Here is a 116,293-nt window from a genome sequence, read left to right as displayed (position 1 = left end):
TTAGTGGTAGAGTGCTTGCCTAGCATACATGAAGCCCTGGGTTCGATTCCTCAGTACCACAGAAAAATCCAGAAGTGGCGCTGTGGCTGAAGGTCTAGAGTACTAGTCTTAAACCAAAGAAGCTCAGGGACAGAGCCCAGGCCCTGAGTTTAAACCCCACTAACAAGCAGCCTGGGCCTGCACCTCTACTACACACTGCCTTCTTTTTTTGGGGGGGGGGGTCCGGTCGTGGGGCCTGAACTCTGGGCCTGGGCGCTGTCCCTCAGCTCTTCAGCTCAAGGCTAGCACTCTACCACTTGAGCCACAGCGCCACTTCCAGCTTTTTTCTTTTTGCTTATGTGGTGCTGAGGAATTGAACCCAGGGCCTCAGGCATGCAAGGCAAGAGCTCTACCACTGAGCCACCTTCCCAGCCCCACTGTCTTCTAGAAGTTTCCATCACCATCCTCCCATCCTCTTTTTCCCCTTCCCTGGTGGGAATGTGTGCTAGGCCTGGGCTTTTCCCAACACCAGTGGGTTTCGGTGGCCGGGCAGTAGGAGGTGTGGTGCAGAGGGGAGGGCCTGGCCAGTGGCAGGTGCAGAGGCCCCACAGCAGAACAAAGGCTATAGTCAGGAGGGCGGGGGCATTGGGCTGTGGGCGGCCCTTGTCCCCCTGTCATGGTGCCAGGGCCCTGCAGGGTGCACCCAGGCCTTGGGGCTTGGGCAGAGGCGGCAGCAGAATGGAGGCCTCCTCCTTGGGCTGTTCCACCCAATGACTCAGCCCCAGCATGGGCCTCCCCAGGGAAGACAATGGTGGCTTGTGGCTGCCAGAGAGCTTCCTGGCAGGTGTGTGAACTCCAAGGTAAACTTGACCCTGGGGGTGTGGGGGATCTCTCAGCCTCAGTTTCTTCATCCACAGAATGGATTTAATCGCTCGGGCAGGACACCTGATCATCAGCTTCTGGCTGTCAACACCACATTTGGTACAAATAAGGGAGGGCTTTTCTTGCCCTCAATGGCAAGGAACTAATGGAGGTTCCAGCCAGCAGGGTCCCCAGGCTAGGCATAAAGCCTACACACTACCAGCCCCCTGAGTGACACTGAAGGGCCTCTCTAGGAACACAAGCCTCCATTTTATGGTTTGGCCCCTGAGCATGAATTGGGGAGCGGCTAGAGTGGGATTGGGGTCCCACTGGGACCTCAGCAGCAGCCTGATCTTCAAGAAACCCTACCAACCGGAGGAGAACCAGAACTAGTGGGAAAACCTCAAACTCATGGGGTGAGGGTCGGATCACAGAGAAGATCACAGAGAAGAATAGTGGCTGTCAAGACTGACAAGGATTGGGGGGACCCAGATCTCAGTGGAAGGGTGCCGAGGGAACACAGGCACAAACGAGAACCTGCTAAATGCCCATGGCTGCTTTCTTCCATCTTCCTGATGGGGAAACAGAGGCCCAGAAAGTAGCACGAACTTGTTTAAGGCTGAGTATTGGTGGCTCACACCTGTCATCCTAGCTACTCAAGAGGCTGAGATCTAAGGGTTTGAAGCTAGACTGGGCAGGTCCATTAGGCTCTTATTTCCAATTAAACAGCAAAAAGGCAGAAGTGGAGGTATGGCTTGAGCAGCAGGGTGCCAGCCTGGAGCAAAAAAGCTAAGGATCAGTGCCCAAGCCCTGAGTTCAAGCCCCAGTATTGGTGCGTGTGCGCATGCATACACACACACACACACAGAACTTTCCCACTTGTCCAAGGTCTCAGGTGAAGGATGAGATTGGAACTCAGACCCCCCAGATTCATACCTCATTCCCCAGATCCACAAATGTGGGGGACTTCTTGGGGTCACAAAGGATCAGATTGTAGGTATAGGAGGAGGGGGCTTGTGGCTTTTTTTAAGGAGCTTTTAATGTTCCTTCTCTGGTCTCCCGAGGATTCTTAGAAGACTGATCTTGTTTGTTCCAATTGTTCTGATCCCATGGGTCTTGGACCTCAAAGGCTGAAAGCCCCCTTTTAGGGCTGGGACCGTCTGACAAAAATTATTGGGGGGGAGGGGTCGCTCGTGGGGCTTTAACTCTGGGCCTGGGTACTGTCCTTCAGCTCTTCAGCATAAGGCAAAGCACTCTGCCACTTGAGCCACAGCGCCACTTCTGGTTTTCTGGTGGCTCATTGGAGATAAGAGTCTCATGGTCTTTTCTGCCTGGGCTGGCTTTGAACTGCGATCCTCAGATCTCAGCCTCCTGAGTAGCTAGGATTACAGGCGTGAGCCACCAGTGTCTGGCTGACACAAACATTATTGAATGTCAGGAAGCCCCTATTCTGTTTTAGTTCTGTCCAAACTCAGGTTCAGATTTTTGCAGATGAGGAAATGGAATCTCAGAAAGGGAAAAGAACAGCCTAGTAGGGCTTCGGTGGCTCACGCTATTCAGGAGGCTGAGATCTGAGGATGGAGGTTCGAAGTCAGCCCAGGCAGGAAAATCCACAAGACTCTTTTTTTTTTGGTAGGTTGTGGGTCTTGAACTCTGGGCTTGGGCAGTGTCCCTCGGCTCTTCAGCTCAAGGCGAGCACTCTACCGCTTGAGCCACAACACCACTTCCAGTTTTCTAGTCGTTTTTATTGGAGATAAAAGTCTCACGGACTTTCCTGCCCAGACTGGCTTTGAACCGTGATCCTCAGATCTCAGCCTCCTGAGTAGCTAGGATTACAGGTGTGAGCCACGGGTGCCCAGCTCCACGAGACTCTTATCTCCAATTAACTACTCAAAAATCAGAAGTGGCACCGTGGCTCAAGTGGTAAAGCACTTGCCTTGAGCGAAAAGAAGCTCAGGGACAGAGCCTAGGCCCAGAGTTCAAACACACACACACACACACATACACACACACACACACCACCAGCCTACGATCTTCGAAAGGATCTCTAACCCAGAAACGAAGTGAGACTAAGCTTCTCCAGTAATAACGGATCTGATGTTCACTACGGGCCTGAGGTGCACGCTCGCAGTACACAACACGAGAGCCAATCCTAGAAACGCAAGGATGACCAACCCAACCCAACTGAGCGGGCGGTTACGCCAAACTGAGAGTAAAATCCCACTATCCACCCGCTCCCCCCCCCCCCCCGCGGCCCCACCCTCCTGCGCGTCTCGCGGACTCTCATCCAAAGGGTCCCGCCCCCATCTGGGGCGGGAACAAGTGGGGCGGGACCTTCCCGCGAATGGCTAGAAAATACCACCAATCATACTTTAGCCTCCTCCGATTGGTCATTCTCACTGTGTCTCATCTTTCAATCTCACGGTTCTTTCCGCTTGCGTCAAAAATAATGCGCTCAACTCTTGTACCCCTCCGCGCAAGGAGATAGTCCCTGCCTCTTCCCGCGCCTTGGAAGTCGTATCTCTAACCGGCGCACCCACTCTCAGACAGAAGAGAATTTAGAGCTTCAGGTCTTCTTTGAGGGTGATCGGAACGGGTCTGAGTCTTTTGGGGCTGCGCCGGCGGGGCGGAGGGATCCTTGGCGTACAGCCGGGCGGGGTGCGTAGGGGGCGGGACTTGTCCATGGGCGGGCCCTATCCGGGGCGGAGCCCCGCAGGCGGCGCGGGGCGGGGGGCGGAACATGTCTCCCGCCGCAGGAAGATGAGGCAGCGGCGGCGGCGGCTGCGGGTGTAGCGGGCCGGAGCGGAGCCCGGACCCGACGCGGGCGGCAGGCACCGCGGCCACCGCACGTCGCTGCCCCACCTCCCTGGCTGGCCGCGCGGGGCCGAACGACGCGGCGTGGGGGGGGGAGGAGGGGGCCCGGGCCACGCGCGCGCGCCGCCGCCGCCCACGCGCGACCCTCGGGGGCTCGACCGTGACGCCCCTTTGTCCGGGGGGGGGGCCAGTTCATGCCGCCGCCCCCCCGTGCTCCGCGTGCGGGGCTGTGCTGAGCAGGTGAGCGTGCGGAGCCCCGGGGCGGGTGGGCAGGGGCGGCGCGCGACGTGGGGGAGCCGCGCCCGGGACCCCCGCCGCTTTGTGCAAAGTTGGCCCCGGCACCTCCCCCCGCCCCCCGCCGGGCCCACGCGGGGCGCGCCGGGGCCTGGGCCGCGGGCGCCGAGCGGGGCGCGTCCCGCGGGGCGGTCGGGGGCGGCGGGCCGGCCCTGGAGGCATTGTTCTCCAACTTTGCGCGCCGGAGGGGGGCCGCCGACGTGGAGGGCCCCGCGCCGCCCCCCGGCGCCCGCACTTGGGAAACTTTGAGCAAGCCCGGAGCCGGCGTGCGGGGAGGGGGTGGGGGAGGCGCCCGAGAGGTTGTTCCCAACTTCGTGGCGGGGGGCTCCCTGAGCCCCCAGCGTGGGGATCCCCGGGCACCCCCTTCTCCAGGGAGGGGCCCAGCTGGGGTTGGAGTTTGGAGGGGTAGCGGGGGGTGGGGGGGGGAGAGGAAGGTCCTTTTGTCTGCGCTTAGGAAGGTGCCACCGCGCGCACCGCACGTTTAGGGTGCTGGGCCGGCGCTGGGGGGCTGGGGGCGGGCCGGGCGGGAACATCTGCTCTGCGTTAATGCTGGGGCGCGGCGCGGCGCGGCCCGGGGTCGAGGACACCGCGGTGGCGCGGCAAGCTTCAAAGGGCTCCCGGGCCGCACCGGCTGCCTGGGGAAAGGGGGGGGGTCCTCGAGCCTCCTCCCCTCCCCCCCCCAATAAAAGATGAAACCAAGTGGTTTTCAAACACCTCTCAAGTCCGCCGCTAGTCTCCTCCCCCTAAAGTCCTATGATACCCCCAGAAATCTTTAGTTTCTCTAAAAAGCCTGTTTCAGTCCTCCCCCAAGTCGGCCTGAAAATCGGTTTCAACTAACCCCACATAAAAGTGCGGTTTCGTACTACTCAAAAAAAAAAAGTTAAGTTTCACACGCCCTCCGAAAAGGAAAATAAAAAGAGAGAGAGAGACACACACACACGAGCGAGGGAGGGGGTGCCACGGGGCGTCCGTTTCACACCCGGTGTTGGAGTTGGCAAACAAAGGGGGGTTCCTCTGCTTTTGAAGTTGGGTCTTCCTCCGCCTCAAACACCCTCTCCCCCAGCCTTCGCGGGTTCTCGGGCGGTCCCTTGCCGAGGGAGTCCTGGAAAAAGTTCTTTGGGAAGGGAGGCCTTGCTCTAACTCCCTCTCTTAGGGTGGGATGGGGCCTGGCAGGTGGAACCCCTTCCCCCACCCCAAAGTGGAGCCCCCTTGGGACTGCCTGGAGAATCCTTGGTCTTGGAACACCCCCCCAACCCTCCCCTCCTCTAGAGGTGGGGAGGCAAAGGATGTTTTCAAAGTTGCTTAAAAATAATTGCCGGATACATCATGACAATAAAACAACCTCGGATTTTTTTTTTTTTGTACTGAATTTACTTGGTTGGGGGAGGAGGGGTTAGTGTGAAGGGAAGCCGAGCAGGTCCCCTGATCAGAGAGTCTCATTGCTTGAAGTTGTAAAGCCAACAGTGTGGCACCTCCAGCTTTCTGACTTGTAGATTTATTTTTCATTGGATTGGGGGTAACCAGGGTCTTTACCATGCTGTGACAGCTGCTTGGGGAGGGGAGGGTCCAGCAAATTTCCCTTGGGGCTGGACCTGGACTGTCCCTCCCCTCTAGGGGTTGGGCTACTGGTGTAGCCAGGACAGGGTTGGAAATGAGAATCTGGGAGCCCAACATCCCATTTAAATTGTGCAACTAGTTTCTCTAGTGGTTACCCAGGGAGTTGGGGGCTTTTGTATTTGACACCCCTCTCCCATTGTTCAGGCTCCCTGTGGCTTCTTGGATAGTCTTAACAGGGCACCCAATGGGCATCCCAGATTCCCTGGCCCCTTCCCTCAGGACTCTCATAGACTCCAAACTCTCACTTAATGTATTTTCCACAATCCTCTTGGGTCATACTTATTGAAACTTTTTTTCTTCTGTTCATATGTACATATTGCTCACCTCTACATATGTCCACTATTTGGGGTTTGTTGCACAGGGCTGTCTCTAGACCTGGGGAAGCCACCCCAATTCCTGCACAGGCCCTTGCTGGAGGATGAACCAGTCCCAGAGAATGGCGCCTGTGGGCACGGACAAGGAACTGAGTGATCTCTTGGACTTCAGTATGGTGAGCCAGCCCGCCTCCTCTGTCTGCCTCCTGCTTCCAGGGTTCACTGGCAGGTTTTTAGGAGGGAAGAAGCATCTGTGAGCCTGGAAGTGTTGGGCCTCCAGCTTACTTGGATGGAAGGCTCCCTAGGTAGAGCTGGGGGGTTTCCTTTTCCAAAGGCTGACACGTCCCATGGGTGTATAACTGGAGGGTTTTGCCCAGCCAAAGAATGGATCCATGACTTTACAAGTGGGGAAACAGACCGAGGGTGGAGGTGGGGTGTTGGGCTTGCCCCACCTTAGCTTGGCTGTGTGAGCCTTTGTGGCCTGAGGGTTTCAACTAAAATGGGGCTATTTGCTCCATCACAGATGCAGAGAAGGAGAGAGGACTCAGTGCTGAGCCAGCCCACCCTGGGGACCTCAGCCTGCATAGGACTCCCTGCGCCTGTGGCAGAGGATACAAAGTGATTCCTCAATTGGTCACACTTACTGGCAGGTGGGGTGGAGTGGATGGGCCAAGAACCCCATGTGAGTGAGTAGGGATTTGTGAATAGAGCTGGGCCTGGAGGTGGGACCTCGTTCACACACCCCGTTAGTTACAGTAAAGGTCATGGTTGGGGAGAGACACCCTCCCCAGATGGTCAAAGGGGCCCTGAATGGCCCATTTTCCAGCTGTGTAGATGGAGCTCAGAGATGGTGCTGGCTTAGAAAAAAGTCCCAGCACAGGCTGGCCTAGCTAGGCAGAGAAACCAGAACTCCCTCAAAAGCTGGGAGCTGGTGGGCCTCTGGAAGGCATAGGCCCCTCCGTTTACCAGTCTGTGCAGTAAGCTCTCCCCCATAGGTATCAACCCCTGAACCGTGATTTTTTCCTTCTCACTTGAATGTGGCTAATTCCCTAAATCCTGCCTCTATCCTCCCAAGCTCCATGTTGTCTGAAACAGCTGGGGAAAGGTACTTTCAGTCTGAATCGAACCCTTCCTGGTTGACAACCCGGGCCCCTAAGGCTGTCAAAAACAAAAGTCCCCAAACTGAAACGGCACCAGCCACCCTGCAGAAAAACAGCCCACGCGACAGAGCGGCCGAGGTTCCGGAAGGACCATGCTGGTATTTTTAAGTGCTGTTTTATTTTTGCCTCCTTGGCTGAGTAACCAGAGGTACAATTCAGTTGTGTGTGTGCGTGTGTGTGTGTTGTTAAACTGACAGGTCACAGCCTACTGGGCCAGAACACACCAGTTTGAGGGTGTAGGCTCATCCTCATGGGAGCAGTCAGCCCCACAGTGTCTTCCATCCAAATGCCCTGAGCCCCTTGTCCAAGCTATCCCCCCAAGACATTGCACAGCTGAGAGGCTGAAAGTGAGGAACTTGCCTCTCTGAGTGTTCTACGTCTAGGTCTCGCACAGCGCTGGTGGGAGAGCAGAGGCGGCCCTTTACCCCCACCCATTGCTCTTCAGGACCTCCACAGCCACCTCCCTTAGCAACAGGGAGTTAAAAGTATTTGTTTGAGCAAGACCTTTAATTTGAGCCATGCACAGCAAAGAAAGCTCTTCCTTGGGCCAGGGGTCACAGGAGCAGAGAAAGACTGCTTTCAAAATAAGTACAGAGAAAGTATATGTGTTCTGTTAGAATCCCACTAGCATCAGATCCTAGACTTGAACTTCCTTGTCTGAGGAGAGTGAATAGCTCGAAGAACACGGAGGTGGGATGGGTGTCCTGGAAACCCTCTTCATGGGTCTAGGATTGTCCCTGGGCCTGAGGAACAAACTGGCAGGGCAAAAGGGGAGGCCCTGTGGCCCCTCTGCCATTGGTGACCGGCACTCTACAGTGTGCACAGGTCTGTCTGCAGCCCTTCCCACATGGCCAGCATCCTGAGTCCATTTGACCAAAGAGGAAACCGAGGGGTGTAGGGTGGGTCTGGGCTGATCGGGCTGATCAGGAAGCTTGCGGAACTCTTGGAACAGTTCCCAGTACCTTCTGGGCAAATGCCACATCAATGTAACCCTAGTAATCAAGGATAAAGCATGTGGGAATAGAAACCAACCACTTTCTCAAGGCTGCAAGCCTCAGTTTCCCCATTGGGATCTGATCTTGGGAAACCAGCGGTGTCAGTGTGAGAGGATGTGGACCAGGTGGAAACCACGTGTAACTTAGTATAGCTTGGCCTCTTAGCAGTGAGATGTGTCCAGCTGCACTTGCCAGACTGAGTTTCCTCTTGTGTAGAATGAGAGTGGAGACTGGAATCTGCTTCCCAGGTCCAATTCCTGGAGGTTCTAGACCCACAACCGCTTAGCTGGCTCAAAGGTGTTGGGAGTTTGGGGATGGGGGTTGACTCTACCCAGTAGCCTTAACCCATTGTCCATCCCCTAAAGCCATCTGGGCCCTGCTTGGAGTGACTTTGGAGAGCCAACCTCATGGAGCAGGGCAGGGATGCACTTTTTTTTTTTCTGTGGCCCAAGGGTTTGTTGATAGTGGGTCTTTGAGGTAATTCTGCTAAGCTGTTTAATCATTAGAGACTTAGCACCCTGAGACTGATTGAGCCAATATGGAGTTGAGAGCAGTAGCTGGCAGCCTCATAATCATGGCGTCTGGGCTAACTGCAGTGTCATTTGGACGTCAGATAGAGTTGGACACTTCATGTCAAGTGTCCAGCTCTATCCAGACTTGCGCGTCAGTTTCCTCTTCTGACCTATGCCTTATTCCTGCCTATCAGGTGTGGTATGAGTACACAGTCCACATAAGGGCTGTTTCACCCTGACCCATGGTCCCTGCACAGGGGGCAACAGTTACATAGGCCTGGGCTTGAGCATTTGAGGCCTGAGCCTCTTGTTCTTCCACCTGTTCACCAACACCTTACTTTTCTAAGCTGAAGCTGAAGGAAAATTCAGGTCACTGTTGGAGCCCATGAACTGCAGTCCTTGCCTAGAAAGCTTGTTGCCTAGACAGGTTACATTCAGACCCATTCCCACCCCACCTAATAGCACAAACCTGTAGCACAAACCTGGGACCTGAAGTCCTGGACACTGGCCTGGTGTGCAGTGTGAGGGCATGCCAGCAGCTAGGATTGCTGTGACCTTATCCCAGGCTGGGGGTACTGGGGGTACACCCAGCTTCAGGGAATAGCAGGCCTCAGGTGTCAGGTCGATAGTGGGCAAATATCCCTGTATACATCTCAGTCCCTAGCATCTCTGAGCTCTGCCCCTGTAAGGAGCCGAGAAGCATGGTCTTGTATTTGGAGCCTGTACTCACTGCTGTCCTTCTCTGTCTCCTGCAGATGTTCCCGCTGCCTGTGGCCAACGGAAAGGGCCGGCCTGCCTCCCTGGCTGGAGCCCAGTTTGGAGGTTCAGGTAAGACTATGTGGAGAGTCAGCTAGAGACCATATAGGGCAGGAAAAAGGTCCCCTGGGGGGTCAGTGGGGAGGATATACACTTGTGGCATTGGGGACAGCAAGCCAAAGAGCATCCCAAGTTAGCTGTCTATATTCAGAATTGACTCTGGCCTGAGAGCATGGTGTCCTCACATCTTGTCCTGAGTCGGGTTGGGACTGGGTGAAGTTCCTCTGGGGACAAAGCTGTGCCCACATCTACATGTGGATGGGGCTCAGGCCTTGTCATGTCCAGTCTATCCATGGGGAAACTGAAGTGCTCGCCCAACCCTCCCACCTTGTAAGCCCTGCTGAAGCTTGGTCTGCCTTGTCATTTGCATCCAGGAGGTATTAGACACTCACAGTGCCCACACCTTACTGCTGAGCCACCCTAGTTTCTGAGGATCAAGGGGGCCTCTGGGATCAGACCTTTGAGCACTAACAGTGGAAACATCCCAGGCCAGTCTGAGCAAGTTAGTCACTCTGTCTGACGGTGACTGGTCAAGGACAGCAAGATAGAGCAGCAGGCTCAAGTCTTGAGCATAGCAAGGGTTTGGGGCTGCCCAACCTGGAGGGGTCCAAAGCTGGGGAAAGTATCCAGAGCCCAAGAGCAGAGGAAGGGAGCTAATAGCTGTGGGAAGTAGGCCCAAGAGGGCAGAGGGAGCCCTGGGATGATGGGATGGGATGACTGGGGTAGGCCAATTGGTGAAGGCCTGGGGGTTCACAGTAGGTGCCATGGGTCTTTGTTCCTGAGACTGTGGAAAGCCATGGAGGGTGTAGGGCAGAGGTCATCCTTCAGATTGGAACCCACCCTGGCTGTGGGCAGGGCTTGGTGGGGAGGTTGGGCAGATGCTAGTTGCCAGTGCATCTGGCTGTTTTCATGCCCTTGAGTGTCTTACTAGGGGCTTAGAAATGGGACCTCCCCAGATGTGTCTTCTCAGCCCTAGATAGAACAAGCTCTGTCTTATGGTGACCTCTGAGGCCCATTGGGGAGTGACCTATAAGCTGTGGCCCTAGGACAGGGGTTTGAATTTATTTGCACACTCCACCCCCAAAGGAAGGCCCTCAGCCCCTGGCCTGCTGTCCTTCCCTTCTGTTGAGGAAGTGACTGTGGAACTGGCCAGGACTCCTAGAGACATGGAAATCCCCACAGGCCCCCACTGCCATGGAAGCAGCCCCCAACACCATTAGACTGAGGCTTCTAGCCTCAGACAGGGTTAGGCCACTGTCCACCCTGAGCATGGAGGGAGAGGTGGAGGCTTCAGTCCTCATCCACTGTCCATCTACCCTCTAGCTCTTCCATAGACCTGCAGCCAAGGCCAGCATCTCCAATTTGCAGAGCCACAGTGCAGACATAGGTCCCTAGGCCTGAGACTGTTGCTCACTGGGCCCTGGCTGGCTGGTAGAACTGGACCCTGTGGACATTGCAAATTGGTTTTCATGGTTCCTGTCCACTCTGTTCTGCCCACTCTTGGCCTTTGGCCTCATGCGTCGGGGCCTGGGGAGGTATGTCAGGTTCATTTCTTGCTGTGGAGGTACGGATACAGTAGTCTTCATCTTCCCCTCCCCTCCCCATTGTACAGTTGTAGCAGGTAATGCCAGTAGCTCCAAGGGCATCAGGGACACAGAGACCTGAGACACCCTCTTCTCACAAATGTGTACCAGACAGGCATATCACTTGCCAGATGATGTCACTTTTACAATCCTAGGTTTTCTTGTCTTCAGAAGGATCATCTGCCCCATTCACAGAGAATGTAGCAGGTCTGTGGACATGAGAGGGCTGGGGTTGCCCACTCTCAGGCCTCTCCCCACTGGCTGCCACACCACGGAACCAAGAACCCCAGAGAGGGCCTTGGTGGTCCACCAGTGGGTGGTGAGCAACTATCTTAGCTTCCTGGGCCATTCCCTGGGTGAATTTCCCCTTACACATTTGAGCCCTTATTTTAGAGTCAATTAACTTTTTTTTTTTTTTTCTGGCAAGCATTTTAAAGTCATAGTTGCAAGAAGATGCAGAGATGCATATGGAGAGGGCCCATGTGCCCAGGGTGGCGGCCTGTGCATCTGCCATATAGCAAGACGCATGCAAGGGTGGAGTGGTCACTGCCTGGCATTACATGTGTATGCAGGCTGATGTTCTGTGTGATTTTATCCCTGTGGATAAAACTGGCATTGTGCTTGTTCCTCAGAATGGTCTCCCCATCTTCCTATCACTCCTCACCCTAACCCCAGCTTGTGCAAATGGCGGTTCCCTCTTATTGCTGAGGGATCAGCTCTTTAAGGACTGCATAACATCAGTGTACATGGCTGTTTCCTAAGCATTACATGTATTGTACTATGATTGGGTCATGGCCTAAGAACTCCCAGTGCTCACAGGTTGAATGTACATCACTATTTCCTAACCACTGCATGTATTGCACTATCCTTGAGCCATGACCTAAGAACTCCCAGTGTTCCCAGGTTGAATTCAAAGTTGCAGTGATTCCTGCTATATTAGAAGGGATAATGGAACTCCAGTTTCATTCCAGCTGTCTAATACTGCCTCCCAGTAGTATCCTGATCCCCACCTAGAATGACTCTTGTTGATTTGTGTAGAACCAATCATAGTCCTCAACATGCTAATTAGGTGGGGTAGCGCAAAGGACAAGTATCAAGGTTCAGAAGTTAGTCATCAGAATAAACTCAGGGAAGTGTGTTTTTTTTTTTTTTTTCTGGTCTTGGGGCCTGAACTCTGGGCCTGGGCGCTGTCCCTCAGCTCTTCAGCTCAAAGCTAGCACTCTATCACTTGAGCCACAGAGCCACTTCCAGCTTTTTCTGCTTATATGGTCCTGAGGAATTGAACCCAGGGCCTGGTGCATGCAAGGCAAGCACTCTACCACTGAGCCACCTTCCCAGCCCTCAGGGAAGTTTTTTAGGCGTTTGAAAAGTCTCCCTTGGTCACATATTTGCAGAGAGGATTAGGTGTGGGTAGCTTTGCATTTTCCGTGATACCTTCTGGGCTTTCCTCCTGCTTTCTACCTGGTGCCCCTGGCTCCCTTAGCCTCTGTACTTTTGCCTTGGTTAGCTTTACCCTGACCTTGTGCTCCGCCCAGCAGCCATGCTTTCTGCATCCTGTGACCTCAGTTGCTGTTTCTAGATCTTGGTGGCGGGGTTGACCACAGGAACCCACCCCACGCAAGTGGCAGTTGACCTGCTAAGAGCAGGTCTTCTCCACCCTCTTGGCTAGCCTGACACTGGCTGTCAATTCCAAACAGGCCTGTCTCTCTGTCCATCTTTATCACATTCAGGATTCTCCTGACCCCACTGATCCACACAAGAGTAATGGGCAGCGCCACATCCAGGGTCTGTCTCTGGGTTCCCTCTCTGGGTCCTGAGGCTCTCCTTTATCAAGCAGAGCATCTGACGCATGGCCCTCTCTGAGAATGTCTGCTCCCAGAAGCTGCAGCTCAGCCACCAGCCACAGCTTCCAGGGGGGCTGTGTTGTGCACGGTGGTCCTCCCTGCTGTGCCTCTCCTTGCTTAGAACAACCTCTGAGAAGTAGGGCCCACCAGGCCAGCCAAAGGAGAGGTGTTTGCTGCTGAAATTTTGGGTGTTCCTTCCACTTGCCCCAAGCAAGAAGTCTCACAGAAGCCATGTAAGCCTTGTTTGAAAATGTTCCGGTGTGGGTGACTTTCATGGCACAAAGTCAGTGGCCTGTCATTTTGCCTAAGCCCCAGGAGGCAGCCTGAGTCCAGTCCCAACACTGAGTTTTCCTCCCGTCCCTTTGTCCTTGCTTTGCTGCCTCCTGTGTTATCTATTTTATTGATTGGCCCTCCAAGGAACCTGCTTCGCAAGGAATCAATACGTATCCATCGATGTCTTTCTTCTCTTCTACTTTTATCTTACCTCCTCCTGCTTAAAGTTTTTTTCTTCCTTCTTTGTGGACTGAGAATTGAAGGCCTCATTTGCTAGCTCTCTCTCTCCTGTTTGGTAACCGAGGTGCTGAGGGTTGCAAGCTTTCCTCTGAGGACCACCTAGTCCTATCCCACTGGCTACAATAATGCAGAGTTTTGTTGAATGACAGACACTAGACTAAATTTTTTTCTTCTCCTTGAGTCAAGTTGTTTGAGAGATTGGAGTTCTCAGCTTAGGGGAGAGGGCCTTTTTTGGTAGTGGAGATTGAACCCAGTATCCTCAGCTATTTTTTTGTGTGTGTGGTGGGGAGTGTTGTCGGTCGTGGGGCTTGAACTCTGGGTCTGGGCTCTGTCCCTCAGCTCTTAAGCTCAAGGCGAGCACTCTACCACTTGAGCCACAGCACCACTTCCAGTTTTCTGGTGGTTTTATTGGAGATAAGAGTCTCACGGACTTTCCTGCCCAGGCTGGCTTTGAACTGCAGTCCCCAGATCTTAGCCTCCTGAGTAGCTAGGATTACAGGCGTGAGCTACCGGCCCCCAGCCCCTTCAGCTATTTTTGAGAGCTGGTCGCACTGTGTAGTCCAGGCTGACCTGGAACTCACCATCATCTTTTCTGTTCAGTGTTTCTCGCCCTTGAGAATACCTCAGGCAGAGCCTCAGGTTGCCTGCAAACTTGTGTTCAGAGGTTCAGCATTAGGGGGAATCTTTCTGTTATCTTGAGGTCACCTATCTGATATTTGCAGCACTGATAGCAGGGCAGCTTCTGTAGCTGGCAGCCATGTTTCCCTCAGTTATTATTTATGGGCTTGATAGACCCTCACACTTGGACAGTTTCTGTGTATTAGGGAGGCCTTCAGGTTGGGGTTTCTTCTCTGAAGACTTAGCAGGGACCTGAGACTCTGTCACCCTGGATGCTCCAAGAGTGATTGCAGCCTCTTCCTTCTCTTCTCCCCAGCCCCAAACTCCAGGTATTCTTGCTCAGGCTGAGGGACCCACTGGCCCAAGTATAGATGTCGGTATTTGGGAGGCAAAGGGTTATGAATTCAAGACCAGCATAGGTATGTAATGAGAACTTACTTTAAAAAGGAAAAGGAATTGTACAGATGGAAAATCAGCTTTGTGTGGTAGCACAAAGGGGCAGAAAATGAACGAGAGGCTGGGTAGGAGTGTGTCCTCACCCCTGACAGCACTTCTCTCTGAACTGAGATACACAGCAATTAACAATTGCCCTGCCTAAAAGGTCACAAGCAAGCCTCCCCGGATTCATGCTAAATTCAAGCTACATCTCCAGGAGGCCAGAAATAGGTCCCAGAGGAGACAGACCAGGTGGTAGACCAGCATTCTAGATCCTCCAGATTATAATTAAGTACTGGAGACATAGCTTAAGTGGTAGAATGCTAGCCATGAGTGAGAAAGCTAAGCCAGAGCCCAAGGTCCTAAATTCCAGATATCCTCCCTGTCCCTCACTCCCCTCCCCTATAAAAAAAGAGAAGAAAAGAAAAGAAACTTGGAATCCAGTGCTGTTGTGGCCCAAGCATATAATCAATCCTAGCTACTCGGGAAACTTGAGACCTGGAAAGGATCAGAGTTTGAGGCTAGCCCACACAGAAAAGTTCAAGAGATTCCATCTCCAGTTACCAGTAAAAAGCAGGGTGGGAGGTATGGCTCAAGTGGTAAAAGCACTAGCTGTGAGCAAGCAAGCTAATCCCCAAAGCATGAGGCCCTTAGTACTGGGCCCCCAAAAAATAGAGATTGAGGGCCAGGAATGTGGCTTAGAAGTAGAATACTTGCCTAGCATGCATGGAGCCCTGGGTTCAATTCCTCAGCACCACATAAACAGAAAAGGCCAGAAGTGGCACTGTGGCTCAAGTGGTAGAGTGCTAGCCTTGAGCAAAAGAAGCTCTGGGACAGTGCCTAGGCCCTGAGTTCAAGCCCCAGGATTGGCAAAAAAAAAAAAAAAAAAAAAAACTGAAGTTAAGAGGAGGCAGTGAAAGAGCTGTTAGGCACAGAGACTGTTGCTGCTCTGATGTCATACTGAGCACCAGCTAACAGTTGATGCTGAGGAATTGTTCAGTTCTGAGTGTGGTCCTGGAATAAGAAGGTGGTGATCATAATCTTCCTTAGTACACATGGGGTAGTTCCAGGAGCTCCACAGATAACAATGCCCAAACCCCTCGTGCACCCTAGCATCACATTTACCCAGATCCTGCACACCTCCCATAGTCTGAATACCTGGTGTATGTTCACACTCTATATACAGTTGTAGTACTACATCAGTGGGAACAAGAGTCAGAAGAAATATCTGTCTGTGCTCAGTGCAGATAGAGGTGTGTTTGAGTATTTTCCATGCCAGCTTGGCTGATGCCCCAGCGAGGAGCCTTAGAATATCGAGGGTGGCTGTGTTCTGTCTTTCGCGAAATACCTCTGATGCCAAGATCACTGGCCACACAGAGCTTTTCCACTAGTTTAAACCATGTAAAACTGGAGGTTCTTTCCCTGGTCCCGCTGGCCACCTGTGAAGCTTTTCATAGCTTCATGTGCCTGCAGGTGGAAATTTGTTGTCATGGCATGTTCTTTTGGAGACATGGTTGTTACCTCTGAATGAAATAAATGTTTGTGGAGCCAGTTAGGGCCTCTGTCTTAGATCACACGTGAGATGGGACACAGAGTGCTCAGCTATGCGAGGATGTCAAGGTGATATCCCTGAAGATGTGCAGATGTGCAGACCATGTGGCAGGAGGCACGGGTCCCAGTTCACATGAGGAAGAGAAGAGAAAAATGAAGTCAGTTTGGTCTTCACCCTAAGGGCCGTGGGCGCTATGAGCAGGTGTTGGAGGGAGGGGGAGGACATCCAGGTTTTGTTTCAATCAAGCTACCTGAGGCCCTTGCTGCGTGCAGGTTGTCAGACTGTTTTGAGACCATACGAATGAGGAGTGATGAACCTCCTGGGGGTTTCACCCGAGCCCCTGGTACTGAAGTGTAAGGATTAATGAGCTAGCAGCCCTCATTTACACTGGCCACCCATCCTCACAGTGAGTGGGTGGATAGCAGAGACCTCCTTTCCACCACGGTGGCTGAGGAACTGCAGGCATGGCGGGCCTGGACTCTGTGCCAGGAAAACTTGTTTTACAAACATGATCAAACAAGGGGAGACTTGGTTCAGTGACAAAGGATTGCCAAGCTCTGAAGGAGAATGGGAATGGGCACATAAGCCACAGGGCCCTAACCAGATTGGCGGAGACTTGAGTAAGCCCCTCCCTCCCTGATACCAAGCCAGAGTAGCCAAGGCTTCTCTGCCGTGCATGGAGCTATTACAGCTCCCTGGGCAGTGGGTGCGCCAGCCTCCTCGTTGGCTGAGATTGTTGAGCCCTGGGCAGATGTGGGCAAGGCCCATTGCCTCCTGTGTGCACCCTGGCCCTTGCCCAGCCTCACTCTTCCATACTGCACCTCCAGTGTAAAGAAAAGGAATCATAAAAATTACACCCCTATGGCAACTTCTTATTCTATTAGTACGTTTTAATTAGTAGACAAGTACGTGCTGTTATGAATATTCATGATTGGGTTATTAAAATGCATAATTAATCAGTGGGAGAATTATAATAACTATTAATGGTGTGGGGGAGGGGCCTTGCTATTTTTGTTCTTTCTAGAAAGGGAGAGCCAAGGGCCAATCCAGGGGGCTCCAGGAAAGGCAGAGTAGAACTCCATTCTGTTTGGGGCCATCTGGGAGCCCCCTCATCATTGCCAGGCCCCTTGGGTGCTGCGTTTGAATGCTGTTCAGTCATGCCCTGCCAGCTGTCTTGGGGAGGAGTACCATAATTTGCCACTTGAGGGTCCTGGTGCCTCTGGGGGGTACATCATTGGTGTCCATGGGGTGGGAGCCCATCTGGGTGTGGGTGGGGTGTCAGCCAGTGGGATGGGAGGGGGCACAGGCAGGCCCAAGGTGCTCAGCCCACCAACTACTACCTTATTAGGACCCCAGGTAAGGTCCAGATACCCTAGGCTAGGTGACATGTGACAGTGGTATTCCCAGAGCCCATGAGACCGCTTCCCGTTTACTCCCCTTCCCCCCCCCCCCACAACATGCCAAGGCAACATCCTAGCCCCATACCCAAAATCACATTGGAAAATTTTGATTTAGAAACAAAAATCTAAATGATGCATGAATATTCATTGGGTTGAGATTAATATGCATAATTATGCAAATTAGACAGCAATTAAACACCAGTTCTCCAGGGAGAATGATTAACACAAAGGCACGGAAATAGAAAGATGTGATTTGAAAGAAGTTTCTGGTGTGGGGAGCAGGGGAGGGAGAGTGGAGGGCGGTGCGGGAGCCACTGGTGTGCAGTGCAAGGGGGTGGTGCCGCCGGGGCCTCCAGTTGGACTGGGTCATAGCCCACACACACAGATGGGAAACTGAGTCGCAACCCAGCCATGTGGCCAGCTAGGGGTACTCTGCTCCTTTTCCAAGAGCTGAGCTCTGTAGCCCTCTCTGGGATAGGACACCTGGCCCCGAAGGAGCCTCGCAGGCTGCCTATGAACAACATTCTGGAGTCCTGGGTAGTTTCCTGTGTGCATGGTGGGGGAGATAAAGAGCTCCACCCTGCCTTGCCCTGCCTCTCAGGACAAGGTCCTTATCCCCCGGCGGGTTAACCCCTGCCATACTGCAGGCCCTGGTCTCAAGGCTAAGCTACAGGAGCAGCCTGAGATCCCTCCATGTGCTCCCCTCCAAGCAGGCCCTGTCTCTTGCCACCAGCCCCCCACCTAGTGGGCAGTCCTCAGTGTTGTCTTTGTGTCCACAGTGCCCCACTTTCCCGTATGTTGAGGCCCCAGTAAGCCATCTCAAAAGGTTAGAAGAGAGCATGCCTGACACAAAACTGGTCAGAGTAGGCTGGGAAGGTGGCTCAGTGGTAGAGAGCTTGCCTTGTATTCATGAGGCCCTGAGTTTGATTCATCAGCACCACATAAGCAGAAAAAGCCAGAAGTGGCACTGTGGCTCAAGTAGTAGAGCTGAAGAGCTGAGGGACAGCGCCTAGCCCCAGAGTTCAGGCCCCACGACCTGGTCAGAGTAAAGCCTGAGGAATCTACCCAGAGTGGTCACAGTGGCTGGGGCTTTGACAAGAGGGCAGGAGTTTGGTTGCAGTCAACGGGCACAAGTGTTACTGAGCTGCAGACTGGTATGGGCACTGAGTCCTATGTGCCCAGGACCTTGACATTGTTACTGGTATTGGCACTGGCTGTGGCACTGACACTGGCTAGCTCATATGCAGCTGGGCCGGCCAGGGTTTATAAGCTCTTCTGAACTTAGCAAGCTTCTCCCCAGACTGAGATTCGAGTTGAAGCTAGTTATGGACTGAGGGACCCTGATTCTCCTTCCTGCTTCTCAGGTCTTGAGGACCGGCCCAGCTCTGGCTCCTGGAACACCAATGACCAGAACAATCCCTCCTTCGACCCCAGCAGGGTGAGAAGCCCCTGCAAGGCCTGACACCCTAGGCGCCCCCTTGGGCAGGGAATGAGAAAACTCGGGTTCAAGGGGGACTGGCTACATTTGCCAGGTACCCTGTTGTGTGGGGTGGCCCCGTTGCCTGGAGACCCCCACCCTCACCAGACCCATATCCTGTAGACCTACAGCGAAGGCGCCCACTTCAGCGACTCCCACAGCAGCCTTTCTTCGTCAACATTCCTGGGCCCTGGGCTTGGAGGTGAGTGCACTTAAGTGCTGAGGCAGATGGACAGCACTCCCTGCCTGGGCATGAGTTCTTACCCACCCTGCCTGGGCGCTGCTCTGCAGGTCCTCTTCAGCCTGTTTCCCACCTGTAGGATAGAGTCTGCCAGAACCTTTAAGGTGGGAGGTGGTGAGGCTCCCTCTGCTCGCCAGCCCCACTGAGGCCTCTCCTTCTCAGTTAGAGTAGCTGACACAAGGGGCTGCCCTTCCACTTGGGACCGTGGAGTTGGAGGGTAGGCTGCAGAAGTACCAAGATGTGTGTCTGGGTCTGAGTGCTGAGTGTGAGCTAGGGAGCTTAGTATTAATGGCCAGTGGGGAAACGGAGGGCTCTGAGAGTGCAGTCCTTTCCCTGGGCTGACATGACAGGCAGCCTTGGCTTGAAAGCATGGGTCCAACTGAACAGTGAGTCTCGGGGATGTAAGGTGCAGCTGAGCACCCACCACCGAGAGCCCAAGCCCCATTTCCTAGAGAGGAAGGTAAGGGTTGCCCTCAGCCTGGGTGGCCTCCACACCTGTTGAGAGGAAAATAGGTTCCCCTCTTGTGCTTCCTTTCGCTGGCCTCTCCTCGGGCATCCTGTTTCATGAGGGTGGCAGAGCGGCTGGGCTGATCCCATCCGGGTGGCTTGAGGTCAGCAGAATCCTAAGCCCAGCTAAGTCTTGCCTCGCCTACCTACCCCAGTCCCTACAGCCACAAGTGACTTCGGCCCCCATGTTCTCCCAGCAGAATGGAGTCGGCCATGGTGCATGGGGCACTGGGGGGTCTCCCTCATCCTCACTGCCCCAGGGTCACTGTGGTGCACCCAGAGAGAGTGGACACGGGGCCCCAGCAGCCCTTGTTTGAGAAATCTTAACTGTAATTACTCTCAAACTGGGAGCTAGGTAGGGAGGTGCACACGTCACCCCGGCACTCAGGAGTCAGGAGGATCATGGTTCCATGGCAAGACCTGCCACCAAAAAAAGACAAGAAACTTGTGGTTTGAACTCAGGACAAGGACACTGTCCTTTAGCCTTATCACCGACAGTCTACCACTTGAGCCACAGCTCCTTTGTGGGCTTTGCCTATGCTGGCTTGGAACTATGATCCTTAGATCTCAGCCTCCTGAGTAACTAGGATTACAGGCTTGAGCCACCAATGTGCGTGGCCCATCTCTCTGTTTCATGCTGTTACTGGGGTTGAACTCAGGGCCTTGTACTCTAACTCAGCTTTTTCATTCATAGCTGATGCTCTACTACTTGAACCACTCTAGTTCCTCACTTGTCCCTCCTTACCAACTGGTTGGAATCAGTATTGCTGGGCTGTACTCATGGCTTACCACAGCTTGGGTGTGGGTTTTCAAGCTGACCCTGATTTATGTAAGGCAGAGCTGTTTTGTTGCCCTGTTGGGCAGGCCATGAGCTGGGCAGGATAGGCTGCTTGCTGTAAATCTGGGAAGCTGAGCCCTGGGCCTCACAGGCTCCTCACAGTTCCCCTGCTGGGGACCTCACCCTCCACCCCCTGGAGCAGATTGAGTGCTATATAAGCCCAGCGCCTCCAGAAACTTCAGCCCAGGAAGGGCCAGGGTTATCCAAGGTCAGTCACCTCAGCAAGCTCCAGGTTGACTTAGACCACACTCAGCTGGGAAACCCATCCTTGTCTGCCTGTCTCCGAGGGCCCTGCTGCATACAGGCATGTGCAAGGGCCTGGTTGGACCCTTCTTAGGGTGTGCTCCAGTGCTTTCTTGCATTCCTCCAGGCAAGGGCGGTGAGCGGAATGCCTATGCCACCTTTGGGAGAGACTCGGGGGTCGGTGGTCTGACTCAGGTGAGTGGTTGTGGGGCACCTGTAGCCTCTGCAGTGGTGGGAGTGTGGGGTGATCTCCAGCATGATCATTCGGGTCAGTCTGTGCTTACTTCCCACCCCAAGAGGCCACCAGGGTTAGTGACCAGCCTCAGTGGCCAGTCTCCTGGTCTCAGGCGCTGTTCCAATAGCTCCCTCTCTGTGCACTGTACCTGAGCCAGAGGAGTAGCAGCTGCTCCTGTTATATCAGTGGGTATAAAGGCGCCCACATTTCCCTAGGAGCAGCAGGTTCAGGATTCGAAGAGGACCCAGGACCTCCTCGAAGGCCACCCATGATATTAGTAAAACTCGGTTCTGGGTCTCAGCCCCAGGCTCTTGCTGCTCACTGAGGCCCTCCAGGCTCAGGTTCAGCTGAGAACAGAGGCTGCCCACAGGATGGCACAGCAGCCCAGGGCAGACCTCAGTGGCCAGGAAGAAGACCTAGTCCCTGTCAGCTCCCTGCCAGCACAGGCATGGGTTAAGAAAAAGGCCTGGACGGGGCAGCGGCTCTCACTGCCCCAGAGGCACCTGCACACACGAGTGCCCGTGCATGTGTTCCCGGCTGGCAGCCACTTCCGCTGGGCTTCCTCTCGAGGAAGTGCCGGGCCGCTGCAACGCAGTTAGAACAAAAGCAGGGCAGATGTCCTGCAAGTAAGAGCCCTGTGCCCCAAGGGCCACAATTGACCTGTGTGTCCCAGTGACATTGACCTCTGTAGTTGGTTGGTGGGTTTTAGGAGGGCTGCCTGGGGGCTGGACACCAGCCAAGCCCAGCATCCTGTCCCTTTCCCCCTCAGGGTGGCTTCCTCCCAAGTGAGCTGGGCCTCAGCAGCCCTGGGGGGCCACTGTCCCCCTGTGGCATCAAGGGCAGCTCCCAGTGTTACTCCTCGTACTCCAGCAACCCTCGGCGGAGAGCTGCGGACAGCACTCTGGGTGAGTCAGGAGAGGGACAGAGGAGGCTGTGAGGGAACAGGTGCCTTCCCGTAGTCCTAGATGAAGATGGGGTCAGTAGCCACAGTCCACCTCCCAGGTCCTGTCGGACTCCAAACCAGGGCAGAGGGAGAGACTGCAAACCAGAAAGGGCAAATATAGCAGAGCTTCATGGTTCAGACAGTTCTGGTTCCCAGAGTCCGCATAAAAACCAAGCTGTTGGTCCCAGGAGCCTCTGGTCACATGGCTGTGGACCGACACACTCTGGTTTTCACACATTTCTGTTTAGATGCACTTGATTTTCACTGTCCTGTTCCCCTGAGCGGAGCTCAGCTGCCCAGCTGGGGTTCGGCCCTTCAGAACTATGTTTGGGCATTTTGAACAACCAAGTGGCCAAAGGGAAAGAAAGTACAGAGGTGACAAGCTCCCCACAGACCGGAGCAGCATGAGGTGGCCGGGGGTGGCACAGCTCTGCTGCCCTGTGGGTTGGGGACTGGATTTCCACATGCCCTCTGACCCCTGAGGCCAGCTGCCAGGTGTTGAGATGGCATTGGCTAGCACTGTCTTCCAAGAAGGGAGGCCCAAGTATTGAGTACCTCATCTTGATGTAAAAAACTTACCTCCTGACTCCTCAGTACTTACTTGCACTTGGTGACCCTCAGAGGTCAGTGGTGCTCCTTAGTGGTATGTAGTGAGACTGCTTCTGCAGCCCACCTCCCTCCGGTGGAGTCCCCAGAGCACAGGGCACTGGCCATACCAGGGCAGGTAGGGAGGGTAGTGACACCACTAACGGCTCTCACTTCTAATAGACACACAGCCCAAGAAGGTCCGGAAGGTTCCGCCTGGTCTTCCCTCCTCGGTGAGTGGTGGGATGGGGACTGTCTCTTGTGCCCTGAGGCTCAGGGCCCTTCAAGCTCAAGGCCATACACACCCTGAGGATACTAGACTGGTGGGTTTGGGGGGGGGGCGCTCCTCACAGGCTCTGTGTGGACAGGAGTCCAGGAAATCCTTCAGGCCAGCAAGCTAGGCCAGGCAGGTCCTGGTGAGGGACTGTGGTCTCCTGGTCCCCACTTCCCCACTCACTGCCTGGTAGTTGGCCGGCTGCCAGGCCCAGCAGATGGTGCTGAGCCCTCGGCTTGCAGCACCGCACTCCTACGATTTAATCGCACTGGAAGAAAAGACAATTTGGTAGATTTCCCAGCTGCTCAACCACCCTGGCCCCCACACTGGCCACCAGGAGGCTCTAGGCCCACTAGCCAGCCACGTGCCCCCTAGGGCTGGCCATACTCCTAAGGGACCTTGGGGGAGATATCACTGGGCTGGGGCTGGGTTTGGTGTTAGGTGATGGGTCAAGGGACACAATCAGGCCTACAGGAGGGACTCATGTACAAGTCATCCAGCATGAAGACTGGGGTCAGGAAACGTACATGGCCCTGGAGGAGAGGTATTGCTGAGAGCCCCCAGCTGACCTTCGTCACCTCTCCACGTGGTCAGAGCAGGCAGCAGCAGCAGAACCTTACTCTGCCCTGTTAGGTCCAGTTCTTTGCCAGGACAGGCATTAGCAGTGGATCCCCACACTGTCCCGTCAGGCACAGCCTGTTTACAGGCAGCACCAGCTGGTCAGAACTGGTGCTGACTGTGGGCCTCCATGTGCTGTAGCTGCTCTGAGGCCCAGCTTCTTATGTCTAACAGGATCTCAAGGGAGGTCCCACACTGGTGAATTCTAAACAGAAACAAAGAAGAGCCAAAGGCATTGGAACTAGGACTTGAGGTCAATAGGTTTGCTGGATGAAGAAAGGATAAGGCACTTGTGGGCAAGGCCAGTCTCAGATGTAGGAAGCTAGAATATGATGGGCAGGAAGCAGGAGATCAGAGTACAAAAAAAGGTGTGGTAGCCTGGTAGTGGTGGCTTACACCTGTAATCCTAGCTACTCAGGAGGCTGAGATCTAAGGATTGCAGGTCAAAGCCAGCCTCGGCAGGAAAGGCCATGAGACTCTTATCTCCAATTAACCATCAGAAAACAGGAAGTGGAGCTGTTACTCAAAGTGGTAGAGTGCTAGCTAGCCTTGAAAAGAGTTCAGGGACAGCACCTGGGCCCTGAGCAAGTCCCACAACTGACAAAAAAAAAAAAAAAAAAAGGTAGAGAGGAAATGAGGATGCCATCAAGCACTGTAGTCTAGAGCTGGGAGGTAGCCGAGGCAGGGTTGCATGGGAAAGAACAGGGAAACAAGGGGGACCATGGTCCATATGTCCTTACCCCTACTGCATCATCTGCTATTCAGGTATACCCACCCAGCTCAGGTGACGACTACAGCAGAGACGCCGCCTACCCCTCAGCCAAGACCACTGGCAGTGCCTACCCAGCCCCCTTCTATGTGGCAGGTAGGGGGGACTCACGAGGTGTGGGGGTTCGGTGAGGTCCTCCACCCCCACTCACTGTCCCACTTTGTGCAGATGGCAGTGTGCACCCCTCCGCGGAGCTCTGGAGCGCCCCTGGCCAGGCAGGCTTTGGGCCCATGTTGGGTGGCTCATCCCCCCTGCCCCTGGTGCCAGGCAGCAGCTCTGCGAGCGGTAGTGGCAGCTTTGGTAGCCTGCACCAGCACGAACGCATGGTAGGTCCTGGGCAGCAGCCAGGGGGCGGCAGGCTGCACAGCTCCCAGTTGGCCCTCTGCCGATCCTTACCTCTCCCCCTCCCCCATCTCACTTCAGGGCTACCAGCTGCATGGAGGAGAAGTCAACGGTGGGCTCCCAGCTGTGTCCAGCTTTCCATCAGCCCCCAGTGCCTATGGTAGCACCTCCAGCCACACACCGCCTGGCAGTGACAGCCTCTTGGGTATGGCCACTCCTGGGACACAGGGGCACTCAGTAGGGGCCCATGGAGACAGCATGCACTCTACCCCAGGGTCATCATCACGTCCTGCCATGGGCTTCATCCCTGTCTAGCCACCCTGGTGTGCTGGCCTACGATGTCATGGAAACAGCCCATTGGGCTTCCCACTCCACAGGTGGACGGGGTATAGAGGAGATCTTGTTCAACCCGGCCCGCCCCCACAAGCAGTGTCGGGTAGAACCTAGCAGCAGTCCCAGCTCCCTGGTCTCCAGGAGGGTGGGAGGATGTCAGGCCAGGCATGGACCAGGCTTTACTTCTTCCCCAGGCCCCCGAGGGACCACAGCCGGCAGCTCCGGGGACGCCCTTGGGAAGGCGCTGGCCTCGGTAAGCAGGGCCCTGGGCAGGGATGGGTGGAGATGGGCAGCAATCCCCTTGGTATTCCTGACTACCTGTGTGTCTAATCTGCCACTGCAGATCTACTCTCCGGACCACTCCAGCAATAACTTCTCGCCTAGCCCCTCAACACCTGTGGGCTCTCCTCAGGGCCTGGCAGGTATGTAGGGGTCACAGGGCTGTGCCCAGGCTTGGGTGGTGGACAGGCTTAGAGGACGCTGGGAGTAGGACAGACAGAGCTTGCTATGGGCTCATGTTCTCTTGCATTTCTGGAGACTTCCTTGGGGAGGCAGCACTAGCCAGATAAAAGTAGAGTCCAGCCAGGTTAAGGCAGTGCAAACAAAGACTGGGAGACAGGACCCACAGTTCACACTGCAGGAGCCATGAGGTTCATGTAAGGACAGATGTCCCCCCTCCCCCAATATGTACCTGTCATCATTGCCTACCTGGCTGGTAATAGTATCAGGCCTGTGGCCTATACTGACCAAAGGGTAGATCATCTGGTCTCTGCTGAGTAGAGATGCAGACTTGGGGGCAAAAAGAAGTAGAAAACAAGGTTTTTGGAAGACTTAGACTTGATGGATTAAAAATACACCCCCTGCACAGCCCCCCCCCACCCCCCACCCCAAGCCAGGCGCAAATGGCTCACACCTGCATGCCTATAATCCTAGCTACTGAGGAGCCTGAGGTCTGAGGATCTCAGTTTGAAGCCAGTCCAGACAGGAAAATCTGTTAAGACTTCTTTCCAATGAGCTGGACATGGAGATGTCACTCAAGTGGTAGAGCACCAGCCTTGAGCAAAAAAGCTCAGGGATGTTGCCCAGGCTTTGAGTTCAAGCCCTAGTACTAGTAGGAGAATAAAATATTCCTAGTTCCTGCTTATCCCTGGCCTTTCGGGGACCCCCAGAGCAGTTGCATGTGGCAGAGCAGGACAGAAGGGAATTAAAGTCCAGAACCAAACCTGTCCCTGGGCTCCCCAGGGAACAAGCAGAACTTGTCTGAAGCTGGGTGGAGAGTGGCTTTCCAGTTCAGGGGTGCTAAGTGGCCCTTTGAGGGTATCCAGCCATTTGTGCGTTTTCATGTGCCCATCTTGCCTGTCTTGTTTCATGTGCCACCTCCCTTCAGGGACATCACAGTGGCCCCGTGCAGGAGGCCCTGGTGCCTTATCGCCCAGCTACGATGGCGGTCTCCATGGCCTGGTGAGTGTCCTACAGGCATGTGTCCCATGACCAATAAGGTCAGTGGGCAAGTGCCCCTTGATAAGAAGACAGACTGAAGCTAGACCTCAAAAGTGAGGTCCATGGCAGGTGACACATGGCTTAGCCTCCTGAAGCACATGGTTTCTGGAGGGGGGCAGGGGAGGTGGGGGCCACCTGCTGCTCATGTGCAAATCAGTGTTTTGGCTTGGTTTGGGGTTTTGGTTTTCTTTTTGCAGTGCTGGGGGGCAAATTCATGGCCTTATGCCACTGAGTCATGCCCGGCCCGGAATGTGTGCATGTGTGCTTTCTAGTCCCTGTGGCTAGGCCCCTCACTGCCCACTCATATCAACCCCACAGCAGAGCAAGATGGAAGACCACCTGGACGAGGCCATCCATGTACTCCGCAGCCACGCTGTGGGTACAGCTGGTGACATGCATGGGCTATTACCCAGCCACGGAACCCTGGCCACAGGCTTCACAGGCCCCATGTCATTGGGTGGGCGGCACACTGGCCTGGTAAGCATTAGGTCAGGGGTGGGCTGGGCTGGTGGAAGGTAGGACCTCTGTGTTCCTTGACCTGTCCCTACCACTGTGCAGGTTGGGGGCAACCACTCTGAGGATGGTCTTGTAGGCAATGCCAGCCTCTTGCACAACCATGCAGCCCTCCCCAGCCAGCCTGGAGCCCTCCCTGACCTTTCCCGGCCACCTGACTCATACAGTGGTAAGTCCTTCCCATCTGTCCCGTTGTTACTAGGGGACTGGGGACTATCCGAGCACTAGTTCCTTCCAAGACAAGGGCTGTGACCACCTGCCAAACCCATGGCCTCTGGGGCCAGCTGTGGGGTGGGAGGCTCTGGATACTAGCGGTTTGGTAGGAACTGGTCCCATGGGGAGGGAACCCAGGGCAGGTGCCAGCCACAAAAAAGATTCTCAGAGACTTAAATCCCTCGGGAGCACCTTGGGGCCTGCTGACTACAGGCATCCTTCATTGAGTCTCTTAGACGCATACAAGGTACCCACTGTGTACTTGGCACTATTGTCACCACTGGTGGCTGAAACATTGGCACAGTGGCACCCCCTTCTAGCGGTTACAGGACAGGTGTCGGGAAAAGGATGGGGTGGGGGAGTCAGGCCTATGCTCTTTCAGGCTCCTCAGCAGAACCTTGGGAGGAGAAAGTAGGCAAGTACCATGGGAGGCAACCTAGGCAAGACACTCAGGACCTGGACAGGAGCATCTAGACAACCTGTATGGCTAGACCGAGGAAGGACAGGAGGCAGGAAGGGAACAAGGCTTTGGGGCTACCAGGAGGATTTGGAAGCCTGTGAGCTGGACTGTCTGTACTCAAGGGCGCCATCTGGTGGATGTGATCTGATGTTGGGGACTTGGTGTTTGTCCTGGCTTGTAAAACTACTGGTATGGAGTGGGTGGGGGCCAGGGTGCTGGTACTGATCAGATCACTGAATCCTAGAGGTCCTGACCCCTGGTATCAGCAGTGGCTGTCTTCCACAGGCATCAGGTCTTTCCTTTTTTCACCTTTTTTTTTGATCGGTCATGAGGCTTGAACTCTGGGCTTAGGCACTATCTGTGTACTCTCAGCTCAAAGCAAGCGCTCTACCGCTTGAGCCACAGCACCACTTCCGGTTTTCTACTGGTTTTTATTGGAGTTAAGAATCTCAGGGCTGGGAAGGTGGCTCAGTGGTAGGGGGCTTCCCTTGCATGCCTGAGGCCCTGGGTTCAATTCCTCAGCACCACATAAGCAAAAAGAAAAAAAGCCAGAAGTGGCACTGTGGCTCAAGTGGTAGAGCGCTAGCCTTGAGCTGAAGAGCTGAGGGACAGCGCCCAGGCCCAGAGTTCAGGCCCCACGACCTGACCCAAAAAAGAAAAAGAGTCTCACAGACTTTCCCGCCCAGGTTGGCTTTGAACTGCGATCCTCAGATTTCAGCCTCCTGAGTACCTAGGATTACAGGCGTGAGCCACTGGTGCCCAGCCTTTTTTCACTCTTATTGTTGAATCCCAGGCAGGTTCCAGACTCCACACTTTGCCAACTGCATTTGAGTTCCATGTGATTGAGAAACCCCAAACTGTGCTTTTGCCTTTCTAGGTTTGTGGGAGGGTTGTCAGCACTAGGGATTGAACTCAGCTTAGGTAGGTACTCTACCAGTTGAGCCCTATCCTTTGGTTTAGTTTTTTGTTTTTGTTTTTTTTTAAATAGGGTCTCAAGTTTTGGCCTAGGCTGGCCTCAATCATCCTATCTACCATATAGCTGGGATTCCAGACTTGCTCTACCTTGCCTGGCTTGTTGAGGTGGGGTTACCCTGACTTTTTGCCCTAGCAAGCCTTGCACTATAGTTCTCACAGTTTGCACTTACCAAGTAGCTTGGATTACAGGCATGAGCTACTGTTCCCAGCTTTTTTGGAAGCAAAGTTAAATATATATAAACAATATATATGTTTGTTTTTGGTCCAGTCATGGGTCTGAACTCTGGGCCTGGGCGCTGTCCCTCAGCTCTTCAGCTCAAGGTTAGCACTCTACCACTTGAGCCACAGCGCCACTTCCGGATTTTTTCTTTTTGCTTATGTGGCTGAGGAATCGAACCCAGGGCTTCATGCGTGCAAGGCAAGTGCTCTACCACTGAGCCACCTTCCCAGCCTAACAATATATATGTTTGCTATACTGGGTTGGAACTCAAGAGCTTCATACTTGCTAAACTAGTACTCTACCATTTGAGCTATGCCTCCTGACTCCTGTTAGGTTTGGTAAATTTTTTGTATTCATTACTTTTATTAATTGATTGATTTTCATTTGTGGGGCTTGAACTCTGGGCTTGGGCACTGTCCCTGAGCTTTTTTTTGGGGGGGGGGGCGGGGTAGGGGTTCGGTCATGGGCCTGAACTCTGGGCCTGGGCGCTGTCCCTCAGCTCTTCACCTCAAGGCTAGCGCTCTACCACTTGAGCCACAGCGCCACTTCTGGCTTTTTTCTTTTTCTTTATGTGGTGCTGAGGAATCGAACCCAGGGCCTCAGGCATGCAAGGCAAGCGCTCTACCACTGAGCCACCTTCCCAGCCCTAAATTTATTTATTTTTTTATTTTTATTTTTTTTGTCTGTTGTGGGGCCTGAACTTTGGGCCTGGGTGCTGTCCCTCAGCTCTTTAGCTCTAGGCTAGCACTTTACCACTTGAGCTACAGTACCACTTCCAGCCTTTTCTGTGTATATGGTGCTGAGGAATCGAACCCAGGGCCTCATGCATGCAAGGCAAGCACTCTTCCACTGAGCCACCTTCCCAGCCCCCTAAATTTATTTTTATGTGTGTGCAAATACTAGAATTTAGGGGCTCACACTCTTGCCTTTCTTGCTGACAGTGTTGCTTTACCACCTGAGCCACACCTCCAGGCCTGATTATTGCTGGTTGATTGGATATGGAGGGAGTCTCAGACTTTTCTGTCTGGGCCAGCTTTCAACTGTGTGAGACATCACAGCCTCTAAGATTACAGTGGTAGGAGCCACCAACATGCAGAAAGGTCACAGTTTGCCCCAGACATCCTAGATGTTGATTCTCCTATTTATAGTTTACATAGATGCTCCTAGCTTTTTTCTGATAAGGTGGGATCTAGTGAACCTTTTTCTTGGGTTAGCCTGTAATTCTCCTGATCATAGCCTCCCAAGTAGCTAGGATTAAAGGTGTGAGCCACCACAGGTGGCTTTTTTTGGCTTTTTGTCATGGGGTCTTGCTGTGTAACCCACATTGGTATCGTTGAGCTCAGGTCCCCTTCCCTAAGCCTCCCCAGTATTGGGGCTTATCCCATTCTGAGCTTTATGCAAATGACACCCTGAAGCCCAATGTTCTTCACCTGGCTTCTTGCACCGTGTGAGATCTGCTCATGTCTAGTGGCTGCACTTGGGTGCCCTGTTGTGGATGTGACATGTGTTCCCTGGGTGCCTTTTCTGTGGCTGAGCGTGCTCTCCTGTGTCTCCTGACACACACCCATGAGTCTAGTGCGGTCCAAGGCTGCTCGCCAGGCCCACGTTGTCTTTCTTTAGTCTTTGTGTGGTGCTCTGCCTGGTGGCCTCAGGGTGGGAGAGGTGCCTGGCCGGGTTCTGTGCTACCTGGCTGCTGATCTCCGTGTTCCCTGCCGGTGCTGGAGGCCAGTTCTGTGTTGGCTATGTGGGTACTCCTCAGTGATCAGATTGTCCATTTTGATACTGGTAGGTTCTCTTTTCTTTCTGGAATCAGCTGTTTTGATTTTGATCTATGCAGCAGCACAGATTAACCCAGCCCTGTGCTATGATGCATGGAAATTACAATGTTCTTTTTTTCTTTTCTTTTTTGTCGGTTGTGGAGCTTGACCTCTGTGCCTGGCGCCTGCTGTCCCTGAGCTCTGCAGCTCAAGGCAAGAGTCTACCACTTGAGCCACAGTGCCACATCTGGTTTTCTAGTGGTTTATTGGGGATAAGAGTCTCACGGACTTTTCCTTGCCTGGGCTGGCTTTGAACTATGATCCTCAGATCTCAGCCTCCTGAGTAGCTAGATTTCAGGCGTGAGCTACCAGAGCCTGGTTTACAATGTTCTTAAATAAGCAAGGCTTTCTCCTACAAAAGAAGACTCCTTTTGGTTCTTGCTACAGTTTTGTTTTAGAGGATGAACCTCACTGAGCCTGTTTGTGTTTTCTTCTTGGTATTTTTGTTTTGTGCTGATCCTGAGGCTTGAACGCAGGGCCTGAGGACTGTACCTGAGCTTTTTTCTCTACCACTTGAGCCACAGCTCCACCTCAGCTTTTTGGTGGTTAATTGGCAACAAGAGTCTCATGGACTTTCCTGCCCAGACTGAATTTAGACCATGATTCTTGGTTCCCAGCCTCCTGAGTCGCTAGCACCCAACTGGTAATGGTAATATTTGAGACAGTCTTTCTTTCTGGCCCAGACTTGCCTTGAACTCTGGTTCTTGTGCTTCTACCTTCCCAGTGTTGGAATCACAGATGTGTACCACTCCCTGGCTTTGTTAGTACTTCAGGAAATATCTTCCTGCTTCAGAGTTTACAATAGGATTTCACACATGTTGTTCTTAAAGGCTGTGACATTGTCTACTCTACACCACGTGGTTCTTATTCTGTCTGGAATTGGTACTTGTGCATGGTGTGAGGTAGGGATCCTGTTCTGGTTTTCCTGTTGGGTTGTTTTTTATTGTTATTTTTCAACCTTTTCTGCAAGTGGAGGCCTGGCTGTGTTCTCAGCTTATGTCCTTACAAGTGGGTCAAAGGAGTTGGTCAGGTAACCTTGGCGGCCTCTGCTGCCCCAGCCACAGCTCCTGATCCCTGGTCTGTTACAGGACTTGGGCGGGTGGGTGCCGCAGCAAGCGCCGGGGAGATCAAGCGGGAAGAGAAGGAAGATGAGGAGAACAACTCGGTGGCCGACAACTCTGAGGAGGACAAGAAGGAGCTGAAGGCCTCCCGCACACGGACCAGGTGCCAGCCCCTCCCTGTAGGACACATGCACACCACACTTGGTCCATGCATACCACCCCACACTGGGAGGCCATGGGCCGTGCCCACCCGCACCTCACCATCTCCCTCTGGCCCCTGGCTCCCCTCCTCCATAGCCCAGACGAGGACGAGGACGACCTTCTCCCCCCAGAGCAGAAGGCTGAGCGGGAGAAGGAGCGCCGGGTAGCCAATAATGCCCGTGAGCGGCTGCGGGTCCGAGACATCAATGAGGCGTTTAAGGAGCTGGGCCGCATGTGCCAGCTACACCTCAACAGCGAGAAGCCACAGACCAAACTGCTCATCCTGCACCAGGCCGTGTCGGTCATCCTCAACCTGGAGCAGCAAGTGCGAGGTCAGTGGGCGGCCCGCCGCTCCTGCCCCCGTCCCCGCTCGCCTCCCCTGCACTGACCACCCCTGCTTCCCAGAGCTGACCTACAGAGATTCCCCCGCAGTCACTGTCCCGCACCCTCACACTGACCTGTTCCTGCAGTGACTGGGCCTCCCCACTGACTGCCCCTACACTGGCCACCCCCTCCCCTCATACGGTGTCAATCCTGATCCTTCTGACCAGTGGCTCTCCTAGCTGTCCTTGGTAACCCATCTCTAGAAGGACTGGGCTCTGGACCCCGCCCTGCCGACCTGGGTACTTGGTCTCAGAGCTGAGTTAGGATCCCCAGGCCACTCCCCATGCCCTCAGGAAGCCCAGAGGTGCGAGTTGGTGTGTAAGCCACCCTCGCTGTCCACCCTGAGCCCACCCAGCCCCTGACTCCTGATACCGTTTCCCAGTGTTCAGGTGGGTGTGGACTGCCCATTCCCGGGGCAGGTGAGGGTGGATAGCCAGGCCACCACTGGTCCCGGGCCCCATGCACCTGATTCTCCACTGGCTGCTTGCTAACCTCTGCTCCTGCCTGGCCGTTAACCTTTCTTTCCTGCAGCTCTGTCGCTTGCACTGCAGCCGGAGCCCTAGCCCGCTGCCCGTGCAGCTTTGAAGTTCCCGCGTCTCCATGGCCATGTGTGCCTCCTGCCCTGTGTCCCCTAAGCCTGCCTCTCTGCTCTGCCTCTTGCGCTGTCCCGTCCACCTGGCCGTCCGCTGTCTTGCTCCCCACTGCCTGCCCCCAGCCCCTCCTTACCTCGCACTTGCTGCCCAAAGCGGATGGCCGCACCTCAAAGCCAGCCAGGAGGCTTGGAGGGAGTGATGGTGACCTGGGAGCATTTGGCCCCTGGTCCTTCCAGGCAGTTTGGTCTGCGCGCTTGTCCTGGGCTCTAGTCGCCGCCACCCAAAGGGACCCACTAGCCAAAGGGCAGGGTGGGCAGGCAGTGGGTAAGGCAAGTGCCCTGCCTCAGAGTAGAACAGGCCATGGAGGACACAGACAGGAAAGCACAAGGCCAGTCTGTCACATTGTAAGAAGTGAGGGGTACACAAGGCAGGATTAGCAGTCATTCTCCCCAGGAAGACACAGGCACAGGGACTAGTGTCAAAAGCCAGTAGTTAGGGGGACCCTAACCAGGGTCTATATCCAGAGTGCAGGTGGGGTCTAGTGCCCATACAGATCCATGGCAGGAAAGGGGCTTGTGCCACCCTCAGGGGCACTCATACCCAGTACCTGCTGTTGTCACCACTGTCAGTGACTTTAACAGCGAGATTCCCTGGGCCCTGAGGACTGGTGCTCATAGCCAAAGGCTGGGCTGGCAGATGGGGTTGTGAGGATGCCAGCTTCACTGTGACACTCAGGATCCCAGACCTCTTGGTCCTTAGCTATGGGGGTCCCAGGCCTCTGCTCTCTGCATAAGGAGGGAGTTGTCATGGGAAGATGCCCTAGAGGGCCTGCCCCGGGGCCCATGGGGTGAGCAGATGAGGTTCTCAGGGCAAGTCAGGCCTCAGCCTCTGACAGCAAGGCTGTCAAGGTGTCACGCTCGCAGCTCCAGACCATGCAGGGCTGTCACCCACACTACCACACACCTACCCAGTAACCCCACACTGCCACCCCATACAGCTGGTGGTCCTTCCACACTTCCCTGCCCCACCCACCCCCACATGACTAACAGAGGCCCCGTGCTGTGACCCAGCAGTACAGACGAGGTGCTGTCCCTGGAGGAGAAAGACCTGAGGGACCGGGAGAGGCGCATGGCCAATAACGCGCGGGAGCGGGTGCGCGTGCGGGACATTAACGAGGCCTTCCGGGAGCTGGGGCGCATGTGCCAGCTGCACCTCAAGTCGGACAAGGCACAGACCAAACTGCTAATCCTGCAGCAGGCCGTGCAGGTCATCCTGGGCCTGGAGCAGCAGGTGCGAGGTAGGCTCCCAGGCCAGCGTCCCCATCGCCACACACCGCTCATGGCTCGTGGTCCTGTGGCTGCTTCTGCCGCCTCCAGACCACGATATCCCCAGATAGCCCAACTCCTGGTCTCTGCACCCCCAGCCCTCTATATTGTCCTCCAAGAGGAAGCAGCAGAAGCAGGGTGCTACTGGTCCCTGCATCTGCCCCGCCCCTGGGCCCTCTCCCACTGTGCTCTCCTCCCCATCCCCAGAGCGGAACCTGAACCCCAAAGCAGCCTGCCTGAAGCGAAGAGAGGAAGAGAAGGTGTCAGGTGTGGTCGGGGATCCCCAGATGGCACTCTCAGCCACCCACCCAGGCCTGGGTGAAACCCACAACCCCACTGGGCACCTTTGAGTGGTCACTGGAGGAGACCCCAGCCTGCCCAGGACTGTCCTGCACTGCAGCATCACAGTACATCAGCATCTGCTGGCCACGTGGGCCCCAAGGGAGGCAGGCGTCAGCCACCGCGGCATGTGACCCACTGAAGGGAGTTGGTTGTTGTTTTTTTTTTTTTTTTTAATTTTTGGGTTTTTTTTTTTTTGTTTTTTTTTGCCTCTTGGGTAAACAAAACCAGAAAGCAAAAGCAACAAATTATACACTTTGTAAGAAAGAGAAGAAAAATGCCTTAACTGTATAAACTGGAAGAGTGGAAACCTGTGCCCAGGCCAGGTTGCCGTGTGCAGAACTGGCTTGTTCTATGAGAGCCACCAGCAAATTGTGCCTAAGCATAATATTTTTTTTAAGGAGAATAAAAACGTTAGTTATGAAATTTTTTATGTAGATTAGCAAGAATGATGCCTTTGGTGTCTTTTTTTTTTAGCTTTTTTTTGGCATATGTTTTGTAAGCAAATTTTTTTGTATAAAAGTCTCTGTCTCTTGCTGTTTCTAGAAGTTTGTGTTGCATTTCATATTCAACCAGATTATTAAAAATTTGCATTTAAAATGTTGACCTGGGGTCCCCCACCCTTGTACCCCTGAAGCCTCCCTGAAGCCTCGCACAGGCAGAGATAGCCTATGTCACCCTCATGATTTTTGTCGGTATAGATATTGGTGTCTTGTCTTAAGTTGTTTGTTCTGTGCAGTGACAGGTGGGTCCTTTCCTCTTTGCTCCCCTTCAGGGTAGCCTTAGCTCATCCCTTCCCTGGAGAGGAAGCTGAAGGTGTCACTAAGTGGTAGAATACGTACTTAGCACGAGGCCCTTGGCTCCAGCATAGCAGAGACAGGAACATAGCAGGAGGCAACCAATGATGGAGACGGTTCTGGCCCTCTGCACATGCCTCTCTGAGGCCTCTCTCCCCAGGAGCCTGAGCACGTCTCTCATGGGGCTGTGTTGGGACCAGTGATACTTGGCACAAGAGCCACACCACCTAGAACACAGTGCTGTGTCCCAGAGAACTCATCATTGAGTTTTGGGTCATGGACCAACTCCCCTGGACTTTGCTGTGGGCTAACACAAAATACCCACTGTCATTCCCTGCCTCAACTGATGGCCATCCTGTGAGAACAACCTCTTGCTAACTGTGGGAACCTAAACACTACATCCCCTTTCCTGGGACCAACTCCCCCAGTTTGCTCAGGCCTGCCAAAGTCACAGCATGGAACTGCTGCCCAGGCACACGGGAACAGGTGGTCACTAACCCAGCTACACAGCCTACCCGGGTGCCAGCCATTCCCCACTCCTGCACCTGGCATGGTAGCTCTCTGGACATTCTCACACATCCAAGTCAGCATGTGAGGTTTCTTCCAGTTGACTGTCGCCATGACCCATGCCCCCGCAAGAAAGCTAAAGTGCCCAGCATTGGGGTGTTGAGACCCGAAGGTAAAACACAGGTACCAAAAAGCAAGAATGGTCCAGTCTTCATTTGGCAACCCAGTCACTTCCATGACTGGGAACTCTGCAGTGATCTGTGTGGGATTTGTCCCTAAAGAAATCTGCCTCAGCTGGGCGCCAGTGGCTCACACCTGTAAGTAATCCTAGCTACTCAGGAGGCTGAGATCTGAGGATCTCGGTTCAAAGCCAGCCCAGGCAGGAAAGTCCGTGAGACTTATCTCCAATAAAACCACTAGAAAACCAGAAAATGAGTTGTGGCTCAAGTGATAGAGTGCTAGCTTTTAAGTAGCTCAGGGAGAGTGCCCAGGACCAACAAAGAAAAATTTGCTTACCCGTTTTTTTTGTTTTGTTTTTTTGTTTTTGTCAGTCATTGGGCCTGAACTCTGGGCCTTGGCACTGTTCCCCAGCTTTTCAGCTCAAGGCAAGTGTTTTATCACAAGCCACTGTGACACTTCCAGGTTTTTCTGCTTATGTGGTGCTGAAGAATTGAACCTAGGGCCTCATGCATGCAAGACAAGTACTCTACTACTGAGCCATCATCTAGCCCTGTTTCTGTTTTTTTTTTTTTTTTTTTTTTTTAGGTCAGTCATTAGGCCTGAACTCTGGGCTCTTCAGCTTAAGGCTACCACTTGACCACAGTGCCACTTCTGGGTTTTCTGCTAATGTGCTGAGGAATCAAACCCAGGGCCTCATGCATGCAAGGCAAGCACTCTACCACTGAGCCACCATCTCAGCCCTATGCTTCAGTTTCTTATTTTGCTTTTCTTTACATTTGTTCAAATAGGCAGTGGCATCCTCTGGCCACATAGATGGGAACTGTGAATTATGTGTAAATTAATGAGATTAAGAACATAAAGCCAGGGGCTGGGAAGGTGGTTCAGTGGTACAGTGCGCGCCTTGCATGCCTGAGGCCCTGGGTTCGATTCCTCGGCACCACATAAGCAAAAAGAAAAAAGCTGGAAGTGGCGCAGTGGCTCAAGTGATAGAGCACTAGTCTTGAGCTGAAGAGCTGAGGGACAGCGCCCAGGCCCAGAGTTCAGGCCCCACGACTGGACCCAAAAAAAAAAACAAAACAAACCCAGCTACCAGTAGCTCACACCTGTAATCCTAGCTGCTCTGTAGGCTGAGATCTCAGGATCGTAGTTCAAAGCCAGCCCAGGCAGGAAAGTCCATGAGACTCTTATCTCCAATTAACCACCAGAAAGCCAGAAGTGGTGCTGTGGCTCAAGGGGTAGAACCTTGAGCTGAAGAGCTCAAGGACAGCACCCACGCCCAGAGTTAAAGCCCCATGATCAAAAAAAAAAAAGTCAATTTGGAGGTTCTTGGGACTAACAGCAATGTTGCCACGTGTGTTGTGTGACATTTTATTTTTGTCAGTCATAAGGTTTGAACTCAGGGCCTGGGCGCTGTCCCTGAGCTCTTTTGCTCAAGGCTAGCACTCTACCACTTAGAGCCACAGCACCAATTCCAGTTTTCTGTGGTTAATAGGAGAGAGATAAGAGTCTCACTGAATTTTCTGCCTGGGCTGGCTTTGAACCACCATCCCCAGATCTCAGCCTCCTGAGTAGCTAAGATTATAGGCTTTGAGCCACTGGCACCCCGCTAAATGTGACATGATGACATTGGCCATTCTGAGTCTCAAATATGGCATGAAGGGGGATAAAGAAGAGGTTAACGTTACTCTCAATGTCCATGATATCCTCATGTACAGGCAGCTGCTTGTCCTGTGCCTGTACTTGGTGTGCAGTGATTCCACATGTGTGCCTCTACCCATTCCATGCTAGAAGCCACCCCTAATTATAACAACTACCGATGTCTCCAGCTATCACCCAGTATTCCTCAGAGGCACAACGGCCTCTGGAGTAGTATCTACAAACAGGCCCCAGCCTTTGTCAAAACCAGAAAGAACAAAGACAAGATTCAGGAATCACTGGGTCCAGGACCTTCGGCCCTCAAGCGCTCTCCATTCCTTCAGGCACCCTTATTCTCTCAGTAATTTTTTTTTTTTTTTTTTTTTTTTGTCGGTTGTGGGGCTTGAACTCTGGGCTTGGGTGCTGTCCCTGCGCTCTTCAGCTCAAGGTAAGCACTCTACCCTTGAGCCACAGTGCCACTTCTGGTTTTTAGTGGTTTATTGGAGATAGAGTCTCACAGAGTTTCATGCCCGTGCTGGCTTTGAACCAGGATCCTCAGATCTCAGCCTCCTTGAGGATTACAGGCATAGCCACTGGCACCCGGCTTTTTTGTTTTTCTTTTGTGCCAGTCCTAGGGCTTAAATTTAGGGTCTGGACACTGTCCCTGCACTTGTCTAAAGGGTAGTGCTCTACCACTTGAACCATAGCTCAAGATAAACTTTAGGTTTTTCAGTAGTTTAGTGGAGATAAAGTCTCCCAAGCCGGTCGTTGGTGGCTCATGCCTGTAACCCTAGCTACTCAGGAGGCTGAGATCTGAGGATCGAGGTTCAAAGCCAGCCCAGGCAGAAAAGTCCATGAGATTCATCTCCAGTAAAACACCAGAAAACCGGAAGTGGTGATGTGGTTCAAGTTGTAGAGTGCTCACCTTGAACTGAAGAGCTGAGAGACAATGACCAGGTCCAGAGTTCAAGACCCACGACTGACACACACAGACACACACAAGAGTCTCCCAGACTTTCCTGCCTTGGCTGGTTTTGAACTTCAATCCTAAATTCTCAGCCTCCTAAGTAGCTAGCATTACAGGTGTGAGCCACGTGCACCTGGCTTTACATCCCACCTTTTACATTTCTACCAACAGGCATTGTCTCATTCAGGTGCTTTACAATCTCAAGCGCTGACACACCCAGAGCATGGAAGAGCCTAGAATTAATGCCCTTGCCATCCCATTCCCATGTCTACAAGCCCTTAGCTAAAGGGCAAGACAGAACCTGAAAGCCCCAGGGAGAGCTACAGCAAGAGCTGGTCCTATGAGGGCAGTCAGGACTGGGCAAGCAAATCTACTGAGCGGGTAGATCCTTCACCAACCTCCCCAGGGACAAATAACACCCAGTCATTCATCTAGGCCTTGTCCTTTTTGCCCAGGTGTCTGGGGATATGTAGTCCCAGAGGACTTCCGCAGGGAGGTGGGCACTTGATGGAAATGAGGAAAAAGCTCCAAGGTACAACTTGGGGAGAGAGGAGTATCTCCCCTTCTCTGCCTATAGGGCACAGGTGGGGGGAGCGGAGGAGGCTGGCAAGTTCATTGGGTAGTTTCAATTTTCCAAGTTCTGGGAGGGTTAGAGGAGGCACAGGGCAGGAGGAAAGATGGTCAACCTGCCTACTGACGGAGGACCCAACACAGGGCCAGGCCTCCCCCTACTGCCCGAAAGAGGAATCACCAACCCCGGCAAAGGGGGGTGGGGGGAGGGGGTGGGGGGAGTCCGGTTGTGGGGCCTGAATTCTGAACTCTGGGCCTGGGCGCTGTCCCTCAGCTCTTCAGCTCAAGGCTAGGCGCTCTACCACTTGAGCCACAGCACCACTTCCGGCTTTTTTCTTTTTGCTTATGTGGTGCTGAGGAATCGAACCCAGGGCCTCAGGCATGCAAGGCAAGCGCTCTACCACTGAGCCACCTTCCCAGCCCCAAGCTCGCCGATTTCTGAAGGAGCCTCCCAAGCAACTCAGGAAGCGCCAACAGGCTCGGGCCGGGACCGCCACGCGGGCCAAAACCTCCGGTACGCCCCTGGGCAAGTCCCCTCCTCGTCTGGCCCCAGGAGAAGCACTGACCTGGCGCGCCCCAGTTCACCCTTCCAACGGCCCACCTCATACAAAGCGAGCTACAGACCGCGGCCGCGAGGGCGGACACGCGCCCGAACCAGAGCCACAGCCGCTCCCGACCACGTGTGCGGAAGTCCCGCCCACAAACGCCGGCGTCTATTTTCGTCTCCCGGCCCTCCCGGAAGTTGCGTCTTGTCTTCTGGGCCTGCGCACGCAGCCTTGGAACAAGTGGCGGTGGTGCGGAGATCTCTACGCATGCGTGCCAAAGACGCGCTTGCGCAGAACGGAGCTGCCGCTGGGACGCGGTGACCCTGAGTGTCCCGACCAGGTCCGCGATGCTGAGCAGGTTCCTGGGTCCGCGCTACCGGGAGCTGGCCAAGAACTGGTGAGGTTGTCTCCCGCCATCCACCCTGCGCCCCCGCTGGCGGCGGCTCTGGCTCCCCCTGTTAGTGCTGATGTTAGAGGGGGAGCCCGAGCCTGGGACAGGTGAACCGCTCCATCCCGGGGTCGAGATGGAACCCGGGACCGGACCCCGCGGCACCCTCGGCCCGGGGCTGAGCCGCTTCGAGCCTCAGTTTCCCCAGAGAGCCTAGTTCGTGGTGCTGGTTGGAATGAAATGCCCAGAAGGGGAGGGCCTGGGCGCCGCTTACGAGCTCTCCACACTCTCTGCAGCCCGACTCCCAGCCCTTTCTTTGGGCCTTGAAACCGACCCTGTGTTAACGTTTGACCCGTGTTGTGCTGGGGATGGAACGGAATCTTGGGCACGTTAATGAAGCATGATGTCAGCGACTTAAACAACGTGTATGTGGGTCTGGGAACGGGGCTTGGCGGTAGAGTGCTTGCCCAGCATGGATGAAGCCCACAGAAACACAAAAAGCCGGAAGTGGTGCTGCGGCTCAAGTGGTAGAGTGCTAGCCTTGAGCAAAAGAAGCTCAGGGACACTGCCCAGACCCTAAGTCCAAGCCCCAGGTCTGGCAAGAACACAACAACAACAAAAATGTGTGAAGCCGGCCGCCAGTGTCTTCTGCCTGTAATCCTAGCTACTCAGGAGGCTGAGATCTGAGGATCCCGGTTCAAAGCCACCCTGGACAGGAAAGTTCGTGACTTATCTCCAGTTAACTACCAAAAGACCAGAAGTGGTGCTGTGGCTCAAGTGATAAGAGCGCTTGCCTTCAGCTAAAGAACTCAGGGACAGAGCGCCTGGGTCCAGAGTTAAAGCCCCACAACCGACAAAAAAAAAAAAATAGCAAAACTGTGTATGTGTGACGATCCTGGGACTTGAACTCAGAGCCTAGGCACTGTCCCAGAGCTTTTGCTCTGCCACTTAAGCCACAGTGCCACTTGCAGCTCTTTGGTGATTAATCAGAGATAAGTGTCTCACAGACTCTTCTGCCCAAACTGATTTTGAACATGATCCTAAGATCTCAGTCTCCTGAGTAGTTAAGATTACATGCTGAGGGCTGGGAAGGTGGCTCAGTGGTAGAGTGCTTGCCTTGCATGCATGAGGCCCTAGGTTCAATACCTCAGCACCACATATGCAGAAAAGGCCAAAAGTGGTGCTGTGGCTCAAGTGGTAGAACGCTAGCCTTGAGCTGAAGAGCTAAGGGACAGCACCCAGGCCCAGAGTTCAGGCTCCATCACTGACAAAAAAAAAAAAACCTTGTTGCAAGAAGCATGAAAGCTAGAGCTGCATTGTCTCTGTACCCACGTGGGAGGTGGGATTGGGAAGACTTCAATGAGCATGGGAACCAACAGCCTCCTCTTCCTGTTCTTGCAGGGTGCTAAGCTTATTTTACAACTGGGTTGTTGCCAGAGGAAGGCCTTGGTGGCCTGGTTGGCTCATTCCCATCTGTGCCTGGGCAGAGTTGTACACACCGCTCATTCATGGTCAGCAAGTTTTTGTGGTATGTGTACGCATGCTTGTGTACACACCAGTACTGGGGCAAGTCAGGCACTTAGCACTTAGCAGCCATACCTTTACTTCCATTTTTTTGCTGGTTAATTGGAGATATATAGTCTCATAGACTTTCCTTCCCCCAGCTGGCTTTAAACCATGATCTTCAGTTTTCATCCTCCTGAGGAGCTAAGATTAAAGGTATGAGCCAGTAGATCCTGACTATCAGCAAGCATTTATTGAGCACTCACTGTGTACTGGAAATGTAAACCCTATGTACCTATATTCCTGTTGGTAGAGAAGAAAAAGAGATGAGAACTGTAGTGTAGGATTGACCTAAATAATAAAGTCGGGAAAGGCTAGGATGTAGGTACTGTTAAGTCTGGTTGGCCTCCACTCGACAGGAGAAATTAAGCTGGACACCAGTGGCTCACACCTATAATCCTAGCTACTCAGAAGGCTGAGATCTGAAGATCTTGATATGCAGCAAGGTCAGAAAAGTCCATGAGACTTATCGTCATTTAAAAACCAACACCAAACCGGGCGCTGGTGGCTCATGCCTGTAATCCTAGCTACTCGGGAGACTGAGATCTGAGGATCACAGTTCAAAGCCAGCCCAGGCAGGAAACTGGATGAAACTCTTGTCTCCAATAAACCACTAGAAAACCAGAAGTGGCTCTGTAGCTCAAGTGGTAGAGCGCTAGCCTTGAGCTGAAGAGCTGGGGGACAGTGCTCAGGCCCAGAGTTCAAGGCCCACGACCCACCAAAACAAAACAGAAGTGACTATGGCTCAAAGTGGTAGAGTGCTAGCTTTGAGCAAAAGAGCTCAGAGACAGTACCAGGTGAGTTCAGGCCCCATGAGTGACAAAAAATAAGGTGCGGGGGGCATGGCCGGGGTGTGCCTCAGTTGTTAACACCCATCTGCCTTGCAAGTCTTTAGCACTCTTTTTTGTAATTGTTGGTCATGGGGTCCGAACTCCGGGTCTGGGCACTGTCCTTCAGCTCTTTCAGCTCAAGGCTAGTGCTCTACCACTTAAGCCACAGCACCACTTTCAGCTTTTTCTGCTTATGTGGTGCTGAGGAATCGAACTCAGGGCCTCATGCATGCAAGGCAAGCACTCTACCACTGAGCCACCTTCCCAGCCCTCTAGTATTCTTTTTTTTTTTTTTGGTCCGTCGTAGGGCCTGAACTCTGGGCCTGGGTGCTGTCCCTCAGCTCTTCACCTCAAGGCTAGTGCTCTACCACTTGAGCCACAACACCACTTCCAGCTTTTTCCACTTAGGTGATGCTGAAGAATGGAACTCAGGGCCTCATGCATGCAAGGCAAGCACTCTACCACCAAGCCACCTTCCTAGCCCCTCTCTAGCACTCTTAAAGATAGCCCCAATGTGAAATCAGATTGGGGTGCAGGTGCTTAAACACAGAGGCCCAAGACCACATTCACACACTGGGAGCCTCAGGGGCAACTCTGTGCTGGGTGACCCTATCCCAAACCAGAGCTTCCTGAGGACTGTGCTCATGGCAGATCACAGAGCTCTTGTGAAGCTTTAATTGGCATCCAAGAATGGGCAGGAGACAGCCCTGAGTAGATCTAACTCCCCCTGTCATTGCAGGATTCCCACAGCCGGCATATGGGGCGCTGTGGGTGCTGTGGGACTGGTGTGGGCTACTGATTGGCGGCTGATCCTGGACTGGGTGCCATACATCAATGGCAAGTTCAAGAAGGATGATTAACTCACCCTTGGGGGTCCATCTGGTGAGTAAAAGCCCAGGTTTGAGGGTTAGCCAAGGTTTAGAAGGTGGAGAAAAGGATCTCAGACACCCAGGGCTTGAGTGTGTGTGGGGGGGGGAGTGTCCTGCAATGAGGCAGGGCTTGGATACCCATCTGATAGTACCAAGTTACCAACCCTACCCTTACCTTAGACGTGGTGCTGGGGGTAGGCCCTGCTCAGCCAAGCTGGACAGCCTCTTTCGTCCTTGGAGGCTGCTCAGAGAATGTACCCAGTTTGCATTCACCTAGTCCTGGGCTAGGTGAAGATGACCCTTTTACAGATGGGCAAGTTGAGGCCAGCCCCTGCTACCATCTCTGCATGGGCCTCAGCTCATTCACGTATTTCCCATGGCCTCACTGCTGGCTTAACCTCTGCGATCTCATTGTCCACATGGCAGGCTGGGCCCATACCATTCACATTCCAATTTCCAGTGGAGACCTCTGCAGAGGACAGTGATCTCATTTGAACCTGGACGGCCCCTGATTCTAGGCTGTGCACCACCTCTGCACCTAGAGCTGGGAACCATCCATGGATTTGGTGTGTTGCTGCCCAGAGTTGTGCGTCATTGTGGTATTCCCCTGCTGCCTGCACAGCCAGCTCATCAGCTTTGTTCTGTCCCCCAGGTGTCTGGTGGTGCCAACTTTTCCTACTCCCTTGGGAGCACCCTGAGCCCTGGTCATGGATGGAATGGATGGATGCCAACAAAGTCCAGCACATGCTGCTGTTCTAATGTGTGTAACATTAAACTGCTCTGAAACCTTCTTGGCCTCAATCTTGTTGTTTCCCTGTCCTCAGGTTTGGGTGACCTCAAAAATTCTTTCCAGGTCTGGGAAGGTGGCTCAGTGGTACAGTGCTTGTCTCTCATGCACAAGGCCCTGGGTTCGATTTCTCAGCACCACATAAGCAAAAATAGCCGGAAGTGGCACTGTGGCTCAAGTGGTAGAGCACTAGTTTTAAGCTGGAGAGCTGAGGAACATAGCCCAGGCCCAGAGTTCAGGCCTCACAACTGGCCAGGGCCAGCAGTGTTGAATCGTTTCAACTATTTAGCAGGTAATAATTTCACAGTAGCTTGGCGCCAGTGGCTCACACCTGTAATCCTAGCTACAGAAGGCTGAAGTGCAGCCAGGCTCTGGTGGCCCAAGCCTGTAATCCTAACTACTTAGGAGGCTGAGATCTGATGATCACGTTTCAAAGCCAGCTCAGGCAGGAAAGTCTATGAGACTTATCTCCAATTACCCACCAGAAAACAGGAAGTGGCACTGTGGCTCAAGTGGTAGAGTGCTTGCCTTGAGCTGAAGAGCTGAGGGACAGTGCCCAAGCCCAGGGTTCAAGCCCCACAACCAACAAAAAAACTGAAGCTAGTTATGGGACTCTTATCTCCAGTTTAGCTACCAAAAAGCTAAAAGTTTGAAGACACCAGTGGTTCACTGTAATCCTAGCTACTCAGGAGGCTGAGATATGAGGACTGTGGTTCGAAGCCTGCGGCAGCAAAGTCCATGAGACTTTTATCTCCAATAAACTAATAAGAAAAAGCCAGAAGTGGTGCTGTGGTAGAGCACTAACCTTGAGCAAAAGAAGCTCAGGGATGGGCTGGGAAGGTGGCTCAGTGGTAGAGCGCTTGCCTTGCATGCCTCAGGCCCTGGGTTCGATTCCTCAGCACCACATAAGCAAAAAGAAAAAAGCCGATAGTGGTGCTGTGGCTCAAGTGGTAGAGTGCTATCCTTGAGCTGAAGAGCTGAGGGACAGCGCCCAGGCCCAGAGTTCAGGCCCCACAATCTGACCAAAAAAAAAAAAAGCTCAGGGATAGTAACCAGGCCCTGAGTTCAAGCCCCAGAACTGGCACCAAAAAAACCTCAAGGTTTTGAATTCAAACCTCAGTACCAACACAAACTCATACACAACACCACAGAGTACACCATACCATTAATAGTTGTGGGTTTTTTGTATTTATGTTTTTTTTGTTGTTGTTGATTATGGGGCTTGAACTCAGGCCCTGGGCCCTGTCCCTGAGCCCTTTTGCTGAAGGCTAGCTCTCTACCACTTGAGCTACAATTCCACTTGTTGGTTTTTTTTTTTTTTCATTTTTTTTATAGTCTTTAAGGAGTTGTAAAGCAGCATATGAATACAAAGTGTCTGACAACAATGTCACCCATTGCTCCTAACCCACCTCTTCTCTCACTTTTTAAAAAAATTTTATTGTCAAGGTGATGTACAGAGGAGTTACAGATACTAAGTAAGGTAGTATATTTCTTGTCCAACTTGTTACCCCTCCCTCATTTTTCTCTCACTTCCCCCCTCTCCACGCACTTCAGCTTTTCTTTTTTCTTTTTTCTTTTTTTTTTTGTCGGTCGTGGAGCTTGAACTCTGAGCTTGGGCGCTGTCCCTGCGCTCTTCAGCTCAAGGAGAGCGCTCTACCGCTTGAACCACAGCACCACTTCCAGTTTTCTAGTGGTTTATTGGAGATGAGTCTCCAGGAGTTTCCAGCCTGGGCTGGCTTTGAACTGTGATCCTCAGATCTCAGCTCCTGAGTAGCTAGGATTACAGGCCTGAGCCATAGGCGCCCAGCTGTACTTTAGCTTTTCTGAGTAGTTTGTTGGAGATAAGAGTCTCTTGGACTTGCCTGCCTGGGCTGGCTTTGAACTGGAATCCTCAGATCTCAGTCTTTTGAGTAGCTTGGATTACAGGTATGAGCCACCGGTGCCCAGCTTAGTATTTTAGTTTTTGGGTACAGACACTTAAGTCCGCATCAGCCACCTTATATTGTTGCTATATTGGTACTGGAGATGGAATTCAGGGCTTTGTGCTCGCAGGCACTCTACCACTTGAGCCACACCCATGTTTGCAGGTAAGCTTAAACAAAGTACCATAAACATGTTGGGTGCCAGTGAGCCAGGCTGAGATCTGAGGATCAAGTTATGAAGCCAGGCAGGTACGTCTTTGAAACTCTTACACTACCAAAAAGCCAGAAGTGGAGGTGTGGCTCAAATGATAGAGTGCTAGCCTTAAGTGAAAAAGCTAAGGGGCAGTGCCCAGGCCCTGAATTAAAAGCCCCAGGATCAGCATCCAAACAAACTGGCAGCTGCAGCACTGTGCTGTACACTCTCATACTCACGTCTCATTTCTTGGTGTCACTCCACATAGATAACCAGCTTGCCTGTATCGAAGCCAGCCACTAATCTGTTACGGAATTCTGTCATCTACTATTACAATGAACTTGTAGTGATATCAGATCTCTGTGTTGGTATAAATGAGGATCATTTGTAACATTTCCTAATGCATCTACCCACAACTCTGCAAAGCCACCCCCTCCTTTCATTGATCAAAGGAGGGACTCAAAGTTAAGGAGGATCTCAGTTCAAGGCCAGTTCAGGCAAAAACGGCAAAAGACGCCATCTCAACTATCAAGTTCAGTGTGTTGGGGTATGCATGTGATCCAAGGCACATCAGAGGCAGATATGGGAAGATCAAGATATAAGGGTGATGGCGGGAGGGGATTGGAGAAAATCGAGGAGGTAACAAGGTTCAACAAGAAATGTACTCATTGGAGCTGGGAAGGTGGCTCAGTGGTAGACTGTTTGCCTTGCATTCATAAGGCCCTGAATTTGATTCCTCAGCACCACATAAGCAGAAAAAGCTGGAAGTGGTGCTGTGGCTCAAGTGGTAGAGTGCTAGCCTTGAGCTGAAGAGGTGAGGGACAGCGCCCAGGCCCAGAGTTCAGGCCCCATGACCAACAAACAAAAAAAAAAAAAAAAAGAAAGAAATATACTCAGTATCTTACATATGTAACAGTAACCCCTCTGTACATCACCTTGACAACAAAATTAAATTACAGAAAAAGAGATAAGGGTAAACTGAGCACTGGTAGCTCACACCTGTAATCCAAGCTACTCAGGAGGCTGAGATCTGAGGATCCCAATTCAAAGCCAGCCCAGGCAGGAAAGGCCTTGAAACTCTTTATCTCCAATAAACCACCAGAAAAACAAGTGAAGCTATGGCTCAAAGTGGTAGAGCACTAGCCTTGAGCAAAAGAGCTCAATGACAGCCCTGAGTTCAAGCCCCAGGACCAAAACAAAAAGAAGAGAGATATGAGGATGACTCCTAGCAAAAAATATAAAAACCGAGATCCTATCTAAAAAATAACTGAAGCAAGAGGGCCTGAGCTCTTCCTGTGACTCAAGTTTTAGTTCAAATCCCTATACTGTAGAGGAAGGGAGGATACAAAGCAGCATACAACCCATTTGTGTTTGGGCTGCAAAATGACTAAAATTGACACTAAAATCCTGTCCATGGTTTATTTTTTGTTTTGTTTTGGTACTATTCCTGGGGCTTGAACTTAGAGCCTGGGTACTGTCCTTAGGTCTCTCTTTTTTTTTTTGGTCCGGTCGTGGGCCTGAACTCTGGGCCTGGGTGCTGTCCCTCAGCTCTTCAGCTCAAGGCTAGTGCTTGACCACTTGAGCCACAGCGCCACTTCCGGCTTTTTTCTTTTTGCTTATGTGGTGCTGACTAATCGAACCCGGGCCTAAGGCAAGCGCTCTACCACTGAGCCACCTTCCCAGCCCCTGAGGTCTCTTGTTCAAAGCTAAAACTCTTCCTCTTGAGGCACACCACCACATCTAGCTTTTTTTTTTTTTTTTGTAGTTGATTCAAGTCTCACAGACTTACCTGCCTGAGCTGGCTTTCAACATCAAACTTCAGATCTCACCCTCTTGTAACTAGGATTACAGTCATGAGCCACCAGCACCAAGCATTTATTTGTTTGTTTGTTTGTTTTGTCGATCATGGGGCTTGAACTCAGCTTCGATGCTGTCCCTCAGCGGTTCAGCTCAAAGTGAGCACTCTACCACTTGAGCCACAACGCTACTTCGTTTTCTAGTAGTTTTATTGGAGATAAGAGTCTCGTGGCCTTTCCTGCCTAGGCTGGCTTTGAACTGTGGTCCTGAGATCTCAGCCTTCTGAGTAGCTAGGATTACAGGCGTGAGCCACTGGTGCCTAGTTTATTTAAATTTTTAGTTACTACCATAATGTTTTTTCTAGTTACCAAGGTATGAACTCAGGGCTTCACACTGGCTTTGCTGGGTTGCTTATCTGGTGCTCTTCCACTTGAGTGGCAAGCATCCTGCCCAACTGTTTGCTGACCCCTTTGGAGTCTTGGAAGACTTTTCCTCCTGGGATGCCTTCAAACTTCTGTTCTCCAGATCTTAGCTTCCTGAGTAGCTAGGATTACTAGCACCAGGGTTTGTGCAGGGCCTTGTGTTCTGTTTTTTGTTTTTTTTTTTTCTCACAACTGGCACTCTACCACTTGAGCCATAGCCCCAGTCCTGTATTCTTTTTTCTTTTTTCTGCTGATATTGGGTCTTGAACTCAGGACCTGGGCACTGTCCCTGAGCTGCTTTGGTCCCTGAGCTCTACCATTGGAGCCACAGCTCTACGTCTGGCTTTTTTTTTTTTTGGGTCCGATTGTGGGGCCTGAACTCTGGGCCTGGGCGCTGTCCCTCAGCTCTTCAGCTCAAGGCTAGCGCTCTACCACTTGAGCCACAGCGCCACTTCCGGCTTTTTTCATTTTGCTTTATGTGGTGCTGAGGAATCGAACCCAGGGCCTCAGGCATGCAAGGCAAGTGCTCTACCACTGAGCCATCTTCCCAGCCCCACGTCTGGCTTTTTATGGTAATTTAGTGTAAATAAGAGTCTCACAGACTTTCCTACTCCAGCTGAGATCCGCAGATCTCAGTCTCCTCAGTAGCTAGGATTATAGGTGTGAGCTATCAGTGCCAGCTTTCATTTTTCTTTACTTAGGTACTAGGGATGGAACCTAGGGGCTCATGCTCATCAGGCAAAAGTCTTATTCCTGAACTGCACCCCAACCCCAAAAGATCTACATTTTGTCCTACCATAGGTTGGAGGATGTCAATCCCTTTGCAGAATTCTGTACAATGTGGAAGTGTGGCCTGCAGTCTTGGTCACTCAGTCAGTATGTTCCTGTGCCCTTGTGTAGACTTGTAGTAGCTTTTGGGAATCGTTAAAACTTGGTAGGGAGGGCATGGAGGCCAAGGAAGCTGCTCAGCACCCTGCAGTGCCCAGGATGCCCACCAAAGAACAACCTGGTTTTGTGTGCACAGTGCCAAGCAGACCTTTATGTCAAGTGATGGCCAGGGGCTGCCTACAGGTTAATTTTCGGAGAAGGAAATGAGTGCCTATGTAACTGGGTTTCTGAGGAGCAGCTTTAGGCACTTGTATGTTTTGATACTTGATACCTGAGAACAAATTCCATGATTCAACACCTTTTTTTTTTTTTTTTTTGATCACTTGTGGGGCTTGAACTCAGCCTCTCAGCCTGAGCTCTGTCCCTCAGCTCTGTCAGCTCAAGGCAAGAACTCTACCACTTGGGGCTGGGAAGGTGGCTCACTGGTAGAGTGCTTGCCTTGCATGCATGAGGCCCTGGGTTCGATTCCTCAGCACCACATAAGCAGAGAAAACTAGAAGTGGGGCTGAGGCTCAAGTGGTAGAGCGCTAGTCTACAGCTGAAGAGCTAAGGGACAGCGCCCAGGCCCAGAGTTCAAGCCCCACGACCGACAAAAAAAAAAAAAAACAAAAACTCTACCACTTGAGCCACAGCACCACTTCCAGCTTTTTCTGAGTAGTTTATTGGAGATAAGAGTCTCATGGACTTTCCTGCCAAGGTTGGCTTTGATCCTCAGATCTCAGCCTCCTGAGTAGCTAGGATTACACGTGTGAGCCACCGGCACCCAACTTTAACCTCTTTGTAAGCATGTGCTGGTACTGGAGTTTGAACTCAGAGACTCCTGCATGCTGAGCTGGAGTTCAATGGCTTGTGTCAAACCTGCAGCCCAATTGTGTGTACATGTGCTGGTAACAGTTTGGGACTTTAACTCAGAGACTGTCCTTTAGCATTTTTTGCTCAAGACTAAATATCTACCACCTATCTGAGCCATAGCTCTGCTTCCAACATTTTGGTGGTAAGAGATAAGTGTCTCATGGACTTTGCTGCTCAGGCTGGCTTTGAATGGCAATCCTCATATCTCAGCCTCCTGAATAGCTAGATGAAAGGCCTGAGCCACTGGCACCTGGCACTTAAGCTGTTGTATCACACATAAAAGCCAAGTAAGATTTTTTTTGTTTGGTTGGTCATGGGGCTTGAACTCGAGGCCTGGGGGCTGTCCTCAGCTCTATGAGCTCAAAGCAAGTGCTCGACCACTTGAGCCACAGCGCCACTTCTGGTTTTCTAGTGGATTATTGGAGATGAGAGTCTCACGGACTTTCCTTCCCAGGCTGGCTTTGAACCGCGATCCTCAGATCTCAGCCTCCTTAGTAGCTAGGATGACAGGCGTGAGCCACTGGCGCCAGGCCAAAAAAAAAAAGATACTTTAAAAAATATTTTTTTTTAAGTGAAAAGGCCGGGCGCTGGCAGCTCACGCCTGTAAACCTAGCCTATAAACGTCGGAGGCTGAGATCTGAGGATCACAGTTTGAAGCCAGTCCAGGGAAGGACATCCATGAGACCCTCATCTCCAATTAATCAGCAAAAAAAAAAATCTGTGGCTCAAGTGGTAGAGCCATCAGCCCTGAGCGAAAAAGCAATGAGAGTCACGGTTCCAGCGCTGGAAGGGGATCCCCAAGTCTCTAGCAGAGTCAGGTGAGTACCCAGGGAAAGGACTCCCCGCCAGGTGTACAAGCACCTGACAAGTGTCAAAACTTCCAAGCTTCCAATGCGCCCCGCGCGGGAACAGCTGTCCATTGGGGTAGGTGCACAGGGCCAAGGGCGCACGCTCTCCAATTGTAAGCGGCCCTGCCCCTTGCCGCGCGCTGATTGGCCTCTTCGGCTAGGAGCAGGCCCTGCGGGCGGCCGGAGGCGGGGCTGGCTCTGCGGCTGCGCAGATGAGCCACTGGCCCCGCGCGCGGGCGGGTGGGCGGAGCGGCCCCCCGAGCGGGGGCTGGCGAGCGCGGGGAGGGGGCCGGGAGGGAGGCAAAGCCGGCGCACGCCCGGCTGGGGCGGAGGGCGGGGGCCCGTGGGCTGGAACAGCCGCGGCAAGTGGTGGCGGTGGAAGGCAGCTGAGGCGGCGGCGGCGGCGAAGAGCGGGGGTCGCGGCGGCGGCGGCGGCGGCAGGCCCGGAGGCGGGCCGTGGAGCTGGGCGCGATGGAGCGGAAGAGGTGGGAGTGCCCGGCGCTCCCGCAGGGCTGGGAGAGGGAAGAAGTGCCCAGAAGGTCGGGGCTGTCGGCCGGCCACAGGGATATCTTTTACTATAGGTGAATGAGCGCCCCGGCCGCGCAGGGCCCCAACGGGCGCCTCCCAGCGGCCTCTGCGGCGTCTTGGGCGCCCCTACCCGGGGCCAGGGCCTGGGCCGCGCGCGTGCGCCGTGCGTGCGTACGAGCGTGCGTCCCGCGTACGAGCTGGCCCTCTCGGCGGGCGATGGCCCAGTGCGCGTGCGCCCAGCTTGGCGTGCGGCCGCATGGTGCTGGGGCCGGCGGTAATGGGAGCTTTTGTCCCGGTAGTCGCGGTCACCGCGCGCTCTGGGCGAGGGGCGCCCGACCCATGGCCAGAGGCTGCTGGGAGGCGGGGGGTGGGGGCTGGGCTGTCCTTTTGATCGCTTTGGGAAGTTCCCGAAACTGGAGCCCTGGATGGGGTGAGGGGTTGGGGAGAGCCTGGCTCGTTGGAGTAATCCGTGGCAGGTCTGCTCGAAAATGCAAAATTTCCGGGCCGGTCCCCAGCTACATTTTCCTTGGGGTATGTTTCATTGCACACGCCCCTTCGTGGATCGTGGCTGCCTAGATGTGAGTCCAGTGCCAGTGCCTTTTTGTTGATCCCGCAGGTGGTCAGAGGCTTTCAGATCCCTCCAGCACCAACTGGGGAGGAGGGGACTGCTCTTTACTTGGGAAGGACAGCTGGAGAACCCACTTGGCTGAACAAAGAGTTACATGCTCGTCTCTAGTTCAGACAGCTAGTTAGCACCTGCTGTGTTGCCTTGTCTTCTGAATGATTCTTTTTTCCCCCCGGCTGGAGACAAACCCACGGCCCCTCAGTCATGCTAGGCAAACCATAACAGCTGCACCACAACTTGAAAGTCATTGTTATTCCAAGCCAGTTTTTAAAATTATTTTTTTTGTGCGGGTATTAAGGTTTGAATTCAGGGTCTGGGTGCTATCTGGGAGCTTTTTTGCTCAAGACTGATGCTCTACCACTTGAGCCGTACCTCCACTTCCAGATTTTTTGGTAGTTAATTGGAAATAAGAGACTAGCTTTTCTGCCCCCACCTGACTCTGAACTGCCACCTTCAGATCTCAGCCTCCTGAGTAGCTAGGATTACAGATCTGAGTCACCAGCACCAACAGCTTTAATTGTTCCCTTTGAGTTGCTTTCTTGTTAGGTCGCCTGCTGCTTGTAGGGTGCCAGCTGGGCAGGGACTGGCTAGGGGAGTGCAGTAGAGCCAATGAGGGACAGCATCTGGCTCCATTCTAAGTTCAGCCTATAGAGCTGTCTTCCTTTGATTTTCTGCTGTTCCTGTTTTGAGAGGTTAAGTGAGGGACATCTTATGTGTAGAAGGGTAGATACTCATCTTAGACAAGCTTAGCTTTAAAAAAATGCAAGGAAGCCAGGCATCCATGGCTCACACCTGTAATCCTAGCTACTCAGGAAGCTGAAATCTGAGAATCGCAGTTCCAAGCCACCCCGGGCAGGAAAAGCCTGTGAGACACTTATCTCCAATAAATCACTAGAAAACCACAAGTGGCGCTGTGGCTCAAGTGGTAGAGTGCTTGCCTTGAGCTGAGGAGCTCAAGGACAGCGCCCAAGCCCAGAGTTCAAGCACCACAACTGACAAAAAAAAAAAAAGTGCAAGGAACCAGGCACTGGTAGCTCACAGGAGGCTGAGATCTGAGGATCACAGTTCAAAGCCAGCCTGAGCAGGTACAGCTGTGAGACTCTTATCTCCAATTAGCCACTGAAAATTGGAAGGGGCACTGTGGCCCAGGTGGTAGAGAGGGCTGTGCTTGAGCTGAAGAGTTCAGGGACAGCTCCTAGGCCGAGTTCAAGCCCCACAACCAACAAAAGAAAAAAAAGTGCAAGGGGGCTGGGAAGGTGGCTCAGTGGTAGAGCGCTTGCCTTGCATGCATGAGGCCCTGGGTTCGATTCCTCAGCACCACATAAGCAAAAAAGAAAAAAAGCTGGAAGTGGCGCTGTGGCTTAAGTGTTAGAGCTCTAGCCTTTAGCTGAAGAGCTGAGGGACAGCGCCCAGGCCCAGAGTTCAGGCCCCAGGACCGGACTCAAAAAAAAAGTGCAAGGATAGCAAAGGCAAGATGGGACTGTTAGCCCCTGAAGTGGTATATGATAAGCGGGGACCTTGTCATTTCAGATGTTGTAATTTCAGGGCTGCAAACATTGTCTTTTAGGGTCCCTGTATGCATTCTCTATTTAGCCCTGCCCTGTTTCTATGTCGTTACTCCTTTTTGTTTCTTCGAAGTGGTAGGGTTCTATCCTCTCAGACAAGGGAAATGCCTGAAGGTAGGATGCCTGCTGTTTGGATGTGGAGGGGAGGACAGTAGATAAGGGAAGAGTGGTCCAGGCAGTGGGCATCTGTACAACGGCTTGGGAGACTTGAGACTGGCTGCAGCTTGAGCTGGACCAAGCCCAAGCTGGCCAGTGTCTTGAGAATGTGATCATCCTGCCTTCCCTGAACTTCTGGGCATTCATCTTTGAGGGATTCCCCCTCTGACCCCTGCCCCCCCTCACCCCCATTCTTGAGTTAGCAGGAAAGGGTGCAGGTGAACGAAAGAGATGGGATGTGCGGTTCCCACAGCAAGACAGAACCTTAGAGGTGCAAGCCTGGTCTGCTTGCTGACGACGCTGACTGAAAGCTAGATGTGAGAGAGCTCAGGCTGTTCTTTGTACGCTTGCACAATCTTTTTTATTGAATATTTTCTTCAATAAGATGTCAGGGAAATCTTTCTGTGTCAGTGTGAATCTGCATAACCATGTGAAAAAATTACAGTGTAAGCCAGGTGCTGATGGCTCATGCTTATAATCCTAGCTACTCAGGAGCCTGGGATCTAAGAATCAAAATTGGAAGCCAGTCCCAACAGGAAGGTCCATGAAACTTACCTTGAAATTAATCACCAAAAAGCTGGAGGTGTGGCTCAAGTGGTAGAGTACTAGCCTTAAGCACAAAAGCTGAGCGACAGTGACCAATCTCTTGAGTTCAAGCCCCAATCCAGCGTATGTGTGTGTGTGTTTATATACAAACACAAATTACAGTGTAATTCATGTTTCATAACTCACCTTTAAAAAATTGTTATTATAAAGCTGATGTACAGAGGGTTACAGTTAACTTAATGTGTGCAATGCAGTAGTTACTACGACATGAACAGGCTTGTTCAACCCCAACCACTGTCTCCCATAACATTTGCATCACCCCTAAAAGAACTACCATCCCCATTGGTACTCTCCACTTCACCACTATTAATCTGCCTTAAATTTGTTTTTTAATGACTTTGTTGAAATGATGTATATACAGTGTGGTTCATCTCTTGAAGTATGCAAGGTATTCGTTTTGTAACATGTCCACAGATAATAATATTCAGCCACACAGATTTTGCTGGTCCTGGGGCTTGAACTCAGGGCCTGGGTGCTGTCCCTCAGCTCTTCAGCTTAAGGATGGCACTCTACCACTTGAGCCATAGCACCGCTTCTGGCTTTTTCTGCTTATGTGATGCTGAGGAATCGAACCCAGGGCTTCATGCATGCAAGGCAAGCACTCTACCACTGAGCCACCTTTCCAGCCCCTTAAAGCCTTATTGTGATTAGTCATGGACTATTACAGTTCATCCATTTACATGCAATTTAGTGGGTTTTAGTGTCAACACCAGAATTTTCTTTTTTTTTTTTTTTTTTGGGGGGGGGGTCCGGTCGTGGGGCCTGAACTCTGGGCCTGGGCGCTGTCCCTCAGCTCTTCAGCTCAAGGCTAGCACTCTACCACTTGAGCCACAGCTCCACTTCCGGCTTTTTTCTTATGTGGTGCTGAGGAATCAAACCCAGGGCCTCAAGCATGCAAGGCAAGTGCTCTACCACTGAGCCACCTTCCCAGCCCCGTACACCAGAATTTTCAAAGGAAGCCCCTCCTCTTCTGTAGCCCCTGGCACCAGGAATCCGGAGTCTAGCCTATGGATTGGCTTGAAGTACATTTTCCATCAGTGGGGCCTTTTGTGTCTGATTCTCACTGACCACCTGGCCCTCAAGGTTCCTTGCCTGTGTTATCCTGCTCCTGTTCAAGGCGGCATGCTATTCCAGTCTGGATGGACCATGCTTTGTATCACTTACCTTGGGTGGTTCCACCTTTTGGATGGGAGTACAAGTTCAAGGTGGACGTTTTCCTTGCTTGGGGTGGTGGCTTACTAGGGGTGGAACTGCTGAGTCCCAGGTGTCATGCCATTTCCACACCGGATGCTCTTAATACCCATCTGCTAGCTGTCTTGAGCTTGGTGCTGCTCGTTCCCTCAAGTAGTCTCAGATGCCTAGTATTTCCTGGACAGAGCAGGCTGCCTGACAGAGCAAGTAGCACCCCGTTTCCAGTCCCCAGCGACTGCAGGGTTTCTGGTCCCAGTCCCCTCTCCAATGCTGTGACCATCCCAAAGGGGGCTCCTAGGTCAGTGCCCCAGCCACTAGCTCTGGAGAACCATGTTGCAGTATGCTCTGAGATGGCCCCATATTGGCAGTAGGGGGCTTAGAAGGGTAGAAAGACATTCCTTTAGGATGGTGATAAGGGATGGTCCCACCGTGACTCCCCCAGACCCAGCCTGACCTGCCTCTGCCCACAGCCCCAGTGGGAAGAAGTTCCGCAGCAAGCCACAGCTGGCTCGCTACCTGGGAGGCTCCATGGACTTGAGCACCTTTGACTTCCGTACTGGCAAGATGCTGATGAGCAAGATGAACAAGAGCCGCCAACGTGTGCGCTACGACTCCTCTAACCAGGTTAAGGTGAGCATCGGCGGGGCGGGGCCTCCCTCTCAGGTGCGTGGCCTGGCAGAGCTGCCCCTTGCAGGGCTGCCGGCAGGCGCATGGCGAGGACACAGCCCCCGAGGCCTCGGAGCCAGGGCTGTGCCCGCCGGAGCCCCTGCCCTGCATGATGGCCCTGGCTGAGCATGCGCCCGGTCCCCTTGGCCCGCAGTGGACCCCAGCGGGGGCCGCCCGCTGCAGCGCCTTGTCCCCGCAGGGCAAACCTGACCTGAACACCGCACTACCCGTGCGGCAGACAGCATCCATCTTCAAGCAGCCAGTGACCAAGATCACTAACCACCCTAGCAACAAAGTGAAGAGTGATCCGCAGAAGGCGGTGGACCAGCCTAGGCAGGTGAGGCTAAGTGCATCCCTGAGACCTTGGTAAGACCCTGTGGCCAGACCCGACCCCTTGTGAAAGCTGTGGGCCCATCCCCACTTTTATAAAGGAGCACCTTCCTGACCTGGGGATTTCGTCAGAGCCCTTAGCCCCTGCTCTTCTCCCCATAGGTGGTATAGCTCCTCCCAGTCTACTCTGAAAACTTTGGTCTGTGGGCAGATGTGTTAAATGACACAGCACATAGATGGCTTTGTAACCTGCTTTGTAAACTGAGGAGCACTCGTGATTTCCACATTCATTTACAAATACCCACTGAATACCTGGGTGTGGTGCAGGAGTAAGGGGTAAGGAGGTTCAGGGCCTCCCCCATAGGCTTGGCCCAGGGAAGGTTGGTTCCCTCCTTACACACCGTGCTGCCCTTCTACCTTGGCAGCTGTTCTGGGAGAAGAAGCTGAGTGGACTGAGTGCCTTTGACATCGCAGAGGAGCTGGTCAGGACCATGGACCTGCCCAAGGGCCTGCAAGGTGAGCCTGACTTCTGGGCATCTCCCCTTCCCACTCTGAAGACGGAGCCAGGCTGGTATGAGGAGGGCCAAGACTCTTACTTGACTTTGGGGAGACAGGTGGAAACAAAGATGGAGCTTGTGTGGCCTGAGTCCTGGGGGCACAGAGGGGCAACTTGATTAGCTCTCTGCTGTTCTGAAAAGACCTGTGGGAAGAAGGGCCTGGGAGTTTGGCCCATTGAGAAACTCCTCGCTTCATCCCTAGCACCACTAGAGGGAAAACCCTAGTCCCTGCAGAGCTTTTTGATTTTGTCCCAGCCCTGGAAATCATACCCCTGCTCTTAGTAAGGGAAGCCCTGAACCTTGTATTTTTTCCCTGCTGTGAAAGTGGTGGCAGGCAGCAGCCTGCCCGGGGCCTTTTCTGCAGCTTCCTATGACCACCCCCACCAATGGCTGTCCTCTGTCCTGGCAGGGGTGGGCCCTGGGTGCACAGACGAGACGCTGCTGTCAGCCATCGCCAGCGCCCTGCACACCAGTACCATGCCCATCACAGGGCAGCTCTCAGCTGCTGTGGAGAAGAATCCTGGTGTGTGGCTGAACACCACGCAGCCCCTGTGCAAAGCTTTCATGGTGACCGACGAGGACATCAGGTAGCTAGTGGCCTGTCCCGTACTTCCCACCTCCTCATCACCTGTACTGCCAATGCTGTTGGGCTTTAGAACAGAATGGGCCAGACTTAGCCGTGAACTAGGAGCCCTGGCTATTGAAGAATGTGCTAGAAAGGAAGAGGGTTCTTTCAACTAGTGTTAGGCATCTGGAACAAATGCTTTGTGGTACCTGCTTAAAGGCTCTTGGCAGTCGTGGCCCTGGAGCATCGGGTTTGGAGCCACCAGAGCTCAGGCTGTCTACTGGCTGGCAGTGATGTGGGCCCTGCATTTGGGTTGAAAGTCACCACACTCTATGAGTTGTGGGAGTGAAGAATTCCATCATGAGCCGAGTGGCTCATGTCTGTAATCCTAGCTACTTAGAAAGCTAAGATCTGAGGATCAAGGTACAAAGCCAAACTGGGCTAGAAAGTCTTTGAGACTTATACCACCTATTAACTATCAAAAAGCTGGAAATGGAGCTGTAGCTCCAAGTGGTAGAACACTAGCCTTAAGCACAAAATCTCAAGACAGTGCCCAGGCCCTGAGATCAATGCCCAGTAACTGGCAAAAGAAAAAAGAAAATGTAAGAAGAGAACACGGCCAGGCACTGGAGGCTCACACCTATAATCCTAGCTACCCAGGAGGCTGAGATCTGAAGACCATGGTTTCAAAGCCAGCCTGGGCAGGAAAGTCTGTGAGACTCATCTTCAGTTAAACCGCAGAAAACTGGAAGTGGTGCTGTGGCTTGCCTTGAACAGAATAGTTCAGGCCCAGAGTTCAAGCCCCATGACTGACAAAAAAAAAAAAGAAAAGAAATGAAAGAAAAGAACAAGGTATTGGAAATGGGATCTTTAAAAGCCATGTGGAACTTTTAGAAGTGTAGAACTGGCAGTAGATATAGTGGACTCTGGGACCTGGAGAGGACTAAAGGTGGTTAGATTGGAGCAAGACAGCCAGGATGTGCCCCAGCAAGGTGGGACTGCAAAGCAAGGAAGACAGGCCATTCCTGTGGAAAGGGAACCCAGAGGGTCTGAATGAGTTTCTGGTAAACTAAAGACAAAGAGCACCCTAAAGCACGCAGAAGAGAGGTTGATGGTGTGTACAGGGACTGGCGACAGCTTCTCAGCTGCCGTGTTACCAAAGGCTGTGGGCAAGGAGATGGTCAGCACCCGTCCCTAGCCCTTGGAAGCCAAGAGGCAGCACTCTGCTTAGACAGGCATAGAGTACACAGGTGTATTAGGTTTATTTGTTTGTTTTTGTTTTTTGCTGGTACTAGGGCTTGAACTCAGGGCCTTAAGCTCTCACCTGACATTTTCACTCAAAGCTGGTGTTCTACCACTTTGAGCTACACTTTCTTTCCCTCCCTCTCTCCCTTCCCCTTCCCCTCCCCTTCCAGTCTTCTCCCTCCCTCCTTCTCCCCCCGCCCCCCTTTCTTTTGTGCAGATCCTGGGGCTTGAACTCAGTCATAGGCGCTGTCCCTGTTCTTTTTTGCTCAAGGTTAGCACTCTTCCACTTGAGCCACAGCTCCACTTCCAGCTTTTTTGGGCTTAATTGGAGATGAGAGTCTCAGACTTTCCTGCCCAGACTGGCTTCAAGTCATGACTCAAATCTCAGCCTCCCGAGTAGCTGGGCCTCCATCCAGCCTAGTGCTCTTGTTTTCTTTGCAAACGTGCTAAGGGATAATGAGAGAAGGGCAGGGGGGTAGGGGGCTCACGGGTCCATCTCCATCCATCCCCAGCACCTAGCTGCCACCTGGGCATCCCCTGACAGCCTCTGTCTCCCCAGGAAACAGGAAGAGCTGGTGCAGCAGGTTCGGAAGCGGCTAGAGGAGGCGCTGATGGCTGACATGCTGGCCCACGTGGAGGAGCTGGCCCGGGATGGTGAGGCGCCATTGGACAAGGCCTGTGTGGACGAGGATGACGACGATGAGGATGAGGATGATGATGAGGAGCCTGAGCCAGACCAGGAGCTGGAGCGTGTCTAGAGCAGGTGCTACAGGTCACCAGGACAGGATTCTACACCTAGGCAAGGGTCTCAGGGACAAGACAGGCCCATGAAAGTGCCCCTTTTTCGCTTGATATATGGTGGTGCCTGGGCAAGGGACCCCCTAACAGCCTAGCACCTGTGCTTGGAACCGTGATCCTCAGATCAGCCTCCGAGTAGCTAGGATTACAGGTGTGAGCCAGCGCCCAGCTGCCCAGAACTTGTGTCCCAGAAGAATCCAGGTCCCCATGCCTCATTCATTTGCTAATGGTATCCTCTTTCTTCCAGATGCCCTGCCCAAGGACCCCATGCTGTGGAGCACCAGCTGGCATTGCATGGCTGCCTGCACTCAGCTTCTCTTGGGACTAGGCCAAGAGGCCAGGCCCAGTGGGTAGGGGGCACCTTTCATCCTTCCTCCTTCAGTGAGCCTCTTCTCTGGGCCTGGAGAGGTATGACTGGAGGAAGATGACCCCCTTTCCCTGCTGCAGCTCTTCTTTGAAGTCCATGGTTCTGGAAGAGCTGCTGGCCACTGGGCCCCGCCTGGCAGGAGGTTCCTTCATGGTGAACTTAGGGCCAGTGATGCCTCAGCCTTGAAGCCAGCCTCCTCTCGGTGGCCACTGCCTAATGATCCTCAACACAGCAGGGGCCAGCAGACTGGCCTGGGCGCCATGGAGCCCAAGCACCTTGTGGTTGTTGGCTGCCATATCTCCAGCAGCTGGGGAGAACTTGAAATTTGGTCTACCTCCTCCTTGAGCAGTGTGAGGAGGCGAGAAGGGCTGACCTGCAGGCTGGGGGTCCAGACAGCTCCTCTCACACAGGACCACCTAGCAGGCAGAGCTGGCAACTCCCAGCCAGAACCAGCTGCAGCCCAGGAAGTCACTTTCCTTCAATAAATGACACAAATGGCTGAACTTTGGCTGGACCTTGTGTATGAGCTGCCTGGCTTCAGCTGAACCACTCTATTTCCCTCTATAGCAGGGCAGGAGACTCTCAGAGATCCAGGAGGAGGCAGCAGTTCTGAGCTGGGGCCCTGGGACAATTCATCCTGCTCTCCAGGTACCCCCAGCAGCTGCCTCTTGGTGTGTGATAGTGCAAAATGCTCCTTGAGCACCCTTTGTGTCCAGTCCCTCAAGCAGGAATCTATACCAGGCAAACTGCCAGGTGGACACTGAACCCGTACCTCTCCCCTGGCTTCTGGGGCCAGTGAGCCGCCAAGGATCTGACTGTGGCAGCACCCCCGCCCTTCCTGTCCCACACTGAAGAGGTAGGGGTTGTGGGGCAAGAGCTAGCATGCTCTGTGCCTGGGCTCCATAATCCCACCTCCAGGGAAGCCCCTTGCTGGGTCCAGGGCTGGGTAATCCACCCAAAAGGTTGGGTTTTCATCATTTGGGGCTATACATGCTACAGAATGAAGAGTTAGCTGTGGTGTGCAGGTCCCCGGGCAGGTGGCACCTGAGTCAGGTCCTAGAGGAAGGGGAAGGAGATTGAGCCCCATGCAGATCTTTGCCTGCCTGAGTGCTGCAGGGTAGCTGAGGTCAGACCCATCCCCCTCACTCAGGAGGATGTCCTAGAAAGACCTCAAGGGGCACCCAACCCTAGGGTGGGGAACCCCAAAAGGCTGTCCTCTGGATATATGGACACCTGCAGCTATGCCAGCCTCCTCCACTTGCCACCCTGTCTGTTTCACAACCCTGAGAAAGTGACCCTACTTCCGGTCTCCCCAGTCTGAAGCGGCCCAGACCCCACTCTGTTCACCCACCATTTAGGGGGTCTGTCATTCATCCTCTCTGCTGAGCTTTATCCCCAAAGCAGACATGGCTGCCTTGGCATGGGCTGATAGGAGTTCCATCCCCAGCTCCAGGCATCATCCTCAGGCCATCCTATATCAGCTGTGACCAGGGCTGAGAGTAACAATGGGGGGCCCAATGCTCACCAGGGGAGGGGGGAACTATAACTCCCAGCACCCCTGCTGCTCCTCTCCCATCCCTGTGGGCCCAGCCTATGGACAACTCTGACCATCCCTTACCTCGTCCACCTCAGAAGACCCTAACCCAGGGACCTGTGTCCTAGCAAGTCACTACTGTGGGCTTACACAGGGAGGACATCATCAGAAATGTCCTACTGGATAACACTGTTCTGGGCAGGAATCCATAGGCTTTGGGGAGGCTGGACACCGCAATGTGATCCTGTAAAACTTGGTCAAGAGCCATGTGGCTCAAAAGTGTCCATCATTGAAAGAAATGACATAGTGAGGTTCACCCACACAGCATACTCCATTTATCATTTTAACTAACTTACTGGGCTAGGTGCTGGTGCTGGTGACTCACCTGTAATCCTGCTGCTCAGGAGGCTGAGATCTGAGGATCATGGTTCACCAGCCCTGGCAGGAAAGTCTGTGAGACTATCCAATTAATCACAAAAATAGCCAACAATAGTACTGTAGCTCAAGAAGTTAGAGCACTAGCCTTGAACAAAAGAAGCTTTGGGACAGTGTCCAGGTCCAGAGCTCAAGGCCCAGACCCAGGAAAAATAAAAATTAAGAAAAAAGTATATATATATATATATATATATATATATATATATATATATATATATATATATATATATATATGGGGGGGCCATATGTGTATATATATGTGTGTGTATATATACATATATACACACACACAAATATGTGTGTATGGGCTATATATATGGGCCAAATACTAGTCATGCCTGCAATCCTAGCTATTCTGGAATCTTGAGTTCTGAGGATACAGGCACAAAGCTAGCTCAAGCAGAAAAATCCTGTCTACAATTAATCAGTACAAATACTTGACTGCCACAATCAAAAAAAGTTGAGGGGCTGGAAAGGTGGCTCAGTGGTAGAGCACTTGCCTTGCATGCATGAGGCCCTGGATTTGATTCCCCATCACCACATAAGCAAAAAGAAAAAAAGCTGGAAGTAGCACTGTGGCTCAAGTGGTAGAGTGCTAGCCTTGAGCTGGAGAGCTGAGGGACAGGGCCCAGGCCCAGAGTTCAAGTTCCACAACCTACCAAAAAAAAAAAAAAGTTGAGTGGTGGGAATGTGGTTTAGTGGTAGAGTGCTTGCCTAGCATGCATGAAGCACAGGCCCTGAGTTCAAGCTCTGGGACTACTGGCAAAAAAAAAAAAATGTTGAGTGATGTTGGGCACTGGTAGTTCATGCTGGTAATCCTAGCTACTAGGGAAGATGAAATCTGAAAATTGATGTTCAAAGCCAAGCCTGGGCAGAAAGCCCATAGACTTACCTCCAATTAACCACCAGAAAGCTGGAAGTGGAACTGTGGTTCAAGTTGTAGAATGTCAGCCTTGAGCAACAGAAACTTAGGGACAGCACTGAGACCTGAGACACAGCACTGAGACACACATACACACCAAAGCTGTAACTAATACACATAGTTTATTCCCCTTTAATTGAAATACCACTAAAATCTTTCATGATGGAAATAGCCTTGCTTGATCCTATCCCTAAAAGATATTTATACTACTTTTTGCCCCTGGCCCCCAGGAGCTTCACTGTGTTCCTGACTGATGTTCCAGCATGTAGATGGGATGTGCTGTGTATCCATTCATCTATTTTTTTTTATTTTAGCATTATAAAGATTACAGAGGGGTTAAAGTTACCCAAGTCAGATAATGAGCACATCTTTTGAACAATGTTACCTCCTCTTCTCCCAGTATTTTCCTCTTGTCCCCACCCACAAGTTGTACAGTTCATTTTCAACATATTATCTACTGAGTACCACTGCTGCATGTGTCTGCTCTCACATGTCGTCTCTGAGATCAGGTCTCCTTTCCTGACTAGGCATGGGCCAGGACCATGGTCTATCTCGTTTAAGCTTCCAGTGGTAGCTGGGAGGATGGGTGTGTGTCCCTGCACCCAGCTATGGGTTGAGAAAGGGATCTTAGATTTTCTGCCAGTGCTGGCCTTGAACCATGATCCTACATCCCCACCCCTGCACTCCAGATCCTGGCGCTTGAACTCAGGGCCTGGGCGCTGGAGCCATTACCTCCACTTCTGGCTTTGTGTGTTTGTGTGTTTATTTGGAGATAAGAGTCTCATGGACTTTCCTGCCCCGGCTGGCTTTGAACTGCGATCCTAAAATGTTAGCCTGGAGTAGCGAGGATGACAGGCGCGAGCCACAGGCACCGGGAGACAGAGCCCAGGGCACTGGCAGTGGATGCTGGCCTCGGAGAGGGCGCGGACCCGAGGGGCGGCAGGATCTTGAGAACCCAGGGAGGGCTCCAGACCCCCGGCTCTACTTGAGGGGGATGGGAGGGGCGGCGGCGAGGAACCCCAGGTCCGGGGGGTGCACCCGGGAAGTGGCACCTAGCCTAGGGAGGGTAGATGGTGAGGGGGCTACCGGGACCACAGGTTCGCAGCTCCCGGAGAGCGGGAGACGCCCTGCGCGGTCACGAGAGGCACACAAAGAGAGGGCCCCCGGCTCGGGGGCGAGCTGGGGAAGGGGGCCCCAGGCTCGGCGCCGGGGCGAGGGGCGCGCCGTCAGCGGGACCCCGAGTCCTCGGAGCACTCGGGAGGCCCGTGCAGCCGGCCAGGGGGAGCCCCGGCCGGGGTGGGTGCCCGGCGGACCCACCCACTCGCCGCGGCGGCAGCACGTGCGAACGCGCCGAGTCCGAGCCCGCGGCGGGGGGGGGGGGGGGGCGGGGCCGCCCCGCGCGTGCGCGCTGCCGGCGCCCATTGTTGGGCGCGGTGACGTCGCGGGGCGGGGCCGGGGCGGGGCCGGCGGCCCGGGAGGGCGGGCGGCGGGAGGGCAGGAGCGTCCCGCGCCTCCGCCGCCGCCTCGGCCGCCAGGAGCCGCCGCAGCCCGCGAACACAGAGAGTCCGGCCGCCCCCCGGCCCGGGCCGGCCGAGCAGCCCCGCGCCGCCGCCCCGCCCGCCGCCGCCCCGCCCCGCCGCTGGATGCCGGCGGCCGGCGGCCGAGCTCGCAGAGGCGGAGGGCGGCGCGGGCGGCGGCGGCGGCGCGGGCGGCCGGCGGCCGAGCGGCGAGAGCGCGGGCCCGAGCGCTAGCGCCGGCCATGCCCAGCTCCACCGGCCAGCCCGACGGCGGTGGGGGCGGCGGGCCGGGGGGGACGGCGGCCGGAGGAGACCCCAGCCCGCGCCCCCCACCCCCAGGCATCGAGGAGGCCGCGCCCCGGCCGCCGCCCGAACCCGACGACGCGGCCGCCGCGCTGCGCCTGGCGCTGGACCAGCTGTCCGCGCTGGGCTTGGGGGGCGCAGGACCCCCAGACGAGGAGGGGGCGGCGGCTGGCAGCGGAGACGGCGCGACGGCCGGCGACGCGGACGGCGGGAAAGCCGAGCCCGCGCCCCCCGACGGGCCGGAGGCCAGCACGCCCCTCGCCATGGCGCCCACCGTGGCGGTGGCCGTGGCGCCCGGCGCGCTGCCGCTGCTGGAGCCCGACGGGAGCCCCCCGCCGCCGCCGCCGCCCCGGCCGTCGCCGCCCGACGTGTTCGCCGGCTTCGCGCCCCACCCAGCGGCCCTGGGTCCCCCGACGCTGCTGGCCGAGCAGATGAGCGTGATCGGCAGCCGCAAGAAGAGCGTGAACATGACCGAGTGTGTGCCCGTGCCCAGCTCGGAGCACGTCGCCGAGATCGTGGGTCGCCAGGGTGAGTGGCCGCCGTCGGGGCGTCGCCTTCCCCGGAGGGGTTCTTCCCGGTCCCCCCACTCCCTCCACCCGCGGACAGACACTGGACACTTGGACACGCCCCGCGTGGGCTCTGGCCATGAGGCCGCCTTTGCGCCTTTGTCCAGCCGCCGGCAGCGGGAGAAAGTTGGGCGCAGCCGGTGCTCCTCCCCTCGCGCTCTGCCCGCTGCCCCCTTTGTCTGGGCTCCGGGATGCAGCCGCTGTCCTGGCGCCCCGTTGCTGGCCGGGACACCCCGAGAAAAGAGCCTGAGGATCAGTGGTCGGGGCTTGGGCGGTGGGTGCTCCACCCCACCAGGGGGCATGGGGCGGGGCAAGCCCAGATTTTGTGTGTGTGTGTGGGGGGGAGGGTTGCAGAAGGGAGGCTACCTCCAGGGTCAGGAGGGAAGTCTGGCACTACAAAGGGGGTACATTCCGGGTGCCTCTCAACTGGACCCCGGGGTCAGCCTGCGGTCCCGATTTGGGTGGGAGTGCGCCGGGTGACCGAGAACCTTTGTTCCACGCTTCCTCCGCTCCCCAGAACCGGGATCTAAGGGTGCAGAGACTGGGTCTGGAGTGCAATCCTACAGGGCTCCTTTGGCAAGCTGGCCATGGGCAAGCCCCAGAGTGTGGGGGTCCGGGCTGCAGCGTTGTGGGAGCGTCCCTGTTGCCGCCCCATTGTTCTCTTTGTTAAGAGAGCCAGGCAGAGATTCGCAGGGTGACATCAGGCTGGCCGATGCTCATTGGCCCTCGAGCTTCGGGGCGGGCAGGCGGGTGGTGGGCAGTGCCCAGCCCAGCACACACCCACCGCCCGTTAGAGGCCTGGCGGCCTGCCCCACCGCCTCAACTTTCTCCTGCCCTCCAGCCCACTGCTCCCACTCCTAGCTCCCTGCCCACAGCCTGCTATCAGCCAAGTCTGAGATCTTAGGGTAGGGTCTGGGTGGGAGTCCAGGTGGGGGTGTGACCATGTCTCTGGAGCCTCTGTAACCTGAGCCAGAGGAAAGATGTCAAGTCTTCAATTGCAAGGTCACCTGACTCCCTGAACTAGACTGAGGACCACATTGATGCCCTCACCACCTCTGCAGCCTTTCCCTACTTCCGGGTGGGTGGGGCAGTTAGCCAGCCAGCCCTCTGTCTTTCATTCATTTGTCTCCTCACTCCAGGGAAGTGAGTGGGGCATTGTGCCAGACCTAGAGACCCACCATGAGGAGTGGCAGATGGTTGGTTCTCTGAGCCCCGTGTAACAGCTCCCTCCACACTGCCACTGCCTTCCTATTTAGCCCCTTCACCCCTGTTCCTTATAACTGTACCTGGGGAACTTTAGCACAGCTGTCAGGTAGTGGAGCCTCTGGGCAGTGGAGGGTGAGGTGTGGCTCTGTGTGAATTGAGGGGTCCTACACCTGAAGACATCTCCAGCTACTCATGTGGTGTCCAGGGTCGGGCAGAGAGCACCTGGCCTTGTGGAGAACTAAGCCTAGATGCACCAGGCCCAGCCCGACCTCCGGTGTACATCCAGAACCCTTTGTGAGGTCCTGATGTGGCGAGCCGCAAGGCAACCCTGCATGTTCACCCCACCCCTGACAGTGGCTGTGACCATTTGGAAATGGCAGCCCCTCTCTGTGATGGGGAGATGTCTCCTTCCTTGGGGTCGTTTCAGAGATGTTCAGATAAGATGCTGGTTTTAGTTCTGTGTCCACATAACCTCATAGGTGGGAGGTAAGCCCTCTGAATATCAGAACAGGATGTTAACTTGAGTAATCCATGCTTCTAGAACCATCTGTGGCTCCCAGCTTCTCCCACACACCCAGTTCTTAGATACATCTATAAAGGTCCTTCCAGCCCTAGCCCTGCCACTCTGTTCTTCTGATCACCCACCCTATTCTTCACCTTGGTGATCCTTTGAACTTATTCTTTTATGTCAAATCCCAGGATTTAGCTTGGTACCAGTGGCTCACACCTGTAATGCTAACTACTCAAGAGGCTGAGATCTGAGGATCAAGGCTCAAAGCCAGCCTGGGAAGGAAAGTTTATGAGACTCTTAGTTCCAATTAACCAACAAAACGTTGGAAGTGAAAGTAGAGCTGTGGTTCAAGTGGTAGAGATCTGACCTTGAGCAAAAAAAGCTAAGGGATAGTGTCCAGGTCCTAAGTTCAAGCCCCCAGTAATGGCAGCGCACACACACACACACACACACACACACACACACACACACACACACACACACACACACACACACACCAAAAACAAACTAGCCAGTGAGATTTTTTTTGTTTTTGTTTTTTGTTTTTGTTGTTGTTGTTGGTTATGGGGCTTGAACTCTGGGCCTGGGCGCTGTCCTGCACTCTTCAGCTCAAGGCTAGTGCTTTACCACTTGAGCCACAGCACCACTTCCGGTTTTCTAGTGGTTTATTGGAGATAACAGTCTCATGGACTTTCCTGCCTGGGCTGGCTTTGAACCAAGGTTCTCGGATCTCAGCCTCCTGAGTAGCTAGGATTACACTTGTGAGCCACCTGTACCTGGCTTCCTTGAGATTCTTTACCCAATTAACTACCAAAAAAAATCCAGAAATAGTTTTGGACCAAGTGGTAGAATTCTAGCCTTGAAGCACAAAATCTCAGAGACAGCACCTAGACCCCCAGTTCAAGTCCCAGGACTTGAAAACAACAACAACAACAACAACAAAACACCACTGGGTCTAGGGGTACCCATCTCCTAGAGGTCAGGAAAGATACAGCTGCCTGACCTCACCAGTCCCAGAGCTAGCATCTCCCTGACACCTACTGCCGTTTTCTCAGTTGTAGGGTAGGTTCAAAGGCTTTCTGGACCCAGTAGAGTTATTGAGCTTAGGAGGCCCAGATAGGACTCTTATTCCTTGCTGGGTATTTCTCTCTCCGCTCATCCCCCGCGGGGGGCCCCCCCATTTCATGGAGTTCTGGAGACAGGGCCAGGGCCTTGTGCTTCTATAGGTGCTTCTATAGATCCTGCATTGCTGAGCCACAGCAGGATCTTTTTTGTCTACTATGTAATGCACCTGTTCCAGCCTTGACATGTCCCATATTGCCAAGGATATAATGTAGGCAAAGTCCTGTTATCACTGGGCTCGAGTCAGGGAGGAAGGTCTTTCCCCCATCACTTGGCAGGCCTGGACCAAGAAGAATGTCTTCCCAGAACTCAGCTTCAGTCATTGGAGGTCACCCGGGACTCATGCCCACTGTCTTAGGCTCAGTTTGGAACTTGCCACCTGCCTTCAGAGGGGGGGAGGGTCTGGCCACAGTGTGGGTGGGGGGAGGCTTCAGGGGAGGTCAGAGCCAGCTTTGGGTGGTCCCTGGAGCCAGAATCCTGGGGGCATAATTCTCATTGCAGCCTCTGGCTAAAATCAGTCACTCCTAGGGCCCTCCGGGCCCAAGGCTAGACTGCAGCCACCACCTTCTCGCGCTGTGTCACAGGCCAGGGGTGTGTCAGGTTCACTCTGGGGCACCAAGTAGCCCTCCTCCGTGTTAGCCGCATCTCGGGGCGGGTACCGTGAGTGCTTCAGCTGACGTACAGTAGGTGAACTGGGCTTAAATTTCACAAGAGCTTGACCCAAGGCTGCCATTCAGTGGGACAAGGCACCAGGGGACAGGCGAGGGGGCACTGCCCCCTCCCTCCCTCTCTCCTGGCTCGCAGACCTGTTCCTAGATGCTCCCACCTTGTCACTCCATCCAGGTGTTGACTCTGTGAGGTCCTCTCACCTAGGTGTGACCCTCCCGGGCCCAAAGCACCTGGGCTGTCGGAATGGAAGGACCCATGCCAGGAACCCTCCCTCCCACATCTTGCCCCTGCTGGGCTGCCCAGTGGGACAGGGATCAGTGTCCTCTGGGCTGAGCCAGGTTGGGGGAAAGTGAGTGTGGGTGCCATTGAGTTCTGGTGCCACTTGGCACCAGAACCTTCTGAAGGAGGGGAGGAACTTTCCTAAGCTGGTCACCCTCCTGTTGGTCCATCTTGGGAACTGTGTGGCCTTGGTTCACCACCTCTGAGCTGAGGGGCTGCTGTCCCCCTCTGCCAACTCCCAGTGTCCCCTGGCTGAACCCCAGGGACTCCCCAGCTCCTCAGTTCTGATCTCTGCCTTCCTGGCCCAGCACTGTATCTGTACCTTCTCAGGGTCACTTGGTTGGCCCTGTTCATGTTGTATCTTTTCCTCCTAGAGACATTAGCAACACTCTTACCCTGAAGGTGCCCTGAAACATTGCCCAGGGTGTCTCTGCTTCCCACAGTTTTGGGGACCTCCTCAGACCTTGGCGGAAGATGTTTCAAAGGCCCCCAGTGAAGAAGACTGGGCAGGCCACACGTGGTGGTGGTGGTGGTGGTGGTGTTTTCCAGTCCTGGGGCTTGAACTCAGGGCCTGGGCACTGTCCCTAGGCTTCTTTTGCTCGAGGCTAGCACTCTACCACTTGAGCCACAGCGCTGTGTATGTGGTAATGAGGATTCGAACCCAGGGCTTCATGCATGCTAGGCAAGCACTCTACCACTAAGCCACATTCCCAGCCCCCACATCTGGTTTTTATGCCCCAGATTGCCCAGCCCTGTGTGTCCTGCAAAAGACATCTGTCACTGTCATACACACACTCCTGGGTCCCTGTGGGTCATAGCCTAGTCTAGTGAGCACCCACAAGCCCCAGTGCTGTGTCCCCTCAGGGCCCACCTTGTCCTTCATAGCTGTCTTGTGTCTTGGCCCAGGACCTTTGCTTAGGGGCTGAGAACCCAGTTCTCCTGGGGCTGGGAGCCTGATGGCGATTGAATGGCCTTGTTTGCACTTCGTGAGCCACAGTATCCCTCATGGGATGGAGGAGTTGGTGTCCTGTTGGAGCATCTATGTTCATTTCCTGAGGCTGACTATGCTTGAAAGAGTAGAAATTGCCTGATATAGGTAGTTTGCAGGTTCATGTCTATAATCCAGTACATGAAGCTGAAATCTTTTTTTTTTTTTTTTTGTCGGTTATGGGGCCTGAACTCTGGCCTGGGCACTGTCCCTCAGCTCTTCAGCTCAAGCCTAGCACTCTACCTCTTGAGCCACAGCACCACTTCCAGTTTTCTGAGTGCTTTATTGGAGATAGGAGTCTTATAGTCTTGTCTGCCCTGGCTGACTTTGAACCGAGATCCTCAGATCTCTGCCTCCCGAGTAGCTAGGATTACAGGTGTGAACCACCAGCGCCCAGCCTGTCACAAAATTTTAATTAATGAAGGCTGTGAGTATAGCTAGAGTGCTTGCTTAGCTTGTGCAAGAACTTGGGTTCAAACCCTAGTATAGCTCCAAACATAAAATGAGTTCAGGCTACACCCAGACTTCCATCCAGGATGGGATGGGCAAGGAGCCTTCACAGGTGTTGAATGCAGATCACTTTCTTTTTTTTTTTTTTTTTTTTTCTTTTTGGGAGGGGGGTGGGGTCCGGTCGTGGGGCCTGAACTCTGGGCCTGGGCACTGTCCCTCAGCTCTTCAGCTCAAGGCTAGTGCTCTACCACTTGTGCCACAGCCCCACTTCTGGCCTTTTCTGCTTCTGGGGTGCTGAGGAATCGAACCCAGGGGCCTCATGCATGCAAGGCAAGCACTCTACCACTGAGCCCAGGAAGCTGAAATCTTGAGGATCATAATTTGAAGCCTGCCAGGGCAGAAAGAGAGTCTATAAGACTGTTATCTCTGATTAACCAGCAAAATGCCAGAAGTGGAGCTGTGGCTCAAGTGGTAAAGTGCCAGCCTTGAGCAAAAAAAAAAAAAAAAAAAAAAGCCAAGCAAGAGTACAAGATCCTGAGTTCAAGCCCCCAAACCAGCAATTAAAAAAAAAAAAAGTAGTTCCTGCAGCCCAGAAACGTGAGGACGAGGCGCACAGGGCCGTGCTTTTTTCTGAGACTCTAGCAGCATCATTCCTGCCTCCTCCAGCTCCCAGCGCCACTTCAACTCTGTGTACCTGGCCTGTGGCTGCTTCACCACGGTCCCTTCTCACAAGAACATCAGTCATATTCCATTTAGGATCTTCCTTATTCCATCCATTATGCTGGTATTTTAACCACATCAGCAAAGACACCCCTCCTTTCCAAATGAGATTGCAGTCCGTTCCCAGCATTATAACCTTTAGTCTGGGTCGTTTATAAATGGCAGAAAGGTGTGGATATGGTTCTAGAGGCTGGAGAGTCAGTAATCAAGGTGCCAGCAGATGCAGTGCCAGGTGAGTGCTGGTTCCTCCCAGATGTGGCCTCTATGGGTCCTCACTTGATAGGAGGGGGGCCCTGACCTCCTCATCTCCTGGAGCTCCACCTCTTAATAAGTCACTAGACATCTCCTAGTGGTGGATGGGGGGAGGGGAAGGATCTTCAGTCCCGAGGCTGCGGCGAGTATGAATTGCTGGTGACCTACAACAGAATTCTTGTTTTCTTTCAGGTCCAGAGGGGTCTTGGGAGGACCATGGGTGGGTCTGAGGATGAGCAGGTGGGCTCTAAGCTGAGCACGTGCACTGGCCCTGCCTGCCACAGCCCGCGGTCACCGTGTCTCCCCTCCCTTTTCAGGGTGCAAGATCAAGGCCCTGCGCGCCAAGACGAACACGTACATCAAGACTCCGGTGCGTGGGGAGGAGCCGGTCTTCATTGTGACTGGCCGCAAGGAGGACGTGGAGATGGCTAAGCGCGAGATTCTCTCGGCCGCCGAGCACTTCTCCTTGATCCGCGCCACGCGCAGCAAGGCGGGCGGGCTGCCGGGCGCCGCCCCGGGCCCGCCCAACCTCCCGGGCCAGACCACCATCCAGGTGCGGGTGCCCTACCGCGTGGTGGGGCTGGTGGTGGGGCCCAAGGGCGCCACGATCAAGCGCATCCAGCAGCGGACGCACACGTACATCGTGACGCCCGGGCGCGACAAGGAGCCCGTGTTCGCCGTCACCGGCATGCCCGAGAACGTGGATCGCGCGCGCGAGGAGATCGAGGCGCACATCACGCTGCGCACCGGCGCCTTCACGGACGCCGGGCCTGACAGCGACTTCCACGCCAACGGCACCGACGTCTGCCTGGACCTGCTGGGGGCGGCCGCCAGCCTCTGGGCCAAGGCTCCCCACCCGGGGCGGCGGCCCCCCACGGCCGCGGCCGGCCTCCGCGGGGACAGTGCCCTGGGTGCCCCCGAGGCCTTCTACGCGGGCAGCCGCGGGGCGCCGCCCGTGCCGGACACGGGCCCCACCAGCCCCTACGGAGGATCCGGCAACGGGGGCTTCACGTTCGGCGGGGACGGCCCCGGCGCCCCTGCGGGGACATCCGCCCCCGAGGACTGCGACTTCGGCTTCGACTTCCTGGCGCTGGACCTGACGGTCCCCGCCGCAGCCACCATCTGGGCGCCCTTCGAGCGGGCGGCGCCCCTGCCCGCCTTCAGCAGCTGCGCGGCCGTCAACGGGGCCCCGACGCCCGCGTCCTCCAGCGCGCGGCGCAGCAGCGGGGCGGCCACCCCGCGCCACTCGCCCACGCTGCCCGAGCCCGGCGGCCTGGGCCTGGAGCTGCCGCTGGCCCGCCGCGGAGCCCCGGACCCGGTGGGCGCCCTGCCCTGGTGGCCGCCGCAGAGCACCCTGCCGCCCTTCTCCGGCAGCGCCGGCTTTGCCACAGCGCCCTCGCTGCCCAGCGCCGCCGCCGCCGCCGCCGCCCTGGACCCCGGGGCCCCGGACGGTGCCCGCAAGCCCCCCATGGCCGCCGCGGCGACGGCCAGCACGTCCGAGGCCCCCGCGGCCCCCGCCCCGGGCCCCGCCATGGCCCTGGCGCGCGAGTGCGTGGTGTGCGCGGAGGGCGAGGCCATGGCCGCGCTGGTGCCCTGCGGCCACAACCTCTTCTGCATGGACTGCGCCGTCCGCATCTGCGGCAAGAGCGAGCCCGAGTGCCCGGCCTGCCGCACGCCGGCCACCCAGGCCATTCATATCTTTTCGTAGCGCGGGCGGGGCGGGGCGGGCGGGGCGGGGCCACGAGAGTCCGCATCAGCTTTAACTCCTGTGCCAGGCGTGGAGACGGCCGGCCCGCGGCCCAGCGACAGCCCCTCGGGGCCGGATGAATGACAGTATTGAGTGGACAGGTTAAAGTAAGCGGAGAGAAAAGGCCTGCTTGCACTTTTTATTTAAGACACCCCCCCCCTCCCCAGGGCAATCTTAAACAAAACAAAACAAAAAAACATGATTTTTACCACTCTCCTTCCTCGTCCTCCTTTTGTACGTAGGTAGCCGTTTTGAATTTCAGTGTTTTCCCGGCCGGTCTTGGGCCGCACGGACTCTTCCAGAGAGAGGGGTGGTGTTGTGACCCCTTCTGGGGGCCAGCAGTTCTCCACGGCAGCCTCTGGCGGCCAGGGAGGGGTGGGGGGCGGGAGCAGGGGCGTCCCAAACAAATTTCTTACCTTTTTTTTTTTTTAATTATGATTCCCTTTCCTGCTGTGTTTTTGTTGTCATTTTTAAAAAAATTTTTTAAAGTTTTTTTAAATTATTTTTACTTTTTACCTCTTGTGTATATGTAGGGAATTTCTAGGGAAATATGTACTTTATGGAATAAATTTTAAGAACTAAAATATATTTTATTTTAAATAAAGTAATGGACCTTTAATCTTACACAGCTAAATTACTGATTATATATTTGCTGAGCTGATTTAAGGGTTAAAAAAATTGTATCAAGAGTTTTATTTTTTGACTTAAAGCCTTCTTAATAAAGTCTTTTTACTACATGTGAGCTCTTGGTGTCCATGTGCTGGTTAGTGGGGGCCCCTGGCTCCTAGGCCTTGTACTCTGGGGTCCGGGTCTGAGCTCTGATCAACATCTCCTTTTGTAAATGGGGGGGGGGAGGAGGGGGGAGGAGCCCTCCTTTAGATCCTCCCACCTTAGTGAACATCCAGCCACTGTATGTCTATAGAGTGTGGGGTGGTCTGCATAGGCAGGTGGGTTCAAAGCCCTGGGCAGGGTGAATGTGAAGACAGGAGCCCTTCAAGACAGGTCCTCCCAAATCTGCAAAGGACATCTGAGCGATGAACCCCAGGGCAGCCTACCAGGTCACCAGAGAGCTCTGTGGGGTCAGGACTAAGCCCTGGGAGCTTGGCCAGCGTCAGTGGATACCACTCAGTCAAACGTGGGAAAGAGCCGGGCGCCAGTGGCTCACGCCTGTACTCCTAGCTACAAAGGAAGCTGAGATCTGAGGATCACGGTTCAAAGCCAGCCCGGGCAGGAAAGTCCATGAAACTCATCTCCAATAAACCACCAGAAAACCTGAAGTGGTGCTATAGCTCAAGTGGTAGAGCGCTAGCCTTGAGCTGAAGAGGGACAGTGCTCAGGTCCAGAGTTCAAGCTCCACAACCGACAAAAAAAAAAAAGAAAAAAAAAGTGGGAAAGAAGCCTGGTGGCTCACACCTATAATACTAACTACTCTGGAGGTTGAGAGTTGAGCATCCTGGTTCAAAGCCAGCCTGGGCAGGAAAGTCCATGAGACTCTTGCCTCCAATTAACTACCAGAAAACCAGATGATGTAGAACTGTGGCTTAAAGTGGTAGAGCAAGGGCTGGGAAGGTGGCTCAGTGGTAGAGCGCTTGCCTTGCATGCATGAGGCCCTGGGTTCGATACCTCAGCACCACGTAAGCAGAAAAAACTGGAAGTGGTGCTGTGGCTCAAGTGGTAGAGTGCTAGCCTTGCACTGAAGAGCTGGGAGACAGCACCCAGGCCCAGAGTTCAGGCCCCACGACTGGAGGAAAAAAAAAGTGGCAGAATGATAGCCTTGAGCACAAAAGTTCAGGAACAGTGCCCAGGCCCTGAGTTGAAGCTCCATGACCAACCAAAAAAAAAAAAAAAAAAAAAGTGGAAAGAAAGCCCTCATTGCTTCACACGTGGTATAGGACTATGAACTGCTCCAAGGCCCGGGCTGAGTGGAGTGGGGACCAAAGGCTTGAGGAAGAGCCTCAGGGACCTCTGGAACTTAAGTCTCAGCAAAGACTGCACATCTGGGCTAAGTTCATCCCAAAGGGGTCACTTTGAGAAAGTGACAGCTGCTCTGGCAATCTAGCTCTGGGACGCCTGGGGGCTGTTGAATGATCCTTCCACCCACCAAAACATTAAGTTCTGGGCTGGGAATGTGGCTTAGTGGTAGAGTGCATGCACAGGTTCGATTCCTCAGTACCACATAAACAGAAAAGGCTGGAAGTGGCTCTGTGGCTCAAGTGGTAGAGTGCTAGCCTTGAGCAAAAGAAGCTCAGGGATAGCACCCAGGCCCTGAGTTCAAGCCCTAGGATAAAGCACAGGACAAGGCGGGACACGGCTCTGGAGGATGGATGAAAGCATTACTAGGAGGTAGAAGGCTGTGGAGAGAAGTGAAAGACAGAGCCAGGGTTTGAGCCTGAGTCCATCTTCACTGAGCGCTCTCCTGATTGGAGAGGGGCTGTCATCCACACTCTCCCGGGCCTCTCCTGGTCCTCCCAAAGCTGGCATTCTACCAGCTGAGCCACACTTCTACTTCTGACCTTTTGCTGGTTAATTGGAGATGCGTCTCATGAGCTTTTTCTGTCTGGGCTAGCTTCAAATTGTGCTTCTCAGGTCTCAGCCTTCTGAGATATGAGGCTTACAAATGTGAGTCACCAGCTCCCAGGGATTCATGAGGATGGGGGTTCCTTCCCTAGACTCAGCCATGCTTGAAGCCAAAACAATCATTAGTTGTGAGAGAACGCAGAAGCCTTCCTTTATTGCTTAAGCTTTATTGTTATTGTGCAAGCTCAAGTAACGTGAATAGGTATTTCATACGGAATGTTCTATAGCATGCAAATGCCCTGAGCATTTTCTTTTTTTTAATATATATTTTTTATTTTAAAGATACTGTACAAAGAGGTTACAGTTAATGAGTAAGGTAATGAGTACATTTCCTATTGAGCATTGTTTCCCCCTCCTTTGTTTTCCCCCTACTATCCCTTCCCTTCCCAACTCTCCCCAACTCCCTTCTTCTTTTTCTCTTTCTTTCTCTTTCTTTCTTTCTTTCTCTCATTTTCTTTCTTTCTCTCTTTTTTCCTTTCTTTCTTTCTTTCTTTTTTTTTTTTGTTGGTCATGGGGCTTGAACTCTGGGCCTGTGCACTGTCCCTCAGCTCTTCAGCTCAAGGCCAGTGCTCTACCACTTGGGCTACAGCACCACTTCCGGTTTTCTAGTGGTTTATTGGAGATAGGAGTCTCATGGTCTTTCCTGCCCAGGCTGGCTTTGAACCTCGATCCTCAGATCTCAGCCTCCTGAGTAGCTAGGATTACAGGCGTGAGCCACTGGTGCCTGGCTCTTTTTTACTTTCTTTTCTTTCTCTGTTTCCTTCTTTCTTTTGTGCTAATTCTTGGGGTTTGAGTTCAAGTCCAGGGTACTATCCTTTAGCTTTTTCATTCAACATTAGCATTCTATCACTTGAGCCAGAGTTCTACTTCCAGCTTTTTGGTGGGTAATTAGACGTAAGAGTCTCACAAGCTGGGTGCCAGTGGCTCATGCCTGTAATCCTAGCTACTCAGGAGGCTGAGATCTGAGGATGGCATTTCAAAGCCAGCCTGGGCAGGAAAGTCTGTGAGACTCTTATCTCCAATAAACCACCAGAAAATTGGAAGTAGTGCTGTGGCTCAAGTGGTAGAGCGCTCACCTTGAGCTAAAGAGCTGAGGGACAGCGTCCAGGCCCAGAGTTCAAGCCCCATGATCGGCAAAAAAAAAAAAAAAAAAGGTCTTTCAAACTTTTCTGCCCAAGCTGGCTTCAAACTGTGATCCTCAGAACTCAGCCTTGTCAGTGACTAGGATTACCAGTGTGAATCACCAGTGCCCTGCTTAATTTATGTTTTTGTTTTTGTTTTTGTCAGTTGTGGGGCTTGAACTCAGGGCTTGAACGCTGTCCCTCAGCTCTTCAGCTCAAGGTGAGTGCTGTACCTCTTGAGCCACAGCTCCCCTTCCAGTTTTCTAGTGTTTTATTGGAGATAAGTGTCTCACGGACTTTCCTGCCCAGGCTGGCTTTGAACCATAATCCTCAGATCTCAGCCTCCTGAGTAGCTAGGATGACAGGTGTGAGCCACTGGCACCTGGCTAATTTGTTATGTTTTAAGCCCTAAATGTATAACAGTTTGTTACCTCAACCATCGGAAATTGATATTTCCGGGGGGAGGGGGGAAGTCAACAGCTTCTTGGAGAAAACAGTTGAGTCAATAGCCTCGACACAGAATGCGCAAGAAGAGGGGGACAATGTGCTACCAGAAAGTCACAATGTGCTCAAAAGCCTGACAACAATGGGGGTGTATCAAAGGGATGCAGAAGCCACCCATTGGAAGAGCTCCCGGTGCCCAGCGCTGGACCAGATCTCCCTCAACGCAGAACACACAGTTCATTTGACTTGGAGATAAGCTGTGAAAAATTTTCTTAGTGTAAGAATAGCCCAAGGATGGCCTGGGTCATCTGTACTCAAAACAATGCCGTATTCTTCATGCAAAGTTTGTCTCCTGAGGCACCAGTGTGTTTTCATTTATTTTTCTTTTGTACCTATCCTGGGGCTTAAACTCAGGGCCTGGGCACTGTTCCTTAGCTTTTTTTTTTTTTGCCAAGGCTGGCATTCTAACACTTGAACCATTTTGGGGTGAGTAATTGGCGATAAGCATTTCACAGACTTTCCTGACTGGGCTAGCTTTGAACATTGATCCTCAAATCTCAGCATCCTAACTAGAATTACAGGCATGAGCCTCCAGCACCTGCCTCAGAGGTTTATTTTTATTTGCTAAGTATGAGTTATGGGGTAAAGAGGGAAGAATCCACCACTATCAGTCACAGATCCATGCCAGAGCGCTCCATCACAGGGTTACTGAACTACAGAGAGGATTCTGGGAATGCAAACCAGAAGCAATTCCACAATTAATCGATTATTGGTACTGATTGAGCTCCTTGATTCTCTCCAACGCCCAGTGTTGGTTAGCTCTGGGATAAGAGCCAAAATGAAGCCCGATGCTCACAAACACATTTATCCCCAACTGTCCATTCTTTGTCGCCATCCTGTGGTCAGTGCTGCACATGACATGCTACCAATAACAGAGAAAACTGATTTATTAGAAGTGGAAAAGTACCTCTTTGTGTGGCATAGAGAATGAAAGCTCCCCAAGATACAGACTGGCTCCTGTCTGGCCAGTTCGGTGTTGGTATACTGTAGGTGCTCTAAGAGATGCTTGTTGATTGAATGACATCAAAAAGAACAGAGTCAGGCACCGGTAGCTCATGCCTGTAACCCTAGTTATTCAGGAGGGTAAGATCTGAGGATTGTGGTTCAAAGATAGCCTGGGCAAACAAATCCAGAAGAATTAACCGGCAAAATGTAGAAAAAGGAGGTGTGGCTCAAATGATAGAGTGCTAGTCCCAGAACAGGCTCCAAGAAAATTAAGAGAAGAAAATAAAGTTACACAATAATATAACCTAAATTCCGCTTAAATCTGAGACCCATCAACCTTTGCTTTTATTTTTAGTGATTTAAAGGAAAAAAAGCAAGGAGGTGGCGCTGTGGTAGAGCGCTAGCCTTGAGCTGAAGAGTTGAGGGACAGCGCCCAGGCCCAGAGTTCAAGCCCCACGACCGACCAAAAAAAAAAAAATAAAGGAATAAAAAAAGCAAGTGAGCTAAGTACCTTTTCTCTTGTCACATGGGTAGAAGTCCCTGTTACCGTGTGTGTGTGTGTGTGTGTGTGTGTGTGTGTGTGTGTGTGTGTTGGTCCTGGGATTTGAACTCAGGGCTTGGGCACTGTCTCTGAGCTTTCTCTTTTTTTTTTTTTTTTTTTTTTTTTTTTTTGTCGGTTGGGGGGCCTGAACTCTGGGCCTGGGCGCTGTCCCTCAGCTCTTCAGCTCAAGGCTAGCGCTCTACCACTTGAGCCACAGCACCCACTTCTGGCTTTTTCTGCTTATGTGGTGCTGAGGAATCAATCCCAGGGCCTCATGCATGCAAGGCAAGCACTCCTACCACTGAGCCACCTTCCTAGCCCCTCTCTGAGTTTTCTTTTGTTCAAAGCTAGCACCCTACTGCTTGACCCACAGCTCCACTTCTGGCTTTTTTGGTAGTTAATTGGAGATAAGAGTCTTCATGAGGGTTGGGAAGATGGCTCAGTGGTAGAATGCTTGCCTTGCATGCATGAGGCCCTGGGTTCAATCCTCAGCACCACATAAGCAGAAAAAAAAAAAAAGCCAGAAGTGGCGTTGTGACTCAAGTGGTAGAGCACTAGCCTTGAGCTGAAGAGCTAAAGGACAGTGCCCAGGCCCGGAGTTCAGGCCCACAACTGGACCCCCCCCCCCAAAAAAAAAAAAGAGTCTTCATGAACTTCCTTGTAGGTGGCTTTGAACTACAATCCTCAGATCTCAGCCTCCTGAGGATTACAGGTGTTAGCAATCAGCAACTTGCTCTGGAATTGGATTTTTTTTGTTAGTCAACATAATTTCTTGGAATCAAGGCTTTAAAATCTTCCTTTGAGGTTAACAATGACTGACAACAAGCACTCTTTTCTTCTCTAGCAGTTTATATAGTGAAGAAAACCATGACCCCCTTTTCTATAAAATAGAAAAAGGGACCAGTACATTAGGTGAGTGGCCCAGAGGTCTGCCTGGACCCTAGGAAAGTTTTGTGATGTAAAGGTTGCCATGGCAATTCCCTACGGGGGCGGGGACATTACAATTCTGGCCCCACCTTTGCTTGCTCTGGATTGGAGGAAAGAGTATGTCAGGTGCCCTCAATGGTCCAATGAGGAGGTGGCCCAGAGGTCAATTCAGGCTGAGAAGCGTAAAATTGAACCTTGAAGACTGTTCTCAGAAGAGTTTCCCCTTCATTCCTCAAAGTTAAGTGTTCCCTCAGTAGTTTCCTAAAAAGAAAATTCTAGCCAGGGTTGGAATGGATTTATTGCTATTTCTGGAAATTTCAAACCTCACCAGTATCCAAAACAGTGAGGCTAATAATTCTATTTCTTGAGGGCATATGGGTAACCCCTCCAATGAAGACTTCAGAAACTTAACAGTGTGAGGGTGGTGTGGGCGCTTTTTTTTATCTTTTGAAGTTCTCATACCTAGAAATAAGAAGCGGCCTGGGAGGTTAGAAAATTAATATATTCTGTCGTTGGTTTATTTTTAATAAACCACTGTGGGCTTCAGGCGTGGGATATTCTCACAGATTGTTGCCATTCTGACGCCCACCAACAGATAGAAATAAACACAGTAGGTAGGTCAGATTGCAAGACAGCAGTCAAACATGCTCAAACTGCTTCTTTTTCCTCAGAAACAAGTGTTTTGGGAAGAAATGGAGCAAGCAGGTCGTTCTTTGTGTTGTTATATATCCTTGACTAGCACTGGACAACAGATCCTTCCCAAATTTGTAACCTAAAACAACCAAAAAAGAGCTGGGGTGCAGCTCAGTGGTAGAGCACTTGCTGATCAGGGGTGGGGTCCTGAGTTCTACCCCCAGCACCGCAAGGACAAATGGATAAAACCAACAGTAAATATGTGTGTTTTATAGATTTAGGGGTCAGGAATTCAGAAGAACTCTGCCTCCAAGGCTTCCGCAAGGCTGTTGTCAAGATGTGACCAGAGCTGGACACTGGTGGCTCCTGCCTATAATCCCAGCTACTCGGGAGGCTGAGATGTGAGGATCGTGGTTCAATGCTGGTCTGGGCAGAAAAACCTGTGAAACTCTTATCTCCAGTTAACCAGCGAATGGCTGACAGTGGGGTGTGGTTAAGTGGTAGAACTCCAGCCTTGAGTAAAAAAGCTAAGGGACAGCAGCCAGGCCCTGAGTTTAAGACCCAGTATGTACACACACACACACACACACACACACACACACACACACACACACACACACACACACACACACACACACACACACACACACACAGCTTTCTCAAGGTGGTCTAGACACTTTTCACCCCAATAGAAGCTGAACCAGAACTCAGCCTGTAGATCAGGGCCACATGTCATGGAGTCTTGGCAGGTCTAGGAAGGGAGACTAGTTTCACGATGCTCCCTGTTCTCATCTGAAGCATCGTGGACTGTAGGGAGGGGACATTATGGGGCCTGTGTGGATCCTCGTGTGTGAGGTACTGTTTGCACATGTGGGAGTGGGCAGCTGCTTCTCCCAGAAGCACTATTTTCAATCTTCATTGCCTTTTTTCCCCCCTGATTACAAAGAAAATATGCTTTTAGAATTGAACGTAAGCTCACACCTGTAATTCTAGCTACGTAGGAAGCTGAGATCTGAGGACTGTGGTTCAAAGCCAGTCCAGGGCAGGAAAGTCTATGGGACTTTTATCTCCACTAAACTACAAGAAAAAAAAAAAGCCAGAAGTGGTTCTGTGGTTCAAGTGGTAAAGCACTAGCCTTGTGTGGAAAAGTTCAGGAACAGTGTCCAGGCCCTGAGTTCAAGTCCTAGGACTGGCACAATTTTTTTTTTAATGCTTGCTGAAAAAGTTCCTACAGGGACTGGGAATGTAGCTTAGTGGTCGAGTGCTTGCCTAGCATGCACGAAGCCCTGGGTTTGGTTCCTCAATACCACATACACAGAAAAAGCCGGAAGTGACACTGTGGCTTAAGTGGTTGAGTGCTAGACTTGGCAAAAGAAGCTCAGAGACAGTGCCGAGGCCCTGAGTTCAAGCCCCAGAACTGCCAAAAAAAAAAAAAAAAGTTCCTACACCTCTTTCCCCAAACAGAGCCAGACAGAAGAGAACAAATCAAGATTTCTTTCATTAAAAAAAGAAAAAAGAACAATGCCCAACAAAAGTCTAGACTGGAAAGTCATGCTGGCAGCAACAGGAATAGAAACAAGCAAAGGTCCCCAGTCCTGCAGAGTCTACTCAGACCATCAGGCACTAGATGCTCTGCAGGAGGCGAAGCGCCAGATGGAGGCGCTGGTGGACACTGCGGTCACAGCCATGGTTCCGAAGGGTTTTCAGTGAGTAGCAGGTGCCCGGATGGCCTGGCTCCAGCTGGGTGAGCTGCAGCCCCTCCCCCTCCCCACTCACCACCAGCTGGGCCTGGGCTGCACCAAAGCTGACCTGTGAGGGAAAGAGCCTGTGTCAAAGGGAGGTGGAGTTCCTGGGGTTCCACCCTAGCCAAGTGCTGGTGGCTTATGCCTGTAATCTTAGCTACTCTGTGGCTGAGATTTGAGGATCCTGGTTCAAAGCCATCCTGGACAGGAAGGTTTGTGAGACTCTTATCTCCAATCAACTGGTAAAAAGCCAGAACTGGAGGTGTGGTTCAAGTAGCACACCATCTTTGAACGGTAAAGGCAAGTGAGCATGTGAGGACCCCACCACAAGTCTCCTACTGTATTGTCAGAAACTGAGGCTCAGATTGGAGACTCAGCTGCCTGTGATCATTGGACAACTTCCTCCCCCCACACACACACTTAAGTCTAGGTCCTCCTCACTAAGTACCACTGTGCTAGCGTCAAGTAGGATCAATTTGTGTGTGTGTGTGTGTGTGTGTGTATGCGTGCGTGTGCGCATGAGCAAGCACACGCTAGTACACACTTGAACTAAGAGCTTGAACACTGTCCTTAGCTTTTCCACTCAAGCTTGGCACTCTACCACTTGAGCCACAGCTCCATTTCTGGCCTTTTGCTAGTTAACTGGAGTCTCACAGACTACCCTGCTTTGAACTATCCTGGTTTTGAACCACAATCCTCAGATCTCAGGCTCCTGAGGAGCTAAGATGTCAGGTGTGAGCGACCAGTGCCCCACTCATCATCTTTATAATAACAATAAAAAATAATTAAACCAGGTGCTGGTGGCTCATGCCTGTCATCCTAGCTCCTCAGGAGATCTGAGGATCGCAGTTCAAAGCCAGCCTGGGCAGGAAAAGTCCATGAGACTTATTTTCAATTAACCACCAGAAACTGGAAGTGGAGCTGTGTCTCAAGTCATAGAGTGCTAGCCTTGAGCCAAGAGCTCAGGGATAGTACTACCCAGGCCCAGAGTTCAAGCCCCACAACTGACAAAAAAAGAAAAAAAAGATGATGGACAGTCATTTTTTAATTATTTTTCTTTCAGGGGCCAAATGCCTCTGGGGCTCCCAAATGTGTCCCCACCACCGCTCTGGGTCCCCATGCTCACCTGTACTGTCCCGTCGCTGAATAGAAGCAGCAGTACATCTGGAGCTGCAAGGAATCGCAGCAGGCCCAGGCCCAGAGGGGCAGGTGGAGCAGGTGCAGATGGGGCCCCCTCCTGTGGACCCATGCTGGGTCAGGGCCAGGACCACCGAGTCGCCCTCTTCCCCCCCACCCCACCCCCACTTTCCAGGCTCCTGTGCCCCCTAACCCACTCCCTCACCTCACCTCACCTCTCGAAGCCGCCGCTGCATATAGCAAGCAAAGAGCCGCAGTATGGCCAGCTTGGCCCGCAGAGGGCTGGGCACGGCCCTGGGGGTGAACGTCTGTAGCTTCCCTTGGGTGGGCAGGTAACAGACTTGGCTGTGGAGGGCGGGGAGGTTGTGCATGGGTGCCTGGCGCCCCCACCTCCAGATACCTTCCCACCCACCACACCTCCAGAGTGACCTCACAGGTCACTGTCCACACTGTCATGTTCCCCACCAGTCCCAAATGCACCCCTTGCTCCACCTCCCCATCTCAGCAAATGCTCCTGCAGCTGCTGAGCTCCCAACCAAGTCCTGATCTTCTGCTTCCCTGGCTATGGCCGCTGCCCCTCCCTAGTGGCTCTTTATTCCTCATAGGAAGACAGCAGAGACAAAGCTGGAGGTCTGTCATCCTCGCTACTCAGGAGGCTGGGATCTGAGGATTGTGGTTAGTTCAAAGCCAGCCCTCCAAGGAAAGTCTGTTAAGACTCTTATCTCCAATGAATCACCAGAAAACCGCAAGTGGCGCTGTGGCTCAAGTGGTAGAGCACTCACCTTGAGCTGAAGAGCTCAGGGACAGCGCCCAGGCCCAGAGTTCAAGCCCCATGACTGACAAAAAAGAAGAAAAAGAAAGAAAGAAAGGAAGGAAGGAAGAAAGGAAAGAAGGAAGGAAGAAAGAAAGAAACCTAAGCAAGAACAGGAGGCCTTAAATTCAAGACCAGTTTCTCTCTGTCTCTGTCTGTGTGTCTGTCTCTGTCTGTGTCTCTGTCTCTCACACACACTGTCTGGTTCATGCTGGCTTCTATGCCATACATTAAATCTGCCATATTCCGCTTCATCTCAGAGACTTTGTATATGCTGTTCCCTGTGTCTCTAATGCTATTCCCAATGTACTTTTTGGTGTGTGTGTGTGTGTGTGTGTGTGTGTGTGTGTGTGTGTGTGTGTGTGTGTGTGTGTGTGTGTGTGTGTGTGTGTGTGTGTGTGTGTGTGTGTGTGTGTGTAAATCGAAAGCTACAGGAATGCTAGTCAAACGCTCCACCACTGAGCCTCCAGCTGGTTCTTTGCCAATCTTTCATTTTGTGGGAGCAGGTATGGGGGGTGGGGGTGGGGGAGACCGGAGGGGCAGTCTTGAGGCTTGAACTCAGGGCCTGGGCTCTGTACCTGAGCTTTTTTGCACAAGGCTAGTGCTCAGGTTGAGTCACAGTTCCACTCCTGGCTTATTTAATGGTTAATTGGATTGAAGAGTCTCACGGACTTTCTTGCCTGGACTGACTTTGAACCGTGATCCTCACTTCTCAGCCTCCTGAGTAGCTAGGATTACCGGCGTGAGCCCCCAGCGCCCCCAGCAGTTGTCATTCTTGTCCATCACTGCTTCAGAGACCCTTCACCCCCACACTACTGAGTCATCTACCCTCCCAACGACACCCAGTTTAGTCAGAAAAGCACCCTCTGAAATCGACTTAGTCATACATGTGTGGGGCATTGCTCTTTCCTACTAGTAGCTGTGAAATGAGTCCTGAAAGAATGAACGTCAGAGAAATGCAGGGAGGGCCTGAATTCCTAGGGGACAGGAACCCTACAACCTACCTGCCTGGAGGGCGCAAGGCCATGTGGGTGCCATCCCGGAACAGGACACCACTGCCCCCATCCGACAGCTGGTAGGCAAAGCCGTACTTGCTAGAGTAGTCCACCCATCTGGGAGCCCAGAGAATGGGCCGCTGCTCCCCTGGGGGGGCCTGCATGGCTGGGCACAGAGGGAAGGTGAGGGGAATGGGGGTGAGGCACCAGGCAGGCTGGACCAGGGACCCGGGGCTCCCATAGTGGACAGAAGTCCAGGAGGGGGCAGAGGGGAGGGGAGAGGACAGCAAGTCACCATCTCCTAGCCTGTGCCTTGCAGGTAGAAACCCAGCCTGGACAGCTCGCTCTGGAAGTGAGTGAGCCCAAATTGCTCACAAGTGTTCAAAGCATTAGGAAGCTTGGTTTTATTTTATTATCCATTTTTTTGAGCCTCGCACCAGTGGCTCACGCCTGTCATCCTAGCTACTCTCAGGAGGCTGAGATCTGAGGATCACAGTTGGAAGCCAGCCCAGGCAGGAAAGTTTGTGAGACTCTTATCTCCAATAAACTACCAGAAAACTGGCAGTGGAGCTGTGGCTCAAAGTGGTAGAGCACGAGCCCTGAGCAAAAGGAGCTCAGGGACAGTGCCGAGGCCCTGAGTTCAAGACCCATGGCTGACCACAAAACAAAAAAAAATAGACACCTCCCTCAGACCCCTGAGAAAAGGGTACCCTCCCCCCAACAAGTGCTGTCATGGCGGTAAGAGGACTTGAGGACTCGTTGGGACTCCTCATGTCCTGAGGTTCGTGCATGGGATACAGGCAATGCTCCTGGACACCAAGAGAAAGAGTGGGGCTGCTTCCTACCCACGAGGCCGGCCTCCAGGCAAAGCTGTAGTTTCCTGATGGCTGCCTCCACCTCCTGCAGTGGGCTCTTCCCAGATCCTGGGGGAAGAGAGAGCCATAGATAGGGGGACAGACAGGTCCATCCCCAAGAGGGGGGTCCCTTCAAGTAACTTCCTATATCCAGACAATTGTTAACCCAAACCAAGAGAATCCTGTCCATTCTGCTTATGTCAGTTAGGAAAGTCGAGGTACGGAGCCAGCAGCAAGGAAACAATCTGTGTCCCTGTTTCTAGATTCTTCTAACCCACCTATGGCCTCAGTCAAGGATGAGGGTCTGCTCACCTGCCGGGTCACTCCGCAGGGTTCCCTGTGTGATGGGGTGGAGGGGAGCCTCGGGGTCGGGAGCCCTTCTCTGGGACAGGGAGGCCTTTGGAGAAAATGGAGATGAGGAGCAACCCCCAGCCTTGACACAGCCCTGGGTAGTTGAGGAGCTCCAAGGATTCCCCCCAAGATCCCTCCCAGCCTGGCCCACAGCAGGACCCATTTCCACTTTGGATAAAGGCACACGTAAGAACTGAATAAATGTGATCGAACAAACCAAAGACTCAGAGCCAGGAGCTCACACTGTGCTACTCAAAAGGCTGAGATCTGAGAATCACAGTTCAAAGTTCACCCAGGCAGAGAAGTGTGTGAGCCTCATCTCCAATTAACCACCAAAAAGCTGGAAGTGGAAGTGTGGCTCAAGTGGTAGAGTGCTAGCCTTGAGCAAGGAAGCTAAAGTTCAGTGCCCAGGCCCTGAATTCAAGCCCCAATATCAGCACAAAAAAAGATGGAAAGAGAGAGAGAGAGAGAGAGAGAGAGAGAGAGAGAGAGAGAGAGAGAGAGAGGGAGAGAGAGAGAAGAGAAAGAAAAGAAAGGAAGGAAGAAAGGAAGGAAGGAAGGAAGGAAGAGAAAGGAAGGAGGGAAAGAGGAAGGGAGGGAGGGAGGGAGGAAGGGAGGGAGGAAGTATTGAGCAATGGGAAGAGTCCCATAGTCTTGGGGTGCACCAGGATGGAGGACAGATGGGTCCCAGCCCCTGTGAGTGAGTATAGAACCTCTAAGAAGGAGTCCTCCTAGACTTGGGGCCCCAGAACAGATCGAAGCTTCTGCTTAGGTGCTCAGGGAAGCCTGCTGGAAGAGGGCATCAGAGGGCTCAGGGACACCCTCTATAGGTGTCCCCTGTCCTCACCCTAATAGCTCACCTCACTGCCCCACTCCATGGACTCCGGTTCTGGCCCCTCTTCTCCTGGACCTGAGGCCGTATTGGGAGTGAAGGGACCTGAGGGTGGTACAGGCTCTGGGCGTCTCTCCCCTGGTATAGGCAGAGGCACCTGCCAATCACCCTCAATCCCACCCCCACTGTAAATGTGGACAAATGGTGGTACACCCAGGGCACAGCTGGGGAGGGGGTGAGGTGGGGGAGTGGAGGTACGCAGTTGTGGACAGGTAAACTACTCACAGGGTGGCCCGCATTGAGTCACCAGCAGCTGTCCCACCTTCCTGAACAGCCTGCCCAGAGGCAGGGGGAAAGCGAAGATGGGGGGGCTGTGACAGGAATGGGGAGGCAGCCGCTCCGGAGTGAAGCCCTTCAGAGAAGGAGGGCTCAGGCTCAGTCCCAACTGTGAGCCCCTCATCCTCTGGGGGTGGCCAGTCCTCGGGATGCGCCCCCACCTGAGTGAAGAAGTCTTCCTGCAACAGGTGGTCCAAGCTGGGCCGCTCAGCAGGGTCGGGTGCCAGGAGGCGGGCGATGAGTCGGCGAGCATTCGGTGATAAGTGGGCAGGCTCTGGGTAGTGGCCATCACGGATATTTTGGTACATCTCTGACAGGGGTGTCCCCGTGAAAGGGGGCGTGCCAGTCAACACGGTATACCTGAAAGAGGTGGGAATCAAGAACAAAATGTGGCTGAGCACTGGTGGCTTAACCCTATACTGTTAGGAAGCTGAGGATCATAGTTTAAAGCCAGCGTGGGCAGGAAGTCTGTGAGACTTTTTTTGGGGGGGGGGAGATTGATTATGGGGCTTGAACTCAGGACACTGTTCCTGAGCTCACTCTTTCTTTCTTTCTTTCTTCCTTCCTTCCTTCCTTCCTTCCTTTCTTTTTCTTTCTTTCTTTCTTTCTTTCTTTCTTTCTTTCTTTTTTTTCTATTTTTATTTTTTCTGGTCAGTCATGGGGCTTGAACTCAGGACCTGGATACACTGTCCCAGCTCTTTTGCTCAAGTGAAGCGCTCTACTACTTTGAGTCACAACTCCAATTCCAGCCTTTTGTGATTAATTGGAGATTAAAAATGGCATGGACTTTTCTGCTTGAGCTGGCTTTGAACTAGGATCCTTACATCTCAGGCTCCTGAGTAGCTAGGCTCACAGGCATAAGCTACTGGTGCTCTGCCTGCAAGACTCTTATCTCCAAAAAGCTGGAAATGGAGCTGTGGCTTAAGTAGTAGAGCACCAGCCTTGAGTTAAAAACTCAGGGTCAGCGCCTAGTTCCTAATTCAAGCCCTAGTACCAAGACAAAAACAACAAAACAAGGTGGACTCACGCCTACCTTGTCTGTACCCAGCCACATACACCTGCTTTCTACACATGCTGCCTTCACTTTCCCATATCTCTGCTCACACCTGCTCATTCCTGTGCTCGCAGCTCAGCAGACTCCATCTGTCTGCCCACCTGCCTCCACACCTGGCTCTCCTGGACACACCTGTGTTACACTTTTTCAATTCCATCGAATGCTTGCTCACACCTGCTCCTCTCCTGCATCGCTCCATACCTGCTGCCCATCTCCCTATTCACCTTCCCTGACCCCCTTCCCGGTGCTGACCTACCTGCACCTGGTCCCACCTAGGTGGCCCTGCCCACTTTCCCCACACCTGGGACACACAAGATCTCACTTACATGATACAGCCCAAGGCCCAGATGTCTGACTGGCAAGAGTGTCCCTTTCTGGACACCACCTCTGGGGCCAGGAAGTTGGGAGTCCCGCAGAGCACTCTGGGAGATAAAGAGATCTGGGCTCAGGAAGGCCAGAGATCCAGGTTAGGGTTGGATCACCCAGATCCCCCCTCCTCTCACCTGTGGCAGTGGCCCCCAGGCCCTACTTTGGCAGCCAACCCTAGGTCTCCAATCTTCACTTCCATATTCTTGTTAAGGAAGAAATTACCTGCGGGAGGGGTGCTGGTGTGAGGGTAGGTGCTCCCCCACCCCTAGCTCCTTGTGGTTGCTCTCCCAGTACTCACTGAGCTTCAAGTCTCTGTGCACAATTCGCCGCTGGTGCATGTAGCGCAGGCCGCTGATCAGGCCTCTCAGGTAGTAGCGCACCTCTGGCTCTGTCAGGGTCTGCCGGGCCTTCAGCACATGGGCCAGGGACTGCAGGTTCAGACATCCCCGTGACAGGCAAGCACGGTTAAGGATGGGTGGACACAGATGGGCATAGATAAGGACATAGGTGAGTTCAGATAGGCCTACATGGCCACAGAAGAGTTTGAAAAGAGCTACATAGGAGGTATTTATTTATTTATTTATTTATTTATTTATTTATTTATTTATTTATTTATTGTGTTTGAACCCAGAGCCTGGGTGCTGTCCCTGAACTTTTGTGCTCAGGGCCAGCGCTCTACCACTTGAATCACAATTCTACTTCCGACTGCACAATGGTTAATTGAAGAAAAGTGTCTCACAGACTTTCTTGCCTAAGCTGATTTTGAACCATGATGCTCAGATCTCAGCCTCCTGAGTAGCTAGGATTATAGGTGTGAGCCACCAGCACCTGGCTAGATGATCAGACTTGAACAAAGCATGGGCATCCACTAGGCACAAAGGTCCAGGTGGCCTCAGATGTACAGCTGAGCAAGGTGGGCAGAACATGTTTAAGAGGTCTATAAAGGCAAACTAATTTGAACTGGGCCAAGGGAGTCATGGCTGGGGGAAAGAGGAGCTCAAGTGAGCACAGGGGGCCTGGGGGTAGACATAGGGCAAAGTAGAAACAAGTTCATTCAGCTGGATCTGATGATCCCAACTAAGCTGGCAAGCTGGGCACAGGTGAGCCCCGGTGTGTCTAGGTGTGTGAGCACGGATGGCTATGGATGGACAGATGGTCAGTCTTATGTGGGAACTGGTGACTGTCCACTGGTGGAGGGTACAGGTAGAACCAGGTCGGTAAAGATGGGATATGGGGTGTGCAGAGGGGCCCAGCAGCGCAGCAAGGGCGTGTCTAGCTGCCTCTTGGCCCCGCCCATCCAGGTCCAGCCCTGCCCACACCAGCCCAGGGCCCAGCTCCTGGGGGGGGGGCTCCCCTCCCCAGCCCGCCCTCGGTCCCTCCCCCAGGACACCTGGCGGCTGCAGTACTCCAGCACCATGTACACATGGTCGCCGTCAGCAAAGTGTCCGTGGAAGGCCACGATGTTCCGGTGGCGCAGGCGGCTGTGCAGGGCAATCTCCCGCTCCACCTGTAGGGAGCACCCCACACATAGGAAGCCCCCAGCATTCCAGCCCAGCCCAGTGCATGCAGCTGGCTCCTACTACCGGCAGGGAGGACAGGCCGGGGCTTCCCGGGGACGTGGGGCGTGGGGGCGTACCTTCCCCCGAGCGCGCAGCCGCCCCGCGCCGCCCCCGGCCCCGCCGCGCGGCACCACTTTGAGGGCGAACACGGCGCTGGTGGACATGTCAGTCAGCTTGTAGCAGCGGCTGAAGGCGCCCTGCGGGAGACGGGGGTGCGGGCTTCAGAAGCACGGGGCCACGACGGACCTTGTGCCAAGATGTCATTTTCTCTCGGTGGCGGTCCTGAGGCTTGAACTCGGGGCCTGGGCGCGGTCGCTGAGCTTTTAATGTTTTATTTTTTGCTCAAGGCGAGTGCTCTACCCCTTGAGCCACAGCTCCACCTGCAGCCTTGTCGGTAGTCATTGGAGATCAGAGTCTCACAGACTTTCCTGCTCAGGCTGACTTTGAACCAGGACCCTCAGATCTCAGCCTCCTGAGTAGCCAGGATGACAGGGGTGAGCCACCAGCGTTCATCCTGGCTGCCTGGACTTTTTACACACGTACGCACATCTGAGACATGAAGACACACAGCTCACACCCTCATGCGTGGACACACCACACACAGATTCACACACACACACAACACTGAACACCTACAAAGATGCCAGACACACACACTGAGACCAGAGACACACCTGGAGCCGCTGGATACAGGCCACTGGCTCCAGAGCAATGCTGGACACACACACACACACACACACACACACACACACACACACACACACACTCTACGATGCGTGGACACAGCACACGAGCAACAGGGATGAAATACACAGACCCACAACTCAACATTCAAGAGGTGTTTAGCACAGATGTTTAAGGGCGGAGATGTTTGGCACATCTCAGATGCTTAGCACATTTGCGCGCACACCTGGAAATGACACACACACACAGGCTTAAAGAGGATCACCCACACCCCAAACACACACGCTCCACAGCCCTCCAGAGACGGTTCCCGCCATTGAAGCCACACTCTACAACCGTTATACCCACAGCCCCAGACGCCCAGCCCGCGCGCGCACGCGCAGCGCGGGACCCCCGCGGAGACAAAAGCCAGGCGCGCGCGCGCCCCGCCCCTCGGGGCTGAGACCCCTCCACCCCGATCCAGGCTGCGATCCAGGCCCCCTGGCAGCAATCTCTAGGTGCCACACACGCACGCACACACACACACACACCAAACCTTGCCAATCAGCTTCCCGCGCCGGTAGACGCGTCCCGAGTTGGGGTCGCGCAGAAAGGTGGCCACCAGCTGGCGGCTCCTCCGCCGCGGCCGCCGCGACGCGGGCTCCATCTGCGCGGGGGCCCGGGCACGCCGCCGCCGCCGCCGCCCCGAGCGGACACTGCGCAGCGCCGCCGATCCGGGCCCGCGAGCAGCCCGGGCGCGGCTTTATGGGTGAGGGTGGCGGTGGGAGGGTGAGGCGGGCCGGGGCGGGGCTCAGAAGCCCCAGGGCGGGTCAGCTCCAACCCCCCCCCCTCCAACCCCAGCCCGAACTGCAGGTGCGGGGTGTGTGTGTGGGGGGGAGCGTGAGTTGGCTCCTGGGCATGGGGAGGGATCAGCGCGCGGCGCCCAACTAGGAGCGAAGATCCCGCGCTCCGTCGCTTTGCTCTTTTTGGCGGTGGCTCTGCGTGCCCATCCTGGGGCTGGAACTCGGGGCCGGAGCTCTTGTCAATGAGCTTTTTTTTCTTGCTTGCTTTCTTTCTGGCAGGGTTAGCGCTCTATCCACTCGAGGCACGACTCCATTCTGGCCTTTTGGTGGTTAATTGGAAATGAGTCTCACTGGACTTTGCTGCGGGGCAGGGCGGGGGGGGGGGGCTGGCTTTGAACCGCAGTCCTCTGATCTCAGCCTCCGGAGTAGCTAGGATTACAAAGGCCACTGTGATCCTCGGCCACTGTCAGTTTGCTTTGCAGCCAGTTGGGAACTGGTGGTGCGCCCATTTCACTGAGCAGGAAAAATGAGGCTCAGAGACTTTAAAGTGCTGGATGGAGGCTTCACGGGGCACTTTGAGCCCCGAGTCTGATTTTTGGGTCTTCCCTGCAGGTGGTGAGTTACCCCCAGGCACTGGGAACCATTGTAGGCTTCAGTTAGAGAAACGCCAGAGGTCTCCAGGGTGGGGCTGCTGGGAAGGGAAGTGAGGCCTGGCAACAGGGATCAAGGGGACCCTCACAGGGGCGAAAGTGCCATATATGGAGAAGGCTGCAAAACCCTGGTGTTTGTGGCTTCTGTCTGGTAGGGGAGGGAGTGATTATGTTTCTGAGTTGATGACTTCAGAACCAGAGAGAAAAGGTGGCCCGAGGCTCCCCTGAGAACCATGGGGACATTTCTGAGCCCTGTCATTTTACTGTCACATGGATCTGGGACCCGGGATCCATCCTCCTTTTCCAGGTGAGCCCCAAGGAGGCCTGGGGAGGGCATGTCACTTTCTAGTCCAGGAAGGGACAGCTCTGGGTGTATACCCTGGCAGCTGCCTCTTGGAGCCACAATATTAATCCCTAAAGGTTATGTAACGCAGTGAATGGGGAGGGAGGGGGTAGCAGGGCTCCGTGTGGCTGGAATCAGGCCTTGGAATTTTCCAGACATACCAGATTTCACATTGTGGCCTTGTCACACCACTAGACACAAGAAACAGCTCCCAAATGCACATATGTCCACCTGGTGTGTGAAATGGGAGGGGGCATCTAGGATGGACACTATAAGTGCAGTATTTTTTTATTTTTATTTTTTGCTGGTCCTGGAGTTTGAACTCAGGGCCTGGGCACCCTCCCTAAGCCTCTTGGTGCTTAAGGCTAGAGTAGCACTCTACCACTTCAGCCACAGCACCACTTCTGGGTTTTTTTGAGTACTTTATTGGAGATAAGCATCTCATGGAGACTTTTCTGTCTGAGGTGCCTTTAAACCAGGATCCTCAGATCTCAGCCTCCTGAGTAGCTAGGATTATAGGTGTGAGCCACTGGCTGTGTAGAATTTTTTTATTTTGTTATTTATGTATTATTTATTGTGCCAGTAATAGGATTTGGACTTAGGGCTTGGGCACTGTCCTGTAAGCCTAGCTACTCAGGAGGCTGAGATAGAAGGATTGAGGTTCAAAGCCAGCACAGGCAGGAAAATCTGTGAGATTCATCTCTCCAATGAACCACCAAAAAGGCAAAAGTGGTGCTGTGGCTCAAGTGGTAGAACACTAGTCTTGAACAAAAAAGCTAAGGAACAGCATCCAGGCCCTGAATTCAACAAGCCCCAGAACCAGCATCAAAACCAAAAAACAGCCGGGTGCTGGTGGCTCACACCTGTAATCCTACTAAGGGGATGAGATCTGAGGATTGAGGTTCAAAGCCACCCTGTGTAGGAAAGTCCATGAGACTCTTATCTCCAATAAACCACCAGAAAATCGGAAGTGGTGCTGTGGCTCAAGTAGTAGAGCACTAGTCTTGAGCTCAAGAGTTGAGGGACAGCGCCCAGGCCCAGAGTTCAAGCTCCATGGCTGACAAAAAAAAAAAAAAAGTCAGCTTCCTCTTGATAGCACATGTGCTGGGGACATGCTCCATACCTATTACATGAAAACCTGTGTATCAGCTATGTGTGTCTGAGACACAGTCTCATCCCAGCCCTTGTAAAATGACAGCTGCTGAAAGTACCTTGAAGAGGCTGAGTGTGGTGGCTCATGCTTCTCATCCCAGCTACTTGGGGAGCAGAGGTCAGAAGAACTGTGGTTTCAGATGAGCCTAGGCAAAATTGGAAGATCCTATCTGAAAAATAACTAAAACAAAAAAGGGCTGGCAGCAGGGCTCAGGCAGTAGAACACCTGCCTAGCAAGCACAAGGCCCTGAGTTCAATTCCCAGTACTTAAAACAAAATAGTACGAAAGAAGGTGTTCTAGATTTAGTCAAGTCAGGAGACATTGGTTTTCACCTATAATTCGAAGCCAGCCTGGGCAGGAAAGTCCATTAACCACCAAAGGCCAGAAGTGGGGATGTGGTTCAAGTGGTAGTGTTAGTCTCTGGCACAAAGGCTCAGAAATAGTGTCCAGGCCTTGAGTTCAAACCCCAGAGCCATCACACACACACACACACACACACACACACACACACACACACACTTTAATCAGGGGATCGGGAGAAGCTTTTGGGTGTAAACTGAGCCAGTGAAGTTCTTTCCGGAAAGTAGCTAGCCCCTCAGTCACAAATTGTGAGTGTCCCAGACTGGCCTGGAGCTGAAATGGTGTTGGACCCAGAGCCCTGGGCCCTACCATCTGGTCCCCACAAGCTTCTGCCCCAGTGAGAGCTGCCAGGCAGAGCCCTTGCCCCAGGTCTGGCAGCTACATCAGTGGCACACAGGAGCTTCCTGAGGAAAGAAACAGGAGGTCCTGGCACCAGAGCCTGCAGCAGTCAGCCTGTCAGCTGACGTCCATGGCTCTGAGACCAGCTCCCCCCACCTCCACTGCCTGCTGGGGTTCTCTGGCTTGAATACCACATCAGAGCTGGGTGGGGGTGGGGGGTGGAAGCTTCCTAATGCCAGCCTGTACCTTTCTGAGTGAGTTCTCCCCCACTCCAGCCTCCTTGCCCAGCTGACCCCTGATCCTGGCTCCTGGACTCTAGCCTACACTGTGGTCTCCCAGGGAGCAACTGATGATGAAATCTCCCTAAAGGCCTCTCTCTGGCAGACTGTAAGGAATGGGGTAACTGTTAATGGGCATCAGGTATCCTTTTAGGGTGATGAAATGTCTTCAAATCAGATAGAGAAGGGTTCGTATCACATTTGCATGACCTGTCACTGAGGAATGCACTGTGGTGAGTTTGAATGGCCCCCAGTTTCATCCATGTTGAAAAGAAAGGGAATGCCAGATGCCAGAGACTCATGCCTATAATCCTAGCTACTCAGCAGGCTGAGATCTGAGGACTGTGGTTCAAAGTCAGCCTGTGCAGGAAAGTCCATGAAACTCTTATATCTAATTAAACACTGCATATGAAGCTGTGACTCATATAGTAGAGCACCAGCCTTGAGCAAACAAAAGCCTAGGGACAGCACCCAGGCTCTGAGTTCAAGCCCCAATACACACACGCACACACACACACACACACACACACACACACACACACACACACACACACACACACACACACCTCCCACACCACCCCCACCCCCACCCAAAAAACGTGCATGGGGGAGCTTCTTAATACTCTCAACCTACAGAGGGGGAAACTGAGGCACGGCTATGCACTGGCACAAGCTGGATTCTCCCCTCCCTTCCACCAGGGCCTGGCTGCCCAGCCCGCCCTCTCCCCACCCTGCCACCTCCAGATCGTGGGCCCCGCTTCCCTCCCAGTTTCCATTCTTTTGCTGACCTGAGATAACTTTCTGCACTCAGCAGATTTCTCAGGAAGCTTTGCTCAAAATACCTGCCTCAGGTGGAAGCAGGGGCTGCTGACCAAGCCGGCGACAGCAATTCCCTAGAGGCTGACTGGGCCCCTGCACACCTCAGCAGTGACGGCCTCCCACCCCTCCTCCCTGAATGTATCCAAGGGGAGATGGTCAGCTACCTGACCCAGACCAGCTCTGGTCATCCATATGCCAGGGCTCCTGAGACCTCAGCTGGCTGTGAAGGGCTCCAAGGACCTGCAGCCCACGAGCTGGGGAAGCAGCAGTCTAAAGCAATACAGGTCTGGATGGGGGCTGTGGTCACAAGGTTCAATGTAATGGCCAGAGAGCATTCCTGAACTCATGGCTCAGGTCCTCCAGAAACCACCACGTCCAAGGCCAAATCTTTCTCAGTTTTTCAATGCCTTGCCACACCTCCAGCCCTGCTTTGTGGTAGTTATGATTTTAGAAAGAGTTTGGCTTTTGTTTTGTTTTTATAACCCTGGCTGACTTTAAATCACAATCCTCTAGATCTCAGCCTCCTGGATATTTAGGATTTCAGGAGTTTGCTATGACTGCCTGGCTTTCCCCCATGCACCATCTTTCTAGGCTGAATTTTTTCTGGTCATCCTTAGAAGCCGCCTCTTCTTTCTCCTGGGACCTCTTCTTCCAAAAATATTGTCTAAACAGGGCTGAGAAGGTGGTTCAGTGGTTGAGTTCGTGCTTTGCATGCATGAGGCCCTGGGTTATATTCCTCAGCACCACATAAGCAGAAAAAGCTGGAAGTGGTGCTGTGGCTCAAGAGGTAGAGCGCTAGCCTTAAGCTGAAGAGCTGAGGGACAGCACCCAGGCCCAGAGTTCAAGCCCTGAGACCCAACAAAAAATAAATAAAAAATTAAAAATCTTGTCTAAATAAGCTCTGACAGGGGTTATCACAAATTTGCTACCAGATTCTTTGTTGACCTTTGAATTTCCAACAAGCTCACCTCACTTCAGAGCCTTTGCACATGCTATTTTACTTTACCTTTACTCCTTACCCCTGAATTTTCTTTTCTGGAGCCCCCATGGTTGGCCATGGGGCTTGAACTCTGGGCCTGGCCCTGTCCCTCAGCTCTTCAGCTTCCGGCAAGTGCTCTACCACTTGAGCCACAGCACCACTTCCAGTTTTCTGGTGGTTTATTGGAGATAAGAGTCTCACAGACTTTCCTGCCTGGGCTGGCTTTTTTTTTTTTTGCCGGTCGTGGGGCCTGAACTCTAGGCCTGGGTGCTGTCCCTCAGCTCTTCAGCTCAAGGCTAGCGCTCTACCACTTGAGCCACAGTGCCACTTCTGGCTTTTTCTGCTTATGTGGTACTGTGGAATCAAACCCAGGGCCTCATGCATGCAAGGCAAGCACTCTACCACTGAGCCACCTTCCCAGCCCCTGGGCTGGCTTTGAACTGCAATCCTCAGATCTCAGCCTCCTGAGTAGCTAGGATTATAGGCATGAGCTACTGGCGCCTGGCTTCCTTGAATCTTTTTTTTAGAGCTGAGGCTTGACTTCATAGCCTGGGCTTTGTTTGCTGGAGGCTAGTGCTCTACCAGTTGAGCCACATCTCCACTTTTGGCTTTTGTAATAGTTCATTGGAAATAAGAGTCTCATAGACTTTCTAGCCGGGCGCTGGTGGCTCACGCCTGTAATTCTAGCTACTCAGGAGGCTGAGATCTGAGGATCGTGGTTCAAAGCCAGCCTGGGCAGGAGAGACTGTGAGACTCCTATCTCCAATAAACCACCAGAAAACCGGAAGTGGCGCTGTAGCTCAAGTGGTAGAGCGCTCGCCTTGAGCTGAAGAGCTGAGGGACAGCACCCAAGCCCAGAGTTCAAGTCCCACAGCCGACCAAAAAAAAAAAAAAAGAGTCTCATAGACTTTCTTACCAAGGCTGGCTTCGAACCTCGATCCTCAGATCTCAGCCTCCTGAGTAGGTAGGATTACAGGCCCTGAATCTTCGCCTGATGTCTTGTCATAGTTGAGGTCACTTTGCCCAGGAGGTCATCCCACAATTCTGTACCCTTAATTCGTGTCACTTACATTCTATTCCATCACAATCTGATGGTTTACTTTTTTCCCTTTGTTGGTTTTCTGTCCAAAAAGGACAGAAAGGAAGTTTACTCACAGGTACTAGATCCAGCCTTGGTCCTGGTACCCTGCTGTGTGCCCAGAAGATGCCACATCCAGACCTGCTGGGTAGCCTCCCTGAGCGTCCCAGTTTCCGTGGGCAGAGTAGACATCTTGGGTGTTACCCCCCCAACACACACACACACAGCAGGTGCCGCTGCAGGGCAGGCCCCTGCCCACTTCCTCTTTCCCCCTTTTCTCCTACATCATTGACCTCCATGCCCACATCGATCCCCTCCGGTAGTGTGGAAGGTGCTGCGTGAGCATCAGCACCAGTGGTTCATTTCCACAGCAAGTCTGTTTCCATTGAGCCAGTCTTGTCTAATTATGAGAGCAAGCTCAATGTCATAAGCCATCCTGGGACAGACAAGAGGACATTAGTTATGCTGGCACTGGGGCTTGAACTTAGGACTTCGAGAGCTCTGTCCTGGCTTTTTTTTTTTCTTCTCAAGGCTAGCACTCTACAACTCTACAACAAAGGCATACCTGCACTTCTGGCTTTTTGTGGTTCATTGGAAATAAGAGTTTCATGTATTTTCCTGCCCAGGTTAGCGCTTTGAACCAGAGATCTTCAGATCCCATCCTCCTATGTAGCTAGGATTACAGCTATGAGCTACCTGCACCTGAGCTCTGAACTAATGTTAAAGTTCATAAAACCATGCTTTTAATGAAAGGAGCCAGGTTCTTAAGTCCACGTCCCTGAGCCCACAGAAACAGGTTAGTGAGGCTGAGCCTTAATATCCACGTGCCCTATTTTTTTTTACCTTGCCCCAAGGAGGGGCTCCTGGCTGGAGCTCAGAGTAGGAGACCCAGCTACCCACTTCTAGGCCAGAGACCACACAAAGAACTGGTAGGCGCCGGGCACCCTGTTCAAAGCCAGCCTGGACAGGAAAGTCCAAAAGACTATTATGTCCAATTAAGTGCCAGAACATCAGAAGTGGTGCTGTGGCTCAAGGTGGTAGAGTGATAGCCTTGAGCAAAAGATTCAGGGACAGCACCCAGGCCCTGAGTTCAAGACCTACAACTGACAAAAAAAAAAAAAAAAAAAAAGATCCAGTGGGGAAGGGAAGCCAGAAGCCCCCTCCCTGGGTCACTGAGAACATCAGCTTCAGCGCAGCCTGCCCTGCCCTGCCCTTCGCCAGCTGTCACCTTCAGAGCCCCCTGGGGAACATGCTATCTGCATCTCCTGTTGTGTGATCAAGAGTGAGGAGAGGCAGGACCCCACAACTCTTTTTTTTTTTTTTTTTTTTTGCCAGTCCTAGGCTTGAACTTAGGGCCTGAGTGCTGTCTCAGAGCATTTTTGCTACCAATTGAGCCACAGCTCCACTTTGGGCTTTTTGGTGATTCATTGGAGAGAAGAGTTTGATGGACTTTCCTGCTCAGGCTGGCTTTGAACCACAATCCTCAGATCTCAGCCTCCCAAGTTGCTAGGATTATAGGTGTAAGCTACTGGCACCTGGATTCCCACAATTTTTCTTGTCCAGGGTTCAGTGCCTGTTCTAATACACTTCTATGGGTACTCAGCAGAGGGTCTCTGCACTGCCTGGCGCAGATGCCCTCCTCTTACCCCCTCTATTCCTGCTAACCAAGCTTATCACCCCACCCAGGCCCTGCTCCTCAGCATTACCACTGTGTCCACGATGCTGGTCCATGACCACTTTCTGCCATCCCTATTCTGGCTGGCCTGCTCTCCTTCTCTCCTGGGGTCTCTGATCCTCAAGCTCTGATTTCATCCAGGACTCGGGACCCCCAGATGATACCCACATACTCTTCTGTAGGACGACAGCCCCCCACCCACACCACCCCCACTCCTGTTCAGTGGGGGTGCAACTTTAACTGCTGTAGATTTTACCTCTAAAGCTGTGCATTGGTGGCTTGTGCCTTTCATCCTAGCTACTCAGGAGGTTAAGATCAGAGGGTCCCAGTTGGAAGCCAGTCCAAGCAGGAAAGTCCATGAGATTCTTATCGCCAATCTACCAGCAAAAAGCCAGAAGTGGAGGTGTGGCTCAAATGGTAGAGCACCAGCCTTGAATGGAAAAGCCAAGTGAGAGCACAAGGCTCTGAATTCAAGCCCCAGTTCTGGTGCGCATGCATATGTGTGCGCGCATGCACACACACACACGATTCTGTCTCCAAATAGGGCAGGAACTACCCACTGTACCCAGTTTAGTCCCAGTCCTCATCGCCTCCCGCCCCCACAGCAGCCAGAGTTAGAGCACCCCCCCCACTGGCATTACCCATCCTCTGCTTCTCCAGTCCACCTCATCGTTCCCAGGCCTCTGGCTCCAGCACGTACTCACCCTGGCCAAGGCTGACCCACTGTCTCTGAGAGGGGGCTCCTGAGCTCCACCCTCCCCTATAGTGGGCCTGGGTACTTCCTCAAGCTTCCAGATGGAAAGCTGGGATTACACACTCCCAGCTGTGAATGTCTGCGAGGGCACAGGGTATGACAGTGCTCAGTAAGTGGCACTGGGTGGCTCTGCTCTGAGGCCCTCCCAGGCTGGAAGAGCTGGACAGACACTGGGGGGAGAAGGTTAGCTGCTCAGGAGGCTGAGATCTGAGGATCTGAGGATCAAAGCCAACCGGGGGCAGAAAAGTCCATGAGACTCTTATCTCCAATGAAGTGGCTCAAGTGGTAGAACACCAGCCTACAGAGGTTCAGGACAGCACCCAGGTCCTGAGTTCAAGTTCCAGGACCGGCTCACACACACAGGAAAAGTGGATTTCCTGAAGTGGGGGACGTGGGAGCTGAGCCTGGGCCAAACCTGGGGTGGGGGGGTGGGGGGCAGAGCACAGATATCCACCGATCCTGCTCAACCCCCAGCCAAGCGCCAGGGGGCGCCGTGGGGCGATGGCGAGACAAGCTGGTGCGGGCCACCGGACGCCGCGACCGACGAGGTTGGGTGCTGGGAGCTCTTGGGATGTCCCAGGGGTTGCTGGTCTGAGCAGAAAAGTCCAGGTCCACCCGACAGGTCCACGGGGAGACTCTTTGACGGGATGGGGAAACTGAGGCTGGAGAGGGCGAGGCCAGGGCTCACCTTGTCTGGAGACTCGGAAGGCGCCTCCTGGCCCCGGGACTGGCCGGGGAGCGGCGCTGGCAGCCGGGGGGCCGGGCCGGGGGGAGGTGTGTGAGGGCGGGGAGGGGGGTGAGGCGGGGTGGGGCGCGCCCGGGTGACAGCAGCGCCCGGGAATGCGCCAGCTGGGAGGGTCTCTCCGCCCCCCACGCCCGGCCCCGGGGCGAACTTCTCCCCAGTGCGCAGGGGGGGGGGGGCGGATGGGGTGCGGAGACCTGGAGCGGGGGAACCCCGAGAGAGGAAGGAAGGAAGGAAGGAAGGGATCGGGAGCGTCAAGGTCCCCGCAGGGGTCTCAGTCCCGGGGTCCGCGGGGAGGCGCCCGGACTCCCGTCCCCGCGCAGGGCGACCTCCGCGCGCGCATTCCCGGGCCCTGAGCGCGGCGCCCGGAATAGCAGCCCTGGGTGGGGTGAAGGGGGGCCGGGCCCCGCGTTCTACCCGCCCCCCCCTCCCCCCTCCCTCCGCCCGCCCGGCTTCCCAAGGTCGCGGACGCCACCGGGCTCCCGTCGGACAATCCGCACCTGGCCTCGGATCCGGCCGCGCGGGGGCGCGTCGGGCCTGGACCCTGCGGCCCCGGGGCCGGGGCGCGTCCCGGAGGCTCCGGCAGGGCGGGGCGGCCGGAGCTCCCCCACCCACACCTCGGGCCCCGCCGTTTCCGCTCGTTCTAGGGCCGCCCGGGAAGCCCGGAACCGCTGCCTGGGCTCTACGCCACCGGGTAAGTCCTTCTTCCTATCCTACCACCATCCCGGCCCGGTGACCTCACGGTCTTTGCCCTCCCGCGTCTCTGCCGGGTGGAGGATCGATGAAGGCAGAGCCGCTGAGCTCAGTGATCCCACATCTTCCTGGGGAAACTGAGGCCCAGGAACCTGGCTTACCCCCCCCCCCAAGCAGTGGGGCAGCCAGCAGAGGAGCGGGCTGCTGCTTTGGGAATTAGAGCGCAGTGGGCTGGTAGTCTTTGCAGCGCTCCCACCCCAGTGGTCCGGGCCCCGTGCCCCCCCACCCCCGGGCTAAGCCCCCTGCCCCAGCTTAGCTGTCAGTCCTCATGGCTTCCTGCTTCCTGGGCCAGCCCTGCTCCATCCAACTCACAGCGGGGTGGGGACCAAGCAGGTCACCCAGCTGTGGGTCAAGAGGGCAGCCTTGATCTTGAGGAGGGTGTGGGTGTCTGGGTGTCAGAGTGACTTCATCCCTCTCTGCAGAGGGGACAACTGGGGAAACTGAGGCCCCAGCTGCCTCCTTTTTCCTGGTTAGGCTCATCTCACCCTCTTCCTCCCCAGGCAGGCCATTGGGCACTCCCTCCCACACCCTCTGCTGTGAGACCATGAGGCCACCACTGGACTGGGGCCAGGTCACCCCTCCCTGCCTCCCTGATCCTGGGACTGCCTCAGTTGGAGGAGGGGAGGAGGGGACTCTGGCAGGGACTTAGCATCTGACTCAACCCCACTGGTCACACCCTCTGCAGGGTCTCCTAGAATCATGGACTGAGTCCAGCTGGCCTACAGTGCACAAATGGGGAAACTGAGGTCCCAAGAAGCGCAATGGCTGATCCCTGGCCACAGAGGAAGGTAGAAACATTGATGAGAGGGAGAATGATGAGGGGGCCGATCTGCGCAATGATTCCTTCAATCAGCAAACACTGGTCAAGCCCCTATAGTGTGCATTTGGAATACTCAGTAATAGCATGTAATAGTCTCACTCTATTTGATTCAATCAACCCTCCCAAACTTTCCTTCAGGTGGGCTCCTGGTGGCTCACACCTGTAATCCTAGCTACTCAGGAGGCTGATCTGAGGATCACCGTTCAAAGCCAGACCAGGCAGAAAGTCTGTGAGACTCTTATCTCCAATGAAACACCAGAAAACCAGAAGTGGTGCTGTGGCTTAAGTGGTAGAGAGCCCGCCTTGGGCTGAAGAGCGCAGGGGCAGCCCCCAGGCCCAGAGTTCAAGCCCCACGACCAACACAGCAACAACAACAAACCCAAAATGCAAAACTTCCCTGCAGAGCGGGGTGGAGGAGGGGGCTACCATACCTCTGATCTTTTCAGAGGTGACAAAGGAGCTCAGAGAGGTTTAGCTACTGTTACTGGGTACTGTGCAGCCAGCCAGGGCAGGGATGAGGCTCAGCTCCCGCCTCCTGCGGCCACCAGTTGGAGAGAACCCCCTTGTTCCCTCCAGACCTCGTCTCTTCCAGAACCTTCTGCTTTTGCTGTGGACCCTCCTAAGTTGTAGTTTGGGGGGCAGTGCTCAGGTAAGTGGGGAGCAGGAGCCCAGGGGTCGGATGAGGACGTGGTGGGCAGTGTGTGGGGTCTTGCTCTCGTCTCCAGGCTGACCTGCCTCTGTCTCCTCAAGTAGGGTCCGGGAGAGTGGACGCCGTGGGGGTCCTGGAGCCGCTGTTCCAGCTCCTGCGGGCGGGGCGTCTCGGTGCGCAGCCGGCGCTGCATCCGGTGAGGGGAGGGGCGAGGCCTCGCCCCGCCCCGGCCCCGCCCCTCCGCGGCCCCGCCCCCGTGGCGCGGCCCCGCCCTCGCCCCTCTCTTCCCCTCCCCGGCCCCGCCCTGCCCTGGCCCCGCCCCTCCCCTCCCCGGCCCCGCCCCCGTGGCGCGGCCCCGCCCTCGCCCCTCTCTTCCCCTCCCCGGCCCCGCCCTGCCCCCGCCCCTCCCCTCCCAGGCCCCGCCCCCGTGGCGCGGCCCCGCCCTCGCCCCTCTCTTCCCCTCCCCGGCCCCGCCCTGCCCTGGCCCCGCCCCTCCCCTCCCAGGCCCCGCCCCCGTGGTGCGGCCCCGCCCTCGCCCCTCTCCTCCCCTCCCCGGCCCCGCCCCGTCCTGGCCCCGCCCCGCCCGCGGCCCCGGCCCGGCCCCGCCCCCTGCCTGCCCACACATGCCATGCCCTTTCATCCCTTGGACCCAACTGGAATGCGGGTGGGGCTGGTGTGGGCGGAGGGTGGACTGGGCGGGGAGTCCCCAGGAGTTGTAGCCGAGCTCAAGCCACCCTGCTCCCTTCAGGTTCCCTGAGGAAGACCCGTGCTGGGGGGACAGCCATGAGTACCGCCTCTGCCAGCTGCCAGTAAGCTGGGTTCACCCCCCTCGCCCCCCCCCAGCCTGCCCTGAATCCCTCTCACTTCCCCACAGATGCTCCACCTACGCCTTGCCATGCCTCCAGGTTCCCGGGGCTCCCTGGAGTTGACACACCTCTTTCTACCCCCAGGAATGTCCCCCAGGGGCCGTACCCTTCCGGGACATACAGTGTGCACTCTACAATGGCCGCCCTGTCCTGGGCACCCAGAAGACCTACCAATGGGTGCCCTTCCACGGGGGTGAGTAACCTAGCCTTTTGTCAGAGCTGGTTCAGGAGGAGAAAGGGAATTGGAGACTTGCACAGAGATGGGGACATTGGCACTGGGGCTTTGAAGGCTATGTAGGAGCTGGTGAAGTAAAGCAAGAAGCAGTGACCGAAGGAAGCAGGGTCCATTCTGCAGAGGCCAAACACCGGCTTGAGGATTTACTCAGTGCTGTATCCAGAGGCCAACGGTTCTTAAACTTATCCCAGTAACAGGAAATGTCGCACTGAGCTGAAAATAGCGAGTTATATAACTGGGTGCCCGGGGCAGCACGCCTCCAGATCGAAGGGAGACTGGCAGCTTCAGACACCGTCGTGGAGACACATAGATAAGAAAAGCCTGGGATGGGGAAAAAGCCTCCTGGGCTGGTTTTCTGCCTCTTCTTGCTTTTGCCCTGAGAATTGAAGGAACCTTGTGGAAATCCCACCCCTAACAGAGGCCAGCCTCCACCAGCTCCTGATCTGACTAGGCTGTCTGCCCGTGAGGCCCAGCTGGGTGGAGGGCCCAAGTTTGAAGCTCAGGCTGGCATCTGGGCTATGTGCGTGAGGGGCACATAGCCTATTTGGCTCAAGGGAAACTGAGGCCCAGGCTACACCCTACTCCCTCAGTTCGGACAAAGTTTTTACTGGGTCTGAATGGGATGGGTAACTGCAATGAAACTGGTTGATCTGGGGTAAGGTCTGGAAAAAGAAGGTGGGAGGTGGGGCTCTAGGGGGAGGCTGGGCCTGAGTAGGAAGGCCTGGAGGGTAGAGGGGGTGTGGTCTGATGGAGAGGGTGGGGCAGTTAGGTTAGAAAGAGGCCCTGACCTGAGTGGGCAGAGCAGGAGCTTGGTGCTGGGCCCAAGAACTGAATTCTGCCTGGTGCTGGCAACGGTGTCTAGCAAACAGTAGGTGTGCGGAGTCAGTGCACAACACTGAAGGAAGGAAAGAAGGATGGCAAGGAGGGTAATTAATCATGGATAGCACCTTCAAGAGTAGACTAGTCTAATCTGGAGTACTTGCCTGGGAGAGGCCACATTACTGGAGGCAGCGTAGGCTGGGGCTCCAGACCTGGCTGTGCTTCAGCCTCGAGGTGTAACTTTGGCTGAACCTCTTAGTAGCGTTACTCCTCTCACCCTGCAGCGCCCAATCCGTGTGAGCTCAATTGCCTGGCCCAGGGGCATACTTTCTACCACAGCTTTGGCCGCGTCCTGGACGGTACCCCCTGCAGCCCAGGAGCCCAGGGTCTCTGCGTGGCTGGCCGCTGTCTGGTAAGGATGCGCCGGGCGGGCCCTGCCGCGCTCATCCGGGCCTGGCCCCTCCCCATCCCCCACCCTCTCCGTCCTGAGGCTCGAACTCGGGGCCCAGGCACCAGGCCGGCGCCCTACCACGTGAGCCACAGCGCCACTGTCGGTTTTTGAGTGGTTCATTGGAGGTAAGAGGCCCAAGGGGACTTTCCTGCCCGGGCTGGCTTCGAACCGCGATCCTCAGATCTCAGCCTCCGGAGTAGCTGGGATGACAGGCGTCAGGCGCCTTTGAGCCCCCAGTCCCCGCCCTTCTCCTCCCGCTCCCCGCCAGCCGCGTCTAAGCCGGTGAACCGCGTGTCCCTGACTCTAGAGTGCCGGCTGTGACGGGGTACTGGGCTCAGGCGCCCTCGAGGACCGATGCGGCCGCTGTGGCGGTGCCAATGACTCTTGCCTCTTCGTGCAGCGCGTGTTCCGTGACGCCGGTGACCGCCCCGCCCCGCCCCGCCCCGTCCCTCGCATCACCTCGGGAGCGGACCCTTTAACCAGTCACGCCCCCCCTCCCCCCCGGAAGCAAAGGCCCAAGCTGATTGGGCAGCCTGAGGTCCAGCCCCTCGCGCCCGTCCTTCTGATTGGCTCTTCGTAGGTCGTCCCACCCTCCCCGGAAGCGATAGGATTCCCACCCTTTCCCTGCCGCGCTGTAGCGTGTTCCCCGCGACTCCAGTCACTCGCGCGGACCTAGTTAACTAGTTGCCTCCTCGACGTGTCTCACTGAATCCTCACATCACCGTTCAAACGCCCCCCCGCCCCCCGTGGGCTACCCCCATATTCTCCCGCGCAGGTGCCTTCGCGGGCTACTGGAACGTGACCCTGATCCCCGAGGGCGCCAGACACATCCGCGTGGCCCAGCGCAGCCGCAACCACCTGGGTACGGTGGAGGCCGGAGTGGGAGGCGGTTGTCCCCGGCCGCAGCTCGGGCAGGGGTGGGGAAACCGAGGCCGGGGCGGTGGGAACGGGACGTGCGGGCGCCCAGACGCCTTCCCTTGCAGCGCTGCTGACGGGCGACGGGCGCTACGTGCTCAACGGGCACGGGGCGGTCAGCCCGCCCGGCACCTTCGAGGCCGCGGGCACCCGCGTGGTCTACATCCGGGCCCCGGGGCCCGAGGAGAAGCTGCACGCCGCCGGCCCCACCTCCCAAGACCTGCTCCTGCAGGTGCGGGGCGGGAGGGGGGGGCGGCTCCGGGAGGTGGGGGGGAGGTCAGAGGTCAGCATCCGGGGACGGGGTCTCCGGAGGGTGGAACTTGGGTTAGTCTGAGGAGGGAGGCTGGGGCCTGGTCAGCAGGAAGAGGATCTGAGCGGGAGGCGGGGTGAGGGGTGCAGGCTGGGGTCCCGCGGGGGCCCCCACGGGTCAGCCCCGGCCCCGCCCCTCCTCGCCAGGTCCTCCTGCAGGAGCCCAACCCCGGGGTGCACTTTGAGTTCTGGCTCCCTCGGGAGCGCTACGGCCCCTTCCAGGCGCAGGCGCAGACCCTGGGCTGGGCCCTGCGGCAGCCTCAGCCCCGGGAGGTGGAGCCCCCGCCCCCGGACCTCCCGCCCGCGGCCGCCGCCCCCACGAGGGCCCGGACCCCGCCCCCAGGTGAGGTGCGGTGCACTGGGGTGGGGTCTGCGGGAGCGGTGATCCCCTCCCCTCACAGCGCTGTCCCCCGCAGACGCCTGCCCACCGTGCCCCGACACCCGCGGTCGCGCCCACCGGCTGCTCCACTACTGCGGCAGCGACTTTGGTGAGACCCCGGCCCCGACCCTCACCCAGCCCTGAATAACTAGACCTGATGACCTCTGACCTCATAGGACCCCTTTTTATTTTGTTGTGCCAGTCTTGGGGCTTAAACTCGGGGCCTAGGGATTGTCCCTGAGCTAGTGCTCTACCAGTTGGAGCAAGAGTTTCACTTCCAGCTTTTTGCTGGTTAATGGGAGATACCAGTCGCAAGGACTTAACTGCCCAGGCTGGCTTGGAGCTGTGACCCTCAGATCTCAGCCTCCTGAAGAGCTGGGACTACTGGTGCCAGGCTCCTATTTGACTCACTGGTTGAGACTTCTAACCCATCATTGACCCTTGAGCTGGCTCTGCTGACCCTCCTCCTGGCCCTGCCCACAGTGTTCCAAGCCCGAGTTCTGAGCCGCCACCGCCAAGCCCAGGAAACCCAGTATGAAGTTCGAATCCTGCTGATTTATAAGAACCACTCACCACTACGGACTCGAGAGTATGTGTGGGCACCAGGCCACTGCCCCTGCCCACCACTGGCCCCCCACCGAGAGTACCTGCTGGCTGTCAGGCGCCTCGTCAGCCCTGATGGCACGCAAGACCGGCTGCTGCTGCCTTACGCTGGCTATGCCCGGCCTTGGAGCCCAGCTGAGGACAGCAGGGCTCGGCTGGCCTCCCGCCGTTGTCCTCTCTGAACCCCGAGAGGATGCCTTCACACAGCAAGAACAGCACCCCTGACAGACCTCAAACTCAATGCAATTTGTCCTTTCTCCATAGCTCACCCTCACCCAGGAAATTTCCAATAGCTCCCATATGCAGCCCTGTGATTTCCCTGTCACACAGACACCTTCGCATGCAGTTGGATCCATTGTCACAAGCAGATAGGCCCTGGTGAGGATACACTAAGACTGAGCAGATGCGAACGCTTATTTCTCTTCTCATCTTGGCTGCCAGGAAGTTCATAGCTATTATTTACAGTCAGAAACGTTGTGTCTTTTAGTTCTCCTTGCCTGGCACTCAATTGCTTAGTCATGAATAAGCAGGTCCAAGAGAAAGACCTACCTAAAAAGACATTATAATGTACTTCTCCATCTTTTCCTGGCACCATGAAGCTCCTCACTCTTTAACTCAGGCATGTTGTGTGCTCATTTTTCTCTCTCACACACATACACATCCCCTTGTGTATTCACAGACTGCCATACCCTTTAAGGAGACATGCTTACAAAGGCAACTGTAGTCTACTTATTTCCTCCTTTTGTCCTAGCTACCAGGAGGCTCTCCTAATTTTGCGCTCTAGCTGAGTTTCCTTCAGTCAACAGACTGAGGTTTCTTTTTAATTAATTTTTTCCAAAATATTGCACTTGTATATATTCATCCTCAGAAACTTGTCACCCTGGGGTCACAGGGTGACCTTGTCACCTCTCCACTTCTCCCCTGCATGCCTCACCAGCGCCCAGGCAAGGACAAGAAATACACAAGGTTGGGACCGGGGAAAGGGCTCTTTTAGCCCCTGAGCCCCACATCGCTCGCCTCCTGAGTCCTATCTTCTGGAAGCAGTAGATAACTAGGGGAACGTCAGCCCCCCTCTGTGGGGTTCTGCTTTCTCCCCTTGCTGGGGACAATCTGCTTCTCTACAGCAGCCCAGCTTGGGGTTTTTTTTTTTTTCTTTTTTGTGTGTTGGTACTAGAACTTGAACTCAGGGTCTCTCCCTTTCATTTAGCGTTTTTTGATCAAGGCTGGTGCTCGGCCGCTTGAACCACAGTTCCACTTCAAGGCCTTCTTTTTGCTGGTTAACTTCTTTAGTCTCATAGAATTTTCCTGCCTGGGCTGGCTTTGAACCTCAATCCTCAAATCTCAGCCTTCTGATTACAGGTGTGAGCCACCGGTGCCTGGCCCAGCTTGGGTTTTCTTGGGTCCCAGTGGCTCATCCTGGCTATCACCTCTGTCCCATGGGGTCTTGCTGACCACTGACTGCAGTTGCGCCCTTTAGAGGTCCCCTCTAGGGGCTGCTGGTGGGTAAAGGGCAGAGGGAGAGGAACAGGGCAGCCAACATAAAGGGAATTGGCTAAGGCCTAGCTCCTTTCCTTTCTAGGGGCCTCAGGCCTGTATGTCTCCTTTAAGCCCCTGGGGAGGTGGTCCTCTCCTGGGGTCCTTCCTTCGCCCCTCCATTCCAGCAGTATTTATTGAGCACCTGCAGTGTGCGAAGGACCCAGCAGTCTGTGCACTTTGGTGTGTCAGCTACAGGTGCTGCAGGCCAAGGTTGCCACAGCGCCCCCTTCCCAACCTTGTGCTACGGGCTAGGCCAATTCAGGAGGGATGTGTGGTGCCTTCGCACCCCCTAGTGGCAGAACGAGGGACAACCAGGGCTTCCGTTAACCCAGCTGTCCACATCCCCTAGGGACCCTGTGGTTACTTTTCTGGACCATTTCGTCCCCATTCGCACCTCAGTTTCCATCCTCTTGGGTTCCCACAGCTGTCCCCTCTGCTTCTGTGGGTTGGGATAAATCAGGGAATGGAGATTCCTCAGCCACTGATCTCCAAATGGCTACCTGGAACCAAATAGACGTGTCCAGGGTCCACACACTCAGACCTCCAGTTGTGGCCTGTTGTTTGTGACGCAGAACAAGGCAGAAAAGCCAGGATGGGCTGTGAAAGACAAGGCAGCTGCTGTGCTAGCAGGAGGCTGTCTGGCTTGCCTCTATTTAGAACCACTGTCATCTCAGAACCCAGACCCAAGCCAGGCACCAGTGGCTCGCCTGTAATCCTCGCTCCTCTAGAAGCTAAGATCTGAGGACCTCACCGTTCAAAGCTAGCCCAGGCAGGAAGGTCTGTGAAACTCTGATCTCTAATTAACCACCAATAGAACCAAAGATGGAGCTATGGCTCAAATGATGGAGTGAAAAGTGTCCAGGTACTAGTTCAAGCTCCAGGACTGACACAAACAGAAAACCAAAAAAAAATCAGAACCAGACGCAGAGGAAAAATGACTCCTTCTTGTGATTGTTCCCTGACCACTGGTAATAAAAGTCATTGTCTTGATTTGTTCTCTGGCTTTGGAACAATCTAATAAAGGGAAGGAAAATCCTTAGTACTGAAGCTACTGAAACCAACATAATTGGCAAGGAGACATCATCCTTATCCAGCAAGAACAGGAAGATCTCTGTCATTAATTACATTATAAGCAATAATAAAAACTGCAGATGAGGGGCTGGGAAGGTGGCTCAGTGGTAGAGTGCTTGCCTTGCATGCATGAGGCCCTGGGTTCCATACCTCAACACCACATGAGCAGAAAAAGCTGGAAGTGGCGCTATGGCTCTAGTGTTAGAGCACTAGTCTGGAGTTGAAGAGTTGAGGGACAGCACCCAGGCCCAGAGTTCAGGCCCCACGACTGACAAAAATAAAAACAAGCCGGGCGCTGGTGGCTCACGCCTGTAATCCTAGCTACTGGGGAGGCTGAGATCTGAGGATCGCGGTTCAGAGCCAGCCCGGGCAGGAGAGACTGTGAGACTCCTATCTCCAATAAACCACCAGAAAACCGGAAGTGGCGCTGTAGCTCAAGTGGTAGAGCGCTCGCCTTGAGCTGAAGAGCTGAGGGACAGCGCCCAGGCCCAGAGTTCAAGCCCCACGGCCGACAATAAAAAAAAAATAATTAAATAAATAAATAAAAACAAAAACAAAACCAAAAACTGCAGATGACAATGCCATGTGCTGGTGCTCCATGACTGTAACCTGGGCTACATAGGAAGCTGAGATCTGAGGATCAAGGTCCAGAGCCAGCCTGGGCAGGAATGTCTGTGAGACTCTTAGCTCCATTTAACCAATAAAAGCTGGAGGTGGAGCTGTGGCCCAAGTGGTAGTGTGTGGCCCTTGAGAGAGAAGGCTAAGGGACAGCAGATCCTGAACTCAAGCCCCAGTTCTGGCACAGAAAAAAAAAAAAAATAAAGTCAAGCCAGGTGCTGGTGACTCACGCCTGTAATCCTAGCTACTCAAGAGGCTGAGATCTGAGGATCACAGTTCGAAGCTAGCCCAGGCAGGAAAGTCTATGAGCCTCTGATCTCCAATTAACCACCAGAAAACTGGAAGTGGCTCTGTGGCTCATAGTGATAGAGCACTAGCCTTGAATAAAAGAGCCCAGAGACAGGCCTTTAGTTCAAGCCCCATGACCACCACCATCAACAACAAAAATAGTCAAATAATGAATATGGTGAGCTTGTGACTTATTAGTGTGAAACAGAAGGAAGAGTACAGCAACTATTCCATTACCCCCAGGATATTTCCAGCGAAGGAGCTATAGTTCATATCTGTTATTTCAGCCAGTAGACACTGACCCTAGCAAAACATTCAAGAAACCTCATCTCAATGAATCAGAAGCTGGGCACAGTTATAGATGCCTGTCATCCCAGATACACAGGACACATAGATACAGATGTCATGGTTCAGGCCAGCCTGGGTGAACATCTGAGACTAAAATATAGCTAAAGCATAAAGGGCTGAGAGGATGGGTTGGTAGAGCACCAGCCTGGCAATCACCGACCACCACCCCCAATTTATTTTTTCCCTGAGGAAGATTTTATTTAGTAACATTGCAAAATTCAAGCTGGTGATGTCAATGCTAAGCACATGGGATTTATACATGTGAGATAGATAAGATAGATAGCTAGATAAATAGATAGATAGATAGATAATATAGATATATTTGTATGCTAGTCCTGGAACTTGAATTCAGGGCCTGAGCTCTCCCTGAGCTTTTTTGCTCAGGTACATTCTACCAGTGGCATTCTACCACTTGATCCAGATTTCCACTCCCACATTTGTCTAATAGACTTTCCTACCCAGGCTGGCTTTGGACTGCAGTCCTCAGATCTCAGCCTCCTGAGGATTACAGGTATAAGTCATCAGTGCCTGGCTTTGAGCTCAAGTCTTGCTCTGCAGCTGAGATTGGCTTTAACCTCTGCAGGGCTAGGATTACAGGTATGTACCACGTCACTTGCTCAGCTATTATTCTCTATAGACATAGTGTCTCCTCCAGCCTACGTAGGATTGGCTGTTGCATACCCCAGTCTCCGTTGGCTCCACGGTGCCCAACAGTTACTGGGTAAAGCTGTGAAGAGACACAGCGTGGTCTGTCTGTTACAAGCAGTAGGCAGGCAGAGATGCTGCAGAGTTGTGGATGTGGAGGCTTGAATAGAGATGGTGAAGGTCACCTCACTTGGTAAAAGATGTAATTAAAAGGATTAAGACGATGTAATCCTGGATTAGAGTAGTCCTAAGTCTAATTACAAATGTCCTTCTAAGAGACACACATGCCAGGAATGCTGGCTCATATCTATAATTCTATTCAGGAGTTGAACATTGGGAAAGGCCAAACCCAAACCCAAACTTTGAAAGATGCCATTGCAATAGCTGGGTATGGTGGCATTCACTTGCTACTCCAGCTACAGTGGAAAGCATAAATAAATAGGATGGCAGGGCACTGGTGGCTCATGCTTGTAATCCTAGCAACTCAGAAGCCTCATTGGTTTTTTTTTTGCTTTTTTGGTTGGTTGTGGGGCTTGTACTCTGGGCCTGGGCGCTGTCCCTGAGCTCTTCAGCTCAAGGCAAGCGCTCTACCACTTGAACCACAGCACCACTTCTGGTTATCTAGTGGTTTATTGGAGATAAGAGTTTCATGGATGCCGGGCTCTGGTGGCTCACGCCTGTAATCCTAGCTACTCAGGAGGCTGAGATCTGAGGATCGCGGTTCAAAGCCAGCCTGGGCAGGAGAGACCGTGAGACTCCTATCTCCAATAAACCACCAGAAAACTGGAAGTGGCGCTGTAGCTCAAGTGGTAGAGCACTTGCCTTGAGCTGAAGAGCTGAGGGATAGCGCCCAGGCCCAGAGTTCAAGCCCCATGACCGACAAAAAAAAAAAAAAAAAAGAGTTTCATGGACTTTCCTGCCTGACTTTGAACCGCGATCCTCAGATCTCAACCTCCTGAGAAGCTAGGATTACAAGCATGAGCCACCAGTACCCGGCAGAAGGCTGAGATCTGAGGATCACAATTCAAAGATAGCCCAGGCAGAAAGTTCATGAGACTCTTATCTCCAATTAATCACCAAAAAAGCCGAGACTTGGAGCTATAGCTCAAGTGATACAATGCCAGCCTTGAGCAAAAAAGCTCAGGGACAGCACCCAGGCCCTGAGTCCAAGCCCCACGACAAGCACAAACAAATAGGAGGATGACGGACTAGACAGGCTCAGGCAAAAAGATGAGATCCTATTTTATCAACAACCAGAGCAAAAAGGGCTTGAGGTGTGGCTCAATCAGTAGAGTGTCTGCCTAACAAGTGAAAAATCCTGAGTTAAAACTAAGGACTAGCCGGGCGCTGGTGGCTCACACCTGTAATCCTAGCAACTCAGGAGGCTGAGATCTGAGGATTGAGGTTCAAAGCCAGCCCAGATAGGAAAGTCCGTGAGACTCTTATCTCCAATAAACCATAGAAAACCGGAAGTGGCGCTATGGCTCAAGTGGTAGAGCGCTCGCCTTGAGCTGAAGAGTGCAGGGACAGCGCCCAAGCCCAGAGTTCAAGCCCCAAGACTGACCAAAAACAAACAAACAAAAAACTAAAAACTAAGGACTAGGGGCTGGGGATGCTGCTTAAGTGGTAGAGTGCTTGGCTGGCATGCATGAAGCCCTGGGTTCAATTCCTCAGAACCACATAAACAGAAAAAGCCAGAAGTGGCTCTGTGGCTTGCAAATGAAGCTCAGGGACAGTGCCTAGGCCCTGAGTTCAAGCCTCAGGACTGAGAGAGAGAGAGAGAGAAAGAGAGAGAGACAGAGACAGAGACAGAGAGACAGAGAGCTGGGTGCTGGCAGCTCATGTCTATAATCCTAGTCAGGAAGCTAGGTCTGAGGATTGAGATCTGAGGATCAAGGTTCAAAGCCAACTGGGGCAAGAAAGTCTAAGCGAGAGCACAAGTCCCTGAATTCAGGCCTCTGTACCATCACAGAAGGGGAGACAGAGAGAGAGGGGGGAGAAAGAGGGGAGAGAGAGAGAGAGAGAGAGAGAGAGAGAGAGAGAGAGAGAGAGAGAGAGAGGTGTCCCTTGGAGGGGTGGGTACATTATGAGCAAACCTAAGTCCAGAGCAGTGGGCTACTCTTCCCTGTATGTTTATTTTGTTGGTCATGGGAGTTTTTTGTTTGTTTGTTTTGTTTTGTTTTTTGGTCAGTCATGGGGACTGAGCTCTGGGCCTGGGCGCTGTCCCTCAGCTCTTCAGCTCAAGGGGAGCGCTCTACCACTTAAGCCACAACACCACTTCTGGTTTTCTGGTGGTTTATTGGAGATGAGTCGCACAGACTTTCCTGCCTGGGCTGGCTTTGAACCATGATCCTTAGAGCTCAGCCTCCTGAGTGGCTAGGATTACAGGCCTGAGCCACGGCACATAGCTGTATGTTTATTTTTCTGTACTAATCCTGGAGCTTGCAATGGGATCTGGGTGCTGCTATCCCTGAGGTTTTTTGCTCAAGGCTAATTAATGCTTTATCATTTGAGCCATACATCCACTTCAGATCAACTGAAGAGTTCCACAGACTTTCCTGCCTGGGTTGGCTTTGAACATCAATCCTCAGATCTCAGCCTCCTGAGCAGGTAGGATTACAGGAATGAGCCACCAGTGCCCAGATGACTATATGTTTAAATTTAAAACAAAATATGAGAGGCTAAAGGTCAAGATTGTCATCTAGGCAGATAGGCTCTGTGTGTGTGTGTGTGTGTGTGTGTGTGTGTGTGTGTGTGTGTGTGTGTGTACCAGTACCAGGGTTCGAACTCAGATCCTTGAACTCTTGCTTTGCTTTTTCCAATTGAGGCTGATATTCTACCACTTGAGCCACACTTCCACTTCGGGATTTTAGCTGGCATATTGGAAATAAGAATCTTGGGGACTTTCCTGTTCTGGTTGACTTCACAATGTGACCCTCAGATCTTAGCCAAAATTACAGGCATGAACCACCAGTGAACCACTTTAGGGAGGGTTAATTACTCCTACTTGATAAATGCAACCTTCCCAGTAAAAGCCAAAGTGCTCTCTCCCCAGGGGTCCCCTGCTCTACCAGCTGCCCTCTACTCAAACCACACCTCACTGCTCCTCACCCCCCAGCCTCAGTCCTGACCCAGGAACTTTGCCTATGAGGGTCTGGCTGCTTGGACTGTTCTTGTTCCCAGTGGAAGTTGGTGGCCAGCAAGTTTTACTCAGTGCCACATGGTGAGGGCCCAGGCCGACTCCCTGCACATTCTTTTCTCGGCTGTATTTCTCCCCTATTATCCCTTTCCTATAACTATAATTTTTTTTATTTTTTGTCAGTCATGGGGCCTGAACTCTGGGCCTGTCTACTGTCTGCTGTCCCTCAGCTCGTCAGCTCAAGGCTAGCGCTCTACCACTTGAGCCACACCACTACTTCTGGCTTTTCTATTTATGTGGTGTTGAGGAACCGAATTCAGGGCCTCATGCATGCAAGGCAAGTACTCTACCACTGAGCCACTTTCCCAGCCCTAACTATATTTTATACAGATAGGCTCCGGCTCCGTGTGTGTGTGTGTGTGTGTGTGTGTGTGTGTGTGTGTGTGTGTGTGTGTGTTGCTCTACCACTTGAGCCAGAACTCCACTTTGGGATTTTTGGTGGCTAATTGGAGATAAGAGTCTCACAGATTCTCCCTCCCAAGCTGGCTTCGAACCATGATCCTCAGGTCTCAGTCTATTGAGTAGCTAGGATTACAAGTATAAGCCACAGGTATGACTGTTTCCTAAATTTT

The 116,293-nt window shown here is 53.7% G+C and overlaps 6 protein-coding genes across 24 annotated transcripts; 5 read left to right on the top strand and 1 right to left on the bottom strand.

The window, feature by feature from the left end:
- The first annotated feature begins 3,331 nt into the window (after positions 1-3,331).
- Tcf3 (transcription factor 3) lies at positions 3,332-34,739 on the top strand. Of its 9 annotated transcripts, none has more exons than XM_070008603.1 (19): positions 3,332-3,410; positions 5,927-6,055; positions 9,302-9,374; positions 18,672-18,745; positions 18,908-18,986; positions 20,741-20,808; positions 21,618-21,753; positions 22,560-22,609; positions 24,034-24,133; positions 24,206-24,363; positions 24,461-24,584; positions 24,907-24,965; positions 25,056-25,134; positions 26,100-26,173; positions 26,531-26,689; positions 26,771-26,894; positions 31,499-31,634; positions 31,769-32,004; positions 34,182-34,739. In XM_070008603.1, the coding sequence occupies exons 2-19, from the start codon at positions 5,984-5,986 to the stop codon at positions 34,322-34,324; spliced, it is 1,944 nt and encodes a 647-aa protein (XP_069864704.1). In that variant the 5' UTR covers positions 3,332-3,410; positions 5,927-5,983; the 3' UTR covers positions 34,325-34,739. The 9 variants fall into 9 exon arrangements, with proteins under 9 accessions (XP_069864704.1, XP_069864707.1, XP_069864705.1 ...); XM_070008606.1 differs by lacking the exons at positions 3,332-3,410; positions 31,769-32,004 and adding exons at positions 3,582-3,894; positions 33,720-33,946 and having other exon boundaries at positions 26,534-26,689; XM_070008604.1 differs by lacking the exon at positions 3,332-3,410 and adding an exon at positions 3,582-3,894 and having other exon boundaries at positions 26,534-26,689.
- Positions 34,740-39,776: 5,037 nt separating this feature from the next.
- On the top strand, positions 39,777-43,954 carry Uqcr11 (ubiquinol-cytochrome c reductase, complex III subunit XI). Of its 2 annotated transcripts, none has more exons than XM_070008018.1 (3): positions 39,777-39,911; positions 43,035-43,177; positions 43,591-43,716. In XM_070008018.1, the coding sequence occupies exons 1-2, from the start codon at positions 39,862-39,864 to the stop codon at positions 43,153-43,155; spliced, it is 171 nt and encodes a 56-aa protein (XP_069864119.1). In that variant the 5' UTR covers positions 39,777-39,861; the 3' UTR covers positions 43,156-43,177; positions 43,591-43,716. The 2 variants fall into 2 exon arrangements, with proteins under 2 accessions (XP_069864119.1, XP_069864118.1); XM_070008017.1 differs by lacking the exon at positions 43,591-43,716 and adding an exon at positions 43,817-43,954 and having other exon boundaries at positions 39,784-39,911.
- Positions 43,955-51,201: 7,247 nt separating this feature from the next.
- Mbd3 (methyl-CpG binding domain protein 3) lies at positions 51,202-60,580 on the top strand. Of its 3 annotated transcripts, none has more exons than XM_070007900.1 (7): positions 51,202-51,454; positions 56,015-56,174; positions 56,410-56,547; positions 56,966-57,056; positions 57,507-57,684; positions 59,467-59,670; positions 59,953-60,580. In XM_070007900.1, the coding sequence occupies exons 1-6, from the start codon at positions 51,345-51,347 to the stop codon at positions 59,663-59,665; spliced, it is 876 nt and encodes a 291-aa protein (XP_069864001.1). In that variant the 5' UTR covers positions 51,202-51,344; the 3' UTR covers positions 59,666-59,670; positions 59,953-60,580. The 3 variants fall into 3 exon arrangements, with proteins under 3 accessions (XP_069864001.1, XP_069864003.1, XP_069864004.1); XM_070007902.1 differs by having other exon boundaries at positions 51,203-51,358; positions 56,365-56,547; XM_070007903.1 differs by having other exon boundaries at positions 51,204-51,358.
- A 4,105-nt stretch (positions 60,581-64,685) lies between these two features.
- Mex3d (mex-3 RNA binding family member D) lies at positions 64,686-73,509 on the top strand. The gene is made up of 2 exons (XM_070008065.1): positions 64,686-65,311; positions 71,864-73,509. Exons 1-2 carry the CDS (start codon positions 64,723-64,725, stop codon positions 73,252-73,254), a joined length of 1,980 nt encoding a protein of 659 aa, XP_069864166.1. The 5' UTR covers positions 64,686-64,722; the 3' UTR covers positions 73,255-73,509.
- An 8,464-nt stretch (positions 73,510-81,973) lies between these two features.
- Positions 81,974-90,516, bottom strand: Plk5 (polo like kinase 5 (inactive)). The gene is made up of 13 exons (XM_070008614.1): positions 90,413-90,516; positions 89,321-89,450; positions 89,157-89,244; positions 88,980-89,075; positions 87,761-87,959; positions 87,549-87,675; positions 87,292-87,368; positions 86,393-86,477; positions 86,072-86,149; positions 85,236-85,392; positions 83,636-83,765; positions 83,410-83,520; positions 81,974-82,350 (listed from the first exon to the last, which is right to left on the bottom strand). Exons 1-13 carry the CDS (start codon positions 90,437-90,439, stop codon positions 82,165-82,167), a joined length of 1,491 nt encoding a protein of 496 aa, XP_069864715.1. The 5' UTR covers positions 90,440-90,516; the 3' UTR covers positions 81,974-82,164.
- Positions 90,517-101,006: 10,490 nt separating this feature from the next.
- Adamtsl5 (ADAMTS like 5) lies at positions 101,007-108,635 on the top strand. Of its 8 annotated transcripts, none has more exons than XM_070007912.1 (15): positions 101,007-101,023; positions 101,865-101,911; positions 102,471-102,541; positions 102,656-102,758; positions 103,367-103,439; positions 103,544-103,635; positions 104,188-104,248; positions 104,390-104,498; positions 105,644-105,771; positions 106,118-106,229; positions 106,586-106,672; positions 106,794-106,957; positions 107,182-107,377; positions 107,451-107,522; positions 107,897-108,635. In XM_070007912.1, exons 4-15 carry the CDS (start codon positions 102,703-102,705, stop codon positions 108,196-108,198), a joined length of 1,452 nt encoding a protein of 483 aa, XP_069864013.1. In that variant the 5' UTR covers positions 101,007-101,023; positions 101,865-101,911; positions 102,471-102,541; positions 102,656-102,702; the 3' UTR covers positions 108,199-108,635. The 8 variants fall into 8 exon arrangements, with proteins under 8 accessions (XP_069864013.1, XP_069864014.1, XP_069864016.1 ...); XM_070007913.1 differs by lacking the exon at positions 101,007-101,023 and adding an exon at positions 101,068-101,084; XM_070007915.1 differs by lacking the exons at positions 101,007-101,023; positions 102,471-102,541 and adding an exon at positions 101,080-101,097.
- Positions 108,636-116,293: the final 7,658 nt, after the last annotated feature.

The sequence above is a fragment of the Dipodomys merriami genome, unplaced genomic scaffold (assembly GCF_024711535.1).
Source record: "Dipodomys merriami isolate MVZ:Mamm:240054 unplaced genomic scaffold, mDipMer1.0.p SCAF_70, whole genome shotgun sequence".
NCBI lineage: Eukaryota > Metazoa > Chordata > Mammalia > Rodentia > Heteromyidae > Dipodomys > Dipodomys merriami.
This window is presented reverse-complemented; position numbering and strand designations above follow the sequence as displayed.

What these genes read in the sequence shown, in the direction of transcription:
- Mex3d (XM_070008065.1), top strand. Translation starts at nt 64,723, where the DNA reads ATGCCCAGCTCCACCGGCCAGCCCGACGGCGGTGGGGGCGGCGGGCCG. An exon ending in CGAGATCGTGGGTCGCCAGG is followed by an intron (nt 65,312 to 71,863) that starts GTGAGTGGCCGC and finishes CTCCCTTTTCAG; the next exon opens with GGTGCAAGATCAAGGCCCTG.
- Tcf3 (XM_070008603.1), top strand. Translation starts at nt 5,984, where the DNA reads ATGAACCAGTCCCAGAGAATGGCGCCTGTGGGCACGGACAAGGAACTG. An exon ending in AGCCCAGTTTGGAGGTTCAG is followed by an intron (nt 9,375 to 18,671) that starts GTAAGACTATGT and finishes CCTGCTTCTCAG; the next exon opens with GTCTTGAGGACCGGCCCAGC. An exon ending in TGGCAGTGACAGCCTCTTGG is followed by an intron (nt 24,585 to 24,906) that starts GTATGGCCACTC and finishes CTTCTTCCCCAG; the next exon opens with GCCCCCGAGGGACCACAGCC.
- Mbd3 (XM_070007900.1), top strand. Translation starts at nt 51,345, where the DNA reads ATGGAGCGGAAGAGGTGGGAGTGCCCGGCGCTCCCGCAGGGCTGGGAG. An exon ending in AGGGATATCTTTTACTATAG is followed by an intron (nt 51,455 to 56,014) that starts GTGAATGAGCGC and finishes CTCTGCCCACAG; the next exon opens with CCCCAGTGGGAAGAAGTTCC. An exon ending in CCTGCCCAAGGGCCTGCAAG is followed by an intron (nt 57,057 to 57,506) that starts GTGAGCCTGACT and finishes CTGTCCTGGCAG; the next exon opens with GGGTGGGCCCTGGGTGCACA.
- Adamtsl5 (XM_070007912.1), top strand. Translation starts at nt 102,703, where the DNA reads ATGGGGAAACTGAGGTCCCAAGAAGCGCAATGGCTGATCCCTGGCCAC. An exon ending in GTTTGGGGGGCAGTGCTCAG is followed by an intron (nt 103,440 to 103,543) that starts GTAAGTGGGGAG and finishes CTCCTCAAGTAG; the next exon opens with GGTCCGGGAGAGTGGACGCC. An exon ending in ATGGGTGCCCTTCCACGGGG is followed by an intron (nt 104,499 to 105,643) that starts GTGAGTAACCTA and finishes CTCACCCTGCAG; the next exon opens with CGCCCAATCCGTGTGAGCTC.
- Plk5 (XM_070008614.1), bottom strand. Translation starts at nt 90,439, where the DNA reads ATGGTGCTGGAGTACTGCAGCCGCCAG. An exon ending in CCTGGGGGCCACTGCCACAG is followed by an intron (nt 89,076 to 89,156) that starts GTGAGAGGAGGG and finishes TTTATCTCCCAG; the next exon opens with AGTGCTCTGCGGGACTCCCA. An exon ending in TGCAGCGGCGGCTTCGAGAG is followed by an intron (nt 83,521 to 83,635) that starts GTGAGGTGAGGT and finishes ATGGGTCCACAG; the next exon opens with GAGGGGGCCCCATCTGCACC.
- Uqcr11 (XM_070008017.1), top strand. Translation starts at nt 39,862, where the DNA reads ATGCTGAGCAGGTTCCTGGGTCCGCGCTACCGGGAGCTGGCCAAGAAC. An exon ending in CGGGAGCTGGCCAAGAACTG is followed by an intron (nt 39,912 to 43,034) that starts GTGAGGTTGTCT and finishes CTGTCATTGCAG; the next exon opens with GATTCCCACAGCCGGCATAT.